This window comes from Carassius carassius, chromosome 38, assembly GCF_963082965.1.
Source record: "Carassius carassius chromosome 38, fCarCar2.1, whole genome shotgun sequence".
Lineage (NCBI taxonomy): Eukaryota > Metazoa > Chordata > Actinopteri > Cypriniformes > Cyprinidae > Carassius > Carassius carassius.
In genome coordinates, this window is record NC_081792.1 from 15,382,975 (window position 1) to 15,527,153 (window position 144,179).

At 37.9% G+C, this 144,179-nt stretch overlaps 9 protein-coding genes and 1 long non-coding RNA gene across 24 annotated transcripts in view; 4 read left to right on the forward strand and 6 right to left on the reverse strand.

Annotated features, from left to right (window-relative positions):
- Positions 1-1,706: 1,706 nt before the first annotated feature.
- On the reverse strand, positions 1,707-42,930 carry LOC132119025 (chemokine-like protein TAFA-4). The gene is made up of 6 exons (XM_059528767.1): positions 42,511-42,930; positions 26,755-26,859; positions 26,537-26,651; positions 14,439-14,594; positions 5,504-5,628; positions 1,707-3,063 (listed from the first exon to the last, which is right to left on the reverse strand). Exons 3-6 carry the CDS (start codon positions 26,649-26,651, stop codon positions 3,052-3,054), a joined length of 408 nt encoding a protein of 135 aa, XP_059384750.1. The 5' UTR covers positions 26,755-26,859; positions 42,511-42,930; the 3' UTR covers positions 1,707-3,051.
- A 4,987-nt stretch (positions 42,931-47,917) lies between these two features.
- LOC132119403 (EGF domain-specific O-linked N-acetylglucosamine transferase-like) lies at positions 47,918-57,939 on the reverse strand. 2 transcript variants are annotated; one of them, XM_059529313.1, is made up of 16 exons: positions 57,803-57,939; positions 55,863-56,104; positions 55,538-55,638; positions 54,770-54,878; positions 54,491-54,585; positions 54,249-54,353; positions 53,139-53,245; positions 52,925-53,028; positions 51,406-51,498; positions 51,262-51,333; positions 50,874-50,960; positions 49,814-49,882; positions 49,551-49,612; positions 49,334-49,453; positions 48,257-48,359; positions 47,918-48,099 (listed from the first exon to the last, which is right to left on the reverse strand). In XM_059529313.1, exons 2-16 carry the CDS (start codon positions 56,058-56,060, stop codon positions 47,953-47,955), a joined length of 1,572 nt encoding a protein of 523 aa, XP_059385296.1. In that variant the 5' UTR covers positions 56,061-56,104; positions 57,803-57,939; the 3' UTR covers positions 47,918-47,952. The 2 variants fall into 2 exon arrangements, with proteins under 2 accessions (XP_059385296.1, XP_059385298.1); XM_059529315.1 differs by lacking the exon at positions 51,262-51,333.
- A 2,571-nt stretch (positions 57,940-60,510) lies between these two features.
- Positions 60,511-70,012, reverse strand: LOC132119404 (TATA element modulatory factor-like). Of its 4 annotated transcripts, none has more exons than XM_059529317.1 (18): positions 69,895-70,012; positions 69,474-69,652; positions 66,751-68,069; positions 66,493-66,596; positions 65,942-66,068; positions 65,748-65,853; positions 65,455-65,597; positions 64,584-64,750; positions 64,302-64,458; positions 63,954-64,046; positions 63,085-63,241; positions 62,772-62,964; positions 62,624-62,693; positions 62,450-62,542; positions 62,151-62,273; positions 61,894-62,049; positions 61,607-61,732; positions 60,511-61,341 (listed from the first exon to the last, which is right to left on the reverse strand). In XM_059529317.1, exons 2-18 carry the CDS (start codon positions 69,607-69,609, stop codon positions 61,201-61,203), a joined length of 3,411 nt encoding a protein of 1,136 aa, XP_059385300.1. In that variant the 5' UTR covers positions 69,610-69,652; positions 69,895-70,012; the 3' UTR covers positions 60,511-61,200. The 4 variants fall into 4 exon arrangements, with proteins under 4 accessions (XP_059385300.1, XP_059385302.1, XP_059385301.1 ...); XM_059529319.1 differs by lacking the exon at positions 69,895-70,012 and adding an exon at positions 68,391-68,455 and having other exon boundaries at positions 69,474-69,537; XM_059529318.1 differs by having other exon boundaries at positions 61,894-62,046; positions 69,474-69,997.
- An 895-nt stretch (positions 70,013-70,907) lies between these two features.
- On the reverse strand, positions 70,908-73,959 carry LOC132119026 (NEDD8-activating enzyme E1 catalytic subunit-like). The gene is made up of 8 exons (XM_059528768.1): positions 73,906-73,959; positions 73,250-73,364; positions 72,820-72,872; positions 72,668-72,704; positions 72,496-72,577; positions 72,314-72,414; positions 71,668-71,731; positions 70,908-71,539 (listed from the first exon to the last, which is right to left on the reverse strand). The coding sequence occupies exons 1-8, from the start codon at positions 73,937-73,939 to the stop codon at positions 71,480-71,482; spliced, it is 546 nt and encodes a 181-aa protein (XP_059384751.1). The 5' UTR covers positions 73,940-73,959; the 3' UTR covers positions 70,908-71,479.
- A 2,672-nt stretch (positions 73,960-76,631) lies between these two features.
- LOC132119186 (twinfilin-2-like) lies at positions 76,632-82,184 on the reverse strand. Its single transcript, XM_059528986.1, has 11 exons — positions 82,160-82,184; positions 81,317-81,484; positions 79,813-79,991; positions 79,562-79,657; positions 78,612-78,716; positions 78,484-78,498; positions 78,359-78,400; positions 78,121-78,240; positions 77,842-77,992; positions 77,616-77,737; positions 76,632-77,021 (listed from the first exon to the last, which is right to left on the reverse strand). Exons 1-11 carry the CDS (start codon positions 82,182-82,184, stop codon positions 76,854-76,856), a joined length of 1,191 nt encoding a protein of 396 aa, XP_059384969.1. The 3' UTR covers positions 76,632-76,853.
- Positions 82,185-86,136: 3,952 nt separating this feature from the next.
- On the reverse strand, positions 86,137-95,457 carry LOC132119405 (transcriptional regulator QRICH1-like). 2 transcript variants are annotated; one of them, XM_059529320.1, is made up of 12 exons: positions 95,266-95,457; positions 93,442-93,718; positions 93,273-93,353; positions 92,298-92,435; positions 91,507-92,217; positions 90,672-90,831; positions 88,090-88,244; positions 87,880-87,994; positions 87,695-87,803; positions 87,465-87,616; positions 87,117-87,207; positions 86,137-87,016 (listed from the first exon to the last, which is right to left on the reverse strand). In XM_059529320.1, exons 2-12 carry the CDS (start codon positions 93,688-93,690, stop codon positions 86,827-86,829), a joined length of 2,151 nt encoding a protein of 716 aa, XP_059385303.1. In that variant the 5' UTR covers positions 93,691-93,718; positions 95,266-95,457; the 3' UTR covers positions 86,137-86,826. The 2 variants fall into 2 exon arrangements, with proteins under 2 accessions (XP_059385303.1, XP_059385304.1); XM_059529321.1 differs by lacking the exon at positions 95,266-95,457 and adding an exon at positions 94,882-95,195.
- Positions 95,458-97,618: 2,161 nt separating this feature from the next.
- On the forward strand, positions 97,619-101,918 carry LOC132119027 (proline-rich transmembrane protein 3-like). The gene is made up of 4 exons (XM_059528769.1): positions 97,619-97,977; positions 98,801-99,703; positions 99,849-99,965; positions 100,077-101,918. Exons 2-4 carry the CDS (start codon positions 99,640-99,642, stop codon positions 101,726-101,728), a joined length of 1,833 nt encoding a protein of 610 aa, XP_059384752.1. The 5' UTR covers positions 97,619-97,977; positions 98,801-99,639; the 3' UTR covers positions 101,729-101,918.
- An 8,242-nt stretch (positions 101,919-110,160) lies between these two features.
- LOC132119423 (uncharacterized) overlaps positions 110,161-144,179 on the forward strand; it is a 233,911-nt gene continuing 199,892 nt past the window's right edge. Inside the window, exons 1-6 of one of the 5 annotated variants that reach the window (XM_059529365.1) lie at positions 110,164-110,481; positions 128,763-128,882; positions 128,978-129,096; positions 129,190-129,337; positions 129,407-129,528; positions 129,618-130,342. In XM_059529365.1, coding sequence (XP_059385348.1) covers positions 110,244-110,481; positions 128,763-128,882; positions 128,978-129,096; positions 129,190-129,337; positions 129,407-129,528; positions 129,618-130,226 — 1,356 coding nt within the window. In that variant the 5' untranslated portion in view covers positions 110,164-110,243 and the 3' untranslated portion in view covers positions 130,227-130,342. Of the gene's footprint in view, positions 110,482-110,584; positions 110,705-110,776; positions 110,896-128,355; positions 128,676-128,762; positions 128,883-128,977; positions 129,097-129,189; positions 129,338-129,406; positions 129,529-129,617; positions 130,343-144,179 lie in introns of those variants that run through there. The other 4 variants (XM_059529363.1, XM_059529360.1, XM_059529361.1 and 1 more) reach the window with 4 other exon arrangements.
- LOC132119425 (uncharacterized) lies at positions 111,199-112,141 on the forward strand. Its single transcript, XR_009426155.1, has 2 exons — positions 111,199-111,329; positions 111,413-112,141. It is a non-coding gene; the product is annotated as an uncharacterized LOC132119425 (long non-coding RNA).
- LOC132119406 (transmembrane and coiled-coil domains protein 1-like) overlaps positions 136,683-144,179 on the forward strand; it is a 28,451-nt gene continuing 20,954 nt past the window's right edge. For 3 of the 6 annotated variants that reach the window (XM_059529322.1, XM_059529326.1, XM_059529327.1), the window contains exons 1-2: positions 137,711-138,080; positions 138,600-138,773. The gene's annotated coding sequence lies outside the window, so the exon portion shown is untranslated. Of the gene's footprint in view, positions 136,791-136,854; positions 136,996-137,706; positions 138,081-138,599; positions 138,774-144,179 lie in introns of those variants that run through there. The other 3 variants (XM_059529323.1, XM_059529324.1, XM_059529325.1) reach the window with 3 other exon arrangements.

Below are 144,179 nucleotides of genomic sequence, written 5' to 3' on the forward strand. Positions count from 1 at the left end.
TACTTTTCATTATTTCATAGTCTAGTGTCCATAAATTATTCAATCTAAGCATTTTACATCATAGATTATTTATGCTTTGTAGCACTTTGACAAATTGTATTGTGACAGCGGTGCCAACAGAGAATTCTTGAGAACTGGATATGAAGGGAATGTCATTCAAATTCATTCGGAGTTCGGGGGACGATTCAGCTTGTGTGCTCAGTTGTGTAACAAACATTCCCCAGCCCAGGTTTTTACAATGTCTCCCTCACAACACATGATAATCAATTGTTTATATCAAGGTTTCAATTCACTTTCTACCCCAGCCGTAAGAAATTTTCACTCTGAGCCAATATAAACTGAACTCGACAACAGATGAGAGTCAGAATAGAAATAGAACTGCTTATGTTTATCTTTGCTTTAGGTTTTGTTTCTTTTCATTGCTGAGGAGAATGCTGGGTATGTGCCACCCCACGGAGCGAGCCAGTGTTTAAGTGGGCTCCTGGGACATGGAAGAGATTTGAGCACAAACAGTAAACGCTCTTATGAAATCTGCCTGCAATCTTACACTCATTGGCGTACTCTTTTGCTTTATTTGCATGAGAGGCTCGTCCTGAGGGTTAAGTCACCCGGCAGAGCAGAACATTGATCCACCAATCGAAGATGTGGGTTGTGCATGGCACGTCTCCTCCCAGGCTGTTTAAAGCACTTAGAGGTATAGAAAACAGTGGGTGTACATATACAGTATTCAAGGATTACAGACTCGCATGTGCGTTTGTTCTGCCAATACCACTCGAATACGTCTACAAATGCAGTGCAGCTGTTGTTTGAAATATTACTGACCTATTGGTGATTCTTATCTCATTTTTCTTCTCTCGGTGACTGGCCGGATCTGCAATAGCAGGCCACAGCCACTTGGGAGTGGTACAGAAATTGTCTTCAAATATTGATTTTTAAACCAGAAGTGATGTTGGGTCAGACCATGTATCAGGTTCATCCTCAGAGCACGGCGGCCTCTCGGGATGGCAAGCAGACATTCAATGTCTGCATCAGGATTTAGTGGCTTTCCGCTTTCCAGGAGAATGTACCGACGCAACAAAGCTTTTTTAGATGGACCTCTAGATAAACATATGCAGACAGACACAAACACACACCTGTGCAGAAAAATAAATAACATAGAAATAGTTCACAGACCTGGACTTTCAGTTGACCAATTGAAACGAGAATAGGATGAGCTTTTCCCAATAGTAACAGACCTAAAAATACCCCCGGACCATCCCAGGAGAGGGCTGGCAGTATCCTGGGCTTCAGTAATGAGAATTTGAGATGGCACTCGACCCTGTCTCCCAAGGCTCAACACTGGAATCACAGTGGGTCTGATACATTCATCATAGCTCACAAAGCAGACGGTTGGAGTCTGAAGGGGCTTTGAAGCCTGGAAGATGTCTGGGCAAGCCCAGGGCGACCATGGCATACAGGGCTATCTCGTAGAGAGAAAACCTCATTCAACACTTCACAAGCCACCAGAGCCCTGAGAAAGACATACAGAGATAAAGGCACAATGAACAGCGTCCTTTCTGAAATTTCGATCCAACCCTGGAAAAGGTAACGTTCAGCAAGGGCGAACAAAAGTACCAATTAGTGTTCAGAATTCAAGTTTAGGTTAGGTTAGAGTCTGTGGAGGAAGTCACTGAGATTAGAAAACCAATGATGAATGGTGGAGCTGATTCTATTTCAAACTTTATTACGATGCAGTATTGGGCACGAGTTATGCCTCTTCACATCTGAGCTTATCTTTAAACATGTTCATTATCTCAGTCAGCACATTGCTAGCTTGTTTTCAGAACTTCACAGAGTAATTTTGAGAGGTTCACGGTTAAGACATAAAACAAAGTTAAAAGCGAGAAGGTTCCTTGTTAAAAGTGCTCTAAGTAACTTTCTGGAATCATATACTGCACCTAGTGGCATAGATGTACTGTAGCATTATACAGAAGGTTGTTTTTTGTGAACTACTCCCTTAATTTAGTCTGAAACCAGCAGTGTCTGGTAATGGGGGCTGACAGCGAGTTTTATTCAGCAAGTCATGTGATCTCAACATGGTGGTCCCCATGAGGGTCTGAATAGCCCTTTGTAAAATAGAACAGCTTCTATTAAGTAATCACAATTTTAACCATATTTATCAGTATTATTAATTTATTTAGGTGTTAAATCCAGTAAAAAATACTTAGTGCACCTTTAAGTGGTTTGTGGATAATTTTACAGAGTAACATACAGTAGGAATTTTTAGCCAGCTGTCAGTTTAAATGTTTTCTGAAGGGGATAGCATCTGTAAAGCTCAAATTACATAACATTTTACAGCAGTGAGGAGCTGTATTTTACTGCAGTTTGCCTTTTTCTTTTTTTACTGTTGACTACATCACTTGCATTTCTATTTTGCATTTGTGGAAGAAAGCTTAATAAATGGTTCTCTCTTTAATTCCATCTTACACTGACAGTAAAAGACCAGAACATGGAAAACATCTCCATATGATCTTATCTAGGCCAAAAAAAATCACCCTTGAATTTGTTGTTATGATCCTATTCAGCAACCCTAATTAGAAGTGCAAAATGACTGAAAGCAGATAAACAGTGTTGAACTACTGTCTCATCATCATCAACCTGACTAACACACACTTACACAAACACATAAGCTCCCAGACAGGTCTGAACTGTCCACAGTTTGTCCTACAAGTCCCACATACTAGAATCTGTCTCACAAACGCACACACATACACGCAAGAGAGCCAGTGCCATAAATCCGAAAAGTCACTTTCAGCTGACAGATGCAGTCTGTCATATGAGCACCTGTGTGTCCAGCATCTTCAGTCGAACTTCAGGTTTATACAGAGATCCTTCTCCATCCTCATATCTACTGTCATAGCAAGGCGGCCATCTATAGTCTATAATGAGTTTGTCCATCTTTCACATGTACAGAATCGTCTGTAAAGTCAGTGTCTTAAACAAGATGGTCTTCTTTTCCATTAGGGGTTGGTAAGGAGCCGTGGACCTCTTGGTAGGGCAGCCATGTTCTTGCTATCGTGTAACCTATGAATAAAAAGAGAGGTAGGATTAAAGAACATATAACACAGTCACTGGAATGGCACCATCTGCTTTGATTTAATTAATATTTTTGTCATTTTCAGTAATGTATCTGTACTTTTTAAAAACAAAATAATACCAAATAAAAAAATGTTTTTAGAGAATTACTATATAGTAAAATTATACACAAAAACAATTATTGGTTCTCGGTTAATTTATACAATTGATAAATTGTTTAAAAAAAACTTTTAAATATGGTTTAAAGCAAAAAAAAATTATAAAAAATTATATACAATTAAATATTAGTAATAGATATTTGTTCCAAATTATTACATTACTATTTTATATAAATTATATATCAAATATTTTTGCAGTGTGTAAATCTCAGACAGAGATAAACTGGTGTCAGAAATGTTTTTCTTGTTTTAAACATGAATATTATATTACATTTATATTTTCATTTACATTATTATATTACTTGTATTACATTAAAATAATTGTATGCTTAAAAAAACTGCCAATGAAGCATGAAAAAATTATGCAAATTTTATCCTTGGTTAAATGTATAAAATTATTTAAACATTTTAAATCATTTAAATAAATAGGCAGTCATGGCTTAATGACTAGAATCAGACTTGTAACCCAAAGGTTGCGGGGTTCGAGTTTTGGTACCGCCAGGAATTATCGGTGGGGGGAGTGAATGACCAGTGCTTTCTTCCACCTTCAATACCACGACTGAGTTGACCTGGAGCAAGGCACCAAACCCTCTGCTGCTTCATGGGTGCCGCAGCAAAAATAGCTGCCCACTGCTCCAGGTGTGTCTGTGTGTGTGCACTCGGATGGGATTAATGTAGAGCACAAATTCCGAGTCTGGGACACCATAAGAAATACAGACAGTGGAGAAGGATAATAAAAATAAATAAGGACAGATATTCAGTGAATGATACAGGAGGAGAATGTAAAGATATATGAAGGCAGATGGAAAGAGACACAATGTGTATGAAGTGTGTGGTGAAGCCTGCTGGTCACTGTTCCATTTCCACTGCTATTAAATACAGAATGAATGCTCATTGGAGCAAGGCACACCCTCCCGCATCCCATCTGTGACTCGCCGCAGCCCATTGGCTACTGTGGTGGCAGAAGGCGGGGCTTAGCCCACTGCCAGTCAACTCAGCCAATAATAGACTCAATAAACAGAGTAATTACTCCAGAGCCATCATTCATTTCTCGTCTCTCCCTCTTACCAATTTAATTAGGACTCTTAATTTGAAAGTCTCAGAGGAACTCATAGCCATAATGCATTTTAATGAACACAACAGATGTTCTGCAGTTACTTTATAACTCTGAGCAATTATTCTTGTGGCACCTGTGTGTTCTCAGACACCTTTATTTCTTTAATACTTTATGTGTATGTCACACCTGCATGAAACAGCAGTTACCCTGGCGTTCACCGAACAAACAGAAGCACATCTGCACATCTCCAGTTCTCATATCTAATCATTATTTAAATTATGAGGTAGGCATTATCGTTTTAAAAACTTTCTTTCTGTTTGGAAACCTAATTTCACCAATCAATCTTATAATTCTTATATTTTGAGCCGTTGAACCACTAGTTCAGATATGATCTGGTGCACAAATTTAATTGCAAATTAGTCAGTTTTGCATTTCGTTTTTATGCCTTTTTCAAGTCAAAACTAGCATGGACCAATAAATGTTGTCTCTGCATGTTTGTCTAGGCTTGGCTTTTGAAAATTCTCCTTCGAACTTTGTAAGCTTTCTCTGTACAACTGATGTCCTTGGGGATTTATTCGCTGAGCCACAAACTCTGTGGAGTCATTGAAATGTTATATATCTTCAAGCTTTGCTCATTCTTTAATAAGTCTCTTTTAAAAAGTTTGAGTCGTGTGTCTGTCTATAACTTACTGTAGAGATGTACTGTAAAACTGAAAAAAGTGCCGTACCTGCAGTAATCTGCCCATAAAACATGAGAACATCTGAAGTGGTGTGTTTAATTGTTGTAGAAAACCCTATGTGAGACCATTTTATCTCCTTCTTGTTCTCTCAGGGTCTTCAGAGAACACTCTTATAAAAGTAAGGCCTCAACAAAATGTTGCTTTGAAGAATGGTTTGCCTGAGAAAAAGGCATTGGGAGAATGGGCCTTCAAAGAAATGCCTTCTGAGAATATTGCTGGGGAGGGTTTTAATGGCATATATAGTAGCTCTTAGAAATGTCTAGAAAAGGTACTTTTATGGCAATTCAAAAGGTTCTTAGATTCTCTGCTTACCATGGGCAGAGGATAATATTAGTGCCAACCTGGCTCTCTTGGACTTAAATGTAGCATGTGTCAGATTGCAGCCAGGTTTAATTAGTGTGGCCCTACATTTCCTTAAGAACCAAATAAACCACATCAGCAAAATGCAACTCGCATTTACTTGGCCCACTTACCTTGGTGGTTTTGACTTTGTTACCGGTGCTGCAGGACCAACCAGTCAGGTCTGGAAGAGCTTTACACTCCTCGCCATCCAAACATGGGTGCATTTGACACCACCACTTCTGCAGCACGATGGAAGCTGAAAAAGAGATGGGGAAATTGAAATACTGAATTACTATCAACATTATTATCTTCAGATTATCTCCTACTGTATGCATCACTTAACATTTCTTTGAATTTCCATCAAAAGTGATCATTTTAAATGGAGTCGATCTACTAAATGAACAAAGAATATTCTGTGTTGTGAAAATATTAGAATGACATTAATAAAAATAATACAATTATATTGTAATTTATATCAAATAAAGGCCTGGTCGAAGAATAGATAACTATAAAGATGACTATAACATTAACTTTAGCATCCACACCAACATACGTAAATTCTGTTAATCATAAACGTTGCAGTTGTCGTCTGCCGCTTTAAATGCTCAAGCTCTTTAGATTTGGGGGGATTCTAAATTAAATGTCAATTTTTTTATTGTTCATCAGCTGGAAATAAATCTGGAAGTGATTTTAGTCATTGGTTTTACAACTGTGGCAGTGACTTTCTCATAAATTATTATTAAAACGTTCTAGGAATAGTTTTATCATCCTTGGAGTGAACAACTGGTAACAATGGAAAATTTCAGGTGTAGGTTTGACCTGCGATGGCAAGTGAAACAACTAAGATGACTAATACAGATCTCATCACTTCCCAGCTGAGAAATGAAAATAACGACATTTTCTCACAAACAGACACCTGCTGTAGCACAGGTTGGATAATCAGTTGTTAACACCTCACAAGAAGATTTAAAAAAAACTTCCTTTTTGCTGCCACCTTGATGTGTTATAGCACAGGAAGTCATGCTTCATTAATCACTTTGAATAGTGATATATTGGAAACAGCTTCTCCGATGTAACTACATGATAAACCGCATAATGTCTTCTCAAATAAAGAATCACATCTTCTTTTTATATGTTAGATTTCAGTTCATGTCAAATCCAGGTCTGAGAAGCCAATCAATAGCCTGTTCAAATGATGCTTATTGAGATGAGTGTGTCCATTAAAGAGCCGCTCACAAGCCCATTGTTCCCAATCACAGGAGGAGAAGCGAAAATGAGCTTTACATGGAATTATGCAAAGGAACACACGCAAATCCTCTCAAGCATTGTGAGTGAACATCTTACACTGAGTCGGGAGTGAAAGCAGGGCTTTATACAGCATCTGTATTTGTTGATTTGGAGAGGATGGCTATATCCACATGATTCTGTTGTAAATCAACTAAATTAGCAGTTGCAAAGGCAGTGGGATACAGTAACTACCGTGTGAGCGTCTTTCCGTCTGTGTGTAATGTCTGAATGCAGTTGTTCAGAGAATCAGTGGGTGCTTAATTAGCATTAATGTGGGCATTATTAGGTATAATGGCAGACTTAATAAAGGATGTTTTCATTACCGTCGAAAGCTCTCCATAATTTGGCTGCATGAGTGTGTTGTGAAACTAAACAATCATACCCACAACAATAAGAGTGCATTATTTTAGTTACCATCCAAAAGCAACTGCAAGATACACATTGGTCATAGTCATCCTCAAAGTCGTGATTCAAATTCGCATTAAACACACCTATTCTTCAACTCTTTTACCAAAGTTATTATCAGACAAAATTATCAAAGAAACACTTTTCTTGAATTTACAGGAAACATAAGTTTAGCAGAACTATAAGTCAACATTTAGTCCCAAACTGCAAAGTGTGACACGGCTGCTGAAAATTCAGCTTTGCCATTAAAGGAATAGGTTACACTTTATAATATATCAAAGGTCGACAAAAAGAACAGAATTGTATATTTTATAGCACATGATAGAGCAGGTGTTTTAAACTGAGGATTTGAAACTTCCCCAAAGAAAAAGGCCAGTTGAGCTGCTAAAGCTTTTCAGGAGTTAAATGGCTTTAGGTTTGCAATTGTGGACACCTTTATCTGAACCTCTTTTTTGGCCAAAGTTTGGCCAAAGCCCACATACTTGGGAAGGATTTTTCTTGCTTTAGTGCTGGAGTGGCAAGAACAACTGCAAGACATTGATGGTCCTTCTATTTCCAGTAACAAAAAGCCCTATCTGAGGATATGGAGGCACTCATTTAAGCTTTGATTTCCTGTATGGCAATTTGTAGGATTTAGACAGTGTCGTTGAGAAACAGATGTGAGAAACTATCCAGGGTACAGAAATATTTTTGCTACCCCATTTCTGTTCTGTGTTTGAAATGTGTCTGACATCATGTGGCGGCTGTGGAAACTGCAGGATAAGATGCGGGCAGGCAACTTTGTAGGGAAAAGGAGAGAGAGGGAGACAGATTGGGGGAAAAAAACTGACAAGAGGGAAAAGCAGAGAGCAAGATGAAATGGGAACAGCATGTCAGACATCTTGAGAAAGTGCCTTACTGTCTGTCTTTTCTTGTTTGTGTTTGTAATTGTTGGCACTAGGGTTTGTGGCATGTTGTAGGGCCTGGTAGGGAAACCCAGCATATGGTAATCATAAGTATTCTAAATCATGCAGACTTTCTTTCAAACACACAAACCTTGCCACTATTGACAAAATGATGCATATGTCACAATGAGAGATGAAAGGAAAAACAACCAGCATTTCAACTTGTGTGCTTGCAAACTTAAATATTTGCATATTTAAGGAGTTTCATATTAGTCAAGCCATTGTAAATTGACTTGAACAGCGAACATTGATCTGTTTATTTTAGCATCTCGACAAAGCAACACTAACTCAAGCAATGGTGTGCATTTGGGGACTTCAAACTCTCCAGTTATCCAACCAATGGCAGAGGAGGGCGTATTTGAGAAACCTGTTTGAAAACCATCATGATAATCTTCCATTTGAACACAACATTTGTGAATTTTGAAGCTTAAATAAAGTCTTCAATGTCACCATCATTAAGCTTTCAGCAACTCTTTCAGTCTTTAAAAAAAAAATGTTTGAAAGATTGAGTTCAAATAGTTTGCAAAAGTGCGAAAATAACAAGAATCTGAAAAAGTGGGCTATTGAGTAATTGAGTTTACCTAGATTACTCTTGTAGTGCAATTTAACCATTTGTTAGCAACTGCATTTTTCAAGACAAGTAAAAGCTAACCCAAAGGGTTATTACTGATGTATTTTGCATGTTGTAGAATAAAACGTGAAAATATCTTGAGCTTGTGGTAACCACATTTCAGACATTTAACCAAAATGCAAAAGAACTAAATGACTAGCAAAGGAAAAAGAAGAGCTAATATGTTAATTCATGCTAAAAATGCTAACAAAAACATGTCATCCCTGCAGCACTCTGTTGTTGCAATTCCATTTGTTGACACTTGCAGCACAGAAATTACACAGTACAAATTTAATTGTTTTCCTGCATCCAGAGTTCAGCCCGCCTTGGTGAATGAATCAAGCTTATACAGTAAATTATAATAAATGTACTACACCGAATGTGTTTACACAACAAAGCTATAAACCTGCACAACACAAACATGCACATTTTGCAGTATCTGAGACTAATGGGATTGGTAAACAATAATGTATATCTGTACAAGTATATGCATATGTGTGTGCATCCCAACTAGCACACCTCACATTGTGGTTTATCTCGCAGCGACTCAAAACTCCTTAGTATCAATCCAAATCCATTTATACCCGTCTATTAGATTAGCCAGAACTCCGTCTCAGCAGCGCAAAGCTTGAAATGACCTAATTTACAACACTATCAGCTTAGCTACAGATTCTGCCTTGACACACATTAATGCAGTGTATTAATTCAGTATCACTCTCTGCAGGCTAAAAGCATATTTGTCTCCTTAAGGATATTCCCGAAGAGCAGCGCAGAAAACACACCTGACCCCAACGACCTATTTATTAAACAGCAGGCATTCCAGCTCACAAATCCGACACACGACTCGCTGTGCATCAGTAAAGTCACTGTGGGTTTTCTCCACATCTGCCACTGCATAAATATAACTTACTTAAATATAACTTCAGCCTTATATTGGCACAAGATATGGAGTAAGGTACATGCTGGTTGTAAATGCCACATATGATAAGTCATTCACTGTGCATGTTTCTAATTGAATTCAACACTGGTGGGACTAATCACTGTTTAAACAAGTGTTTATTCAAGGACCCAGCAACAACAGATTGAATCAATGCAGAAAATTAAGCCAGAGCCAAAAAACTGAAAGTAATTATGTTAGAGCAGATTTTATTGGCTGAATTCATAAGGTTATCTGCAAATAACTGCAATCTACAACATTAATTCATTATTTTATTCGTTTAAAAAAAAACTGATTTATAATTTATATGTAATGATAAATTATCTATAATGGAATTATAATTTTACATTTTAAAAAAGGCTATTAAAAAGGATATTACATAAGGAGAACACAACAACACGCATTTCTGATTAGTCATTTGTCTGCCTAATACCTAATGCACAGAAATTTGTGTTTATTAAAAATAATTTGACGGTAAGGTGATTGACAGACTTTAACAAATGCAACACTGGGAAATTAGAAGATTTCTAACGGTAACCGAAATACCAATTATAATGGAATACCTGCAATCTAAACCATTTATGTTTGTATGCATGTAGGAACAGTATGTTTATTTTGTTTATTTAATATTAAGTTGCATTGTTTTAAGAAACTTAAATAATAAAGGAGAACATAACACTTGATTCTTGATTCAGCCTTATAGCTAATGCACACAAAATGAAGGTATTTGAAAAAAGCCTGACACTGGAAAACTGAATGATTTCTAACATTAATATGAATAAAAACTTATCCTAAAAACTGCTATCTAAAATGTAATCATTCATTCATTCATTCATTTACAATGTACTTATTTTTGACACCCCGTCCATGACCATCCCTGGCAATTGACTTTTTAATAGTTTCTAATAAATAGGTTTGTTTAATAGGTCTAATTTCGTGTCGCTTATATCACTCTATTAATTTCAAGAAGTAATATTTCATTTATTTATTTAGTTAGTTAGTTAGTTAAAAAAAGCAGAATAATGTACAGCTTGTCTGGCATGATCGCAAAATCATTACATTTGAATCATGGCGCTTCCTGTGGACAGATGTCTAGATGAACTAGGTGCTGGACTTATTAGACAGGGCCTTGACGGTCCTGAATGTGTGGTCGGCAGAGGCCTGCAGATACTCGAGAGCTCACAGAGGAGTGACCAGAGATACGGCCACAGAGTACCAAAGGACCTCTGCATCAGATGACAGAGATATTTAATCCCTTATTTATTACATTCTCATTGATTCTGAAACTAATTGATTAGCCATAAGAAGGTATATCTCAGGTATATTCTCTTCTGAAGGTTTCAATGAAGTTTCTTTCAGCTCTTTCTCAGGCTCCTCTCTTGCGCTCACTAATGTTTTAATGATATGTGAATGGGAAATGTGCCAAACAGAGGAACAACACAATACAAATATTTAATACAGTAAAAGAAATAGGATCTTCAAGTTAATTTGTAATATATCACAGGAAAATCACAATTACTCCCATCTACCATTTCTTTTCTTAAAACCCTTTTTTTAAAACTGTATTTAAAAATAAATTGAAATATATTTCTCAGTATCTGCTGTTTAAAGCAGAACTGTGTGGTATACAAAGTGACATTTGCAGGACAAAAACACAGATTTTTATGTTTGCATGAGAATATAAAAAAAGGGAAAAAATAAGTCTCTTTTGCTCACCAAAGTTACATTTATTTATAACAATAATAACATGTAAATTTAAAATGTAAAATTTTAAATATTTTTTTTTTATTTCAATATATTTCAAATATAATTTATATATTCCTGTGATGCAAAACAACATTTTCAGCATTGTGTCACATAACTTTAGTGTCACATGATCCCTCAGAAATCATTCTAATATGCTGATTTGATGCTCAAGAAACATTTATCATTATTATCAATGTTTAAAACAGTTGTGCTGCCTGTTATTTTTGTCGAATGATACATTTATTCATTTTTGCTTTACACACATGGGAACTTTAGCACAGAACTGATGCCATATAATATGACATAAAGCTTTTTCTCATGCTACACCACTACAAAAATAGCTTCTTTCTGGAAAACCTACACAGTTTCTAAGCTACTGAAAAATGTAGTTAGTCGTGTCACTACTTCTTGTTAGCTACTCTCCAACTCTGTGCTGAGTATTAGATATTTATGAAGCTTCAGAAGCTGACAATATGTTCCTACAGTATGTGACCCCCTCCAGAGGCCTGTGTGGTCCTGAGGGAGAAAGTGAGACTGATGGCCTGAGGGATCTAGAGATCCAGCAATGTTGATAGAGGAAAATGACCCTCACCACTCTCTCCTTCACTGCACAAAAACATAGGTCAATCATACTGACTCTCTCTTACATCAGCACAAAGCCAACACAACCTCCACAACCGATGTGAGTTCATACACAGCCGTTCTTCTTTCTGCTGTTCTGTTTATACCAATAGTTTTAAAAGACAAAGACATACATGCACATACATGCATATAAAAAAGACAAAGACAATCGCACACACATGCATACAAAAAGACAAAGACAAACTCATATACATGCATATAATAATCACATAATATTCCAATGGTAAGATTAGTACGAATACTACCGTTCAACTGTGTTTGCATTAAATTGATCTAAAAGACTTTTACATTGTAACAAAACATTTCTACTTCAATTAAATGCTATTCTTTTGAACTTATAATTCATCAAAAAAATAATAATAATAAATCCTGAAACAAAAGGAATCACGGTTTTCACAAAAATATTAAGCAACTGTTTTCAACATTGATAATAATAGGAAACACATTTCAGTGATTTGGGAAAGATCATGAGATATTGAAGTCTGGAGTAATGACTGCTAAAAATTCAGTTTTTCATAAAGAATAAATTATATTTTAAAATATATTGAAATAGAAAACTTTTATTTCAAACTGTAATTATATATATATATATATTAAATTAACATATAATATCTACAACAAATAATTATTTATATATAATATAAAATAATGAAGGTATTAAGTGCATAAATAGAAACACAATGAATAGATGAATTTATCCCTACGCTTGTGCGTGATATCTTTTTGTAGTTTTTGGTTGTTTTTCTCCTGGTTACATCAGATTCCTTGTGCCTCCATAATACAGCCCTGTAGTCCACTTCTGTGGAAAATACATAATGTGCATAGGACCCATTTTTGTCATTACATGAACTATTTTCAAAGAGAGCCATGAAAGTCATAACATGGAATACCTCCCCTGGTGCAGCCCTCCCTAATTTCTATTGGGGTCTTTTGTCTCGGGTGTCAAAGAAGACAAAGAAGAAAAATGGCTGCCAGCATTCGCCCTCTTGCCTTCATAACCAAAGAGCGTACAGTATGACCGAGGGGACACATTTAAACCTCCTTCATCACCAAAACTACACTCTCTTGTCCTAAACCTTTAGGTAATAGAGAAGAGATGGAGTGGAGGATTTTGTAGTCACATTTGTCACATGGATAATGGCTTTGATACCAAAATAATGTTTTTAAAATCAGAGACCTTTCCCAATGAAACCCATTCACAATTGGCCACAGGAGACATGTTAACGTCAGGTATAAATGGTAATTTGTCTGTGCAGATCATGTGTGAACGGATCACTCAAGATGGATGATAATACCAGGGTAAATAGGCCCATTTTAATGTCCTCATACTGTACAAGACCAATGTTGATGCACTTTTTATTTTGCACATCCTCATAATATTTTTATTTTGCACATCCTCATAATATTTCTAAACCAGGCTCATTAGAAATATATGACTTTGCCTAAATTTCTGCAAGACCTGAAATGCATTGCACCGAGTAAATTTCACTGTACTTTTCAGAGGTCATGTCCACAAAAGGTGCTATAAGCAATATTTTTTTTCTCCATTGCAGATGCGGGTTTGTTAAACAACACAGTGTTATGACATTCATGCCTGTGAATACAAAATGGTTGCAAAATGTTATTGCATTGCAAGAATTAAAATGAAATGTCTGGCACTAAATAGCATGTTTAATTTTCTCCGAAACATATAAACGTGACTGTGCCTGTGTTTAATTTTTTTTATTATTATTTTTTTTATTTAGCACATCCGTCGCATTTGAAATTAATATACCACCTACACTAAACCCTAACGTAATCCTACCAGATGTTCCCATGGTTCAGTTGTAGAGCATTGTGTTAGCAGTGCAAAAGGTTGTGGGTTCAATTTCCAGGAGCACACATACTGGTAAAAAATGTACAGGCTGAATGCACTGTAAGTTGCTTTGGATAAAAGTGTCTGCTAAATGTATAAATGAAAGAAATAACATAGGTAAACGAGATAAAAACACATTTGCTGAAGCAACCGTGTCATTTAAGCTTCCTTATTTAAGGCTTTGAGCACTTTTGTGGAATGTCACAAGTCGCAACTGATGTTTCATGGTACTTGGATCAATTAGCATCACAATCCTGCACCAGGTGAGCCACTGAGCAAACTTAGAAAAGCAATACATATGGAGTGGATTATGTGATTCAGAGGTTAAAATGTAATATTTAACAATTCATGCACTATAGTAAACATGTTTTGAGGTCATAACATAGTATTTTGCAAGGAACTGCTCAAAAATCTAAATTTGTTTTACTGTTCATTTCATAGGTTTTTGTAGGTTTGCAGAAATGTAGGCAGAGTCACGTATTTACAATTAACCTGGGTTGAATATTTCAGCACCTTGTACTTTATTCATATTGCTTTTGTATATTTCTTATCATTTTAATATTTATTATTTACATTTATTGCAAAAAAAAAAAGTTTTTTGACAGTGAAGGGTAAACACCAACACATGAAAATCACTTACCCTCCACACAAGAAGGCTGTGCTCGTGTTGTACCAGCCACCTGACCAGGGAAACAAGAGCACTTGACAGTCTGTGAACGTTCCTCTATCTTGTTCTTATTGCAGCACCGATTGACAGCTACCACCTCACAGGTTCCCTGCTTCACCTGGTATGAAGCTGCAGAAAAGGGACAGAAAAATCAAAAGAATAAAGACACTTTCTCTACTCTATCTTAGTAAAGCTTGTTCTAAAAATATGCACAAAAAGCATATGTATTGCTCAAAGCAAATATTGAGCATGCTGCTCTTCTGTTTTTGCCGACTGAATGAGGAGATATGTGTTTTGGCCACATCTGAGGCAAGTGCATCGCATTATACACTTTCATCAACTTTTACAGGTTATATAATGTTATCATTGATATAAGGGCGCTTAGTTTTTCTTGTTGATACACTTGGCTAAAATCTCATGATATAAATGATTATCCAATTTAATACGAACAAAAATATATTGGCAAGATAGCAAAAAACATACATCTACGGTCTTCAAACACACAAAATATTAGGGAAAACAAACATGCGCTCTCTGACTTCTCGTCTTTAACCGGAGAACAAAATTGAACTGACACTCAGCGAAAACATGCCTCACAGACATGATAAATATGTCTATAGAAAGCTTTAAATGACCATTTAACGAAATTAAACAAATCGAAAACAAAAACTTTTTCATTTTGTAATTATAATCTGTAAAGGTGCACTTCTCTAAAGGCGTGTCTAATGACGAGTCAGGCAACTTCATAGGCTACTTACGACACAGACTCAGAAAACACTAGTTTATTAGTAAATAATTCAAATATCTCCTTACTATTTCCCCCTGATACATTTATGGTAGCTAATTACTTTTGCCGGTGCTTTGCAAGCTTAATTACGTGTATTTGACCGCAGAACTGTTCAGCTGCGCTGCTGCGGTACACTAAATAAACACTGTCAAGCAGCTCTAGACAGTCGAGATAACACGTACGGTCTTGCGTTGTTTCTGCCAGTGCATAAATTATTTTTTTTTTCATCACTAATTGATGGAAGTCTAAAATATACAAATAAAACGAAGTCTTAAACAGACCCGATCCGCGTCTGAACTGTGGCGTGAAAATTGGCCTGAAGCCAGCCCGAGGGGCGTAAAAAAGTCGGGCTGAAATGCAGGGCTCTACTCTGCCATACGGAAACACCGCCCCTGGAGGAGGGGGATCCGGCCCAAATGAGGTGCCGGATCCTATTTCGGAGGTGCCGAATCCAGATACGGCTTGTTCCGGCACAAATTAAGCCCTGAGTCTGTTCTTACAGTTAGCAGAGCAAGACAGCAAAAGATCAAGAGAGGAAATGCCAATTTAATTTGTGTATAGATGTAAATAAACAAAGCTATTTAAAGGTTTGCTTATGGATTTAACCCTAACATTTAATAATAATAATATCCCACCCAATATAAGAAACAGCATCTATATTTAATTGAGAGTGGCAGCATCTAACAAGCAGCTTAAGGGCTGCCAGGTCCAAATCTTCGCTCTTTTTCTTTCCCACTTCCCCTAGCATAATAAACACAGAGCTCTATTCTTCTGTTCGGAGTGTAAATAAATTGCTTGAGCAATGGATTTTTTTCTTTTTACAGCCAGTCTAACATGAGTGCTCAATTACAGCCAAGATTTGTCTCCAAGAAACTCGGATTCCTCTATGCAGTGTGAGTACTGGTCAATGCCTCATTGTACATGCAATGTGGTAATACGAATATGTCATAATATGTGATTTTTGGACTGAGACGCACGCGTACATGATTGAATGTGGTAATACGAAAATGCATTATGAAATATTTAGAGCTGTTACAACAGGTGGCTGTGGAAAATAACATATCCAAATGATTTAAATCACAGTGTGGATGACGTCATCAAACACCATTAGCATTCCTCAGATACAAAAATAGTTCGTCAGTCTGTGTTTACTGATAAATTTATATGTGGCATAACCATCTGCCCTGCTGTCATGAGAGAGAGTAAGCAGGCATCAGGCGACATGGATTTAAGGAGAACATGAGTCGCTTTCTTCTCTTGGGACATTGCTAGCCAACATTCATTACAGGACGGAAGGAGCCATTCACAGAGAAAGCGTTTTTGTATTTAAAAGTCCAAGACGCAGTGCAAATGGAAAAAAAGTTTTAAAAAGTTGTCATTTTTTTAGTAGGACTTTTTTTTTTTAGCTACATTACCCCATCACCCTGTCCTCTCTACCCAACATGGACCCCGCCGACTAGGCTTTAATTAGAGGAAGTTAGTGGAGTCCAGGGGGTGAATGCTCACAGGCTGACTGTACGTGTGCATGCCTCTCAAGAGCTCAACGTGCTCTGTCTCTGTAAGCTCCGACATTGCTGGATAAACAACAGATAAGGGCAGATCTCTAACTGTGACTATGACTGACACCACGGGGCCTCATGTCAGATCCTGCATGGGTATCGCAGACATAATGAATGATGGATGGTGTGCTTCTGTATTCTGAAGAGGAGGTGGTAGGGGATTTTATCTGAAAAAGTGTCTGTGTTGTGTGATTTTGTATCTGAAGCTTTCCCGCGTTGTTATCGTTAACTAAAACTATTACAAATCATTTTCTAAAACAAAAGTTTTATATTTGCATTTGAAATATTGCCTTGCAAACTAAATGAAATAAATAAGTTGAAGCAAAATATTAATAAATACTATAATGGCATATAATTATACACTAAAATAACAATGATGCTTTAAAAGACTGCAGAACTTAGTCGTTATTTAAACTCTTAAAAAATAATTAGTTAAATTAGTAGCATATGGAGTTATAGCAAAACCATGGGTTTAATACCCTGAGACTGCATAAACTGATAAAATGTATGAATGCAAGGTGCTTTGAAAAAAAATATATATATATATATATGCTGAAATTATATAGAAATGCTGTGTGTGTCATTCTATTCATCAAATAATCAGAAAAAGTACCCGTTTCCACAAAAATATTAAGCAGGTCAACTGTTTTCAACATTGACAATAAGAAATGTTTCTTAAGCATCAAAGCAGCATATTAGTATGATTTCAGAAAGATCATGGGACATTAAATGCTGGAGTAATGGCTGATGAAAATACAGCTTTGCCATCATAGGAATATATTTCATTTTAAAATATTTTAAAATAATCAACAGTTTTGCAAATTGTTATACTCTTTCACAGTATTTCGCTTTAACTATAATTTTAATCAAATAAATGCACCCATAAGAGACTTCGACACCAAACTTTCCAGTGGTAGTATAGTAATGTTAATATAGTATGCTATTCTATTCTTAACAAGCATTTTCACAATGCACCAAATGGGCTGCTTTTAAGCACCTGCATTTCAAATTTTAATTGGAACTTATTTTTTTTAGAGTTACTTTCCTGGAAGTGCACTGTGTGTTCCAATTTGCACATGAACATGCGTGTGTGAGTTTTGTACACCTTGTTAGTGTGCAGACTGTAGAGAAGCAAGAAGTTGGAGGCTCAGTGCTCAGGGGAAGACCCCGTCACCCCTAGACCCCAAGAACAAAGGCCATACTGCCTCCTACTGGCATAATGGGGTCATTGGAAAGCCATAAGCATCAAGCGTATACACATCCCACTTCCTACCTAAGTAGCTTGCTTGCTTTCAGGTATACACTCATGCGCATAACAACCCTTTATATACCATTGACAGTCATTTACAATAATCTGATAAGCAATTCCCTGGATTTAACAACATACTGTGCAGAGAAATCACACTGCCAACCAGAGGATGAAGGTCTCACACTTCACACTATCACTCATGTCTTACACCTTGCTCACACACAGGCAGGCATCACATCTTGGACGCTCCAGATCTCCAGCCCTAAGGACTACAGCAACCAACAAATCACAAAAATGAGTTTTCAGAGCATAAAAACAGTTTAGAGTGCTTGTAGACATGGCATTACGCTAATGAGTGAACAGGCATGGAAAATCTGTGCTGTATGAACAGCTCAAAAGCATCTGAATGAGCTTTTCTCTCTATCTGCCTCTTCTTACACACTTGGCAGCAGAAGTCATTTGTAAAATTCTCCACCGCACCATTAAGCACAGTGAGCAGACTCCGGGGATAATCGCTCGTTTTTGCGTGGCTTCTCCTCCAGGACTGCGATGCTGGAATTAACTGCTCAGCGTTCCACCATAGCCATCTTGTTCTGTATTTTACAGCGCTGTTATGATGGTCTCAGAGAAATAAATCTCAGATCAGCCTGAAATCAAATTAGATTTCAAGCATGGCTAACTGTCTCTATCACTGTGGCGGACGCATCTGGGTGTCAAGCTAAACGCCATTACCTAGAGCTGATGGGGCAGCCAGGCGACTGATATATTCTGACAGTGTGAGGTGGGTGAGCCAAGAAGTGCGATTTATCAAGAAGCATGTCTTTCTTTTGTCAATAGCTGACTGGCGTGTCATCACCAAAAGGGCAGACATTTTGTGACTCAGGTTGAGGGAACTCGGTTGATTGTGATGACAATGGCTGCAAAAAAATATGTATTAGGAGTAGGACTGTCAATTTAACTTGTTAATTAAGTGAGATTAATTTTATTAAAAAAATGTTCTAAAATGAACATCATTATAATCCAGCCCTCTGACCAATACGTAAAATCTTTACAGGAGTTTTTACAGAAATCAACAGCACATAATGAGTATGGAATCATTTTTTTTTTTACTTTTAAACACAAAAATCTTTATTCATGCATTTGGCTGCCACAATGAGGTTTTATCCCCCCAGCAAATACTGATATGCATTTAATTTTAATTAATTACATCTGTCTAGCTAATTTAATTTATTGTTTTAATCAATTGACATCTCTAATTAACTGACGTAAAAGTGAAACTGTGATAATAATTTACAGGCCCCTCATTTATACACAGATCTATGTCTAATAAAACTTAGCCAGCATGGCTTTGTATCAGATTGTCAGAAAATAAACTGAGAAGATTGTATTTACAAAGTCTGTCTCTGTCCGCCAGCTTCACTTGTAAAAGTAATAATTCCAAAGTAATACTTGGCAACATTTGCTAGACAAGGTCATGACAATCTAGCAACTCACATCAGCTAGCTGAGCAGCCACTAATAATGTCTCAAGCACCTGCTAACATAAGTCTAAAAACACTAGCTGAAAAACAAAGCTTTAATATTCTTTCTTAATTTTGTGTACGTATATATATATATATATATATATATATATATATATATATATATATATTGCTTAGGTATACTGAAATGGGATACCACAGTACTATACTAATACTGATAATTTGATTATCAATCCTTTTTGAGATTGCACTGCATTGTTTTCCATCTGCCCATCCATACCTTTTACTAATTTAAAATAAGGCATTCAAGATGTGAATTAATAAAATAACACCTCATGTGATGATTGGTTCAGTGTTCAAGAAAGAGCATGCAGTTAGAGATGAATGTCAACGTCCCTGACAGAAGAAAATGTGCAACGTGACAACTAACAAGCTTTCTAACAAGAACACCCGTAACGTACTACCTGAGCCCAGCTGACATGTTCCACACACCTTCATAACTCAGACCAGGTAATAGCTCCAGGTTAGCTGTTATTTTTAATTGGATGTGTCAAACGTCATCACAAGCTTGAACAATGTTGCAAGGACGTTTGAACCTGTGTGTTTAATCTTTATGTCATGAGTGTAAGAACGGTCAAGACTGACACAGACCAAAGCGTAGCTCACATATCAGAAATGAGGTCTCAGACTGGGTGGCCTTTGGCTGCAGGCGACTCACTTTGATAGACTGTACTATATGGCGGCTGAAGCAATGTATCGAAAAATGGCTATGAATGGTTCATGTAGGCATGGAGGAATGATGGTGAATGTGAGTATACTCATTAAATGCAATGCACATTCGGACTTTGCTGTCCTTCGATCTTGGCTATATAAGGGCCTATTACAGCAGGCAGGAACAAAGGCAGCCAATCACACGCTATTGTTTCTATTTACCTGCAAGCATGGACAAGCATGACAGGACACGCAAGACAAGAAAAAGTGGTTGTTAGTTATAGTGTCTGGTTTCAGTGTCAACCATCAGTCAATGGCCCTTGCCTCGTTTGGGTGAGATTCAGACCATCCGTTCCCATTAGTGTCCATGTTTCCAAAGGACAACTTCACAAATGATCCATTACTGCTTCTCATTCAGACACATGAAGGGTTAGTCCTGTGCAGAAATATATAGAGCTGCAGAGCCACCATGTGGTCACAAGTGACACTGCAGTGGAGAACTTGCTTTTCTCAAGGTACATGTAAGATGTGACAAAGCCTAATTGGAAAATGGTATTAACATATATTGCGCTACTGATATTGTAATTGTGTGCGAGATAATAAGATAGTATAATAAGATAGATAATAAGACGGTATAATTACCTAATTAAGACATACACTTAAATTCATTTAAATCATTGTAGAAAATATAAAAAAATTACAGAATAAAAATTATTTTATATATAATATCTTTTTTTCATTTTATATATAATATTTTAAACAAATATGCAAATCTTTCAGCTATTATTACTCCTGTCTTCCGTGTCACATGATGATCTGATGCTCAAGAAACATTTCCTATTTATTATTATTATTGTAGTTGAAAACTGCTAAAAAAAGAAAGAAAAAATATTAAAAAGATAAAAAAAACTGAATGTATTTGAAATAGACATTGGTAACATTATAAATGTATTTACTGTCATTTTTTATAAATTTTATGGGTTGCACTTTATTTTACAGTATATGCACTTGAGTGTAATTACCTAAAAACTACAGTAAAATATAAGGTCAGGGTTAGGATACGTGGATTTGGATTAGGTTTAGAGGTGGGTTCATTGTAATTACTATTACAAGTACATAGTATGTACATGCAAAACAGGACTGCAAAATAAAACGTTACCATATGCAAATTTGCTGAATAAAAGCATTTATTTCTTAAAAAATCATACTGACTTGAATGTGTATAATAGTGTATGATATAAACATTTAGATTGAAATATTATATAATTTTATACAATATATAAATATTGAAAGTAACACATATACTATACTTATATTGAATATAATTATATATAGCATAATACTATCATAATCGTAACTTTTTACCATTTTTCATTAGTAGTCTGGTCACCTGTGCAAAATATTAAAACATGCTTTATTCTCCAGGCCACTTTTGCAACAGCTAAATTGTAATTTTTCGAGTTCCAGACTAGTGAGGTACAAATAGCTACAACCCGAATTCCGGAAAAGTTGGGACATTTTTTAAATTTTAATAAAATGAAAACTAAAAGACTTTCAAATCACATGAGCCAATATTTTATTCACAATAGAACATAGATAACATAGCAAATGTTTAAACTGAGAAAGTTTACAATTTTATGCACAAAATGAGCTCATTTCAATTTTGATTTCTGCTACAGGTCTCAAAATAGTTGGGACGGGGCATGTTTACCATGGTGTAGCATCTCCTTTTCTTTTCAAAACAGTTTGAAGACGTCTGGGCATTGAGGCTATGAGTTGCTGGAGTTTTGCTGTTGGAATTTGGTCCCATTCTTGCCTTATATAGATTTCCAGCTGCTGAAGAGTTCGTGGTCGTCTTTGACGTATTTTTCGTTTAATGATGCGCCAAATGTTCTCTATAGGTGAAAGATCTGGACTGCAGGCAGGCCAGGTTAGCACCCGGACTCTTCTACGACGAAGCCATCCTGTTGTTATAGCTGCAGTATGTGGTTTTGCATTGTCCTGCTGAAATAAACAAGGCCTTCCCTGAAATAGACGTTGTTTGGAGGGAAGCATATGTTGCTCTAAAACCTTTATATACCTTTCAGCATTCACAGAGCCTTCCAAAACATGCAAGCTGCCCATACCGTATGCACTTATGCACCCCCATACCATCAGAGATGCTGGCTTTTGAACTGAACGCTGATAACATGCTGGAAGGTCTCCCTCCTCTTTAGCCCGGAGGACACGGCGTCCGTGATTTCCAACAAGAATGTCAAATTTGGACTCGTCTGACCATAAAACACTATTCCACTTTGAAATAGTCCATTTTAAATGAGCCTTGGCCCACAGGACACGACGGCGCTTCTGGACCATGTTCACATATGGCTTCCTTTTTGCATGATAGAGCTTTAGTTGGCATCTGCTGATGGCACGGCGGATTGTGTTTACCGACAGTGGTTTCTGAAAGTATTCCTGGGCCCATTTAGTAATGTCATTGACACAATCATGCCGATGAGTGATGCAGTGTCGTCGGAGAGCCCGAAGACCACGGGCATCCAATAAAGGTCTCCGGCCTTGTCCCTTACGCACAGAGATTTCTCCAGTTTCTCTGAATCTTTTGATGATGTTATGCACTGTACATGATGAGATTTGCAAAGCCTTTGCAATTTGACTTTGAGGAACATTGTTTTCCACAATTTTTTTACGCAGTCTTTCACAGATTGGAGAGCCTCTGCCCATCTTTACTTCTGAGAGACTCTGCTTCTCTAAGACAAAGCTTTTATAGCTAATCATGTTACAGACCTGATATCAATTAACTTAATTAATCACTAGATGTTCTCCCAGCTGAATCTTTTCAAAACTGCTTACTTTTTTAGCCATTTGTTGCCCCCGTGCCAACTTTTTTGAGACCTGTAGCAGGCATTAAATTTTAAATGAGCTAATTAAGTGGATAAAAGTGTAAAATTTCTCAGTTTAAACATTTGCTACGTTATCTATGTTCTATTGTGAATAAAATATTGGCTCATGTGATTTGAAATTCCTTTAGTTTTCATTTTATTAAATTTTAAAAAACGTCCCAACTTTTCCGGAATTCGGGTTGTACCCGAAGAAAAAAAAAAAAAGTCACTCTGAAACTTTCCCCAACATTGCATGGCAAATAAAGGAGCAATCAGTAAAAAAAATTTGGCAATGCAATTTTGTATGCCAACAGTTAACCACTTTCTTTTGTTCTTCTTAAAAATATGCAATTTCACAGCAAACTGTTTTTACCCAATTAGCAATAATCACCCTTGAAAGGATAAGGCTAAAACCGGCAAAGACATCCACTTTGGTGGAATATGAAATGTGAAAACTTTGGTGACTTTCACAACACACTGCTGCTGTAATTAGCAGAGAGCTGATTAAAAACACCTCCGTTAGAAAAGTAACCTCTTCTCCCCATAAAAATGAAAAGTAATATCATCAGTCAGACCGACTCTAGATGCTGGTGGCATTTCTGTGCCAGCAAAAAGGTCACCTTGCATTAGCAACAACTAAACAAAGAGAAGTCGTAATTAAGAAAGTGTGATAATTAGCTGGAGCAACACTGACATTGGGGAAGGACTTTGCATGATATGAATGATTCAGCAAAAGAGCCCGAGTTTGACCTTTTGGCATGCTAAAATATTTATGTACTGCTGGTCACTTCATCGCCATGAGGAAAGCTTTCATGAATTATGCAAATCAGAATTAGTTTAGCTAGTTTAGAATCAGAATAAGCTTGTGGGTTTCAATTAGCGTGGGAAAGTGGACATGTTACCCTCCCTCTTTTTTTACAAAGCCCGTTAGGTCTGTATCCGTGTGTGTGTGTGTGTGTGTGTGTGTGTGTGTGTGTGTACAGAGGCACTCAGAGGTGTGGAGAGTTTATTACCTGACCGTTTAAGATCAAACATATTAATACAGTCATTACTGAATTGTCCCTTTGCTTAAAACTCCTTACTTCGAAGGCATGAACTCTAATAAAAAAGTGTGACTTTGCTGCTGTGCGTTACAATATTACTGTAGGGAAGGAGCACTTTCACATAAATATGATATGGATACAAACAACCTGCATTTAATCTCCTTAACAGGACAGCACTGACAATAACGGTAATTGTGTGTTTATATTAGAGGTCAAGCCATGTTAAATTTCCTTTATGGGCTGAAAAAAATAGACTGATATTGAAAGGTTTGCCAACATCCTCTGTGGTTTACACTCGCTGGGTGACTGGAATCTGAGGATGTTTTTTTGTTGTTTTTTTTCTACACTAATTTAGAATAAAAATTTGTGGATTGGACTTAAACATAGTTATATGTGTTTAAAAGAGCCGAGAGTACCGCACTCTTACTGGTATCTGAAAGCATCACTGAATTAGCCAAAATATTTAAAGAAATATTCGAGGTTAAATAAAGGTTAAGCTTAATCTCCAACATTAGTGACATAATTACCACAAATAATAATAATAATAATAATTTAATAAAAATACCAACTCAATTTTGAGACTGATTGGGGCACATTTTTAGAAGATTTGCAAGAAGAAATGTGAAGGTTATAGTTTTATAAAAATCACAATTATTCATATGCATATAAAAACGTATGTATTATTTGGGGCGTAAATTTGTTAATGTCATTTTTGTGCCTATTTTTTCACACTAAAATAGTGTTAACATTCATACTGATTACATATTCTGACTAAACTAGATTAATATTTACAGAATGGCCCTATTCACTTTCATTGTAAGTACCTCACTGTAACCCAGATTTTTGCTACTAAATTCAAAATGCAGCTTATTCACGAAACACAGGAAGACAATACGCCCATTACAGAGAAAAAGAATGGGAAAATAACACTAATGTCAACAATTATTCAACATACCGATTGACAATAGGACAAAAGACCTCTTAAAAATAATTTTGCATTTCTCTATAGCGCCTTTCTAATGGCAATTTTTCCTATTCATTAAAAAGACGATGTGAAAAATCCTTTACTGTCATTGTTGCAACCTAATCCCGCGGCCTCTTTATAATGGGGTACATAATGGATAGAAAAGTTAACAGAAAACCAAAGCCATAGGAATCATAAAACATGAATTTCAGCCATCAAGAGAGAGAAAATTAAATAAAACACTTCAGCACTTTTAAAGAAAAAGAGGGTTGAGTAGAAAAACATTTTTGTGATTATCAACTTGCAAAAAAAATTTTGTTTATCGGACATCAGACCCAATTTCCACAAGCTAGTATTATTCTTTAGGGTGTAAAACAACACCCTTTTTACCTTGTCTTAAACAGCTCTGTTCACAGCGACTTGTTTCGGTGTCTCTTTACATGATAATGAGCTACTGCTCACCCCACCCCTCTCTTCCATGAGGCATAATGTGAATATATCCTTATATAGAGGTGGTCTAATTCAAATGGCTAGTTATCTACACACAAACTACCAGCAAACTGAAACAGCTGGATGACAGTTTCAGACTCACACAGACCATAACGAACTGGCTGCATGTTTTCTTCTTAGCTTTTCTGAGCTGACAGGCACACCAGAAACCTAACTAAATTCAAGAAAAGCTAAAAATATATATATATATATATATTTTTTTTTTAAAGTTACAATTTCATCCGATGTCCCCTTTAACTTCTACCTGTAATATTTGTTTATTTAAGGGGATAGTTCACCAAAAATGAAAATTTGATGTACCCCAGACCATCCAAGATGTACAGTAGGTGACTTTGTTTCTTCAGTAGAACAAAAACTGAGATTTTTAACTGAAACCATTGCAGTCTGTCAGTCTTATAATGGAAGTGGATGGGAATCACAGCTAAAACATACAATAAAACAAAAAGAAATACACAAAAAAAAAATTAGAGGTAGAGATTAAAAAATCTATATAAATACTGTTCAGTTTCTTGCACAGACTGAGCGTTTTGTGTCTTTACACATCGATGTATCGTCACCAGCCGCAGGGTTTAATTTGTTTTTGTTTGTGTATGTTTTTTTTATTTTATTTTTTTTATTGTATGTTTTAGCCGTGATTCCCATCCACTTCCATTATAAGACTGACAGACTGCGGTTTCAGTTAAAAATCTCAATTTGTGTTCTACTGATGAAACAAAGTCACCTACATCTTGGATGTCCTGGGTAACAAACACACAAGAGGCAGGAGATGAACTTATGAGTGGCAGTCTTCTGAGCCTCAGTGATCTGCTTTTGGAGTAAACCAGACAATCTGCTTTGTGTTCATAAATATATACTCTCCTGTAATTAAGCCAACAGGGCTTTGACATACCTGTGTGTCCCCGCAGACTCCGTGTACCTGCAGAAACCAACTGGCATGAGCACATTACCAAGGTGACCAGGAGAACAACCTGCAACGGCCAGACTGACTGCCCCCACAGCTTCATCTAGAGAAAGACCAGGACAAAGAGAGAGAAAGAAGCCAAGGGAGAGCATTGAGAAGTGCAAACATAAGTCACAGTCTGCCTCAGGGTTGTGAGGAGAAGTTACCTCTCTGTCCAGTGCTCTCCGTTCACTCTCTTCCCTGTGAGCCGGCCATGTCTCCTATTTTGTTCTCTTCTGTCTTCCCTCACGTCCTCAATCACTGTTCAGATCCTGAGATGGCAGACGGAAGGAGGAGAGGTATGAGGTCAGAAGAGGTAAAAAGCAGTGCATGTGTCTTTCTTAAAATATGGGCACTTTTGGTCTTCTAGGCATTCAGATAGGACACATAACACCACAACTGAGAGAAAGCTGTAATTTATGTAATAATGTAATTTCTTCCTTTTTTTCATACTATTGGAAATTGTAATAATTCATCTTTTTATGATGGATTTTTATATTCAAAGACTGAAAACCTGGATCCACGATGTTACACAATAAAATAAAAATCACTTGAAAATATCACAAATATATGTATAAATTATCAAGGCATGATCAAATGTTTACAAAACTGTTATGAGTCCTTCATATAACAAAAGGAATATATATATTTGCTAGTTTTAATTAAAAGTAACCCTTGACACATAAAAGTTCCCTTTGTTAAAAAAAATATAAAAAAATAAGTAAAGTAATATAAAAACAAGAATATGAAAACAGAACAGCACCCATGAAAGTGAGATTGGAAGGAAAGAAATAAAAAGAGCTGAGATTAGATGGAAGGTCTGAAGACAGAGAGGGAAAGAGGAATGAAAGTCCTGATGGAGCGGGTGTAGCCGATCTGACTCAAACAAGACAAATTAAAGAGTCGATCAGGGCTGTGGTTGAAACATGAGCCAAATTCCTCAGGAAGGCAACCGGAGGTCATAAAACATTCTGTGCCACAAGTCCCAAGCAAGATAACCAACCAATCAACTTTTTCACAGAACAGCTTTCAACATTAACACCACTAGAACAATTATTGACAATTTCAATTCGGAGAAGAGATGTCAAATTTGTTGTTCGTAATTGAAATGCAACGCTGGACATCACATGTAAAGCCATGAGAGTTATACACCATATCCTTAAACACTTCCCCCACCTAGCAGAACCAGACTGAAATTCCTAAGGGGGCCTTTGAACCTCTGGTCTCCACAGAAATCTTTGTCAGATAATGACACAGAAACTGTCTTTTCTACATATATGGACCAAAATGAACTCAAAAAGACTTATAAATAAATATCAGTCCATCGCTTCACTCCATATTCGTAACCCACACATTTGACTACCATGTTATAATCACTTATTGTGTATGACTTTTAATAACTATTGGATCGCTTAAGGATACATATACATGTTTAGTGTGTAATTGTTTGAATCTGTTAGCTTGAAACAGTCATGACCATCAGTTATTTGTCAAATGTATCATATTCTTGTTATAGGAATCATGTCCAAAATAAGACCCTGCAAGAGTGGGAAAATTCGGACCATGTGCTTGATAAGATAACATATGATTTATGATACCCCCCCGCCAAGACAATATCTGATTGGTCAAGACCACATTTGAGGTGTGGCCAACAGGCCCGTTTAAATACTCAGGACACCATCAAATCTTGCTTTTAGTTTTTAGCTATGCTTCTTAGCTTTTGCTATTAGTCATGTTTGCTTTTAGTTTTTAGCTATGCTTCTGCTATTAGTCATGCAAGCTTTTAGCTTTTAGCTTTGCTTCTTAGCTTTTAGCCATGCTGTTTGTCATCACTGTTCTTTGAGCGCGGTTCCAGCATGCTTCGGCCTGCACGCCTGCTGCTACTTAGCCACGATGAGAAGAAACACAACCTAGTCTCGTCAAACTTTTACTTCTTTTCTTTTCCATTTGAGAGTTTCGTGTTCTGAGTTAAGTTTAGTAATGCTGTGTTGGACCTCGACTGCCCGTTCAACTTCAACCAGCCACACAACTCTGCGTCTTCAGCCAACGCCCAACCACGGGCTTCCCAAGACGTCACTAACGACTACTGAACTTCCAGCCAATCAGCGACATCGGGAAACCCCCTTTCAACGACAATTTTACACAGGCAATGTACCTCCAGACATTTGTACTGGTGTACCTAATATAATTCTAACCTCATTGAGGAACTCAATGCGAGGGCTAATTAAGTGATTGATGGTTGTTCATGTCTATGCAATTTAACGTATTGCTGTAAACTTGGGATTTCACATTTTCATTCTCTTAAACTCATCTTTCCCTAACTTTCGATCTTTCTGCAACTTGTTTGAAATGTATGAGTGCGTGCGTTTATGTGTTAGATTAGTTTATATGTCTTAGATTTATCTAATAAAGCCTTATTCATATTGAAAAGAGAAGTATGTGTTTTGTGCTTACAAGTTAATGTCTTAAACTGCCGATCTTGTTACTGTGCTAATTGATAATGTTTTCACTATACTTTGGATATTAATATCCAGCGCAGATTTGATGTTAAACGGCTCGTTCAGTGAATCGCAGGGCGTCTCAGTGATCAGCCGTGAAACAGTGATTCTGTTCAAATTCCCTTTAAAATCTTAAATGATTCCCTTTGAGCTAAATTGACCTGTTTCCCTTACACGGGGCATGAGAGAAACAGAGATGGGGTGAGCAAAAGAAGGGCAGCTTTAGAGAGGGATATCCACCCTCAGTGCCCGATGAAACCCCTGTTCTTCAAAGGCAACCCCGCACACGCACACAGGCGCTGGGGCCACAGAGATGGGACTGATACAGTATATTGTTTACTGTAGTTCACCTACCCCCTTACTTACAATTACAATGGTATTTTGATTATAGGAGTGCATGAGGAGCTCATAAAGTGTACGTTTGCATTAGCACTTTAATAAAACACTCCTTACACATCCAGCATTAGCATTAACGTGTGTGTGTGTGTGTGTGTGTGTGTGTGTGTGTGTGTGTGTGTGTGTGTGTGTGTGTGTGTGTGTGTGTGTGACTGATAATTAGACATGCTGAGTCATTGAAAGCAGCACTTTGTCCATATTCTTTACACAGACAGACACACAACAGCATTGTATTCTGACACGTTCATTAGATTAGATAAACCCATACTGGAGTGAAAATGGATACACACAAAAGCTGACTACGCACTTTACACACATAAATAAACTGCAGCCAACAGTCATGACATATTAAATCATACTGTTATTTTCACATTGTTCATTCTGCACACCTCTGATTGCCCTAAACACATGAAAGTGCATCTGTGTTTGCTCACTGGTGAATGTGTCTAAATGTGTGTGTGGTATTTATCAGTGTGTTAACTGAAGGACTCTTCAGCAGAACAGAACAAGTTGATCATTAAGTGGAATGAAGTAGAAAGGTCTGTCAGGAGATTGCTTTGATTTGCATTTGGCTTAACCTTAATCACCAGAAAAAACACACAGCCACGTGCACAACCGCGCTTCATTGACATGCACCAGCTCAAAGCCACCTCTGACTAAGATGAAGAACTGTGCCCTGCATTTAATGCCAATATCTCCTGCCCGGGTCTCAAAACAGAAACATTAAATATAAATGTGAATGCAGGTGAGGCGGCACTCATCCCGAGGTGAAAAACCTGGCCCATTTTCCAGTTGAAAATAAAGCACTGCCCAAACTGTACATTACCTGCTAGACGGAGTCATTTAAATTTACCAGTGAATTGTGAATTAAATTTCTGAGTCTCTCAAAAATGGGGTGCACTAAAATTAAACTTCAGTATCACATGCCTGCCTTGTCGATGATAATAAAACCCTTTTTGACTTCTTGATGTATCAGTCTTGCAATTACTAATGTGACAAAAAAAAATGGAAGGAAAAAGTTGACATTAAGGTGAAATCGGGTTTAAATAACTGTTTGGGATGTTAAACAGGCAGTTTAAGACAGTATTTCATATAGAATTTTTAATTTTCTTAACTTTATTAACTTTAGTCATGCTGGACAGAATATTTAATTTTATGCATATGAAATCTAGGCTGTAAAAAGCTGAACAATTGGCATGTTATTTAACAAGAGTACAATCCACAGAACACACCATACTTGCATCCCTCACTCGTCTTGTTTTCATTGCTGTCAAAAATTTAATATGGCGCTCTCCTGACTAAAGGTGCAGTCACAATAGCAACATTTTAGCAACACCTCATGGGTAAAGAGGGCCCATTGTCTACTGTCAAAAGTGTACCAGCATAAGCACAGCTCACACAGAAGCCACTTTTAAACCAAGCAGCTTTCTGTTGGAATTGCAAAATCTTTGTAAGGAAATATTTCCCCCTCATGCAAAATTTCTGATTATGTGAAAATTGCTATAAAATGGTAAATGTAAACATGCCATATGGTTTATATCAAAATGCACAATAGTATAACCCACTGAACAGACTACATTTTCCTAACTATAACAGGATTGGAAATTTCAGGTTCACAACGTTGGTTGATTATATAGTCGTGGGTCGGTCAGGATTCTCAAACTAGCAACAACAAGTTTTAAAAGTACCACAGAGCAGATGGGGGAAATCAACCTACTAATGGCTTACTATGAACTAAACACAATGCTGTCATCATTTACTCACTCTCATGTCGTTCAAAAAACATTTATGACTTTCTTTCTTCTTTGCAAACTTAATGCAATGGCATTACATCGTAAAAAAAAAAAAAAAAATTGATAAAATGTGTATGTGGCTGACTGATAATTTTCAAACTGTTCCAATAACTCTTGGTGAAAAAAACAATGTGATATTTAAGCAATTGTCTAGTAAAATCATGGCAGCCACCATCACTCTCCTGCTTCACAGTTCAGTATGTATAGTACAATAGGTGGCAAATATACACTTTTTACATTAGTGTGCTAACTAAAGCTAAAATGTTAGAGGAAGCAAGTGAACATTTCTTTAATTTTTGCCAGCTACTGGACCCGAGTATGAAGCGTACATTGTTTCAAAACAAATTTTTAAAAATGACCTCCTTTTGTGCACAGAAAAAATAATACCATACAGCTTCAGAAACATGAGAATGAGCAAATAAAGACAGCGTTTTCATTTTTGAGTGAACTGTCCTTTTAATAAGTATAGGATAATGTATTACACATTTTGGTTAGAATTAATTGACCTTTGTCGCACTCTAAACAGATAATATTATCATCTAGATGTTAACCTACAACCAAGTGTAACATTTTCTAGTATCAAAAGGAACAATGTACAATAAGCAGATAAAGATAATGTTAGTCTTTCCGTTATATTATTTAACTTCATGCCACAGGTGTAAGTTGTATCCAGCTAACAAGAAAACATTCTCAGAACAAATGAACAAATGTTTCAACAGAAGTCAACAACTTCCTGCCGTTCTGTCAACCTTCTTGTGCCCTGTCACTGTCTCACTCATTTTTCTCCCTCTCTTTCACTAACACACACACAAACACAAGCCATTTGAAACACCATACTTGATCCTAAATACACTATTTCATGCTCGGGGCTCAAACAGAGCAGAAAAATGAGTCCCTGCAAAACAACTCTATCACTCCAACGAGAGGACCTGCTGAAAATGAGTCCAGACGGTGTGAGGGCCAGTAGAAGTTCTTAAAAGCATCTAGGATTTCTAGAAAAATGCACAATATTGAAATGCGGTGGGAGGCCAAGTCTTCCGGTGCATTTATCTGGCTTTTCATTGAAATATTTCCAGCCTGCTGCATTCCCACATCTCCAGGCAATATTGTACGCATACGTTTATGTGCACAAGCATCTGTGGGGAAGCTCGCAGTAAAGCTCCGACAGCCAATCCGAACGAACACGGGGAGTTTCCGCACCGCTGGCTCTGCCGTATCAGTGTGTTTGCAGATGAGTACATCAGCTCTCGCTCAGCGGATATTACTGGAGATAAGCAGGCAATTTCAACACTATACACTATACATATCATTTCAATATGTATTTACTAGCTTGTGTGTCTGCATGTAAGATTATTTTAGAAAATATTGGAGCAGTGAGATTTAGTTTTATCTAACAAGACAACACAAGGCTATATAAACCCATTTACCTTTTCACACACAAAAGCGTATATGCACACACACACACACACACACACTTGTGGAAGAGACATCATGCCCATGCAAACTGCACATTTGAATGCAACACCCCCCCATCACCCCCGCCACCAATTTTTTTTTTTTTATCTTTGATAATTAAGTAGGTTAGCTAATTATTGTATGTTAACAAATATGTGTTTGTCTAAAATGTTGTGGCAGAAATTCCAACTCCAAGTTTTGAGAATTACATAAATATTAGTTTTCAAAAAGTTTGCTGCTAAACTGCTTTTAGATCTTTGTTTCAGTTGTTTCTGTGATGTACTGAAATATAATTACAAGCACTTCATACGTTTCAAAGGCTTTTATCGACAATTACATGACATTTATGCAAAGAGTCAGTATTTGCAGTGTTGGCCATTCTTTTTCAGGACGTCTGCAATTCGACTGGGCATGCTCTCAATCAACTTCTGGGCCAAATCCTGACTGATAGCAACCCATTCTTTCATAATCACTTCTTGGAGTTTGTCAGAATTAGTGGGTTTTTGTTTGTCCATCCGCTTCTTGAGGATTGACCACAAGTTCTCAATGGGATTAAGATCTGGGGAGTTTCCAGGCCATGGACCCAAAATTTCAACATTCTGGTCCCCGAGCCACTTAGTTATCACTTTTGCCTTATGGCACGGCACTCCATCATGCTGGAAAATGCATTGTTCTTCACCAAACTGTTGTTGGATTGTTGGAAGAAGTTGCTGTTGGAGGGTGTTTTGGTACCATTCTTTATTCATGGCTGTGTTTTTGGGCAGAATTGTGAGTGAGCCCACTCCCTTGGATGAGAAGCAACCCCACACATGAATAGTGTCAGGATGCTTTACTGTTGGCATGACACAGGACTGATGGTAGCGCTCACCTTTTCTTCACTGGACAAGCCTTTTTCCAGATGCCCCAAACAATCGGAAAGGGGCTTCATCGGAGAATATGACTTTGCCCCAGTCCTCAGCAGTCCATTCACTATACTTTCTGCAGAAGATCAATCTGTCCCTGATGTTTTTTTTGGAGAGAAGTGGCTTCTTTGCTGCCCTTCTTGACACCAGGCCATCTTCCAAAAGTCTTCGCCTCACTGTGCGTGCAGATGCGCTCACACCTGCCTGCTGCCATTCCTGAGCAAGCTCTGCACTGGTGGCACTCCGATCCCGCAGCTGAATCCTCTTTAGGAGACGATCCTGGCGCTTGCTGAACTTTCTTGGACGCCCTGAAGCCTTCTTTACAAGAATTGAACCTCTTTCCTTGAAGTTCTTGATGATCCTATAAATTGTTGATTTAGGTGCAATCTTAGTAGCCGCAATATCCTTGCCTGTGAAGCCATTTTTATGCAATGCAATGATGGCTGCACGCGTTTCTTTGCAGGTCACCATGGTTAACAATGGAAGAACAATGATTTCAAGCATCACCCTCCTTTTAACATGTCAAGTCTGCCATTCTAACCCAATCAGCCTGACATAATGATCTCCAGCCTTGTGCTCGTCAACATTCTCACCTGAGTTAACAAGACGATTACTGAAATGATCTCAGCAGGTCCTTTAATGACAGCAATGAAATGCAGTGGAAAGGTTTTTTGGGATTAAGTTAATTTTCATGGCAAAAAAGGACTATGCAATTCATCTGATCACTCTTCATAACATTCTGGAGTATATGCAAATTGCTATTATAAAAACTGAAGCAGCAACTTTTCCAATTTCCAATATTTATGTAATTCTCAAAACTTTTGGCCACGACTGTACATACATTTTTTAATAATATGTATATTCAAATAATTAAACAAACTATATTATTTAATTAAATTATGTAACATTCAAATGTAAATGACAGTTCAGAATTTGAATTTGGGTCTGCTTGAATGCTTAATTAAATTATTCCATTGCTAGATTATTAAGTCATATTTTTATGTAAAGAAAAACATATATATGTGTATTTAGCTTGGCCATGTCCTTCAAAAAAGTATGTGACTGCTGATTTGTTATGTATAGAAAAACATGAATACAACTTGAATGGCTTAAGGTCTGTACTCAGACACAAGATATTCTCCATGTATTTTCACTAAAACATTATTTGTAAGCAGGTGTGCTTCAGGTATAAAAATCTATGTATCCATGCAAATTTTTGCTGTCAGCTGTAACACATCCCTGAGCTTACTACAGTTTTTTGTATAAAGCCCAAGGGTAAAATTATGAAAAGGGTACTGAGTTAAAGTTACAGAAGAATTGATCTTTATTGCACTTAAGTCCCATCCACAGCCTGTTGCTCAGACAGGAGTTACAGTCCCATAGATCCAATGACTCCACCAGACCTTTTTCCCCTCTCTTCCATTTTCTCACAGATCCAGTAAAAAGAAATATCTGTAAAAGGAGTCTTTCCTTTCAGGGTCTGTATGTGTGTGCGAGTGTGTGCGAGTGTGTGTGTGTGTGTGTGTGTGTGTGTGTGTGTGTGTGTGTGTGTGTGTGTGTGTGTGTGTGTGTGTGTGTGTGCACAATTGCCTAATAATTTTAAAAAAGCACCTGTGTGTCTTTCTCAAAAGATTTCAACACATCACATTTAAGCACTTTGAATTAGATGTGGAGTTAGAGATAAGCTGAAGTTCTGAGCTTGCTGCTCATTTGCAGAGGTGCTGCTTCTCACGGCATCGTCTTGAGAGCGCAGATGCTGTAACCGCTCAATTAGCTTTGCTCTGCTATACAAGCTCCATGAAGTTCACCATGATGACCTCATTTTAACACAATAAGATGCTTCACTGATTCATTTGCTCATTCACTAGCTGTGTCTATTGCATCCAGTCCAAATGTTCATTTTTAAATGAGACTCCCTGTCGTTTCATTTGTATGTCTGACTGCTTGTGTATTTTTGCTTACTTTCGGTCATAAAATTAACCATACCATTCTGCAGAGCTCCTTAATGACTCATAAAAGACTAAAGACTATTCATTCATTTCTAAAAATGCCTTTATAAGTTGCATTATAAAAATGTATATAATTGCTAATTATAAAATCATTATAATGATTTTATTATATAATGTGTCTGTGTTTTATGAAAGTATAGTGTAACTATAGCACTTACAGGCTATAAACGTCCTGCCCCAAAGCAGTACAATCTGCTACATTATTACATTTCTCATCTCAAACGTGTCACACACATACACACACAATCACACCATTTACCACCTGACAACAAAGTACACCAACATCTCTCAGCCATCTGTGCGACTCTTAAAAAAGGCTTACCATAAGTTCAGCCCACAAAAACATTTTCAAAAATCTTTGAAAGGTTTTAGTACACAGTGTCTAAAATTTGGTACATTTTCATGAAGGGAAATTATACGGGTGATGTCTTTATTCTCCACAATTAACCTTTTAATTTAATTTTAAAAAGCTTGAAACTTTTATTATATGTCAAAATGCTCAAATTTTGTTCCTTTTTTAAAGACATTTTAGGAGAAACATCTGAGACAAAGTAAGTGCTTGAATGAATCAGATATGGAAACCAAGCAACGCTGGGGATCGCCATAGCCGAATGCCAATACAGGATAAAGACTTAAATGGGGAACACACCACCAACCAAAGATCTGTAGTAACACAAAACCTTTCATGGATCTGTGGATCAGTCCACCAAAAGCATACCTAAAACATTACAAACTTTCAGCCAGTTCTGATGTAGAATCAGTCTCATACAGCCAACAAAAAGATCTCATGGAGGAAACAATGCCACAAAGTGTGCAGCAAATTATGATGAAGTAAAACCAAACTGCTTAACACCATATCCGGCTTGTGTCCTCTTTCTCTCTTTTTCTATTGTCCCTGTATTTTGTGACCCTGCCACTATGTTGTATTTGGATGTCGATTTGGACAATCACTGAAAGTGGTCCGCCACTGTCAGAGCCGAGGTCTTTCTCCTTGCCCTCATCCCTGCAAAGGCATGCTGAGGCCGACCACTGTCCCGATTATCTCACAACCCTCTATCACTAATGACCAGACTCCTGCAGGCTGCCGCGTAATTATAATAATGACTAAACGTGCAGGGGGTGCAAAGAGAGCGGGTGAAGGAGAAACAGAGAACAGAGATGGGAATAAAAAAAAGAAGAGAAAGAGTGAGTGAGGTTGATCAATTGTTAATTTTACAAAGTCACTGAGATGTGTCAGCGGGGTCAATAAATGAATTAATTTGTCTGTGGGGCTCTGGAGTGTAACACCATATTGCCATGTTCCCTCAGGAGCACGGCCGTCTAACCTCTCACACTTAGTCTCCCTTTAACACACACTGGCTTTTATACACATTAAGTCACACACACTCAAACGGAACTCTTACTCAGCACAGTGAAAAAATCTTTGGATTTACACATGCTCATACACAGACTAGAATAAAACCACAAACCCTAGCGACACAATAAGACACCTGAGGCTGTGTGTTACAGTGAGTTTACCATGTTTAAGAGGGGTTTTAAGCAGTCTGCTTCACTTCTAGGCTAAGAATGTCTCTTCGCTGTAGTAAAATCACTGTAACGCATGGCCTTGAGTGGCTTATTGCTTTAATAAATCAGGCTTAATGCCTCAAACACCTTGCACTGTGCAGAGATGTGAGCTCAGTTAATTGCATAGACCATAATGCTATCAATCATTCAGATTAACAATAACCATTACAAAGATGCTCATCAAACACAGAGAGAAGGGTAAACTTAACACACAACTGCACTCACACACAAGCAGTTTATAGACTATATATATATATATATATATATATCTTATTATATTTCCTATAAATAAATAGGTGGAGAGTCTATAAACTGCTTGTGTGTGAATGCGGTTGTGTGTCAAATTTACTCTTCTCTCTGTGTTTTACATATATATATATATATATATATATATATATATATATATATATAACATAGACTCTCAACCTCTTGTGCTTTCAAATCTCACAATAGGTATGAAATCTCATATGGGTCACTGAAAAGACAAAACAGGTTTATCGATAGAGACTGTTGTGAGTTGGCTGAGAATCTCTACAATTGAAAGCAACATTTCAGTTCCATTTGCTTTGGCCACAAAAGCACTTAAAGCTGGCCACAAAACTGATGCACATTTAATAGGCTTATGTTTTTCATTCAGAGTTGTAACCTGAATACTGAAAGTACAGCTTCACCTTATGTCAAAGCAACCCAATCCACTAAAAAAGGTGACCTATGGTTTGGGGCTATAATGTTCTTTGGAGTTATTGTGTGTGTTGTCTAGGTGCGTGTGTCTTTTTTAAGACTTTAGTGCAGAACGCTTCTGTTCTGGTGTGGTAACACCTCAACATATTTTAATTTCAATCTGACAGCTCTCACTGACACTGCTCAGATCAGACAGAAGTGTGTGTCTATTCAACGTATCCCATGGTAAAGTCGAAGAGCTTTTCCTTTAGCCTGTTCTTTAAAGCAAATCCCATTGCAATGGGTGTCATCCATTCTAAGTGGAATAAACCAATCCAAGCCCTCACTTAGAGCGGAATGGAGGTGGCTCCGACACTTTTAAATACCATCAGAGCAGACAGTAAAATTGTAAAGCTATGACAAAGAAAAAATGAAATGATGAATAGGAATATGAGCCAGTCCACTTATATAAAAGAGTATCAGATACAGGTATCAGATGGTGCTTTGATATTTGATGCCATGTTATTGAATGATTATCATATTCATACCATAATATGTGTGTGGTACTACAAGGTATTTCAAATGGCACCACATTGAAACATATCTAAAAGGCATGGTCATACTGTACCATGGTGCTTTCGGGTAGTTTTTTGTAATTATGTATGTTATTAAATTATGTCCATAGCCTTATCTGTATATTTATTGTAAATTTGTAACATATTGTAGACACTGTATATCTGTATATCCTGTACTTACTGTTTATTGCGTTTCTGGTTAAGCGCTAACTGCATTCCGTTGCCTTGTACTTTAAATGTGCAATGACAATAAAGTTGAATCTAATCTAATCTATTAATCTCAATATACTAAGGTTTTGTCAATTATTAGGATGGTATTGCATGGTATATGTAATGATATATGTGATGATGATTGGCTTACTATACATTGTATTATACATCAAATATTCAGGTTGTCAATAATTATTCTTTGTCTCAAATATATAATAGCCTATAAGATAAATACATACATACAGTACATAAAAAAATCATGAAACTGATTAAAGTAAAAAATTTGAGTTACAATTATTTGATGAGTTAAAAAAATTAATCATAAAACTTTGTATAATTTTACTAGTAGTTCTGAGGGGAAAAGTCCATTAATTAAAACAATTACATGAAACATCGCTCGATATTATATTGATAAAAATACTGAAGGCCTTTGAGGTGATTTTCACTATTGACAACTGAGATGCAAGATGGTGGCGGTTGCATTTGTATGAAACAAGAGAGAGCGAAAGTAGTGCCAGTTTCAGATTCCCAAATGAATGGTCTAATATAGAGCATTGATACTGACGACAGCGAATGTTTGGAAATATCGGCCCACTGAATGACGCGGTTTAACTTGGTATCAGCTATACCGGACAGCGGTGTTTCCATATTGAAATCATAAAACTGGTGTGCTCACAAACTTACCATTCTATTTTTCCCCCACATTGTGAGCTTTCAACTCTTATTTCTCTTTAACTTTTTTGTTGAATAATGTGCCCTGTTAGACCTCCCTTGTTTTTAAGGTTTCAGGGCCAAGTGGTGTGAAGTGACTGAAAAATGGGAAAACACGAAAGAGCCTCCTGAGGCCTGACTCCCTCAAGTGTCTCTGTTTTTCACTGTCAGCACTCGCGGAGTCCAGTACTGAGACCTGCGTTCAACGGAGCATTGAGGTTTCTGAGGGAAAGAAGAATGAGCGAACTGGGGGAGAAAATGGCCATCAGGGACAATCTTATTTACAGATGAGAGACTTTCCCATCACTGCCTTCTGTTCCTCGTGAATCTCTTACTCGGTCTCTCCCTCCATCATTAATTTCTTTCTCACCCCTTTCGATTTATATCACCCCTTCCTTCTTTTTAATAACCCTCCCACCGTCTCTCTTTTTGCGATGCTCTCTCACTCTACCTTTCTCTCCCCTGTCCTTGTCCATTCTAAGAGCATCCATCCATCACAGCAGCACAGAGTGGATCGGCTAATGCCAGCTCAGAGCTCAGAGAGCAGATCTGACCAGCTGAGCTGCTCACAATCCGTGCCTTATCTAGCAGAGATCCCTCCGAGCATCCCTCGTTCCCCCTCTCTATCCCACCACTTCCCTCCCTTCCTTGTATATGAACATGCCTTGTCCTCCCACATACTTACTGAGTAAAGAACATTATTTTGCTTACTATAATGCAAAAAAAGAAATAAATTATCATAATTATTATTATTCTAAACCTAGTCTATATATTAATGCTGTACTGCAATTGTATATGGCTAAATCGATTAGTAAAATGAAATTTTTTTAATCATTAAAAATAATGATTTTTAAATTACAATTATTAAATAATAAAATATTATGAAAGTATTAGTATTAATACAAGATAAGATTTAATGCACCATCATAAAACAACCCTTCGTGGAATCAAAAAAAAAAAACATTAAACACACAAAAAAAGAATTATATATACATATATATATATATATATATATACATATATATAATTTAAATAAATAAATACATTTACTCAAACAAGATTATATGTAAAATATCTTCACAAAGGACCCCATAATTTTCTTCATTCAAAGCTGGATGTAATTTTGTTGTCATGTGAAAAGGAAAGAAAAGAAAATAAGAAAAGAAAAGAAAATTTAACAGAGAAACACATTACTGAGATCAGTAGAGGGAAATCATTCGCCTGCAGGCAGCCGCCCAGATGTGCTCTTGCACAATTCACATGCTCTCTCTCTCCGTCTTTCTCGCCTACATCACGGTCCACATGAAAGAGATAGCTGTGTGAGAGAGTTGGAAAAATACATGTGTAGCTCTTCTTACGCACGGGTTTCACTGAGCGATCTCCGCTGGGCTCAGCTGTGCTGCTTGGCTCTTAATGTGAGTGTCGATGACAATGAAGTCGCTTCACATTCTCGCCCAGCCTCGGTGAACTACTGACACAACTGTCTGCGGCGCGCAGCGGAGGACGCGGAACAGAGGGAAATAATTACACGCTCGCAAAACTTATTGGACAAAACATAGTAAAAATCCAGGGGAAAGGGGCGGAGATGAAAATGAAGGCCAATTACTAGCTTCATGATGTGAGGAGGCTGATGGGTTTAGTCCAGGCAGCACGCGCTGTCAGTGGATCGCGCTTCAGACGCACAGCTCTATTCCTTAAAAGCGCCAGATCAGCGAATCTCTCATGGTTACAGTTTTATAGGTGTGAAGCAGCTCAGAAACTGATCGCTTAGTCTCCTTACGCAATAAAGCGGTACATCTGGTGTGCAAATAGCCAGCAATAGGCTTCAATGTGAGAAAAATCTGTTAAATTATTAATTAATGTTAAGGTATTTTATCGGGGGCAACTTGTCGAGGTTCGTCTAGCGCTGCGCAAATTGTAATCTGGCGCCACATGCGCGGTAAACTAAAAGTCAATTATTAGACTTTTTAAAAGTTTATTCAAGATATGCAAATTAAAACAAGTCAAGTCAAGTCACAGTCCAGAAAGCTGGGTGGGAAGCGCGTGAACACAGTGCTGTTGTTATGGTGACCTCCTCGTCTTCTGGTTGTTAGTCTCTGTTTGATGAAGGGTGAAAATAGGCTTCGGACTACGGCTAACTTGTGATCCAACTTTAAGGCTATGTTATCTTTATTCTAATTTATATTCTATGCACTTGCATGAAAAACATATATCTACTTTCAAGGCTTTGACACGTAGATCGTAGGTCCGAAGATGCTGCACAAATGCTGAAACTTATTTCCAATATGTCCATGAGCTTATTTTGTCAATTAGTGTGAAAGAACTGCCAAAATGGAAACTAAACGTCATCTAACCTATTAAACATTTCAGAATAGATGGCAGCGGCCGTGATGTGGATCATTAGGCTATCTATGGGTCTCTGTCTCCCTCATTTAGCCTAGTGTTGTGTTCCTTAGGAAGAAAACCTAACAGCATTACAATTAACAGGTAGCTTATATAGGTTGTGTATTTCCAGATCATTTAGTTTGAGGTCTATGCACAGCCTCTATGCAACATGCAATATGTGAACCTGCCACTGGAAGAAGAAGAAGATGATGAGGCAGAGGAAGAAAGAGTGGGGGCGCTCATTTAGAACACTGTCAATCAAACCATTTGTTATGATTTTTTTTTTAACTATTACATTTTCACATTTCCTAGTGAAAATAAATGTTACCAAGAACGAATGGATTTTGCAATTACTTGTGTGTATCAAAGTAGGCCCACATAAAGTTATGCCTTGTCGCCTGTCATGTAGATTGTCACGTGACATGCGCAGACTGCGGAGTATCACTTTAAATGCAATTTTTATCAATAGTTTGTCATTGTTTTAATGTACGACAGCACTGCAATGATAAAAATGCATTCATAACATTTATTAAATATCACTTATAAATATAAAAAGAGATATGTTTAATGTTCTTAATTTAAAATCTTCTTTGAGTGCTACAGATAACGATGCTTTTGGGCAGGCGTATTACTTACGTGCGACTAATGCTCTACTTAACGCTTATGGAAACCCAGCCAATATCAATTTGCAGTCAACAACTAATCAATGCCACCGATTAAACTGAAGAGCGAACCAAAAAAAAAAGGATGAGAAGCAGATTACCTCCGTTTACGAAAGCGAGAGCATTCTTTTTGCTTAAAAAGGTGGCAGGAGTCCTGAAGACAGATGTTTGTTTCAAATGAGCTCACTTTCTACTCGCTCCAGCCGAGCTCGAGCTCAATAGTCGCCTGTCCATCACACGGAGAGTTCATAAACCGAATTTGCCCATTATTTTATCAATCCCTTCGCCACACATCACCGCCGGGATGAATGAGAGAGGACGAAAAAGAAAAAGGGGAAAGCACCGTCAGCGTTTGAATCTCAGAGAAGAAGCGCGTAAATCCATATGGGGGTCAGTAGACTAATGACCTTATAATGCTCCAGGCATGCTTGTTAGGTTATTAACAGCTGCCTTCCTGCGGAACCGCTGGGACTGTGAGTGATGGGGAAGTCTGCGATGATAACTGCGCCTCGCACACTCCTCCCGAGCTGCGATCGATTTGACAAGAGAATTGCGAACTTGCCTTGCTTATTCCGCGCACGTGCGCCGGCTGTACCCCCGCCCCGCCCCGCGCCGCGCCGCGCGAGATCTTTCAATAGCCACGCTAACTGATGTCATCGCTTACAAGTGTTGAAGTAAGGGGCTGTACTATAGCGACAAGCCTGGCAAAAAGTGAATGATAAGGATTAAAACATTTTACACCTCGCTCTAACACGACCGCGCTTCGAGACAGGCGCTCAAACAGCAAAGGCTAACCCTTTGGCGATCGATTTTGTCTATTCGTTCAGTCTCGTAATCGGGTAGCCTACATCATCTGGCAAATGATAGTATCAATAGCCAATCACAGCCTGACACCCCTCAAGGTTGAGCTTGACAGATGACTTTAAATCTCCTTTTGAACTGCAAGGTTTTCCACCACAAATCCTGGATGCCCCTACCCATCCTACACCAAAAGGTCATATGTAGTTTAGAGGTTTAACATCTGATACTATACTGAAAGTGTGTATTTTCTCATCATCACACTGCATCTGATTTAAGGAAGGATAAAAAGGCCTCGGTTAAGCCACCTATACACAAGCTACCCTTTGATATGCATCTCCAATCCCTGTTGTCTCTACTAGGAAATTGGAATCTTTGTCTCCTTCAGGTATAAAAAAGAGATAAAAGGGGTATTCGGTACAATAAGAAATATAACCCATCTGAATCCTCATTTTAAAAGTACTGCCATTGCACTCAATATTCCATGCTATTTATTTTCACCACTGAACATCCTCTGGCCTGGACATTTACCTAATAAAATATTAACCACAAACAACCTTGCGAAGCTCTCTGGATGTTTGCTACTTGTTTTCATGGATCTCAAGGAAAACTGCTTTCCAGTTGCACTTTTGCAAGAATGCATTGAGTCATATGTTGTGGCTTTGTGTGAAGAATATTTAGATGTGGACCACAAGGCTAGTGTACGAAGTGAGAAGCTTCTGCTAATCACTACATCAATCCAATACATTTGTTCAAAAGTATATCAATAAGCCCTAATATTATACTTTTATCAGTTTAAAAAAACTAGTGCACGTGGCAAATATATAGCAAGGACTGACTGATAACTTTACACTCTTAAAATAAAGGAGGTTTTTTTGCAGTGAAGCCATGGAAGAACAATTTTGGGTTCCCCAAAAAACATCTAGTGAACAGTTTTTAGAAGAACCATTTTTTTCTTGGTGTGAGGAACATTTTATAATCTCAAGAACCTGGTATGCAATGAAAAGGTTCCATGGATGTTGAAGGTTCTTTATGGAACCAGAGGTGCAAAAAAAGAGCCTTTATTTTTAAGTGTGTGTGTGTGTGCATTTTATTGCATTTTGTCAATTAAGTATATCCTGTATTTTGAATAAAATGTAGATTAATCTAAAAAGCAAGAACACGGCAACTACAACTGGACATAACAGAGTTTGTTTAAGGTTTACGGAGAGCACATCTTGATTTCACAAGTGGACTTCCTTTCGTCAGTCAAGACAGTTGGCTACTTCAGGCTAGTTCAGACTACTGCCCAAAGAATGAGTATTTTGCATATGCCTTACAGCATTTAATGTACAACTGGCATATGTGAGAATACAAGTTATCATAATGCTGATAGAGTAGAATTGGAGGAAATGGCATAAATGTATTTCATCAGAGAGCTTGTGTTATAGGATCCCCGCTGAGACTTCTTCCTTCTGAGATTGTTCTCTCGAAGGACTGAGCATTATGGAAATGTCTGATCATAACTTGAGGAATATTTCTTCCAACACAATCAATATTTCCACATTTATCCCCTGAAAGAGAATGTTTTCTTGCTTTGTGGGACGCCTGTAGAAGTGGGTATGTAAGATGAGCCGTTGGTAATTGATTTATTTCTGTTCAGTGGTGAGAATTTTTTTTTCTTCGTGAGATGAATTAGATTAAGCCACGTTTATACACGCAGGATAATGGATATTATGCATAAAGACAGTGGAAATGGGTGATGGATGATGACAAACAAATCTAATCTGGGTTCCAAAGCAGGAAAGAATGGGAGAATCATAGCTGAACAGTGCCGAAGGATCATTGCGTAGCACTCTGTCGAGTGTCAGAGCGAAAATTCATTTCCTGAAATATTGACAAGGATAAAAGAGACTGAGTGTCATAGAACCAAAAGACAGCAGGGCCAGACAGAAAAGTTGGGCTCACAAACAGCCAGACAGATTTTGGCAACAAATATTAAATTGTCATTAAATCATGTAGCTACTGTGGTTTTTGGGTCATTCCACAAAAGGGGTTAATTTTGTCTCTCTTGGGAACAAATGTGCAAATAGTGGCTATAATGATGCATAAAATAAAATTATTTTTATAGAATTTATGTAATTTGCTTCAATATAATTTTCTATTACATTTTAGTTAAAATATGGTCATTTAATCTAGTAATTAGTATTTTCTGGTATTATCAAATAAAATATCTTAAATATATTAAAATATAAAATAGAAAGACATTTGCAATTTGTCTCTATGTAGAATTTTAGATTTTATGGCACATATTTTACAAAAAAATAATAATAATAATAATAATACACATTAATAACTACCCCTTAATAAAACTCTTCTCAAAGACAAATGTCTCTTTTTTTTGTCACTTTATTATATTAATTATATGTTTAGTCAGGTTTGTCCAGCATGTTAGCACAGTAAACAGTAAACTTTCTAATCAAAAATAGATATTTGTAATAATATACAAATTATATATATATATTTAAAAACATTTAAGTTTATCCTGAGATGACAAAAAGCTATTTTAAAAAATGGGATTATAAATAATAATAATTATCATAATTTAAAATACTTCTAATTAACCTCTAAAAATCAGCTTTTAGAAACAGAAAAGGCTTAGATTTGGAGGAATGACCCTTGTAATCTGCTCATCATGTTTCCGCTCCATACCTGCACATGTAACAAACAGCAGCGGTGTTTATTTACATGAGACAGTGTGTTGTGAGGATATAGGGTTTAGAGAACACATTTCTTCAGCAGAAGTGAGAGGGGAAGGAGGGCGGTTATAATTGCTCACTCCCAAACAATTCCACCAGTGACATCCCATTACTTTAAACAGGACAAAATAAGGCCACCCGCGCACGGAGAAAGAATTCACTGAATAAATAAGACATGAAGGGAAAAGGCTGCCGTTATTAGCTGAGTGGGGTTCATTAGAAAGCAGCGAGACGGAGCGACTATAACTCTCCTGTTTCTAGCAGTAATTACAGCACTAGTGCAGCCCGCCGTTTGTAATAAACTGTCTGTGTTCAAGCACATACTCATTTAACCTCTCTATAACAACCGAGAGGCGATGCAAGCAATGTTACTTCATCATTTACCTCTGACAACTGCGTAGGCTACCAGGTGCAAGATTGTGAGGAAACTCCGTGAGAGAGAAAGAAGAGCATATCTGAAGTGTTTAAACTATCGATACTATTGTCCCAATATATATATATAACGCCTGGGATGTATTTTCGCAAACTTCAGCAAAGTTACACAGTAAGGATAAACGCAGCGTGAGTGAGAATGAGACGGACATTCAATTCAGATGCGAAATCATTGATAGTGTTATATCGCCACCTAGCGGCCGCTAACTGCAAGTGCACGAGGGCCATTCTGCAATTACACGGTACGTTTACATGCAGCCATCATAAACTAGTGGCTAGGCTACAATATTAAATTCTTTATATTTATATCATGTAAATTAATTATTTATTAATGTAAATTAATTCTTATATATATATATATATTTATTTATATATATATATATATATATATATATATATATATATATATATATATATATATATATATATATATATATATATATATATATATATATATAAAATGTAAATTATACAATTTTATCATAAGTAGCAATTATGGGTTCTTAAAAAATAAACTTTGGCTTGAGATGTTATCATTTTTTCTGCCTATGTCTATGGGTTCTACAGATGTAAAATAAAAAAACACTGTAAATTTATTGAGAAAAATTCCAGTCATTTCTTAATTTTTCTCCTAATCAAAATGTTTCAAACACGTTGGGAATGCTGGTTTAACTGGTAAAATAGTTTAAACTACGTTTTTCTTGTCCTCAAATCCCCAGTTTGAGGTCACAGAGGTTAATGGAAGTGACAGCTCATTCCAACCACTTTTACTCTTAAGAAGTCTTACAATATGAAACACAGAGAGAATGGCAGAAATAATTCAAGTACAAAGTCACTGAAAGCCATTCTTTATTCTTTACCATTATGATAAAGGCTACATTAAGTGATTAATAAATAACGTTTTTTTTCTTCTTCTTCAATGTATAAGAACAATGATGAAATCACGTAGCTACAGAACTTCATTTCAGTTTAAAATTCCATTAAAAACAGATATTTTCAAAACCTCTTTCAACTCAATCATGCACTAAAAATTCAGCAACATTTGTTACTGTTTCACCAGTTTTTGACGGGTTTGAGGATCTTAACACTGATTAAAAACACTTTATAAAATGGAGTAATACTGAACCAGCATCTCATTTGGTGCAACAGGACTGGAGCCATGAATCCCTTAACATAGTTTAACATTTTCAAGATGAATATTTACACTGAACACAAATAAAAAAGTAACAAACACTGTAATAAATATGAAGCTGATGTATTATCCTTAGATGTAGCCTCCTTAGCTGTTTAAAGACATCTTACTACCTTGTAACAATCTACTGACCTAGAACCTTTGCCATTACAAAGCAGCACTCAAATCAGGTTTAAAAGTCTCTTTACATATACTTGAGGAGAGGTATATTAAGACCACACAAAATACATCAACAATATGTCAAAACAAGTTGTCTGTTAAAGTACACAACACCTCCATGTGCAAAACGAGACAGCTAGAGGATCGGTAACAGCACATATTAACCATTCGCATTTCGTTAACTCATAGGAGTGTGTTCATCTATCTCCACCGTGTCTTACAGGCTACAGTTCATCTCGAGCCTGTTTTGCGCGCCACGCCGGATGCCGGGTCACATATTCAGCCGCTAGAAAGACTAACCGCATGAACTCCTCAACATCAAACGTGTAGTTGGTAAACTTAGGATGTTCCCCAAGAGTAGGGTGGTGACCCTGAGAAAGAACAAAATATTATAACAATGTCATCATGACACACACACACACACATATATATATATACTGATTGTGAATGTGAGTGTATATAGGAATACTGGGATCAAATCTAGTACACTGGAGTGAATCCAGGAAGCGGTGTGTGTGCTCTCTTCACCTTATCCTGGGGGAACACTTTGTCCCTTTTCTGCCAAGTCATGTAATGGACTCCCCTCAGTCTGGCCAGATCACGGTAGCAGCTCTCATCTTGACAGTTGTACCTGTGGAATAAAGAAGGAGGGATGTTTTATGCACCCAACTTAGCAGGCAGTGGCCCACAAAGCCTCCACAGACTCAGTTTGATGGATAACTGTTTAATTAGGCTGTATTTCACTGTCACACACATACAGACACAGTCAGATGCTTCCCTCCTCTGTAACACACACTGAAAAGTACATTGTACAGCACAGAAGCTAGACTGCATCCACATGAGTATTGGGTAGATGTATAACATGACATGAGTGTCTGATGCACACTTGGGAATACATCCTAACACATGCGGATAGGTGTTGCAAAAACAAAAACAACGTGAATCATGATGTGTTCATTTATTAATAGAGAAACAGAAAGTAAGGTTGTTGTTTTTTTAAGAAAGGATGCAACCAAATACACAAGGACTGGTGGTTGACGGGAGTCTAAATGTGAAATTGTAAAAATGAGTCACTGGAGAACCTAAACTAATCGCCCACTTTGTTGTTTTTATGTCAGGTGGTGACGAGTCGACCCTTGTTTTAAGTTCTTTGAAGAGTCATTGAGAACAAAAGTACTGTTTGGTGTCAGGAAGGTATATTCAGCAAGCAAACATTAAATTGATTAAAAGTGACAGAAAGGCATATACTGTATAATGTTATAAAATATTTCGATTTTAAATAAATGCTGTTCTATGACCTTTCTATTAGTATTTTTATCAACCTGAAAAAAAGTCATTGTCTCCATAAAAATATAAAGCAGCACACCTGTTCAACATTGATAATATTAAGAAATGTGTCTTGAGCACCCAGTTAGCCAATTAAAATGATTCCTGAAGGATTGTGCAACACTGAAGAGTGGAGCAATGACTTGGAGAGTTTTAAAGTGCCTCTGAAACTTAGGAAAGTGAGGAAGTATTTACTTTCCTCTGACTGACAGCTCTAGCACACATTAAGGCCGGTCACACAGATCATATAAAAAGCAGAGAGATACAAAAGCCACGTACAATTCAAATATGACGGCCCAGTCGGGAAGAAAGAGGAGGTGGGTCAGTCCGGCTCCATGCATCCCAATGAAGATATCAGAGTTGTGTGTGACACGGATCTGCTCCAGAAACGGCATCTCTCTATGAACACACATCAGCTTTCAATCATGCAAGCACCAAACTCAACCGTCTCCAAATCAGTCCATCGTTTAAAACCAATATAGACTGAATCACTCACTTGTATTTGTAATCCACCAGCTTGACCTCGAATAAAAGCACAGTCTTCAGGGCATTGATAAGCTGCATACACACACACAGCGGGGATTCAGAGGGTGATTAACGAGACCTCACACTCATGTGGACAGAGGCCAGGTAAATCAAGGCTTTTTACAAAGCAGGGGTCTCCAGCAAATAAGAGTTTAAATGCTCAGTTAAGGAAGCAGAGTGATAAATCAATGATGAGCAAAGAGAGAGAGAGAGAGAGAGAGAGAGAGCATTCACCTCCTGCTGGTTTATTATCCTACGGTACTCAGTGCTTCTTGCCAACAGTGTGACACGGACTCGGCCCTCCTGACAGAACAGAAGGACATCACAGATGTCATACATATTTCAACACACATTTGTATCTTAATATATAGACTATATATATGTTTTGTAACATCTATATTCCAGTTTAAAAAGTATTCAGATATATTAATGTATTTTGGAAAAAGGGAAAGTAAATGGACATGATATGTGGGATAAGAAAGATCTGGGCCTTCCTGATGCGAACAAAACAATGCGAAAGCAGAAATTGTCCAACAGCGCCTTCTAGTGGCACATGGTTGCCTATGTCAATAACTAAAAAACACATACTATAACTAAACTATAATATACACATGACAGTAATCTAAATATTATTGGTAATCCACCTACTAAAAGTCGTTGGCAATGACTTTTGAAACTATGCCTATAAAATGATAATAATATAATAATAAAGTATTTAAAAGTGTAATAATTCAAATTAATATTTAAAACGGAATAATAATTCATAAAATATATAATGGAATAATTATTGATTTTTATTGCAAATACAATTAATCTAATAGAATGAAGGCACAATTATAATTTCATCATCATTTATTTAAAAGTATATATTTATTTTTAAAATAAAAATAAATAACATGAAATTATAATTTAGAAATTATTTATTTAAATTGATCAAACTAAATGAATCTAATATAAAATAAATGAGTAAATTTTTTAATAAAATAATATAATTTTTTTATAAATAATAATAATAATACATTTTGATTAAAATTATATAAATAAAAAATGGTATAAAATATAATTATAATGTTTTATAAGTCTATTTTTTGAAGGTGAAATCTGTTTGTTTATGAGCATAACAATTTCTAAATTAAGGCGTGAAACAGTATAAATAAAGTCCAAATTGTGTTATATATTTTAAAGCAATATATTTTAGTATTTAATTGAGGTATGACTGTTTCTCTATGCTACTGTACTATAAGAATACAGGAATCAACTCCTGATCTGTGTGTGTGGATTCAAGCATGTTTACCTTCGGCCCATCTTGTGGGACACCAAGTCGATACAGGACATGCTGGGAAAACGCCTTGAACAGCCCTTCGCTCTGGCAATCAGAGATCTATCAAATTACACATACACACACACGCACATCTGTCAGTTAAATCTTCTCTATATCTCATTTGCACACAGAAGGCAGAGGCACACAGTCATTAATATGAGGATGATTTGAGCGACAGCACCAGATGAGTTCAGTCTCACACAAGGCAAATATTCTATATCACACACACAGCATCCCCTGATGTCATGCAGAGAGGCATTAACATAGACAGACGACAGCAGATGAACATGATGAGATGAACAAATGCTAAATGGGGAAACAAGAAACACTTGAGAGCAACAGAGGCATGTGGGATACGTACAAGAGGGGTGTTGTAGAAAAGGCCGTAACGCATTCTTGGAAGGAGTGAGAAAACCGCGTCTCTAAAACACACCTGTGAACAACACACTTTTAAATAAGCACAAAACCACTCCGATGCCGAGGATACTGAGTAAACGTGTTTTACCCTTTTGGAGTCAAAGGTTTTGAGGTGAATGATGTCACCATCGGTAAAAGCCCGCCATGTTTCACTGAACAGGTCTCCATATCCATACAAACTCTAAAAGAAAAAAACAACTAAATAAATGAGAACAGATAAAAAAAAATCACAACAATCCACAAGTGATCCACATGACTCCTGTCCATCAATTTATGTCTTCTGAAGAAAAAAGCTGTGTGATTGTAAGAAACAAATTCATCATTTAGGAGTTCACATCTGTCCATAATAACTCCCAAAAAAAAGTACATCCCGTTGTCCTCTCACATCAAAATCTACCCACATGTTTGTTTAGAACCGTTTGGAACGGTTTCCACTCGCAAACGGTGCTTATTTCATATTTCTCTCCTGATTCAGATGAGGATTCAAATTTTATAAAGCAAAGGTTTGAAGTTAAAAACTTTATCTTGATGGATTTATTACAAACCCACCGTGTTTTACTTCACAAGACTTTGATTGATGGATTGGAGTGGTGTGGATTATTGTCATGTTTTTATCAGCTGTTTGGTCTCTGATACTATCTCCAAATCTTTTCAGGTGAAGTTTGGATCTTGGATGGCATTTTCAGCATATTTTTATTTTTGGCTTAACTACTCCTATTTTGGGGGAAAACCTTAATACTTTTCCCCCATCCCCAAATTGTATGAATAGAAAGTTCAAAAGGACAGAAATTGTTTGAAAATAAAATATAAATCTTTTTAAATATTATAAATGTATTTACTGTGACTTTTCTTAATTTTACTTTTCATTTTTTTATTTCTTTAAAAAAATCTTATGAACCCCAAACCTTTGTACTGTATTGTATGACAGCTTTATGAAACCAAATCTCATTCACATTTCTCCATTTTCAATCCATGCATTATGATCGGCCATTAGACACGCAGTAACCAATTCATTTATTCAAACAAGCCATACAAACAGAATTAAAAGTCGTTACCTTACCTAAACTTTTCTCCTTAACTGGTCTGGATTACAAATTCTAATCCTTATTTAATCTCTCTTAATCTCCAATTAAAGCTATAATCCAACATGACCACTCAAATCCTGGACACAGAGTTGCGTAGTTAATTCTCAAGTAAGTCTATAAATATAATGATATTCTAGAGCAGATTTTATTTGCCAATCTCTTTTACATTGTTTCATACAAAACAAGTCTCCCTCTTTCTCCATACCCCTTCATTCTTCCTTCTCTTCCTCACCCTTGAAATAACAGTGCGTGAACAATAGGTAGGATAAGGTTTTCTCACAAGTCACTTTATTTTCAGCCCACTGTTCCCTTTTTATCTTTCTCTTTTAGGAATTGCAGACCTCCTGAAACTGTGGCAGTCGAATTAAACAACAAACCTTCTGTTACAGTGCTTTCTAATCCTGACAAGTGAGAAACATCTGTTTGCAAGAAATGTTCTCTAAGCACTCATGGTTGATTTACCGGAGGGCATGTCAGAAGCAAACAAAGTTTGTGTGTTTTAAGAGGGAAATGAACACTTACTGTGTCCCACATGACAATGTTTATGTCACGGCTGAAGGAATTGTTGAGGTGTTGAGAGATGTAGAGGTTGACAAAGTCACAGAAATGATGGTACATGTTCACTCCTGCAAAAGACAAATGAAGCATGCACTCTTTTTTTTTTTTAAACCTTAGCTTTTGTGAAGACTAAACAAAAAGACTAAACTAAACTAAACAAGCCTCCACAAAATATCACCTGCGTCCAGCTTCATGAAGACGGTTGGTCTGTCGATTATAACATCACAATGCCCATCATCCATGGGATGGAAGTCAAGCTCTGAGTACATCTGCAGTTCAGCAAACCTGAGAGGGGAAAAACAAGACGCTTTCTTGGCACTTACATAAATGTCTGTTCATTTAACTTAAATATATGCCTGCAATCTGATGTTTGATGCCTTGATAGGCAGGATAGTTCATCTAAAAATGACAGCTCTGTTATCATTTACTCACCTTCAAAGCTATCAAACTGATTTCAAAGATAGCCATATACTTTTATGGCACTTTTTGGAAGTGACGGCCATTGATCATGGTCTATTTTTATTATATGGAAAAGAGTAGCATGAACTTTTTTCACACTCAAACAGCAAATGGCTAAAAAATGTAAACAATGACAAAAAAAATATATTTTTTGTGGCAAATATAAAAGTATTAGCACATATAAATGTTTGAGGATGGTGTTTTTATTGTTTTTGAAAAAAGTATCGTGCTCACCAAGGCTGCATGTATTTGATCAAAAAAAAAACATGCACTTTTTGAAACATGCACTTTTTTTAAATATTATTACATTTCAATTTTTATATATATATTATTAGAATTTAAATAACTGTAACTTATATTTGTAACTTGTATAACATATTATTGCGGTGATGGAATAATATATATCTATATTCTAAATATATTGTAGAAACGTAATTTTCTGTAAAGTTGCTTTGCAACGATTTATACCGTGAAAAGCGATATACAAATAAAATTGAACTGAACTGAATTAATAGCAAAGCTGAATTTTCTGCAACCAAATACTCTATAGTCTTCATTCTAATATGCTGATTTACAACTCAAAATTTGTTTAGCAAATGCTGTATTAGAAACTGAATAAACTGACCTCAGCTATTCAATTGATTATTTATAAATATACAACATTATAAATCTTTTAATTGTCACTTTTGAGCAATTTAATGCATCTTACAGAATTACACTATTAATTTCTTTAAAGAAAAAAAACTTCTACTTAGTTGCTAAATGGTTTGCAACACAGGTAACAAAAAATCTTAACCCATTATTATTAATTTGGACATGAGTTATTTACCAAGACTGAAGAGGACTCTTGTGCGTCCCTTCTGCAGCTAGTGCTTTACTATTAAGGCTGCAGTGACCACCGATCTCACCCTGTTCCAGGAAATCCTCTTTATACCTGCAGTGACAGAGGAACAGAGATGGACAGACAACTCATTTAGACAGGAAGTTCTCAAAGCTGTGCCAAACAGAAAACAGTTTCACAGAGTTTAGCATTTTCCTTGACCTCCAACAACCTTCCAGGGAGTCACTGACCTCTCATGACCTCTGCGGGGACTCCTCAGGTCCAGATACAGGTTTATGGCCCTACAGAACCGCATATGACTGGTGCACTTCAGAGAGGAATCACCCTTTAAAAAAGGTTTTAAATTTGTATTTGCATGTTGAAGCAGTAATATTTAAAACAGCCCTTGTGTCTTAAGCTCGGTGCTCATTGACTCAGAGCTCTGGAGGTGGGCCAAGAACTTCAGCTTTACCATGGTAAAGACACAGCAAACAGCACAGAGGAAGATGATGTAGAAGAAGCTAACTCACAGGACTCAAAGGCTTGCACAAAGTCTTCAACTCACTGAGACGCTCCCTCACATAGCCAAAATCTGCCTGCTTCCAGAACAGTTCCTGGGCAGCCTGAATAGAGTTTGCCCTAAAGAAAAGACAAACAGTCAAACGTTCTTTGTAGTAATGTAGTAATTAGAAGAAATGTTGAGCACCAGGATCATGTGACACTGAAAACTAGAGTAATGGCTGCTGAAAATTCAGCTTTGCCATCACAGTCATAAATTACATTTTCATATATATTAGAGTAGAAAAACAGTTATTTTAAATCATAAAAATATTTCACAATATTATTGTTTTTACTGTATTTCTGATCAAATAAATGCAGCCTTGATGTGCATGCCAACACTTGAGAAATAGTGTACATCTGCAAATAGTCTGCTTGATTTTCATGCCAAAATATCATTTCTGCCAGCGTTTATTCACCTCATGTGATTCCTACTGTTAGTGGTCCACAAAAGGAGATATTTTGTAAAGTGTCAATGCTGCACTTTTCCATACAATAAAAATTCACCGTGATCATTGGCTACCATCTCCAAAAAAAAATAAATGGCCCATAAAAATTTCTGTCACTGAAAGCTATTCAGTAGTTTTTAGGGTAAGTAATATATATATATACACACACACACACACACACCTATAAACAGAACATGGGCAATTAGACAGTTAAGTAGATAGTTAGAAAATATAAAATTGTAAGATGTACATATTTAACTTCTTTAAATAGGTTAGCAAAGAAAGGCGTACCATCCCGAGTCAAAACTGGTGCACACAGGATAGCTGAACCTGTGCTCAGGGGAGCAGCTCTTTTCATACCCCCAGCAAGCCTTCTGGAGCAGCAGAGCATCCTGCCAGCCAACAGAGACACACATAAGAGAACATCTACTTTATAATCATCTCCAGCATATACACAACACTAAATGTTAGTGATAAAGTTAAAGTAATACAGGCAAAAAAGAGCAGCCTCTATTGCCCAGTTTGAAACCCATTACAGCTGACGTATGACAACGTCCCACTCACTTTTAAACCAACTTCAGCAGACTTTTCATCAGAAACAAGAGAAATAGCTTACTTCAAAAGGGCAAAGCGGGTCCTCCTTGCATAGTTTGGCCAGTCTTTTGTTGCTGTGCAGAAAGAAAGGAATATGCTGCTGAGGCAGCGCCAGGCTGCTGTAGTCCAGCTGTGGTGTGCGGCTGCTGTCCTGCCTGCTGTCTGTGGCGGAGATGGTTTTATAAGTGCAGACCAGGCACAGAGCTACCAGCAGCAGCATAGTCCCTCAAGCCACATGGAAGGAACCACACTGGCTCTCAGCACCTACAATCATTTATGAGAGAGAGAGAGAGAGAGAGAGAGAGCACAAGAATGTTTAGAGGAAGAAGACAAATGGGAAGGACAAACACCAAAGATCTGGAAGTAACCCTAGTGTGGGAACCTGCACATGAACGGATCTTACTCCATGTGAGACTCCTACCGCAGGAAATATTAGTGACCTTTTTCCTGCAATTGTTTAAGGAATAAGGCCAGGATTGAGGGAAATTAATAGAAAAACAAATACACATTCTACTCATAGCTGATGCACAAGGAGCGTGGGAATTACACACATGTATAAGTTATGACGGAAATGATGCATGCATGTAATATGTTCTCTGATCTGGGGTGATGAATCATTTTTAACCATAGCAGTGAGGATTTTAATATAAAATCATTATAAAAAGCTATTTTGTGACATGGATATATAAAAATCCTCTGTAAGATCATTAACTATTTTTACTCATCCATAACGCCTGAATCTGTAATTATTTTTTTCACTAGCATTATCACAGTGCACCTGAATGGAATCAGCCAAAATGTATTCACTGCTTTTTCAGGCCTTATATTGGTTTCAATTCCAATTTTTTTTATCATTATTAAAAACATGTAACTGACTAGCAACTAACATTTAATATCAAATAAATGTAAAAAAAAAAAAAATAATAATAAATAAAAATGAAATAGAGCCAAAATTAAATTATAACTCAGCCTGTCATTTACTGAAGTGATTTGACAATATTTATAAATTAATATAGTATTAGTGTATAAATAAAAATGAATACATTGTCTTTATAACTGATATTTAGGCAGAAGCTATTGTGATTTTTTGCAAGAGAAAATCACTATATTCTTTGGTGCGTTGTCTTGTAATTATGACAACGTAATTACAGGTTATTACATAATTAAAAACCCGTGGGGAAAAAAAACAAACAAAACAAAAACACAACCACAGTGTGTAAACGTGACCCGAGAATCTAAATGAACCTATTAACGGAGCACAAATCACCACGACAATCAAAGTTTATAGTAAAACTGTTGCAAAAAAGAGTTAACACAATGTCAGAAAGATTCTGACAAGTTTCTGGAATTACTTAAAAGAGATGCCTTATTAATTACGTATGATTTACAGTAGTAACAACAGCTGGAGTTTCTCACATTATAGCAGGGGGAGCTAAACTATGTTAATTCAGTGTCTAAATGCGATCTGTCTAGACAGGGCAGATCCGTTAACGTTAGATTAACAGACAGTCCCATGTTCTTCATGGAGCAGCTCAATTGAAGATTCTTCAGAATGGTAACTATACCATATACTGGATTTTAAACCTTTGTATTTCTGGTCAAACACGATAAAAGTTTTTTTTTTTTTTGGTTAAAGGAAACAGTCAAACTACAGAGCTGCGATGCACAAGTGGACCAACACACAATGCCCTAATAACACATAGGCTAACAAAAATATTAGTACATAATAGTGCAAACTAATTTGGGACCGCAGCAACTACAAAGACTTGACACGTTGCCAGGGTCATAGGCTTTAACACCATCAATTATATCAACTGCCTTTACTAACGCATACATAAAACAGACATATATGCACAAAAAAACAAATTAACTTTGTTCCGACTTTTAGCGATTCAAAGAAAGTTAGAGTGAAAACAGCCCCAGAGTGCTAACAACAAAAAGTTATTGCATGCTTAACGTTACCTCCTTGGAGAAACTAAGGAGAGGCAATGGGTGCATTTAGGGATGCAGACGCCATACTACCGGAAACTACAGCCGGCGTGTGTCACTGTTAGGAACCACAAGAGGGCGCAGGAGTGGAGCCTAAACTTACACTGTTGAGGGGGGGGGGAATCCGAAAATCACATTCACCACAGGTAAGTGGACGACCAAAACAGCTCTTTAATTAATTAAAATGAATCATTGCAACAAAAAATACTCAGTAATTAAAGATTAAAAACACTGATAAAGCTGGAAAAAAACAACGCAGAGTAATACTAATCATAATATAGTTACTATATATTATTATTATACTTTATGTTATTGTATAACATTTAATAATAATAATAATAATAAATATAGCTGCAAGCAGCAATTATGGGGCCAAGCACTCCAATGGCAAATTTAGAAGGTAAGCATGGCATGGAGGACCACATCAAATGCAACAGTGAGCAGTTACAGCAATTTTAGGAAATCATAAATCAAAAATCATAAATACAACCACTAGTAATAAGATTAAATTGCCTATCACTTTTGACCAACAGGTGGTGATGTAATCAAATCATTTTGGTGTGTTCTGTGTGAGATGACAATAACACACAAAAAGTTTAGTGTCAATTTGCTAAAGCATTGCAGAGATACAGCCTGAAGTGTCATTTTTGCATGATGTCTTAATTTCGTCGCGGTGTTATGCGAAAACGGTTTTGTGTATCGATACAAACTCCATAACATTTTGTCAGCACAGTCTAAAGATCATCTGATTCAATTTTGGTGAAAATCTGACTAACGGTTGATGAGGAGTTCGAAAAAGTAGGTTTTCAACATAAATCAAAATGGCGGACAGGAAGTTCGGCTTACTCTGGCATATTTGGTATCTATGTTGTCAGCATAAGCCAAGGAATATTTTGAGACCAGTTTCATTACACTAGTTATTAGCATTTTTCTAAGTGTAATTATTCATGGTTAATGAACGGTTTATTACTCTTGACCAATAGGTGACGCTGTTACCAAATTTATGTGGCATGGTCAGTGTGAGGTGACGATGACACATACAAAGTTTGGTGCAAATATGTCAAAGCTTTGCAGAGATACAGCCTCAAATGCATTTTGGCACCCTTCCAGCAAATTCGTTGATGCGCTAAATGAAAACCGTTTCATGTATCGACACGAAATCCATAACTTTTTGCCAGCATGGTCTGAAGATGATCCACGTCAAATTTGGTGAAAACGGTCTAGGAGGAGTTCGTAAAAGTTGGTTTTCAACTTTTATCAAAATGGCGGACAGGAAGTATGGCCAATTTTCGCATAATTGGTATCGATGCTCTCGGCATGACCCACGGAATATAGAGAGATAATTTTCATTTCAATAATTCATTGAATTCTAATTTATTCAAAAGTTATTAGCATTTTTGTGATATTTCATTATAACTCACCAAACCTTTTGAGTATGTTCAGGGCATGGAGCTGAATATTTTGTAATTATTATTTGTAATTATAAAGAATATTTTGTAATTAAAACGATACGATGCTGCGTTAAAAAAATACAGCATTTTAAAACATAATTCAAAATGGCCGACGCCTAAAATGGCTGACACGGGAAAATTGGATATCATACGACTCGACATGACTCACTGAAACTGAAGAGACCCGTTGTGTGATTTTTGGCCAAACCATTCAGGAGATATAAACCAAAATATGCATTTTTCATATCTCCTATCTCGAAACACTGCAGGTAGTCTCAGGTCATGGATATTATGACACAAACCAAGTTTGGTCTCAATACGCCAAACCGTTGCCGAGATACAGCCTCACGTGCACTGTTGCGTGCTTTTCGTCAAATTTGTTCATGTGTCATTCGAGAACGGTTAGACGAATCAACTTGAATTCCATAACTTTTTGCCAGCATTGTCTGAAGATGATCTGAGTCAGTTTTTCAGAAAATTGGACTAATCGTCTAGGACAAGTTAGAAAAAGTAGGTTCTGCGAAAAATTGAAAATAGCGAAAAAACAAAACCGAATTTTGGATTTCATTCGACTTGGCATGAGCCAATGATTCATAAGAAAAAATAATTTTAATTTTCTGGCTTACGGTTCAAAAGTTATGAGCATAAAATTATTGACATTTTGGACAAGTGGTGGCGCTAGAGAGTTGGAGTTAGAGACTTCAAATTTGTTATAGTTAATGTGTGGAATGTTGTCTATCAGTGTGCCAATTCTCACAACTTTCCATAATTTTCAATAATAATAAGAAGAATCCTAACGGATACAATAGGTACCTACGCACCTTCGGTGCTGGGCCCCTAATAATACATTCATTTTATATAATTAGAAACAATATCTTAGTCATTATTAAACATTAAAAGCATGAATAAAGCTAGAAAATAATTTAAAGCAGAGATAATTAATACTAATAACAATCATCACCATAAAATTAAAAAAATAACAAAGCTTGAAAATAAACCAAGGCAGATTATTAATAAAAATGTTACATTAGTATATAATTACAGCTAAAATCAGATCTATTCATTGTTAAACATTAAAAACATGAATAAAGCCTGAAGGCAAAGGAGAAATTAACAACAATATATTTACTATGTAATTAAAAATAATATATTAGTAATTGTTAAAGGTGGAAAACAAATTAAAGCAGAGATTAATAATAAAAAAAGCAAGAAAACAAATGGAGTCTGCCAAACCCATATCTCTTACTTTATTTACATGTGTGCATAAAACTGATACACTGGGAAGATATTTTACAGTGACATCAGTCCTGTCTGTAATTTATGATTTACAGAGATCATATCTCATAGAATATGACAGTTAAAGATTTTCCTGGATCCCCTCATTACTAAAGCTCAATCAGTGTGAAATGAGACTGACTCTACTTACGTTGAGTAATGAAGTATGGGAGGTGCTCTGGAGTAATCTGGTAAGCATATTTACTTGTTTACAATGTGAAGAGACAATCAACAGTAAATGAACTGGTTATGAGAATGATGTGCGGTCCAGAGGATGAAGATCAGAGGAAAATATAGCAATTCATTCTTTCTGTTTATAATCCAAACACATAAAGTCTGAGCTCTCACTTCATTGTGCAAAATTCAAGAGTTAAGAAACCACCAAACCTTAACACTTATTAACTGATTGATAGATCCTGTAACTTCTTAAACCAAACAAGTTTATTAACTGAGAACAAAATAAATTCAAATAAAACCCCCCAACCGTGAGAGGAATCTCATCTTAAATAACTATATCAACGACACAAACAAACTCTTTTCTCAGAAAGAATACATTTAAATTTCTTGGTCTTTTATTACCAACACTCTTTCGAGATGTGAAGCTGTTGTGACAGTCAGTGTATGTCAGTCCATTTGCAAATTCTATTATTTTTTATTTTTCAATAGTTCATCTATTTGCGTTTTGTACATGTTCTTCACATCGTCCAGGTCCAGACGCAGCTCTTCTGCCTCTTCTGCCTTCTCTCCATACATCTGTAGAATTGTGTTGTGTCTTTGTTCTAGATCCTGTGATGAAACAAACTTTTGGTCAGCGTTTAACTAACTGAATAAAAGTCTAATACCTATTACTGTGCTTATTAGGCAAACTGATCATCTAGCAGGCTCTATGAAATAATAATAATAAATATAATATATATATGTATATATACATATACATATACACACACACACACACACACACACCAGAAAATGGCAGGTAGACTTTTTACACTCTGTTACAAACTACCTACAGTTGCCTCCCTGCTTTAAATTAGCATTTGCTTGTGTTCACCTTCAGTTGAACTTTCAGTTTAGGGATTTCCTGCACTTTACTCTCCATCTCATCGTTCTGATAGGTCAGACGCACCAGCTCTTCTGCCATAACAGTGCGGCTTCTCTCTAGGCTAGCAATCTCCATCTTGAGGATCACCAAAAGAATTGAAATCAAATTAGCACATTTAGTTTTCAAACACAAAAATACATCATTCATTCAAGAATTAATAATCTTCCACAATGAGTTATAAGCAAGAAGGGTGTCATTTTACACAGAATTGATTGCAGAGAAAGACCAAGGCATACCTGCAGCTGGGCAATCTCACCCTCTCTGAGTTTGAGCTGAGACTGCAGGCTCTCAATGATACTGGATCCACCGCCCAGTCGAGCCGCTTCATACAGGTTAGTCCCACTGATGGACATGGTCATGGTGCTGAATGAATGGTCAAGGGAATCCTCCTGCTGAAAATAAAACAGGTGAGGTGACAACAGACTGTGAGATAATTAGGAGGAGAAAAGATAAGATGCATCTGAATAAGTGTGGAGGGGTGAGATGAATATACTTGTGAGAAAAGGGAGGAAGGTAAGCCGGCATGCTCAACCCCGCTAACAGAACTGGAGCGGGACACCGTAGGAGTGGAGGATGCTGGAGCATCAGTCACAGACAGACTGTGAGTCTTCCTTTCCTGATGAAACAAGAACAGTTGATCTTACTCCACTCACAACTCACAAATCCGGTGGGAAAAAGGTTAATCTTGGACCGCGTTTAAAATGGTTAAGAACTTTTAAATCATTTCTGTGGGGAACATTAATTAAGCAGTTTCAGAACAGAAGAACAGATTCTGGTGTTTTCAGGCAAAACCTTTTCTTTGAGGGCCTCTTGTGCAAGGTAACATTTCTTCTTCTCCTGCTCCACCTTCATCTTCTCCATTTCCAGTTGGTTGGTGAGAAGCAACTAGATAGGACCAAATAACACAGAAATTTAGAATAAATATGTGTGTATGTTTTCTTACAGTGATCAAGGAACAAACAGTACCTTCTCCTTTTTGGCCTCCTCCAATACTCGAGCATGTTCTCCTTTAAGATTCTCCAGCTCTACACACTCCCTATACAAACATAAATCAGTTTGAGGTACTGGCACTTACAATGGCAGCACCTTTTTCTATTTTAGACAAGCCTCATACCTGCTGAAGTCATCCTCTAGTTTTTCCCGCCGCATCCTCTCTGCATCCAGCTGCCCCTGCAGACGCCCCTTCTCCTGCCTTAACAGGGAAGCCTGAGACTCTAGAGAAGCTATAGTTGCTCGGATGGCTAGCAGCTCCTCTGTAGCCGAACGCTCTTTCTCTACAGAAACAGCAAGCTGGGCTTGGGCATCAGCTGAGAAAAGAATGACAAGTGAAAACATTTGGATAACCTCACACATAGGTTATTGTTTGAAAACCTCAGATTGAAGCAAATAACAAGCCATGGATATTCAGTCAAAAAAACAAGTCTCACCTAAACGGTCAGAAATGTTCTTCTCTAGTTTTTCCCATGATGCTGTCTGGGCCCCAAGTGTGGCCTGCAGGTTCTCTATTTGTCGAAGGAGGGGCCGTGTTGCTGATGTAACACTTTGAATTAGTTCCTGGTTTCTGGTCTCTGCTTCTTGTAACCTCTGTTGAAGAGCAAAAATACAGCAAAACCTTCACTGACACTACTTTTTTTAAAATAATACTCTTTTGCTCAGCAAAGCTGCATTTATTTAATCAAAAATACTATAGTACTATTGTGAATTTTTCTTACATTTAAAAATAACTAATTTTCTATACAACAGCGGGCATTACTTTAGTCTTCAATGTCACATGTTCTTTCAAAAACCATACAAATATACTAATTTGGTGCACGAAAAATTATTTCTCCTTATTATCAACGTTGATAACAGTTGTGCTGCTTAATATGTTTGTAGAAACGTGATCATTTTTTTTCCTCTGACGAATATAATTTTTTTTTTATTATTATTATTTGAAATAGAAATCATTAGGAACATTACATTTTTGTCATCTTTTGATTAATTCAATGCGTCTTAGATCCATTTAAATATTTAAAAAAAATTTTTTAAATGTAAACAGTAGTGTACATATTTAATGTGCAGAAAAATAAATTGTAAATTATTACATATATTATTATAATCATTTTTTTTATACCTCTGGGTTTTTTTTAAATGTAAGAACAAGTCTTTTCCCCTCCAAATCAGAACAACACTTCTTTCAACAAAAATTCCACAGTTATACTAGTTTGCCTTTAAAAGTTTAAGGTTTCTATACAACGGCTGACATGAAATGAATAGCCCAATAATTCCTGTAAGAAGGACGAGGTGCTCTGGTTACCTGCTGTAACTCACTGATCTCCTCCCTCAGGTAATCTTCCTTCTTGGCCTGCTGCTGCTCAGCTCTCTGTAGTGCCAGCCTCAGATCTGCCACCTCAACATTAAAAATGGAGTCACAAAAGCTAGCATTTGGAGATTAATTGGCCACTAAAATAAGGCATGTGCAAATACAGGTAGAGAATAACCCCGGAATACATTTCACAAAGTTTCTCAAAATGTTTAAACAAATGTGCTGAAGCACATAAAAAAAGTAGTAGTAGAAATAATAGTAAAGTAATATGATATCATAATAACATGCAGTGCCATTTTAAAAAAGTATTTTAACAAAGAAAAACTCAAATGGATTTACCTGATTGGCCAGTGCCTCTTGTTGTAAGTGGGACTCTTCTTGGGCTTTCTCCAAAGCCATGCTCAGCTCTTCTTTCGCCAGTACCTCTCTGTTCAGCGCTAGTTCCTGGGCTTCACTATCCTTGGTGGCGCTGGCCTTGTGCAGCTCTGCCAGCTCTCTAAACAATGAAAAATGAATCAAAAAATGTACAAGTTGGGAGAGACCACCAAATGGCAGTGATCACGGCAAGAATAGTGAATGAGTGTGTATCAGCATGAAGTCAAGTGTGTGGTGTTTGTTTACTTGTAGGAGCTGTCGAGGGCTGCTTGCAAACTGCGGTTATTTTCCTGAAGCTCCTCGCTGCTGGTCTGCAGTTTACTTAATTCTTTCTCCTGACGCTCCACCACAGCATTCAGCTTCTTGATGTTCTCTCTGTGCTGTTTTTCTACTTCCTCTTTACAGTCCAAAACCTGCAATTAACAATGTACAAACATCAGCATTCATTTCACATTTGATAAAAAATGAATTTTTTACCAAAAACTGAAGATTTGTTGAAAATGTACCCCCTCAGGCCATCCAAGATGTAGTTTTTTCATTCGAACAGATTTGGAGAAATTCAGCATTACATCACTTGCTCACCAGAGGATCCTCTGCAGTGAATCAGTGCCGTCAGAATCAGAGTCCAAACAGCTGATAAAAACATCACAATAATCCACATGACTCTGGTCCAATTACAGCTAATTTACATCTTGAGAAGTGTAAAGCTGTGCGATTACAAAAAAAAAACAAAAAAAAACAAATCCATCATTGAGTTATTTTCACTTTAAACCATAGCTTCTGGCCAAAATACAAATTTTAGGACTAAGACTTGGATATTTAGAGGTTTGAAGTTGAGGTATTTTACAAGACACTGACTGTTGGACTGGAGTTATGTGGATTAATTGTGGATGTTTACATCAGCTGTTTGAACCCATTCACTGCAGAGGATCCAATGGTGAGCAAGTGATGCAATGATACATTTTTCCAGATTTGTTCTGATGAAGAAACAAACATCTACATGTTGGATTGAGTAAATCTTTAGCAAATTATATTTTTTACAGTGGACTCCAGACTGAATGCACTTTACTGTATACTTAAACAACAAAGCAAATCAACTGAAGGTTGAGTCCCTGACCTGCTGCAAGTTCTTCAATTCTTCTTCCTGTTCCTTCAGTTTTTTGGTCTGTTTGGTGATCTGTGAATCACTCTCTCTCTCTTTCACACGAAGTTTTTTTATTATGTTGGAGTGCTGCAACTGCTGCTTGGATAGTTTCTCACCTATCAAGAGGAAACAAGACATACCCTTAACACTGACCCAGTTTCTTCAAGAACGAAGCAGTAAAAAGTTGTTATCTTGATATGATCACCCTAATCAATATGAATATTTTCAGGTCACATTGAACATGTTAAACATCACAGAAGACTCACCTTCTTCAAGAAGCTCTCGGATCTGTTCCTCTTTCTCTTTTATTAGTTCCAAAGTCTCATTTGAATTTAACCTGCTTGCCAGTTCTTCTCTAAGGCCCTTAATTTCCTGAGACCAATACAAATGATGCATTTCAATGTAAAATAATAAGATTGGGTTTTCAGAATGATTTAAATACATAATTAAAAATGGATACCTTTTTGGCAATGTCCCGCTCCTTGAAGGCGAGTTGAGCTTTCCTCTCAGCTTCAGCTATACGCTGAGTGAACTCATCTTTTAAAGAAAGTACAGACGAGCTTTCCTCCTTCAAGCTGATCATCTCACTGCGAAACATTGGTATTGTTAACTCTAATTCAACTGGCATGTACAAAGTTTATATAAAAAATAAGATTTTTAGCACTATTGTGTGAATGTGTGAATATCCAGCATAGTGAAATGTCTTTAATAGAAAAAAATGAACACCATAAACATGCCAGACTACACAGAATATAAGAGAACAATATATACATTAAGAAATTATTCTATTTTTTAATGCTACTTACATCCTGAAAGGTGTGGAAGGATTTTATTAGCTAATGTTTTTATCTGCCAACAGTATGTGAACACAGTGTCTAGTTTTCCTCAAGATGTGTAAATATTATTGCTGCCTCCACCTGTTTTTCTGCCCTAGTTAGCTATGGCCGCCATTAGTCATTGACAAAAGCACAACAGCAGATGGTTTTCTGGAGCACAGGTTCCTCAACTCACTCTTTGAGGTTGTCACACTCCTCCTCAAGTCTGGCCTTGTCTTTGCTGACCACAAGCAACTGTGATTCTCTCTTCTCCAGTCGGCTAGAGAGCTCCTCGATTATCTGTGGAGATTAGGACAAAGCAAAAACAATAGATGCAGTGAGCATTGAAAGAGAAAACAATCTTACCAACCACTACTTTTGAACAGTAGTGCACATTTAATAATTATATTTATTTTCACAATTATTTATATAAACATTTATGAATTACTCCAACCTTTTTAAACTCATAACTCTGACAGGGTGAATCTCCTTGTTTCTCCTCAGTACTCTGATATATTACGGTCTCGTTCACATCAGTTTTCTGGCTGGTCAGTGTGAGGTTGGTTTCAGGCTCCTGGTCACTTTCCAGCAACCAATCCGTCTGCTCACAGTTTACAGGTGTTGCACTGCGGCCGCTCTCCTCCATCTCATTATCATCCAGCGATTGGTCAATCACTGACTCAGTCATAACCTCCTCTTCCTCCCGTTTGGTCTGTGGCACTGACTGAGCAGGAGCGGGCAAATGTCCGGCCGTGATGGAAGCTAAAGTGCGGTTACCTGGGATCTCGTCGTCAGAATTCACTTCACTGACACTCCGGCTGTCCAACGACTGCATGCTAAATGAGTCAATGCGCTCAAAGGCGTCAGACGAAGAGCCGCAGCTTTCAGTGAGTTTTGGGTATTTATCTAGACGAGGGAAATCAGCACATGTTGAAGCGGAAAGCAGTTGGAAAGAGCCCTGCATTAGGTGCAGACCAGCTTTAGCCTCTGCAGTCTCCTGTCTGGAGCTGGCAGAGCTCTCGCTTTGCACGCTCTCATGGTCCAAAACCTCTATGTCACTGGTAGTAGAAGTACCAGAAGAGAAGGCACTAACAGGGGGAGATGGGGTGTCACTTTGTCTGTCCTCCGATTTAGTGTCTTTGGATTCTAACAGGACTTCTTTAGGAGGGACAGGCAAGGTTTTCACTGAATTTTTGGTATCGATAATCAAAGCTGGTTCAAACACGCCAACAGATTCAGCCTCCGTGGAGGGTAAAGGTACATTTGTGAGTGCGACATCTGAAGTTAAAACCAAGCCATCTGTCTCTGTCTGACCCTCTCTAGACTCTTGTTTGGCAGCGTGTTCTGGTGCAACAGCCGCAGCAGGAACAACCAGTTCTGGTTGTGACTGCTCATCTGCCGAAAATGAATTTTGCTCCAAAAGCTCTGTCCCAGTTGACTTCGTCTCAATAGTTTTCTGGCTGCTGCTTTTAATGAGTTCTGTCTGACCTTGTGCATCACAGACATCCAGCTCCTTCTCCTGGTCTGTTTTTTCCCGTAGCCTGCGGTTCGACTTGGCAGGTGGCACAGACACCACTTTAGTGTTGCTTAGAGTTTGTGTATCCCCATGAGGCAGAAAGGCACTGAAGAAATCCTCAGATTCGTCAACCACGGTCCGAGTGACGGGCTTAGTAATGGCCTCGGATGATGGAGGGAGAGTTTTGGTACGTTCCTCAGAGGGCAAGTTCCACTGGTTCATACCCCATCCTGTTGATACCAGCTTGCCTGTAGGATCTGGGGGGAAAAAATTTAGATAGTTCACCCAAAAATTTAAGCCAAATTTAATTATACTGCATTTAAAACAATAAAGATTTTGTCAAAGCACATTCATAGTAATAAACACAAAAATAACACCGTTAATATTACATAATTCATCAATTAGTAAACTAATTCGATTTCAGCTGAAAAAGCAGCTCTACAGAAGACAACACTGTCATTATTCAGCTTAATTCAGTGTTGATTCAGTTCATTTTAACGACAGTGTTTGATGTTACAAACTAAAAAAAACATTAATAAAGTAGCTCAACCATACTTGTTTGAAGTGTGAAAACAAACCTCTCGATTCTTCAGCGTGAAGTGTGTACAGCTGATCTTCCATTTAGTACCACAGTTGATGAGCTCTGTGCTTGTACGTTGATCAATGTTTATATATATTTATGAATAAAAGCATACATTAAATCTGTTCATCATATCAGAAGACTTGGTTAAAAACTGCTCATTTCAATGTATATTCAAAAATTCTGAAAATATAGTTATATATCTGTGTTTTGAACAGTCTTGTCGGTTTTTAAAGGACATGTGGGTGAACAAATGATGAACATTTTCATTTTTGGGTGACCTATCCCTTTAAAAGCAGCTCCATAACCAAACAAATAGATCAAGCATAAAGCTACTAAACCAAACATCTCTATTTTATAACTAGAAGCATAAGCTAAAAGATGAAAACATATCCAGCCTTTGGAAATGCAATACATCAAAATGACAAACTCTTTTGTATTCATCAGTGGCTTTTGGTGGTATCAGGTTTCTTCTTGGAAATTCAGTTCTATTTAAGTTCATTTATATAGTGCTTTTCACAGTACATACTGTTTCAAAGTAGCTTCACATGAAATGCACGTTTCAATTTTACAATCAGGAAGTATTCTGTAATTATTATGTGCATATGGCAGTAATATATAACTATAACACAGTTTATGTGGTATGTGTGTGTATTCGGTTAGGCGGACACAATTAACATGCTAGGCAATGATTACAGCTTGTGACTGTAATGTTGACAGTTTGTACATTGATCCAAGATTTGCAAGAGAAATATTTTCTTTGAAGAAGTTTCATGCTTACTTTGATTCGTTATTCTGTCTGAAGGATTAGGCTGTAATGACCTTATTTTTTTATTTTTTTTTTATGTGGTAGGGTTTCTACGTGAGTTTAAGAGTTTTCTGAGCTATCTGATGGGATATGAATCATGAAAAATGAATGCAAGTTAGTCAGCTGAAAGTTTGCAAGTGTGTGAAAGTATGATTGCATCATTATATCACGAATGTTTATGTTATGACTGATGATGTCACTCTGCACTGTTAATCAGCTGTCTGTCGTCTTTCCACGTCAAGTAAGATTTGAGGAACACTGTGACTCACTTACCAGTAAGGGTCGGCTCGATCGAGTCACCCCACTGCTCCTCTTCTTTGATGTCCAGGACTCTGTCGATAGATTTCTGAGCGCTTGTTAGAGCTTGTTTGGCAAAACTCGACAGCTGTGACGCGTTGAACCAACTCATATTGCCTGACTTCCACCTGGTTGCGTGACAGCTCAGTGAACGTCTACATAAAACACAGCATTATTAAAAGCATCCCAAATAAGAGCAGGTTTATTCCACGCTAAGAGCCGGAGCAAGTTTGTGTGTGTTTATCTGTTAGGCCGCTGTCCAAGTTAGCTTGGCGGCTAATTCTTCTTGCAAAACATTTGACAATTCGCTGACAGTTGACATAATCCAATGCTAAAATTAAATTCGATAATTTAAATAAATACACGACGGACTGCACGACATTTTGATTTGCTATACCGTTACTTGACTTTAAACTGGACTTTCACGCATTGTTTTGTTTGGGTTTCCTCTGGTGGCTCGAGAACTACTTCCCGTCCACGTAGCACCAACAAAGCCGCGTCGACGTGACGTCAGAGTCACGTCACCAATGTCTACAGGACAAGTATTGTTTATTATATCAATTACATTATAAGTCATGTGAAGTTACGTACTATTGATGTCTGTGGTTTGTGTTTATTATTATCGAATAAAAAAAAAGTAAACGATCAAAGTATCACTTTTCTGTTGAAACATCTGAGACATCCTCATATCACTAAAATATTAAAAACCTAAAAAGTGAATTGACTGAATAAACTTAAACTCAAAGGCATTCTGTCGTAAATCTTCTGTGTCCGAATTTTGTCAGGTGTCTATTGCTTTTGAAAGGGGGACACCATGCGTTCTCACGATCCAGTGCGCAAATGTGGGATTTTAATAACTTTTAACAAATACACATTTTTAATTAACAATGGGTAAATAACCACTTTTGAAAATAAACTTCAAGTTAATAAAATGTTATAGTAAAATTAAGTGAATATGAATCGAAGTTATTGCATTAATAATTGTTTTACTTAAATTAATATGAATCAAAATTATTGCATTTATATTATACTGAAATTACCATGAACACGAAATTATACATATTTTTTATTATTATTATAGTATTTAGAAAAATGTAATGGGACACTAACTATAGCAGTAGTAGTTTGTAGTTTGATCCAGTGTAGGATGTGGTGCTTTGGCTGTGACTTGACCAAACAAAAAAAAAACTTTAAAATAAAGTCACAAAAACCAACAGACACTCTAAGTGTGTCTATTGAGTTTCTGCAAAACAGTACAAAATATTGCTTACAAAATATCAATTTTAATTCTATAACTTATAACATTTAAATATCGAGTGCCTTTAAATATTTAAACAAATATATTCATTCACAAATTGAATAAAAGTACATTTATAGTTAGGAAAACATTACTGGACTAGGACTTCAGTATTTGTTTAAAATAAGATTTTGAAATTTAATTCAAAACATGAAAAAAAAATTTAACAAGACGTTGAACAAGATGTGCTTGAATGCACAACAACTTAATAAATAGATAAATAATTTGCATAAAAAAAGAGATCCACCAAAATGACTCTTGAGACTATAGCAGTGCAAAACAAAAAAAGTCTCCTGTAAGTGTCTTTGATGGATGGAGCTGACCAAAAAGCTAAACATAAACTGCTGATATTCCAGCGGAGTAAGTGCATGTGATGCCTCTGCTGATATAAATATGTTGAGTTTTCAGACTACAACTCCAAGACTGCTTCTTTTTGATGATGATTGCAATAACCACGTGTAACTGTCCATTAGAATGAAGCACTAATCCTATGAGATGAAGTTGAGCTTGAAGAGTAAGGTCTGAGGAGTCGTGACATCAGCCACAGCCAGCTCCTGTCCATCCACTAGTCCAAGCTCTGTACGCACAAGGAAGCATTTAATACATTAAACAACATCAATACAGTTTTGAAATACACTTATTAAATGGGTAACTTTTACTACATGATATCACAGAACACTTTCAATCACCTTTTTAGTGTTCTGCTTAGATTTGGTCGCGTTCTCTCTTCAATAGATGCTACAGTCTGAAAATAAAACCAAAAAGATTAAAATTTATTAAATAAACAGCTAATGCATAGCATCTATGTTCAGAAAATTCTAATTTAACTAAATTAAATATGACAAGTCTGGTACACGTTAGAAAACTTTTAACTTGTAAATAAAGAGTTTTGTTTTTTCCATCCAGATTTGTGGTGATGGCAGGAGACTTCATTTGGCTAGAAGACAAAAGATTCAGTGTTATTATAAAAGTTTTCTGCATTCTTTAAACCAGATTTCATCATACTTATCATTGCCACATTCAATGTTTTTAACGAGAATGAATATGATCAAATGTAAGTGGCAAAATTAATCAGATTCTTTCTGTAGTCTTTGTTTAAAACAGAAGACATTACGCATTTATTTTGGTATTGCCATTTCGTTATTATGTGTTGGTCTAATACAATAAAATTATAATTTAATGGCAAGTATATCTAACTATTCAATTAATATAATTTTGAGTAACCAGAAAAAAAGCTGTATTAAATGTATTAATTAACCTACATTTTTGGAATATATAAAAAAATTACTTTTATACGGTAAATATTCTAAGAATGTATGTATATGACTGCACAGCATTTGTGTGGATTACTCATGTACAATGTGTGTGTATGTGTATAATGTATATATTTTGTTGATGTTTGTTTTCTTATAGTAACATTTAAATTATTAAAAAAAAAAATATATATATATATATATATATGATAAAAGGGCAGATAACATAATGTGAATAGTAAGATGTGAGGAGCACTGTGACTCACAGAGAGGCGCTCTCAGTCAAGTAGTCCAGAACCTCCTGGAGTTTAGCTGAAGGTAGGAACTGCAGGTCCTGTGGCACCTGACTGCAGGCGGAACAGTTCTCCTACACATGAAACAGAAGCGTTTAGCATTAATGTCGTCATTTTTTAGTTGATGTCCCTTAAATGATGCTCAAGTCATTAACCTTTCTCTCAGCGTCAAAGGTGTACGTGTACACCCCATCCACATCATTGAACACCAGGTAGTTGTTCAAGGGAACGAATGCGCTGTTTGGCAAAAGTAAAAGAACAAATCGGACGCATGAATTATCAATGAATTCAACGCTCTCTAGTGGGAAAGAAGTGGCTATAACCCACCTTGTGGCAATTTTAAAAACTTCGGTGGCACAAGCAGCTGAAATTTGCAAGAAAGAAAGAAACTGTGTGTTTCCAGTTACAGCTCAACTTATTAAAAAATATCAGGCTTTCAATCGTCCTTAAACCAGAGAACATTTGCAATGTCAGCATACCAGCAATAACAGCATTTGTAGAAGCCACAGCAGGAATTATTCTCTTCACGACCCTTGAAACACAGGTGAGGTAGGACATCAACACCTACTGTATAACAATAAGAGCATACCATCAGCAAAACGTACGATTATAAGTACATTTCAGAAGTGCTTGCCTGTGCAAAATCATGCACCATGATGCAAGTGTGTTATGGGTGGTTGCAGGGCAATGGTACAGTATGCTGTTGCATACAGAATGTTTTTAGTTTGTTCCTATGATAAATAAATATATACCGACAAATACTAAAAACTGGAATATTGCGAAATATTACTACAATTTGAAAGAACATTAGAGTATCTCTCCATCAAAAGTCTCCACCAAACTCTGTCTGCAAATAAGAGGAATTTACAAAATGCCCCAAAAAGTCCCATGACAGGCCCCTGTAACTCACCCTGGGTGAGTCTGTAAGTCACCCCATTGATGCTGAACTCTGCTGCTCTATCCCGAGATTTCTGGTACACCCACTGGATGTGCTTTGGGTCGTCTCCATCTGGGGCTACACTATCTGAGGAAAGCACATTTAAATAGGACGTAATAGCAGACTACTTAGCAGCAGTGTAACCAAATATCAATTGGTTGTTTCAGATCCAGTTCTTATGGAAATATGTGACCCTGGACCACAAAACCTTAAGTCTTAAGTGTAATTTTTTTTAAATTAAGATTTATATATCACCCGGAAGTTGAATAAATAAGTTTTCCATTGATGCATGGTTTATTAGGATCGGACAATATTTGGCCGAGATGCAACTATTTGAAAATCTGAGGGTGCAAAAAAATCTAAATACTGTGAAAACCACCTTTGAAGTTCTCCAAAATAATTCTTAGCAATGCATAATACTAATCAAAAATTAAGTTTTGATACATTTACGGTAGGAAATTTACAAAATATCTTCATGGAAGATCTTTACTTATTATCCTAAAGATTTTTGCTAAAAATCCTAAAGAAAAATAAATCATTTTGACTCAATGTTTTGTCGTCTATTGCTAAAAATATACCCCAGCGACTGATTTTGTGCTCCAGGGTCACATATTGTGAATTCATGTACCTCCAAAAGGCTTCTCTTTGGGACAAAGCAGCATGCGGAAATATTCAACACAATGTTCTGACTGTAATGATAATGTTGTAATAAAGATTTGGAATATTGTAATAAATATATACTGAATTGCTTTCTAAAGAAATTAAACTTTTGAAGGGACACAAAGTACAGTAATATTTATGTGTACTGGTTTTGATAATCCAATGAGGGCATCGCTTGTTTTACTGGCTTTCACACCTCCCCAGTACCATCCTAAAAGTTAAAGAAACTGTTTATTAATATTTGACATACTATCTGGGATCAGTGAGATTTGTATTTCTTTTAAAAGAATACTTTATTCAGCAAGGACACATTAAATTAATCAAAAGAACATTTGTGTAACAAACGTATTAAAGTGCCTCTATTATGCCTTTTCGACTATAAGCCTACCTTTCCTGCACTGTGTCATGTAACTGTATGTGAACATCAACTATCTGCAAATTGTGAAGCCAACATTTCACGATAAATAAAGTTATTGTCTGTCAAAAAAAAAAAGAGTTGGCTCTCAATCCCCTAAACGAGTCATCAGAATTCGAATCTTATTCTGTTTTGGCTCTACGTCACAAAGTAACACATTTGCATTATATCCGTACGGCTGTATGCCGTATGCCCACAAACACAGTAAAATTGCTATGCTGTTAACATAATTTCGAGAAGACGCTGTATACGCTGTGAGAGAAATTTTGTTTGATCACATTTCATAATTACCACAAACTTGTTAACACTTGACACTTACCACTGAGAAATATTCTGCTTCAGTCGTGCCTGAGAATCAGTCTCACTACGTATTTCTGTCTCAACATCTGCTTCAAAGAGTCAGAATCTTTATGTTTTTTCTCCCATTATGAAACATAAATATCATAACACAATGGTTAAGTCAGTATATTTATCACTCATTTTCTGAAATGCCTAGAAAAGGTGAAATTTTGAAAGTGTGTTAAATGTGGTTGTTACTCTAAATGAGAAAAAAAGACTTTACAAACTGAACTTTTGGGATTGGGATAACTGCAGCTTTTGATGACTGATATTGTACTAAATATTGAATTGCTTTCTTTTATAGACACTACATAGGCTACATGGGTTTCATGTTTAATTTTTAAACATTTTATTCAAACTATATTCACACAAATTGTAGGCTATAGCCTACTCACAGGCATGTTATTAAGTCTTTTGAATGAGAATAAAAAAATTGTATTTAAACTAAAATTAAATAAAATATAAAATAACGCCTGAATTCTGGGCCTGTGCTCAACAGCTACATTTCAGGCGAAATACGCATGCTTTTGATTTTAAAACTATGGCAATGTATATTTGCTAGTAGCCTGACTTGATCAGAAAAAGGCTAAGCGCTGCAGTTCTCAACGGGTTGCATACATTTATGTCAATAGTGAACCCACCGAACAGGTCTGGCCGCTTAACACTTCCCATGAATACAGGCAGCTCTTCTTACCTTGGTGGGAATAAAACCTATGGGATTCTAATCCCATAAAACCCGTCAATATTCTGTACTACACAGAAAGACAGAAAATGTGCGATGCCAGTTTGAGAAGGCAAAATGTGCTCCACAGATGCTGACATTTTTCCAGCAGTAGGCTATATATGATGGCGACAAAGCCTGCACAAAGCGAGGGAATTTGGTCAATCTAAACATTTTACATTAGGAATAAATTAATTAGGAATTAATCTCTGATTAAGTCTAAACCGAACAAGCCTTCTTCTTCAGATGTTCTCTAGGAAATCAAAGAGTAATGAAGACAAAATTGACGCAAAACGACAACAACAAACGTATAGTATATCCATCAAACATAAGTTATAGGTCGTTTGGCTTGGTGGATTATTATTTTCCTTTAATACAACCAGTAAGAAACACATTACAGCACGTTTGGCTGTTTTATGTCTCATTCTGATTCTACATCTTTGCGCTCTCGGCCTCATTATCGGACGCCTTTTTTTCGCACAAGTACGCTCTTGACCGTCTCTGCGTTCCCATTGGCTGCCGCGTGCCGATGACGAAGCGCTCTGCCGGTCTCAGAGGCCAGTGACTTTCCCAGCAAAGAGCTTTCCAGGAATGATGAAACAGCCGCTGAAATTGACCTCTGAGCCATCTGCTTTAACTGAGATCTCTGGGCAACAGCAAGGGCTGTAATGGGATGTGACAGCAAGGTAAGCGTGATGAGAAAGTCTAATTCCAGAAAATGTTCATTGACAGAATGTGTTAGTCTCTTAACATCCTGGTTACTAATAGAGCTGGCACTGGACCAGAGCATGCATTAACCATAAACACATCCAGAAAAAAAAACTATGTAATTACTTTTTGTAATAAATAATACAATTTATATTAAAAAAATCTGTAATTTTTTCACATATGTTTTTAAGGACCCATCATTTTTATGTGCTTCTACTAAACATTTAACCAGTATCCATTTTATTAGCATTTACTTCACTACCAAGAAATCCAATACATTTTTCACTAATTTATACTAATATATTTATTACTTGAATTGATTCCAACTCATCTATTCATTTAGTCACTAGTTCACCAATACTTTCTTGCTTAATAGCCTGGTAGAGATTTCTCACAAACCATCAATATGTACTCAACCAAAAGGCGGAGAGGCTTGTTAAAGTGTCACCTAAACATAATGCTGCTCCACAGACAAAAAGGAGATTTGACAAGACAGATTAATGGATTTTATTTTAACGATAACATAAAAATCATCACCTAAACAACATATTTATGTGGCCTCGAAAACCTTGTGAGAATGTGTTTCAGAGTGAAAAAATACTAGTTAAAATCTAACATAAAAAAAATCATAACTATGAAAAGGATAGCTCAGGCAAGAAATAGGCTACAGGCCATTGAGGGGAGAAATTAAACCGTTGTTTCAGATGCCATTTGACGTTTTGACTGTATGATTCTAGCTGTCATCTCCATTCTCTCCAGCTCCTCGGATTAGACGCTTGTTCCCTCGTTTCCCTGTAGGGCCCTTTGGCTTGGTGAAGGCTTGTTTAAGAGCATGCTGCCTCGGGTAAACTTCTTCATACAGGAAATCCTCTGTCAGGCACTCTCCACTATCAATCTCCATCTACACACATGACACATAAATAGATTAACTCAAAAGTGAGTAAATATGAGTATTTGACTAGAAGCATATGTCAAAATGTTATGCTCTAAAAAGTTTCAGTAAGATTTTTTTTCTACTTTTCTAAATATTCTAAATCTACTTTTTGTTCAGCAGTGATGCTTTAAATTGATCAAAAGTGACAGTTAAAACAATTGTAATGTTACAAAAGATTTATATTTTAAATAAATGCTGTTCTTTAAAAATGTCTGGAAAAAGTTTCTTGAGCACCAGATCAATTCTGAAGGATCATGTGACACGTAACATGAATTCAGCTTTGCCATCACAGAAATAAATGATATTTTAAAATATATATTCAAGTAGCCACAGGCTCATTTTATTGTTAGTTGATGTGGACTTAATATAGGTGTTTAAAGATATATTATCCATGTTCACTCCTGAGTCAAGAATTAATAACCAAAGTATTTAAAATAATCAATTTTAATGTACTCAAGTACTTGACACCATTGTACTCTTCTACTCGGGTTAAAGCTTAGATGTTCAACAGCTATCTTGAAAAACAAACTTTATTAAGACCAACTTTTGCTGTTAGTGTACCTTTTTGGCGATCTCTATGTGATAGTCTCTCTCTACCTCATCCAGCAGTCGATTCTTACAGCTGGAGTAAAGCATCCTTTCTTTGATGCTACAACTATACCCAGGCATGGAGTAGATGAACACTGGTCCAATATTCAAACGCAAACAAAACATCATTACCAATCTTAAGAGGCCAGGTTGGAATATTGTGACATTGGTAGAAAATTGTTCATATCTTGACACTTACCTACAGCTTCCAGTGCCTGTCCTTGATGGGTGTGTTTGTACAGGAAAAAGTGGTATCGTGGGGCATCGGTTGGGATTCTGCTTGGCAGCTCTTTGGTCTCTGTAGGACTAGTGTGGACCAGCTCAATTGTCTCTCGCTCGGTGTCCAGCCTCTTAAAGATGATAAAGTAAAAAGTGCTTTGTTATTGGGCTAATGGAGATGATATGGAATGCAGAAGTGCAGGTGTAATATTCTATTATGTGATTTTTTTGTATGCATATGTATGTGTGTGGAACTTACTAGTTGAATGTAGTTGATGCGTTTGTGTTTAAATTGCTGTAAAGCATGTTTAGCCTCTTCTTGCAATGGAAATGCCAAACCCTGCAAAGTTGGATTTTTACTCTCCACGCTGATCTCTGTCTTTATCAGAAATATATAACATACCCAAAAGGTTATATATATATATTCCATATATATATAATGTTAATCTGTAAAATTAACAATTCTTATAATTTAGTGAACAGAGAGCAGATGCTACCTTTGCTTGTCCGCTCACAGTGGGAATCAATCTTCGCTCATCCTGAATAGAAAAGTACAAAAGTATTGTGAAAATCCATTTTATATTTATGTACTTGAAAACAAAATCAATCACAGGACACTCACCCGTACCACTTTGTCCTGTCAGGTGCATTATTAAAAAAAACATTTGTTTAGATATAATATGATGGCAGACAAGCTGTCAGATGCTCAATTTTGATATGAAGGTATTTTCACATTTTGACCTTCCTCACCTCTGTTATTTTAATCTGAAGGAGCTGTTGCTCAGCAGTAGTGAGAGGGGCCGGGGTGGAAGAGGAAGACAGGTGTCGCAGATAACCTTGGAAACAGATGTCTTCCTGCAGGACATAATAGTAAATATACCTCTAAACATATGACCTGAAGAAACCTAAGCAAAGCTGAGTGCAAGGAACAAAAGAACAGGAAACAAACATAGTAGGTTTACTGTTGTAAACCCAGTAATAAAAATAAAATGAAAAATTCACAGAAGTGAAAAACTGTTTTCACTATATAAAGTCACATTCTTTTTCTTTTTTTCTTTTATTGTTAATGTAAAGAACATTTTAAAATTCTGAGGAAACTTTCTCCCCTGTAAAGAACCTTTTGTCCAACAGAAAGCTTCCATGTTTATTAAATGTTCTTTTTTAAAAAAAAAACATTTTATTCTGTCCTGTTCTGTTTGGTCAGGCATCATATATTTATGAATAATGAGCCTAATGATCTGGTTTATTTCATTCTGATTGCTCAGTCGTGGAATTTCAACAAACAGATTCTAAAAATACTGTATATGATTTGTGTGTGTGTGTGTGTTCCTATTTGCTCCAAAAGAAAAAGAAAAAAATCCATGATATAAAGTTTCCAAAATAATTGGGTGTATTAGAAACGGCCTTGCAGCAGTTAACTAGGATTTTGTAATGCCAAGAAAACAGATAATATAATGTTGTGAATACACATCACATATTTAAAAAAAAAAATGTAAATACAAAAAATGTTCTAAATTTACAATGTTAATAATAGAAGTTTAATATTTTGCACAATGTTATGCACTATATATATATATATATATATATATATATATATATATATATATATATATATAGACAAAGCTTATTGATAATATACAGGTAAAATTATAAAATAATTTCAACTCAAATCTCATGTTCAAATAAACCCGTCTACACACTTGGACTGTTCCAAACAGTTCATCTCTGAGGTGACTTCCACCAAACTCTTTCTTCAGTGTGGCTCGGGTAGCAGCGTACACCATCTTTAACCTCACCTATGAAGTGCAGAATGAATGGGTATTGTCACTCAGAAGGGTAATTCACAGTGTTTTAACCCAATGTTGCTAAAGGCAAAATTATTTATAGAGTCTGAGGGTGAGAGTTTGTACTGAGTGTACACATTTCACTTTATCATGTGTTTCCTACTTACTGGTGAGTGGTCTGGTGACCAGGAGATAAACAGCCACTCATATCCCAGTTGGTTCTGTGTGTCGAGGCGGTAAAGGATATAACAGGGTTCTAGACCGTCCAGCATGGGCAGGACATATGCATCATAGTCCTGATCCCAGCTCTGAGACACCTCTCTGTACGCTCCCAACACCAGCTGCTCTGAAACACACACAGACAGATAGACACACATACACACCTTATAACACACTCCCAGACTACTTGCAGTAGCCCCAGATAACTGCACTGACTATCACTTTGAGTCCAAAAACAGCATGGTGCCATGAAGCTGTCATCATACACTGCATGTATAACATTCCACAGTCCAATTTATCTTCACATTTACTTGACATTCTTTAGGGTCAACAAGTGACTAAAATATATTTGTTAAGGCATAAGATTTTACACTTAAAATTGAATGCAGTCTTTGCAGTATATAGCAAAACATTAAACCATGATGCAATTTAGTTTACCTGAAAGATAACATAAGCACACTTTTCAAGCAAAATATCTACCAAAAATAAACCTTTGTAAGTGTTTAATGATAAATCTATGAACACCAGTGTAAACTCAAGTAGTATCTGTGAAAAAAGTACACTTCAATAAACTTAAAATATGATTACGTACAGAAAATAATACTCTTCAGTGTGATCTGAATGTATTGTTTCCAGACACTTATTTGCATGTTAAATGCAATTATAAAAATATATTATAATGTACATTTATATAAAAAAATTTTTGGATAGGACTAAATACATCTTTATTTGTAATTTCATAATTCCTTTTATGACTGATAAAGGTGCAGTTTAGTGCATTTAAAATATATTCACTTTAAAATGTAATTTTGAATAACACACTATAGTTAAAATTGTATTCTACTATTACAACACTTCAAAATAAGGGTACATATTTAAAGCATGACAAATGATTATTAAAGCATGTAAAATGTACTTTCAAATGAAACTCAATTTGACTATATTGCAAAGTGCACTTTTTAAGGTGTACTTAAGAGTGTCAAGAAACAATTGTGAAAGTGTACTCTTTTTAAGAACACTTTTATTTCCTTAATAATATATTATCTACAAGTGCATTAAAAAAAATCTAAAGATTTGAAATACATTACATACAAGTTTACATTCAATATAATCAGTTGCATGTCTTTTAAAAAGGGTACAAACTTCCTAAATCCACTAAAATGACCGTAAAATGAATAACAAAAATGACACATAATATTTTTCTAAATTATATGGCCACCTGTGATCTAAGTAATATTTTAGAACTTGCATTAGTCTATGTTTAATTAAAATTTTGTATTTTTTTGCACATTGATGTGAGGCCTGATTCATGAATCAGAAAGTGTAAATAGCAGTAAATTAATCAAAAGCACCATCAATCTTTTTGCTCAAACAAATCCGTCCTGTGGGTATTGAAATACTAACATAAAACTACATACACAGATGGCCTCCCAAACAAATGCTCGTACTCACCGCTCCTTATAACAACCTTCACCACTCTGACAGCTCCCCTCCTCGCCTTCACTAGGAACTCTTTTAAGTCTGGAGTTGCTGGTTTCAGCAGTGAAGTATACAACAGATGACGATACAACAGAGACAGGATACAGTGAGTAAACCCAAAAATTATTTTATGCCACAAACCTTTTAATCATCCTAAGAAAAGACCACCCCATTGCATAGTATTTAATGTTATAAATCATTACATTAGATCACTTAGTTTTTAAAAAGACCAAGAAAATTGATTGAAACAAAGGAAATTTTACACTGCTTCCACAGTGTGCGGCCTGTGCCTCATTCTTGGCCTCACCATGGTAACAGGGCACCAGGACCCATAAATGATGTAGGTGCAGGTGAGATGATAAGCAGCAGCGCTTCCGTACGTAAGCTTAAATTACCTCCCATCCCCATTCATATAAAACACAGCCTTATATTATCTCTCTGTTTTAAACCTATATAACTATATATATATATATATATATATATATATATATATATATATATATATATATATATACACACTGTAGATGTGTAGAAGTTAGTAAGTACTCAAAACATGATAATTTACTGATAATTTCCTTTGCCTTTAGATGTACACATTTGCACATAGACTCCATGGAAATCTGAAAAAGTTTAGTTGCAAGACTTTGGTAAAAGAAATGTTTTTTTATGTATTATTCCACATGTCCCTTGTTTTAACTTTATAGCATATCTGCATAGTTTACATTACACTTCTAACTCAAAATGCATTTCACTAAAAGGAGAAGATAAAATTAAAAAATGTAAAATATTTTACTCTAAATTTGAAAATTTGCTTACCATGGATACCCGTCTGGTGCGACATCCCAAGTCCCGTTGATGCTCCAGCTCAGTTCGAATTCCTGTCGAAACTCCCACGTTGTCCTCCTATTGTCTTCAGTGGCACTGCTATCTGTGCCCAGCAGTGTGGTCCAACTCACTTCCGTACAATGACATCAATGCCCCCTGAGCATCTTACCTGGGGAATCCTGTTTGAAACCCGATCCGCGGAACCGAGGAAGATGTGTAGCCTAATATTACACCTGTCAAGGGATAGGTTCCAGCACACCACCTATCTAGTATTATCCACCCATCACTGGTGGCCCTTATGTGGTATAAAGTGGATGACAACATCTGATCACTGTGATGAGCTTCATGATGATGCTCTGGTGTAAAACAAAACGAAGTGCCCTACTGAAACTGAGAGTCTGGCCTCTGGACATTATCTGTGTGTTTCCGCTCTTCTACAAACACTTATGCCACGGTCCATTTGTGAAAAGAAATGGCACATTATCACTCACAAACATCAATGACCTGATAGCATATAAACCGGAGGCCTGTGGGAGCTCAGATTCCACCAGGCTGTCATGAGATACCATGCAGGCGGCTGCTGACCCCCAACCAGCAGGACAGGCGGTTGGTTCATTTAGACAACTTTACCAGCTATAGAAAAGCCACTTCAGATTGTACATCTTTCTCTTGACCACTCTTTGAGATTTTGCATGAGGTTCATGAGATTTGATTAAATGGAAAGGGTTTTTATTGTGTTTCTAAAAACCATTCAAGATGTTTTTTTCTTTTTTTTCACCAGAGCATATAACAGACAAAATGTATTAAATCTGATATTATGCATTTGTATGAAGAAAGAAAGAGAAAACATACCTGTGAGATTTCTAGTGCTGGCTTCATGTTTAATTCACTTAGCTGTGAGCACAAACCCAGCCATTATACATTATTCACACGCAGCCCTCCCTTCAAAGATACACACATGATCTGCACACAAAGATTCTCTTACTTCTTGGAACTACAATTTTAGCATATTTTAACATAGTACTATAAACTTGTCTGTATGCATTGCTAGACAATATTTTGGAGAAATTCACCTTGTTTTTCACCTCAAACCCCTATAAAAAGCATGAATAATGATAAACGAGACATGTTGTTCATATACTGTATAGGCTATATTTTGTATATAGCTGCAACCCTGTTGATTCATAGTAGGCTGTATCTAAAGTCTTTGCTAGAGATGAAAGCTTATTTAGAACCAGTTCAATGTTTTTATGACTTTCATGAGTTGTTTATTTTTTGTGAATCAGAACGCTGAGCCCCATAGTCCGATTTTCTAACAAATTACTCCTTTGAGTTGATTTTGGTGAGTCAAAACATTTTGTGAATAAAATATGTAAAATATGTAACCATGTTTTTGTTTGTTTTGCTTTAATGTAATATATTTCATATCACTTCATATTGAGTCTCTTGACCTTCTGCAAGCCCCGCCTTGTTCACGCAGTGATTGACATGGCGGGAGGGGGCGGAGACCTGATCGGCTCGGAATGCATTTTCAATGTGCACATTGAATTTTGCTACATTCATTGCGGGACATTGAATGAAAATGCAATCGTAAGTGTCTTGACTTTGAGTGTTAATGCAATTAAGAAAAAGTTTTTGCTTGAACATGTTATATATATCTAATCATTTCTGTAATACATTTTCATTTTAATTTTGCAACGTATAAAGCATTAAAATTAGTATTCATTTTACATATTAAAACTAGTGTGTGAAATGGCAAATGAAAATTATGTAATTTAATTTTCATTTTCATTTTGCACCAAACGTTGAACAAATGTATTGGCAAAAATGTAAATGTAAATACAGAAATGCATTGCCATTTTCATATTAAATTCCTAATTGAATATTGCTACCCATATGCTTCCATACATACCAGTGTGCTCGCAAAAGCTGTTTTCAGGGGTATCCTTTATCAAGACAAAAACATAATCGGCATTAACAAACCCTATGGTGAGCACAAACATTTGTGCTGCTTAATATTTTTATGGAAACAGTAATACTTTTTTCATTATTTACTTTTTTTGGGGGGGGGGGGGGGGGGAGGGGGGGGGTTAATTGAATGCATTTCTTCAAATACAAAATCTTGCTAGCCCCAAACATTAAAACAATAATGTCATTTCCAGTCTAAACATATTTTGGATGAACACTAGTTTATCCACAGATTTAGATTTTTAATCCTGATTTAATAGAATATTTATTTAGTCTATGAACATAGTAAGTGTTGTGTCAATGAATAATCAAGCGGTGGTGTAGTGTTTTCTTGAGACACTACTCTGTCACGTTTGAAGACTGACTACGTGTGGGTCTCACATTTCATTTCAGATTACAGAAACTGCCAGAGGGCACACTGCGTCCGCTGAGCCTGGTGCAGAGTAAAACACGACACCTCCCTCTACATATGCACTCACGAAGGAGAAGCATGCCAGGGGTCAAAGGTCACAGTGACATTACAGTGTCCTGTCCCCTTCCTAAATACTTCAACACCTTGAAGAGACTACAATTCCCACTACAAGGAAAAGAATGAAATGGATTACAGCTAGCAACTCCTTTTGAGAAAATATAACATTTCTATTCAGAGGACGACAAGGACTGGACATTAACTTGACTGTGGGGAAAACCTGATGTACATACCAGACATTTCATTGTTCTGTAAGGTTTTCTGTCCAGATTTTGTAATAAATATTCTTTGAAATATTTTCACAGAGAAAAATACATATTTGACCAACCTTTACTGTGGTAAACTCACATCATGAAATGTGAGTTGAAATTAATAAAAAGTCCATGGAGTAATATGTTAAGTTGACTTTTTAAGGTCTAGAAATAGCACTTAACAATTATGCTTCTTCATATATCCAGGGTTTTCAAGACAGAAGAAATCCAGGTTCTTTAAAGAATCTCAATAGAGGGGAAAATTTAAAATAACTATTTATCTATAGTCTTAGTTATTAAATGCTTATGTAATTTTCAAATTTTGTAAGTTTTGAGGTTTTCTGAAGCCCCCTGGTTGAGAACCACTTAAAAAAAACTTAATTTCTTACATTCATACAGTACAGACCAAAAGTTTGGACACACCTTCGCATTCAAAGAGTTTTCTTTATTTTCATGACTATGAAAATTGTAGATTCATGCTGAAGGCATCAAAACTATGAATTAACACATGTGGAATTATATATGGAATTATATACATAACAAAAAAGTGTGAAACAACTGAAAATATGTCATATTCTAGGTTCTTCAAAGTAGCCATCTTTTGCTTTGATTACTGCTTTGCACACTCTTGGCATTCTCTTGATAAGCTTCAAGAGGTAGTCACCTGAAATGGTCTTCCAACAGTCTTGAAGGAGTTCCCAGAGAGATGCTTAGCACTTGTTGGCCCTTTTGCCTTCTGTCTGCGGTCCAGCTCACCCCTAAACCATCTCGATTGGGTTCAGGTCCGGTGACTGTGGAGGCCAGGTCATCTGGCGCAGCACCCCATCACTCTCCTTCTTGGTCAAATAGCCCTTGATGCCTTCAGTGTGACTCTACAATTTTCATAGTCATGAAAATAAAGAAAACTCTTTGAATGAGAAGGTGTGTCCAAACTTTTGGTCTGTACTGTATGTATATATATATATACACACAAACATTTAAATATATACACATATATATATACACATATATATATATATATATAATATACACACACATACATTATTTATATATATATATATATATATACACACAGAGACACATATCATTAGTAGTATTTAAATGAAGATGAAAATTCTCATTGTTGAAATTCTCAATTCAATAATACAAATAATAATAGTTTTGTGAACTACTTACATGGAAATGTATTCTGTTTCTGTGTCATGAGGCCCGTGTGTGTGTTTGTGTGACAAAACTGCCCAGAGACTGCTGAAAGGGTTAAAGACGACACACACAGGTAATTCACTGTACAAAAGGCATGTTTGGAAACGGGCTTCAATTCTCCAGCACCACTATAATATCAATACATATCGGGTTATCATAGATGCATATATATATAAAATAAAAACGGAACCAAAAAGTCTTCATGTATAATACACTCCCTCAGGTATGTGAACTCTGCTACTGCAAGCTCCTGGGGATGAGAGGGGGTGTGTTACAGATGGATGAATCCATGTTTTCAAATGTGTTTACACCTAACCATCGCATGGTGATCAGTCCTCTGCCAATAATCACTTAAGTTTAGTATGCAGTCTTAAAAACCATAGGATCCTTTCAGTTCAGCACTTACTTAAAGTAAAGACAGCTGGGACAATGTGAAGAAAGATGGAGCATAACATACATGGCAGAAAGAGAAAATGCACACATCAAGAGATCCAGTCAAATACGTCTCAATGGTCATTAGAGAAAGAAACAGAAAAAGTTCCTGAATCTTAAACAAAACAAGGCTTTTATATGTGTCCAGTTCAATGAAAACCCCTCTTGAACCTCTTCACTCTCCTTTTAATCATGGATGAAATAGAGCAAGACTCTGCAGAGGCAATTTATTTCAGTCTCTTTGAGAAAGGAGAGGATGATGGCATGACGAAGCACTGGAGAAAGCCACTCTCTCTTATTCCATCTTGCTTTCTTTCGCTTGCCCTTGTCTCCTCTCAGTGTACATTGGCCTGCGTGATTGAGATAATCTCCTGGATTTCCCGCACCATCATGATGCGTGTTAGCATGTGCTCCAGTTGCTCGCTCGTGATTGGCTGAGTGGAGTACCAAATAGGGCTGTTTGGTGCCACAACAGGCTCTGGTGTCAGGTAGTACGTGTCATTACGACCCTTGGCAGTCTGAGGGCTAAGGACAGACAAAAGAAAAATGAGGAAAAGACACAAGGAATCATTTAAAAGTATAATACAAATGGCAAAAGGCTCAATGGATCAAATCAGTGGCTTACCATTTGAAGAGGTAAAAGTCATAGAGCTTGATAGGACAACGCAGCGGGTTCTCTGGGTCCTCAGCCTGTTCTGCGTACATGTCATCTGTCACTACAACAATAATAGATGTCATTTATGACTTCCCACAGTTTTTGACCAATGAATTAATGACTTTTACGTGTCTTTCTAGAACTCTTCCATTCATTTGTTTATGTCAAAATCACAATTGGAGTGAATCAGTGTGCAAGGGATTTCTTTTAAAAACTAAAAATCTTACTGAGCTTAAACTTTTGAAAGGTAGTGTACACAATGAATAAGGATAAAGTTTATATTTGTCTTGCAACATTATTTTGTGGCTGACTCTTAACCTTTCTGTCCAACATGGTGTGGCCCAACTCCTTTCAGGTAGCGGATGCTGGTGCTCTTGTCTTTAGGGTTGGTGGGGTTCTTCTTAGTGTGTCTGAGCACTTTGGAAAAGGCCACTTTCATATGTTGCTCCACTGTGGTCAAGTGGAAGTACCTGTGCAGAAACAACATTAGAACCCCCGAGCATTCTTTGCCATCATCCTTAAAGAACTGAGAAGAGATGGAGACTCACTTGGTGTTGAAGTACATCAGTGTTGTAAGTAGAGTGGATGGAGAATGAGCTCCCAGCTGCTTACACTCCCACAGCATCTCCTCTGTCACATGACTTGGGATGATGTAGCCTGGAAATACAAAGACAATCAACATAAACTTCACAAAACCCAAAAGCAGATCATTTAAAAACACACACAAACTTACCAAGATGGTGAACACTGGGCCTCCACTCTTCAAGAATTTTGTGTAAACACTGACAAAACCGGCTGTAGTACTGATCAGAGAAGATGTCGTCTACTCTGCCGTTCTCAAACATGTACTACACAAAATAAAAGAAGAGAAAGAAATCAGCTTATGCATGCTAATGATTCAGCATAATCAGCAGAAACAAAAACCTTAAGAAATAGGACATACTTTTTGTACACATAAAAATACATAGTATAGTGAATCGGGTTCAAATGGCTCCCCCTCCAGGCCACGAGCCTCTTGGGTCATCAGAGACAGAGCCAAGTTCAGCTCGCCCACTGAACTTGACACAAGATCATCCTGGAAGCGCAGCGGCTGTCGACCTGCAGACACAGACATTCATTTTGCTGCCAATAATTACCACAGTTCATAGTTTTGACCATGGATTCTACATGGTTAAAGAAATTAAATAAGACCTTTTAAAACTTAAATAAAATAAATTAAGCAATTAAAAAAAAAAAGGTAAACAATTTTAATCAAATATCAAAGAAATACAGTAAAAACAGCAATATTGAGAAATATAATTACAGTTTTGAATATCCTTTAATTTGTTTTAATGTGATTTATTCTTGATTGCTTATTTCATAAAAAAAATAACTTAACACAAACGTGAAGACTTGTTTTCTACTTGATAGTTTTCAAGTTGAATGAATTCATGAAAAGAACTGCATCATTCATTATTATGTGTAGCAAACAACATGTTTTACAATATTCAGCTAATTTAAAAAAATAACAGGGCCTAAATTTAACACTCGCCAAGCGCCAAATGAGAGTAAAAATAGGCATTGGTGAGTGTATGTAACAGTGTAAGTTGCCAATTGGCGGGTAAAAATTTTATGAAATATAACAAAACAGAGAAGAGAAGAGCCAGTTTTTAAAGAGATTCACTCTTACGTAAGCGAATAAAATCATCTTTTCCGAAGACAAGATCATCGTGATAAGCTATTTTGTCATAAGTGACAAAAGCAAATAAAATAATAGGATAAAAACGGGCAGATAAAGTCAGAGCAGTGTGATTGCCAGCTTGTCCCTAGACACGGTTCTAATAACTTTTACCTGAGAAGATATTGCTGCTTCATTTAGGAAGATTAACTTTTCCCTTCTTTATTCTTTATAACCTGAGAATGTGGCGACACATTCCTGGGGTTACGCCGCCTAAACGGTGCAGTAAAGTAGCCTATAGTTTGAAAGGTTGCTTGTAGCTTGAATAAGGATGAATCTGTATAGTTTATGCATTTACAATTTATAGTTTATGTGAAGATTGTTTTAAAATCACTTAATATTTCAGAGCCTATTAAAGTGATACTCCACCCCAAAATAAAAATATTGTCATAAATCACTTATCACCATGTTGTTCCAAACTAGTAAAAGCATTGATCGTCTTTGGAACACAATTTAAGATATTTTGAATGAAAACCGGGAGGCTTGTGACTGTCCCATAGACCGTATGCTCTTCTGTATCAGCTGCGCCACAAGGATGCGTGGTTTTCTTTTCAAATCAAAGCATAAATACACGTAGAAACAATGCATCCTTGTGGCGCTGCTGATACAGAAGAGCATACGCAGCATATGGTGATATGGAGAGATACAGAGGAGATTGTTGACAAAGGAATTGTTGAATAAAGTCTTTATTTTGTTTTCTTTGCTTACAAAAAGTATTCTCGTCGCTTCGTAACGTTACGGTTGAACCACTGATGGCAGATGGACTATTCTGATGAGGTCTTTCATACTTTTTGGGATCTTGACAGTGTAACTTATTTGGCAGTCAATGGGACAGTCGCAAGCCTCACGGTTTCATCCAAAATATCATAAATTGTGTTCCCAAGAACAAAAAAAATTCACTGGTTTGGAATGACATGGTGGTAAGTTACAACATTTTCATTTTGGGGTGGAGTAACCTTTTAAATGTTAAAAATAATGTCTATTTTACTGTAATATTGCATGGCTATAATTAATAGGCTAGGTAAAATTTAGGGAAAATGCATTTAACAGAGACACCAGTAGCAGTATTGGTATCAATAGCTACTTCATTAATAATAGGTTACTTACTAAACAGATACCATTAAAAACATTTAAAATATACTATATGTTCTTTCTACATTAATTGGAGGTTCAATGTGAAATTATGGCAATATAAATATGCAACTAATCGTGAATAACTACAGAAAAATGCGATTTATTTTAATTGATTGACAGATGACAACATTGTTGTTTTTTGTTCTTGTAAATATATTTACTCATTGTAGTAGTAATAACTGCATGTTTTTGCAAAATTAGTTTCATGGCAAGTAAAAAAAAAATAGTTTTTGGCCAGTAGATTTTATCACATCACCAGCCACTGGCAGTTGTGGCAAAAAGTTAGTTTTAGGCCCTGTGAATGATTTAACTAATGATAGAAATACCTGAGAATCACTTTGATACTAAGACTGAGAAATAAATATAACAGTACCAGCTACTGACTCAATTCCATACCTAAGTGCTGATGAGGACCTGCTTTTGATTAATTACATGTGCAAGTGCAAACATGATTGAGAAATACATGAAGGCTATTACCGGTACTTTGTTTATATCAATATTTAACATTAACATTACTTAATGTGTACCAAAGCTATTAGTTTTTCCTTCTCTTTTTTTACTTTGTTTATTAGTTTTGGATGTTATATTGAATCTGGAATTAAGAATCATAAAACTTCACTCATATTGCTATGGCCTACTAAAAGACAGAGGTAAAGATGAAAAATTTAACTCACGTCCAATAGGTGCCAGCTTATTTTGTTCATTCTTGTCCAGCTCAGCATTTTTGCGCTGAACCCAGAGCCTCCACACCTCCAACCCTTCCTCAGGCTTCAGTGTGTTGGGGAGGACCATCTCTGGAGGAGGTTCCAACAGTGGTTCCGCCTCAGTCTGTGCCTGAAAACACAGAACACCAGTGATGTGCAATTTTTTATTACAATTAAATGCACATCACCTACTGAAGAAATGCAAAATTACTTGAGACAACCTGTGAGCGATAAATACTTAAAGGGGTGCTTGATTATGATTTCACCTTTTTTTTTTTTTTTTTTTACTTTAGTTAGTATGCAATGTTGCTGTTAGAGCATAAACAGCGGCTGCAGTTTCAACACTCAAAGTTCAACCCAAAGGGAGATATTTTCTTTTAAAGAAATCGCTGTTTAAGGACTACAAAATATGTCTTGTAGAGACTACAACAAACTTCTTCCCGGGTTTGACATCACTAACCCTGATGTTTACATAAACCATGTCCCCGCGAACATGCAACTACCAGTGATGGGAAGGGGTGTGATGTTTCCTGACAACATGCACTAGGGGGTTCGCGAATCACAACACAGTGGGTCAGTTAACCAATCTGAGCCCGATTGCGTAATTCTGTGGGATAGGTTTCATAGAACCCATTTTGACAAGAACGGAAAGAGCGGTGTAGAATAAAGGTACAATAGGTGGACATAATGCATTTTTTTTAAACAAAGCATGAACATGTTACACTGTACCCCATAAACAAAATCAAGAAAAAAGCTGATCAACCACCGCTTTAAGCATGCAGGATTCCTTCTATTATGTGTTCACCTGCAGGTGGAGCTGTTGTTCCTGAGCCTCTCCATCCTGTATGTGTTGATGCTGTTGCTGCGGATCCCATATGTGCAGGGCCTGCGTTGTCCCAGAGTAAGCACCCCCTACAGTCTGCACTGCTACAGGGATGTGAATGTTTCCATTCATAAACTGAGCTGGGAACAGCGAATGTACAACTTCCTCCTGAGTGGCCACTCCTGAGCCAGACACCGGAACAGCCACTGCCCCGGCAGTCTGAGATGCACCGATTATCATCTTGTCTTTATCGGTAGGCGAGGCCTGTACCTGCACGGTGCTGTAGGCCTCCTGAGGGATGGCGATGTGGGCCACACCTTGCTGCTGTGGGGCAGAGTAAACAGGTATGGTCCAGGTCTCACCGGCTGGGCCTGTGATGGTACCAGTGGTGCTGTAGAGATGCGTGCTATCAACGGTCAGCAGGTCTGGTCGAAGTGACAAGTAGCCCTGCTGTTGGCCCTGTGGGATGGCCAAAACAGTAGCCAGCTGCTGCCCTTGGGGAAGCGAGTAGGACACAACTGTTGGGACATCCACCTTTCGTTTCTTTGCAGGTTGGAGGACAGCGGGTGAGGCTCCAGGTCGTCTCTCCACTTCCCTGGGGGAGCCCTGCTGCTGAGGAGGGGACAGAGCCTCCACAGTCTGGATTTGAATCTGCTGACCTCCGGCAACTGCTGCAACCAGCTGGGCTTGGATCTGAGAGACATACCCACAAGTTACATTATAAATCTATCATGCATAAGCTGGAAAGCTGCTCATGTATTGGCGTGCATTACCTGTTGTTGTTGTTCCTCTGTGAGTTCTCCCTGTTGTACCAGCTGTGTAGTGGTAACTCCCTGTAGCTGCTGTTGGGTGGGAGAGGCGACCTGAAGTACCTGGCCAACTGTCTGACCCTGCTCCCCCTGGATCTGAACCTGCCAATGAGGGGATTGAGAGATATTTAAAGGCAAAAAAATGTCCCGCTAGCCTGGGGTAAATTCTCAATCATGTTTTGCCATGTACGCCAGCATATTCCAGCAAAAGTGTATTTATGAATATGTAAAAATTGCTGGTTGGTGCATATGTTCTTTTTTTTCTATTTCTTTAAGTTTTACAACAGTTGTTGTGCTTAATATTTTTGTGGAAACGGATCATTTTTCTCAAGATTCTTTAATGAATAGATGTTCATTATAAATGTCTTTACTGACACGTTTGGTTAATTTAGCACATCCTTGATGAATTTCTTGATGAAAAAAAAAAGTCTTTTATTTTAAGAGAAAATATACTTTTTAAATGTTATTTGTTTCCTTCTAAAATGAGACATGGCAAAATGTAACCAGCATCTTCCTAGCAAAAGGGCTGTATTCACACTGCATTCGAGATTACAAATTCTACAAATTCCTACAAATTTTAATATTATTTCTATAATGTAAGCAGCTCCATAGCAATCATATGTCAAACTAGTTTCAGGACAGATACATTTCGAAATATCTTCAAGTGACTCATTTTTCTGTGATGAACAGATATTAAAATGACAAAAAGACAAAGCAGACATTCTACCAACAGGCTAGAAAATCTACACGACTGGCAGCACCACCCATCATGTCTAAAACTCATGATCTACACGGTAACAAAATATGAAAGATTACATTTACACTCCCTCCAGAGGAAAAGAAATGCCCCTGGCAGAGTGGAGCTTTACCATTATTACCAGTATTTAATTGCCCGGTAGATAAGACACACAAGAACAGAATCAAAAGACAGACTCAAACCTGTACTTGGATCTGCTGTTCAGATGCTTGATGCACAGCTGCAGCCAGCTGGGAAGAGATCTGTGTAGACGTCACCTGCACCTGCGCAGAGTTGAAGCAGAAATGTGAAAATAATTTTTGCCTTTTAAATCCCAACTAAAACAACAATGAAAAGTGATTCTTTTCCTACCGGACATGCCAGCTCCAACAATGATCCTGCCACCTCTGTGCTGTCTGTGTAGATGCAGTTGGCACCTTGCTGGTACACCATAGTGGTGGTGGTGCCGCTGGTCTGCTGACTGAACTCCTGCAGCACCTCCGGGCCTTTAGAGGCCAGCGACTCCAGGAACTCTTTCATGCGGTGCTGAGGTACAGTGCGTGCCTTCTGCCGCACATACTCGTCGAACGAGATCGCACCGCCTTCAATGGACTCATTCATGACAGGTCAATCCACCCTGCACAGGAGCCTGGATCACAAATTAAATTAACACACAACCAGTCAAAATATGACACAAACTGAATTTATGTTTCTCTTTAAACTAAAGGCATATGCTTAAAATTAGTCTAATGGACCTTTTTCACATTTCTGGAGCTCTTAAAAGTCATCATAACTGATGAACAGTAACTACAACAAATATCAATTTTTGCATTTTCGTTTGCTCCAACAGTAAAAGCCAGTATCCGCAATAGCATTTCTATGATTTTACAGAAGAAAAAAAATATTGAGAGACTGATTTTGACGGTCAGAAGAGAAAAGATGACAAATTTGATGTCACTCCCTCACTCACTAACTAGTTTTCTGTAATGCTGAGGTAATATAACAAAAGGCATAGTTTTTTGTTTTTTATTAAAAGTAAAAAAAAAAAAAATGCTAGATTTACAATGTTAACTGTGGAAACGTAACATCAGTCTGTGAAAAGGGTCCTTAGACAAATATTTCACTATTATTCTATGGATTAATAGTCATAATGAATACATTTTGAAAAGTAATTTGTTTACATAAATTATTTATGTACAATGTAAATCACATTAGACTCATCTAGACTAACAGTTCACAACCATTTACATGAACATAACCATAAGCTTATGCGCACTCAAGGGCAGTAATCCTGAAAAAGAGTAATAAGATATTTTGCATCACTGCTAGCTCTACTTTGGCATTCAATACAATCTCTGCACAATGGAGATCTGATTTCATTTTAGAAGAGTACAGCAGCAGCCAATCCGCCCATAAATATGTGAAATCTTCATGCATTTGTGTGTAGTTTAGATAGCATTGTATAAACTGGAGGCAAAAGGTGTGTCGTGATTTAGAAATGACGAAGAACTCTCTGTATCACGCTTTTTCAGACAGAAACAGCCTCAAACCACTGCTGTACTTTGGACCCCTCGAGCAAAATAAATGAGTTGCACTGAGTTTGTTCTCAAATCAACAAAGCCAACCCCATTCTAAATGATCAAACACAGCTCTTTTTTTAATTAACAGACATAAACAATAATTATGACCGTATGTGATTGTAACACACTGGACCACTCAATGCTTTTGCCTCGAAAACATGTTAGCAACAATGCTAACTCGCTAACATTTGTCAAATGAAACTTCAAAACCCACACAAAAAGGTGCAATGACCTGAATTACGATGCTAAACACATGCCACTATGGTATGCCGCTATGTGGTATTTGCCATCATTCCCGCGGTAAATGTGCCAAGGCGCGCGCAGCCGTCTAGCTAAAGTGAACTCGCGTGCTAATCTTCCCATGCTACCTTAAATAAAAGCCAAAGCAATTTCCGCCAAAACACGCCGTTCAAAAAACAAAAACCACACTAAAGCTAAACTAAAGCTGGCCGTGCACATGTAAAGTCAGTTTGCTTTGCTATATGCCGTTATTTTTGCACTCAAGCACATCTGACGATATTTAAGAGCGATTTATGTCGTGACGTGTGCTTATTCTGCTACACACATATATGAAACGGTTTAAACCCCGCTGCGGCCGGGTGCAAATATGTCCTACCGTATTAAAAAATACACAAACGCGCTGCTTGGACGGCTTGGATGGCTGTAAATGTTATTTTTTAATAATAGTGTTTGCGATGGAGCTGACGGAAGTAGGCCTGTTGTGACAGCGCTAGACCCCGGACTGTCCTGCTCGTGAAGGCGGGGACGGACTCGCAGCTCCCCCTTCCGGCTCCACTGCTGCCGCGCGCATATCCACACTGTGCCATGAACACGGAGCGTAGGGTTGCCAGATTTCGCAATATTGCGAAGAAAAATCCCTTAAAATTGATGTCGTCTGCATTATTAATTACCTTTTTAAAATAATATAACATTGGTTTGGGGAGAAGATTGCTTATTAATGATTAACACGAGGATAAAAGGAACAATAAAATAATAATTATTATAATAATCAGACTATAATAAAAAAGTGAAGTGAAAATGCAATAGCCTATTTGATTGGAAAATTGTAAATACAATGAATTTTTCATATGTTGATTTTACACCGAACTGATTAATAAAAAATTACCTTAAGATTATCAAATAGCTAAATATCTATTGACAGCATCATAACTCAGTTCTTAATTGATTTACCCATTTTTTTATTTCCTTTATTATTATTGTAGTGGGGGCATTTATTTGGTTGGTGACTTTATCATACAATAATAATAATAATAATAATAATAATAAATAAATAAATGTAAAAAAAAAATAATGTAAAAAATGACTTTTGGATAATAATTCCAAAAATGCAATCATCCACATGTACTGAACAATTATCAAACCCCGCTTATAATTAGCGGACATGGCAACACTGGCGTAGCCAGTCAACAGCTTGCACGGGCGCGCGCACTTGCTGTTAATGGCACTTTATAATAAATGGTTTATCGGTAACAAAGTACAGACCTACTACGCTGCCCATTGATATGTTGTTGGTATAACTTACAAATTTGCCCATGTTTTTATTTCCCACGCTGTCTGTGAAACAACCGCTTGTGATTTCTTTGTAAAATATTTTTAACGAGTTAGTTATTAAAGACGTATATAGAAAAGAATGACAGCAAAATACATTGAACGCATTTAATGTATTTTAGATACGTTGCCTATAATTATGTACGTAACAGAGCGAGATGAAGCCATTCTATAAATGTAATTTCAGCGTGCTTGTGCCTTTAAGCGGAGCTTTATTTACTCCAGTCCGCCTTAAAGCGCTAAGCATGTGTCTGTGAGGGCCTCCCCCTGGTCGCCCTGCAAAAGACTGCCTGACTGAGCTCTTAAGGTGGACCAAGTGAGATATGCTGTATATCGCTTAATCATATGACTGTATGAGTTCAGAAAGAGTTAACTCCCACGGTCTCCCTCTTAACCCCAAAATGACCCTGCCCTATAATTTTGATAAACATATAGCTCTTCACAATCCATTTAATAACTGACATATAGGAGCCCAATCATCTCAGCAGAGCACGTGTAAATATCAGAAAATCAGTTTGTAAAACTGTAAGCAGGCCTAACTATCCAATTTCCTGTCCTCTTTATTGCAAAGAGCAGCACATTAAACTATTAATGACAGCATCCAACTAATCATTTTAAATTAACATTTAATGTTCTCTCAAAATCATACCATTTTTTTTTTTTTTTTGTAGAAACCGTTTTTATTTTAATTTAGATCATCCTTTTAGAACTCCAGTACATACAGTACATAAACTAAACTAAACCAAAATCTGCTTGGGAAATTTCAGGCTAACAATGAGGATTAATAAATATCTTTGAAAGCATCACTCCAACAACAGAGCTGGCCAAATATATTAATATAATTTACACAGAACCTCTTTGAAGACCTATAAAACAATAATATACTCATAGCATTATTTTTCTTAATCTTATTTATTTTCTTTTTTCAATACAATATTACATCAAATAATATACACAAATTATGTACTAAAAAAACTATCATTACTTAATTGTACATAATGTTTTTTAATGTCTGAAATAGGTAACATCCCCCTTTTCTGAGTGTTTTTGTGTGTGGGAGAGTTTGACATACATTAAAATAAGATCTAAATCCATCATGTTGTCTTTGCTGTGAGTCACTATGTTAATTAAGCCACAGGGCAGGTTTGTACCAAGAACCAAGTAAGTGGTAGGCCTATAGCCTACATGGTTTTGAAAAAGACAGACTATATCAAATCAGAAAAACAGATGTTTAAGTCAATAATTTTCACATTACGTCAACTGTGTGATGGGATTTTTCTTGTTCAATTAGCCTTCAGCTTTGTTATGTTATGTAGGAACAGACTGGTTCAGTGAACTAATGGTCTTACTGAAATCCTTTAATGAAGAGATTACCTTTACACATCTGTGGTACCAGAAAGGAACAGATACACAAAATTGAGAGAGGAAATATTTTTGAAGACTACAAATCTTTTGTAACCCTGCCTTGATTTATTTCATTCTACACTAACGTTTCAAAGCTCCTGTATTTTTTAAACTGTTGTTGTTTGGATTAGGATCAGAACCCTGAGACATAAACCCAGCAGAACATCATCAACCAGATGGCAGAAAGATTACAGTGAAACATCAGGTGGGCTGCACTCTAAGCATCAGCACAAAGATGCAGCAGTCAAGAAGACAACATTCAGTGACGATTACACCAGCAGAAAAATGACTTACTTTTGAGAAATACTCAGAAAAACCATGATATTCACTTTCCAGCTGAACTCAGGAACTTCAGGTAAGTGTTCAAAGGCTTGGATGAGGAGTATTTGGGTTTGTTTCAAATCCAACAAATCAGTTAGTCAGTTAGGTCTATAGACAAGGTAGTTCACTTACATTAAGTTGTGAGGTAGACATTTACATTTAATATTTTGTGAATGAAAACGAAACGAAAGATAAATGCATGTAACTAGTTGAAAACTATATATATATAGGCCTATGTGTGTGTGTGTGTGTACGTGTGTATAGTATGTATGTATATATATATATACATACATACTATACACATTCACACACACACACACACACACACACACACACACACACACACACACACACACTTACTTTCTGTAACCGGAACTATAAAGGCAATAGGCTGTGTGATCAGAATTTTCATAGATATTTTGTAAGTGAAATTCACACCTAAGCCTATTTAATCTATGTCAATTATTTAAATGACTGGTTCATCACCTCTTCTTAGCAAGCAAAAATAATAATAATAATAATAATAATTTTAAAATAACAATCAAAAGTTCAGTTAATTACATTGTAAAACTGGATAAACTGACAGACTGTACAGTTTATAATCTGTAAGAATCCCATGTTGAAAATATAAAAAAGAAAAAGAAAAAAAGTGATAATGTGTAGTTACTTTTGTCACTGCTTTGGGACCTGAAATTTGTACCTTTTAACTTTTGCGATACTTGTCACTATTTTCATATTCTGTATAAATATCCAGTTCATTCATCCAGGTTTTGATTTTGGAAATGTTATTTACTTTCACAACTGTAGCTTCTAAAAGTCTTTATTATCCATGCATATCCTGTTTTGTCACCATTTAGCTCCTGGCACTGTTTTTACTCAACAGGCTTTGGAAATAAACGGGACAGAATGGTTTGGCTTCTCACTCTGATTTTAGGACTGCCTCTTCTCCAGCAACCTGTCACTTCCCTTGACTCCAACTCAGCACAGCCCTTAAGCCACAACAACCTGAGCAGCCAGGCAACTGATGGATTTCAAAAATCTCTACCTGTATCACATAATGCAAGCTTGATTGAGGAAAGAGTTGATAATAGATTTACCAAAGACTTGCTTTTACCCCTCCTGCCTAACTTTAGCATAAATGAGGGCTCTAGGGAAGGAAGTGGACTTCAGCAGAGCCTTGAGGTTATGATGCCCTCTACTGGTCCACTGGAGATGGACATGTTAATTCCAGACAGAGCAGAGAAACAAGATTTTGACATGCAAGAGATATATGCTCACCCTGCCCCTCCAGTTCCAAAAAAACTAACTCAGATTTTTGATGAAGATGATCAAGCTATAATTTTAGCAAACAAAAACAGTGCTTCTGATCAAGCTACTTCCACAATGGCTGTTCAGTTGACTACACACATCCTTGTCCACATAAACAACAATGAGAGAGTAAACAAAGACCAACCTTTGTTGACAACCATCGAGCCAATAACAGAGACAAACACTACAGGAAAGTCTCTAGTTAATATGCATTTAGAGACATTTAATACAAATATAAATGTGAACAGTAAAGACGACATGAAGGCTTCTCAAGATATGAAGTATGTTGCATCCACACAGAATTTAAGCTCCATCACAAAGTCTGAAATGTTGGGAAACAATGGCACTCTTGTGACGCACTGGCTCCACTCAAGGGCTCTTTGATCTCATGGTGGGAGAAAAGCATTATGTCACCAACCATCCGCCTGCAGCCACACCTCCATTACAGACTGGTTAGTATTTATCTGAGATTTATTCTGTTAAACAGTGGTGATGTTTATTGAATAACCACTGCAATGTTAGTTCAGAAAAAAAAGAATAGAGCAAGAAAGTCAGCAAATCAAGGAAATAAACACTGATTTTTCTTATGAATTTCAGGTAAGGATAAACGTGAAGAGGCTACATCTGATTTACCTGTGGGGTTATCATCCACAAATCCATCTGTTTTGCAGGCAAAAAACAAAGTCACAGATAGAGATTACTCAAAGAACAAAGGTAATCATGAATAATGACATTTTTATTTAAAAATGTAGACTTTTACACTCTATTATTAAAATGAAAACAACTTAAGTGTTTGAACTAAAATGCTCTCGATTTCCACTATAGATGACGAAAAGCCAAAATGGTTTGCAAGTTTTTTTGGACTATTAACAGAGAGGAGGAACCTATCTGATGTCATAGGTCCATGCATACTAGGCCCATGTGTAATCTCCACCGGTGGCAATGTGACCCAGCTACAGTGGGAGGACTTAAAACGGACACTAACCTTTGCTTGGGAGCTACATGTGTATAGCTCAGCTGTATTATTTCTGTTGGTGGTGGTAGCTGCAACATTCGGAGTGATTGGTGGGGCTAATTTGATTCAACCATTTTGCAACGCCTTTGTCCTTTCTAACATCCTGCTTCTGCTAGCAGGTCTGCTTCGATTTGTACAACTCATAACTGACCCATATGGTACCAGAAACATTCTTCCTCGCCCTGCCCTCACTGCTCTGTATAACTTACCTGTTCCCTTAATGCTCTGGGCCCAAGCAACATTGGCAGTTTTTGCTCTGAGAGAAGAAACATCAGCTCAGAGGCTCTCGTTGACCGGGGTGCTGGCAGCACTGCACTGTACCTCTCTCATGTTGGCTGACCTGCTTACCAAAACCTTGTCACCAGCACTGCCATTAATGCTACAGACACTTACTATTTGTTGGGGGTTACCGCTTTGTTTAGGAATCTTTTTCCACTCTCTAAAGCAACTCAACTACTCCCACAGGACCCCACTACCAAGGTGGAGTGCCCCCAAGCGCTTAGAAAACAGTGTCAGGCGTGTGCTGTTGATGTGCGCCCTCCTTGGAGTGCTCGCCTGTGCTTTGCAAATCTATAGTTTTCTCTGGCTGTATGGGTTACTTGGTGACTGGCGCAGATTTGGGTGGGGATGGTGGCTGGTGCAGCTCTCTGCACGACTGCTAGAGCTGGCCTGGGTTTTCTCTCTTCTACTACTGGGATCTCAGGTGTTCTGGAGACCACAAGGAAGGAAGCAGACAGGGAAGAGAAAAACAGTGTCACATTGGAACAAGCTGTTTGACAGGTTACCAGTGGGGCCTTGGTGGAGAACGGATGAGAACTGGGCTAAACTGTTGCCCAACAACTGGAAAGGTCACAAGCAGTCCTGTACAAATGTCAGCCAGTCAGTCATCCGAAACCAAGCAACTCCAGCAACCTCAATAATGACTGTGCATGACAATGCTGGAGTTATTGTTGGAGGTGACCTATACAGCAGCAGTTATGACCACTATGCCTCTCCTCTGTGGACTAGTGGTGTGGAATGGCGAGAAAATGAGTGCTTTCTCTCACTTATTGAGTTTGACTTTCACCCCCCTTCACCCGTCAACCTCCATCAAAGCATTGACAATGCCCTCCATCATGCCAACTTGCTTGGTGTAGGTACCCTTTTCACCCCTTCAACACCCTCCTGGACTCAAAATGAAGGATCCCTTGGACCACTCTGCGATAATGTTGTATCACCCACCACCCCAACTAACAAAGCCTATAGGTGGGCTTTAGATAATAGCTTGAGTCCTAACTCCCCTCAGCATCTTGGGACTGCAGTACAGCAAACTCAAGTGTCAGTGTCTGTGATTGAGCCTCTGTCTTCATTTACTCCAGAGACCATTAGAAAAGTGTGGGAGAGAGATGTGGCCATCCCAAGAGTCACTGTGTATGATGATTGCACCAGCATAGCAAGTGGAGATGGCATCACTAGTCTTTGAACTAATAAGAAGTTAAGCACTTTGGCACTTTCTACTATGTTTCAGATTTAAATGCTTTAAACAGACCATGGACACAATATTGCTATTCATGTAATTTGACTCTTACATTATTATAGACAGGAGTGTAATAAAAACAGTACATTAAAGATGAGTAATTAGTAGTTTTAAAAGCTCTCTCCCTGCACGTATAAATTTGTTTAATACATGTACAATGGAACCTCTGAATCCTGTTTTTACAAAATACATAAAAATAAATAAATAAATTATTGTAACCTACTTATTTTAATAAAAGATCCAGATATTCTGAATGTTCTATATCTTGCATGAATTTCAAACAACATACGAGTATATTGTTCAGGGCCTGTATTCACAAAACATTTTATCTTACCACAAAGAGTTCTCCTAAATAGCAGTAAAAGTTTTTAGCTAAGAGATTTCTCTTAAAACCAGTTCACAAAGCTGCTGAGACAAACTTTTACTAAGGAATAGACAGAAATCTTAAAGGGTTAGTTCACCCAAAAATGAAAATTATGTCATTTATGACTCACCCTCATGTCGTTCCAAACCCGTAAGACCTCCGTTTATCTTCAGAACACAGCTTAAGATATTTTAGATTTAGTCCGAGAGGTTTCTGTCCCTCCATTGAAAGTGTATGTACTGTATACTGTCCATGTTCAAAGGTAATAAAAACATCATCAAAGTAGTCCATGTGACATCAGAGGGTCAGTTAGAATTTCTTGAAGCATCGAAAATAGATTTTGGTCCAAAAATAACAAAAACTAAGACTTTATTCAGACTTTATCCCATGTTTTAAAGTTTAGTTAGTGTGTAATGTTGTTGTTAGAGTATAAATAATATCTGTAAATTTCTAAAGCTCAAAGTTCAATGCCAAGCGAGATATTTTATTTAACAGAATTCGCCTACATCGAACGACCAGTTTGGACTACATCCCTCCACTTCCTGCAGTACTGACGTCACTAGAACCGTTTTTTGACTAACCTCCGCCCACAGGAATACACAAAAAAGGGGCCGTGGTCTTGTTGCGCTCCAACGGAGAAGAGGAAGAGTTTGCGTTTGTCGCCATGTCGTCAACAACGCTGTTATTTTCATCTCAGAGTCCAATCACCTTTGTTTGGGCTTCCCAGGGACGCTGTACTTAGAGATCAATGGTTACAATTTATGTTTAACTCGTTTCCCGAAAATGATAATCCACATGTAAAACTATGTGCAGCACATTTTGCTGAGGACAGCTTCCTCAATCTCAATCGGTTTAATGCCGGATTCGCACAAAGATTATTCTTGAAAGATGGAGCAGTTCCCTCTTTTCTGGAGAAGGCGTTGTTTATGGACCACAACCGGTAAATGTATTTTATTATATAAAATACATTTACCGGTGTGTGTGTGTGTTTAGTGTGTGTGTGTTCACTGCTCTGTGTGTGTGCATTTCGGATGGGTTAAATGCAGAGCACAAATTCTGAGTATGGGTCACCATACTTGGCTGAATGTCACTTCACTCACTTAACATTGCAATAAGTTGGTGCGTTTAACAGTTTCTATAACGCGTTCTGTGATTAGAAGTACATCTCCACCAGCACGTGCGTTCAGATCAGGATTGCCAGGTTTTCAAAACAAATCCTGCCAACTTGCTCCTCAAAACTAGTCCAAAACTAGCCCAATCGCGTTTCCAGGAGGGCAGCGTGCGCTAAGCTGGTGTTGAATCACAACACAGGAACCGCTGGCACAATCAGAACTCGTTACGTATTTCTGAAGGAGGGGCTTCATAGAACAAGGAAGACATCAGCCTGTTTTTATGACAGTGAAAACAGCGGTATACAGATAAGTGAATTGTGTGAAAAATACTGTTTTTTTATATTGCACACTGTAAACACAATCAAAGCTTCAAAAAAACATGAAAGCTTAACCTTTAAGTATATAATAAAAAATTTGGAGTTTGGATAACCTTCATAACCTTTTTAGAAGCTCATTATCAAATCATTGTCAAATGTATCTTAAATGTTTATATTCCAAGGTAGATTGCTGGCAACAGCCATTTTAGGATATTTTAGATTTGTTCTTAGTGACTTAGGAGTCCTCTTCACTACTAACATTTCACAGATTTAGGAGCTAATTTTAGCACATAAAGGCTTTGTGAAATCGGCAGTTGAAGACATTAACTTGTAAGCAGAAAACACAAGATACTTCTCTTTTCAATATGAATAAGGCTTTATTAGATAAATCTAAGACATCTAACACAAGCACACTCACTCACACATTCACACAAGTTGCAGGAAGATAGAAATTTAGGGAATGAGTTTAAGAGAATGGAAATATGGAATCCCAAGTTTACAGAAATACGTGAAATTGCATAGACATGAACAGCCATCAATCACTTAATTAACCCTCGCATTTAGTTCCTCAATGAGGTTAAAATTATATTAGATACACCAGTACAGAGTCTGGAGGTAAGTTATTTATGTTGCCTGTGTAAAGGGGTTCCCTTTGTTGTTATTGAAAAGGGGGTTTCCAGAGGTTGCTGATTGGCTGGAAGTTCAGTAGTCGTTGAAGTAACGTCTTGGGAAGACTGTGGTTGGGCGTCATCTGACAATGAACAGGCACTCGAGGTCAAACTCAGAGACATGACGTTACAAAACTTAACTCAGAACACGAAACTCTCAAACAGAAAAGAAAAGAAACTAAAGTAAAAGAACAGAAGTAAAGTTTGACGAGACTAGGTGGTGTTTCTTCTCATCGTGGCTAAGTAGCAGCAGGCGTGCAGGCCGAAGCATGCTGGAACAGCAATCAAAGAACGCTAAAAGTGATGACTAAAGGCATGGCTAGGAGCAAAAGCTAAAAGCTACAAGCAAGCTAACAGCCGGCATGACTGATAGCAAAAGCTAAGAAGCAAACGCTAAAAAGCCAAATTTGATGGTGTCCTGAGTATTTAAACTGGCCTTTTGGCCACACCTCAAATGTTGTCTTGACCAATAAGATATTGTCTTTGCTCGGGGTATCATAAATCATATGTTATCTTATCAAGCACGTGGTCCGAATTTTCCCACTCTTTGAGGGTATAATTTTGGACATGATTTTTATAACAAGAATATGATACATTTGACAAATAACTGATGGTCAGTAACATTTCAAGCAAACAGATTGAAACACATACTAAACATGAATATAAATCCTTAAACTATTCAATAGTTATTAAGATGGTTTCACAGTCTTCTGTCTTTCTGTCACTGTCTTTTGTGAATGTTGGATGGCATACTCAATAATTGATTAGAAACATGATAGTCAAATGTGTGGGTTTCATAAATGATATGGACTTATGCAATGGACTGATAGTCTTTTAGAAGTCCTTTTGAGTTCATTTTGGTGCATCTACATTTGTAAAAGACTATCTGCCATTCCTTGACAAGGATGTTCTGTGGAGACCAGAGGTTAAAAGGTCCCTTAGGAATTTCAGTCTGGTTCTGCTAGGTGGGGGGAAGTCAATCCAATGATCTTGTTTACTCTCATGGGTTTACATTTGATGGTCAGGCTGGGCATCTCTTTGACCATCAATCTTGATTACTTGCCCCAAATTTTACAATCTCTTTTCTGAATTGAAATTGTCATTAATTGTTCCAATGGTGTTAATGTTGAAAGCTGTTCTGTGAAAGAGTTGGTTGGTAAGTGGACTTGCTTCTGACTTGTTGCACTAGGAATTGATTTACCACATCCTGTTGCCTTTCTGAGGAATTCGGCTCCTCGTGTTTCAACCATGGTCCTGATCGAATCTTTAATTTGTCTGATTCGGGTCTGATACGCTACAGCAAGGTTTGTATTTCATTTGGAAACCAAGGTCCTAGAGTCTGGAGGAAGGGCGAAGAAGCTCATAGCCCAAGTTGCTTGAAGTCCAGTGTTAAGTTTCCACAGCCTGTGATGATTTGGGGTGCAATGTCATCTGCTGGTGTTGGTCCATGTGTTTTTTGAAACCAAAGTCACTGCACCCGTTTTCCAAGAAGTTTTGGATCACTATATGCTTCCTTCTGCTGACCAACTTTTTGAAAATGCAGATTTTTGTTTTACAACAGGATTTGGCACCTGCCCACACTGCAAAAAGCACCAAAAATTTGTTAAAGTACCATGGTGCTGGTGTGCTTGACAGGCCAACAAACTCACCACACCTGAAGCCCATGGAGAATCTATGGGGTAATGTCAAGAGGAAAATGAGAAAAAAGAGACCAAAAAATGCAGATGAGCTGAATGCCACTGTCAAAGAAACCTGGGCTTCCAGACCACCTCAGCAGTCCCACAAACTGACTACTTCCATGCCACGCCGAATTGGGGCAGTAATTAAAGCAAAAGGAGCCCCTACCAAGCAGTAAATTAACATACTTTCCAGAAGGCCAACAATTCACAAAAAATATATATTTTTATTGGTCTTATGAAGGTCTTATGTTGAGATAGTGAATTGGTGGGTTTTTGTTAAATGTGAGCCAAAATCATCACAATTAAAATAACCAAAGACTAGTTCAGTCTGTGTGCATTTAATTTATTTAATGCAAGAGTTTCACAATTTGAGTTGAATTACTGAAATAAATTAACTTTTCTATGACATTCAAATTTACTGAGATGCACCTGTAATCTTAAAGATTTCTAAATGCATCTACTTTCGGAAGGCCAAATAAAGTGCTTTTGCTTTCGCCTAGATACACACAGCATCTCCCTGACATGGCTGCTTCAACACTAACTGCGGTTCCTGAAACCACACCTTCTTATGCAAATATGCAAATGTTTCCACAAAGTGACATAGACATGTGTGGGCCTGTTTGAATGAGCCATTTTAGGGGGGCATGGCAGAGTCTTAACTTTGATAAAGATTAGTCTTTGCAACTTTATAGATCTTCTTCATGCACCAAGAGCTTGTAATACTCCAAAGAGAAAGGAAAAACTGAAATTGCATCATATGACCCCTTTAATTAGAAGCATCACAAATTAAAATATTGAACATACATTTAGAAGTTGATTTTAAAATGTATTTAAAAAGTAAAATTAAAATAAAGTTATGTAAACACTTGCACAAGTGTGTCCCATTAGGTAATGAAAAGTTTTACACATACGCCTTGTCCAAATACCCACACTTGCAGTCTTGGACACTAGCGACAGGAAGTAAGTGCACAAGACTGTCCAGATCTTAAAAAGTGCAGGGCCTCTAACACACACTAAATCCACACAATCTCGAATACCGCTCCGGCGTGGTATTTAAGGCTTGGTGTATCTCGTCATGCATCATGTTGTTTAAATAAATTGCGAGACTTTTTGCCAAGAGTCTGTTATAGGGACTACTGAACAGACATTTAAACGTTTATTTTAAAATGTAAAGTATTGAAAATAAAAATTAAAACCCTGTAAACACTTGCGTTTTTACAACACTTCAAGTGTGTTCCATCAGGGGCCTGTACCATGATGGTAGCTGAACAAATTCAGAGTTACAGGGTTAGTTTTGAGTTGACAAAACCAAACCGCTCCAATCCGGCTTTGTTGGTACCGTGATGCTGATCATCAACTATCTTTGTCAACTCAGGCTTTGATCCTGAGTTTGTGGAGCGCGTGCACATGAATGTGTGACATCACTGGCGAAAAACCATTCACAAGCCTTGCAACACAAAGCAAGTTTGATTTACCTCTCACGAGAGATCCAGCAAGATTAAAGGCTAAAGGTTAAAGGTTTTGCTAAACGTTAAGAGATTAAAGAATATGACAAATTTAAATGTCATATGAAAAATGAAGGAGGACAAATAAAATAAATTATCTTGCTCTATCAGTGCAGTGACAAGTGAAACTTGTTAAATGTGCAGTATGGAATTTTTGGCCACCAGGGGTCACTCAATCAAAACAATAACATGAGACGTACTTTGATGACGTCGGGAAAGAGCCTAGGCTCATGGGAGTTGTTGTTCATTGGAACACGCGCTCTGTCGCTCCCCACATTCCTCACTCATTTTAACTGAGGCTGGCGACACACTGGATGCGTGGCGCAAGCGTCTCAGCTGCGTGGCGTGTCAGTTTTTAATTCGGCTCCCATGTTAATAGGTTAGAGCTTGCAGACTGCCTGTGTGTGACGCGTGTCTCAGGCGCGGCTCGAGCCGCGCGGAAAACGTGTGCATGCTAGAAATAGAACCGACGCCTATTTTTCACGCGACACGCACGCGTGTTGGAAGCGTTTCCAGGCAAAATATAATAGGAAAATATGTTTATATGTAATTTTGTACACAAATACATATTAATTCATGACATTTTGATGTTTGAAAGTCTATAGGTTGACATAAATTCAGATACAAATGTAATTTTAAAAATAATTAAATAATTATCGATTTTCAAATATTGCACCTGTCAAACATAAGTCTATTTTGCCGTCAATACTGTTGACTGTGTCCTTTATCAGTAGGCTTTATATTTATGTTCAACATGGAGTATAGATATTGTTGTCATGAAGACAAGAGCCTGGTCTGTCGGCGGTCTCCCTCTATGTCACCTGCAGCAGCAGCAGCAGCGCGCCGCGCTTCTGGCACGCAGCAGAGACGCCACGCAGCCAGTGTGTCACCAGCCTTAGTATTTTGACAATCACGTATTTTCGAACGGAGAGATATATGAATTATCAGACCCCTATCAAATCAATATTCCATCTAGCTAGTAGTAATATATGTTAAAAAAAAACACGGTTGCCTTTCGTTAATAATTATAATTAGGCTACGTTTATACTATGATATCGAACAAGATAGTGAACTGCTTTTGAAGCTACTTTATCCTGCTAGATATAGAACACATGTAGATTTACATTATACTCTACATGAGAGCTAGTCCGTCTGCGTTTTACACAAGACATCATCGTTTCACAAAATATACGGATAGATATAACGTTAGTTAGCTGAATGGATGCATACCTGTTTATTAGAATGCAAGCATCTCTCTGTAGTTTCAGCTTGTCACGAAGCTCTCTCTATCTTGGAAATGCAACTCCAATATTTACCCGTGTCTCGTTTCTTCTTCGTCCCAAAACCTTCTCAGGACATTTATTTCACCCGTACGTTTGCGCTTCACAGAACGTGCAGGCAAAGCATAATCATGATCCATAACTAAGTTATTGATTGAGGTATAAATACGAATATAAACAATATAAATATAAAATATAATAGTCTCGACCAAGGCTAGCTACTACTTTTTCTTCCTCGTCTCGTCTTTGCTTCTGTTCACCTTTGTATTTGGCGGTTCCGCAGGAAGTTAGATAAACTAGAGGGGTCAAAGTTTATATGACGCCATAGACGGGCGACAAAACGGAAATAAAGAAACGCGCCGTGTCTTCTAATTAAACTATAATTTTCTCCGGATTTTAAAGTTCGTGGAAACTGTCGGGATAATGTAAGTACACAACAAAAAAAAAATATAACATAGATATAGTGATATCTGCTATTTTTAAAGCAGAAAAATTACATATTGTGCCTTTAAGTTAGTTCATACATTTGAAAATAGATAGTGATAGAGACTCGAACATGTAAGGTCAGATTTTTTATTTTTTAAATAGTGCGATCTATTGATACCACCGCTTATTTATATTACATGATCTTTATACATTAATATTTATTTAAAATAAACAATTTATAATAACTGTTAAACTAAAATTGCTTGTGTGTAATAGATAAATAATAATAATAATATGAATCATAATAATAATATAAATCATACAATTATTTTTTTTGTGCATTAGTGACCTTTAATTTGGAGCAAGATAAACTGGGGGAGTGACTTTGAGTCAGACATGTGTCACTTTTCTCACATCTGATTGGTCCAACTTCAGTTTGAGCTCTCTAACCCAGAACATAACCTGCCCTGGAGCAGGTTAGCCGTGGAGTGTAAGTTACTATGGAAATGAATGCTGCTAAAAGCCAAGCCAATTACGGGGTACCTAAAACCCAGGATTGGTGCAAACTAACCTGAAATTTACCTGGCTAGCCAGCTAATCCAGCTTTATGGTACTGGCCCCAGGTAATGAAAAGTTGTAGACGCACTTGTGGTCTTAATGCTTACTTGAACACTTGGGCCAAATATAGGAAATACGTAATTTAAGTAGTCAAGTGCAAAGACTGCAAGTGTGAGTATTTGGACAAGGCAATTGTTTTAGTCTTTATGCTCACTTAAACACTTGGGCCAAATACAGGAAATGCATAATTTAAGTAGTCAAGTGATCAAGTGCAAAGACCGCAAGTGCAGGCATTTGAACAAGGCATTCATAAGTGGGAAATAGGATATTTCTGATAGCACACGAAGGCAGCATAACTCTCAGCATAATGAGGCACAGGTGAAAACAACAAGCTGATTGATGAACAGATTTGATTGGTCATCCAATATCACTGAGTGATTGAAATGTGAGTACAAATAGCACAGTATGGCCAAGTGAGTTTGTCAAGCTGTAGGGTTAAGTTTTTTTTTTTTGATGACTATGAATTCTCTGGCTGTTGCTTGAGAAATTGTCATGTCTTGGGCAAAGGGTGTCTTGTTTTTCACAATGCCTGTGGTGTCACTGAGTTATTCTTTAAGGATGGATCCTGAGGTGCTTTCTGAAGTAGGTGTTGCTTATAGTGCAATCTCTAAAAACCCAGTCCATTTTGGTAAACTTCTAATTGGTGGCCAAGGTACAGTACCTTATAATAATTTGAAGACCTCTGCGTTGAGGTATTCGATGTCTGATGGGCACCAGTCAAATGAGGAAGGTAATCTGACATTCTTAACCATTTATTTATTTATTTTTTTGAGTGGGATCTCAAACTTAACTGATGTTTTATATATATATATATATATTTTTTTTTTTTTAAGTGTGGCTTCCTTCTGTCAGCACTAAACTGCGCCACCTGGGTTCTTCTGTGCAATGTAGCAATGATTCAATGATCTTGCACATTCGAGGACCGAGAATGCCACACTTTCTGATTGACCGAGGTGAGTTTTTTTTTTTTTTTGTGTGGGTTTTTTTTTTTTTTTTTTTTTTAAACCAGTTTCACCAACCATCAGGAGAGGAGTCACCAGTGCCTCTGTCTGAGATGCCAGCTAGCTGTGGCTTCTCACTGAAGCGGGCACGCAGGGATGTCTCTCTTGTTGCTCCATACCGGGGCTGTCATGTCAGACAACAGGTTAGTGTGCATGATAAAGGTAGCAAGTGCTATCTCTGTTCTGGCTGCATGATGCCTCATGAGTTTTTGAAGGCTTTAACTTCTCAATCTAACAGGGAGGAAGTTATGTTCTGCCGCTCATTATAATGGGTGCTCCAGTGCAAATGTCTTGCCCTGTGGGTCCTCTTCTCCCTACCGTGTCCTGCCTCTCCTTTGGCATGATTGTCACACTTGGCATCAGAGCAGATTATATTAAAGTTAAAGGCAAGTCTCTTAGTTCGCTTTTCAATACAAGTTGAAAACCACGAGCTTGACCCTTTCTATGTTTTTTAGTTGATGGATCATGGCAGCCTCTGCTCCTAACATGCGCTCAATGCTCGTTCACATTTGAGAATACTGCTGCTGGTTCACTGGTTGTCACTGCCTCATTCACCGGGAGCTGTTGGGAAACTACGGTAAGAATAACTGGATGCACTTGCATGACTTGTTTACATGTTTGAAGGTCCTTATTAAGGTTTTTTTTTTTTGTCTTCCTCAGGATACGGCAAGGCAACTCCCTTTGTTGTACGGTGGCCGGGAAGTGACTCTTTCCTGTCCTCTGACACCACCAACTGTAGCCCCAACCATGGCCCCAACCACACCTGCCCATGACCCAACTGACATGCAACAGATGTTTGACCCTTTCCGTTTTGGAAAGCCATGGTGGTATCCTGGGGCACCTGCTACCCTGCCTCCCACTGTGCCACCTACGACTGCCACTGCCACATTTTCAATATCCTTTCCAGCAACCCATGTTCCCTCCCAAGTATCCCATGCCAATATTTGATCCCTTTTACTCTAAAGGTGACCCAGCTGCTCCCCCAGCACCGCAACCACCATATCCCTGGTACCCAAAGTTCCCTCCTTATAAAAATGGCTTCCACAGCCGAGTTGAAGTGACCACTCCTGCAACAACTGTACCTGCCCCATACCAGTCTAAGCACCAGTATCCAGGTTATCCAATGTACCCACCGTACTATGGCCAACCGGTCAAGTCTTTTGTGGCTCCAACTGCAAGATACCCTTTAGTGCCCCAATATCTTAAGGGTCCAATCTCTGGTGCCCGCAGCCCTAGATCTCTGTCTTCCCCTGCACTGTTATCCTCAGTCTACAGTTCTCGTAGATGACCACTTGACTGGGCAGATGAGTGGACTCTGAAGTGGTATTTCTCTTGACACCAGAACAAATGGTGTCAGTTTGGAAGATTGCTAATAAAGCTGTGACTTCATTAATGTTTCTGTGTGGACTTTCTCTTGCTGTTTGGGCAAAAATAAGTCCCCCCAATTGCTGCTCAAGTAGTTTACTCAACATGGAGTTCTGCATAACCTGTAACTGTGGAAAGGTCTAATTCACCACTATATATACTTCCAAACAAAGCCATGAAATGATGTGAGCCCCTGAGCAATGCTCAGTGGTGTTTTGTAGCAGTAGTGTGCTTCCTTTTACTTATTAATGCATTCTCTCTTCTGTTTCTTGGCTCTACTGATGAACGAATGATGCAGAGAAGGACTATAGAGGAATTGAAGTAGAACTTAACAGTATATTGGAATATTATTAAAAAGAGCTGCCCTCACTTTGTGGAAGTACTCAATGTGTGGTGACTTCAAGATTAGATGTGTTACTTGGCACTCAAAGCAACAACTGCTTAGCACGGTCTTAAAGAGAACCTTTTTAATCTTTCCTGAGAAGGAGAGATTTGCAAATTGGCATCTTTCAGATCCAGTATTTTAATTGGCCATTGTATGGCCCCTTCGGTATGAGGTCAATTTGCGTAGCTTAAAAAGGGTTCTCCAATAAATTAATTTCCCAAGCAATTTTCTGATTAAGTTATACATTTGCGAAAGAGCACCGTTTCCATCCAATTAGTCAAAAAGAACCAAATAGTCACTTCCTGCCAGAACTGGCTCTAGGCTATACAGGTGCATCTCAATAAATCAGAATGACGTGGAAAAGTTAATTTATTTCTGTAAATCAACTCAAATTGTGAAACTATTAAATTATGCGCACATAGACTGAAATAGGTTAGGTCTTTTGTTCTTTTAATTGTGGTGATTTTGGCTCACATTAACCATCTAGAATGGTGCACATGATTTGCTGTACAGTTAAACTTTTCCACAATATTCTAATTTATTGAGATGCACCAGTATATCAATATGAAATGTTGGATAAATCACTGAATATTATAATTTTCATAGGTCCATATAATAAATTATTTGCGCTTCAGAGCGAATAGATGAAACAAATTAAATGTGGTCATTGATTTCCAAGGTGGATGTTACTGTTTAAGAATGCAGTTGTGTAATGGTTCTGTGAGGCAATTATTCATAAATGCATTGATAACAGACTTTGATTTCAAAATTACCATAACATTTCAGATGCTGAGGAACAAGACTGATCCACTGGTCAGGTCTTGCTGTCCCATTGCACAGTGACGTGACTGTTTTGATGCTCATGGAGGAATTTACTCAGCAAATGCGTTTCCATCTCCTTTTATTCACATTATCCCTTTTTCACACAAGTCAAAAACCACCTCCAGCAAGCGTAAAAACTTTTTTGTGAATTAAGGGATTTTTATTCTATTTTTATTCATGATGGAAACCTACAGCTAGCTTCTGTTCTGAAAATATGAAGTCCAAACATCAATGGAAGAAGCCAAACATTTACCCTTGCAATAATATGTGGTAAATACCTTAATAGGTAAGGTTGCATACAATGTTGTATCACACACAACACTTACGTATATACAGTTCTGTAAATGGATTTGAAGAAAGTTTAATACATTTTGGGTCCATTTTGTGAATCCACAAGGTCAAAGAGCACTTTGTGATTGGATCAGTCTATGATCAATGGAATACTGAAGTCCTCTTCCTGCCATAGACAGTAAAAGAAATGGACACAGCGACCCCATTGGAACTCAATTGAGACAAGTGAAGCCCATTTTTAGCGTTTTTTAGCACTTCCGTTTCTGATGCGCAGACTCAAACTAAGCTTGATGACGTCAGCAACCTGTCTGACAGATGTAAATCTTCTAGTGGATGTGCGTGCAAACTGCCATCGTTAATCTTGCAGAAACGGCGAGCTTGAGCGGGGAGTTCTTTGGCCTGAGTGAGCAGGAGTAAGTATTCTGATTAATTATTTTGTATAGTATTTTAAAATGTAACGCCAGTATGCCATATTAAGTTAATTGCCTGCGAGCTTCTCCTCCTGTCTGTACGGTAATGCGACAGAGAGTCGAGTGGTTATGACGCAATCGTTAGCCTATTTTTTTACAAAAACTGTTTCTACGGGGCCATAATGTAACATAGAAAGTAATGGAGCCCTTTATACATTGTCGTGTATCTTTAGAAATAAATAATGGACAAACGGAGTCTTTAAACGCCTCAGATGTAAAGTTATTCGCTGTCAAAGTGACGCCAAAATGAATGGGAGTCAATGGGAATGCTAACGCAAGTGAAGTTCTGCTACAAGATGGCGGCACGCGGCCGACTTCAACTTCCGGTCGACTTCCTTGCCGCCTGCTTCCTGCCCACCACACCAAAACACTCTTCCTGAACTGGGGTTACTGTATGTTAATGCTGCCCCTCTGTCCACAAGAGGTAGTGTTGTTTTATCTGAAGACAAAGGGCATCCTTTGTCCACAAAGCCTGATCAAATCCAAATGAAGCTTTCCACATATTTTGTGGTAGGGGTTGTCATCTGCTGTCCACTTCAGTTGTAATACTTAATGCGTGTTTTATTTAAAACTTCCTCACTCTTCATTATTTACATCCTCACAGTGCAATTAGAGAACTGAAAAGTCCATCAAGATGGCTTTGATCTGTTTCTGGTTCACAGGCTGGATGATGGGGCAAACAAATGAGGAAGAAACAATTTCAGAATCCGAATTAGATTTATTCGCCAAGTGTTTTTTTTTTATTTATTTTTTTTTATGAGCTCTTGGTTCATAAATACATTATTGACATGAGAACAGAAAGATCAAATTTGGAACAGAAGATGTATGTACAAATTTGCACATTATTTGCTGTACAGTTCTATAAATAAAAATATGCATTTGTATTTACATAATACCTTAATGGCAGACAATTGCTGGAAATGGAGATATGAATTACAGAAAACAACTAATTGTTTCTGCGTTAGCTGTTTTAGACGGTGATAGCATGGGGGAAAATAGTTTTTTTATGCCTAAATGTTCTAGTGCACAGAGATCTGTAGCATCTGCCTGAGGGGATACGTGCAAACAGGTCCTGACAGTCCATTGCAGTCTTCTTATATATGATTGGCTGGCTGACCCAAACCAGACATTTATAAAAGAACAGTGAACCAACTCAATAGCAGCAGAGAAAAACAGTGTTATCTATCACTGTGGCAGGTTGGACTTTTTCAGTTGGCTAAGGATTTACAATCTCTGCTAGGCCTTCTTTACAATAGTCAATGTAAGGGGTCCCACTTCAGATCCTGTAAAATTGTGGTGCCCATGAACCTGAATGACTCCACTGCATCCACAGTGCTGTCCCTGATGGTGAGTGGGGGGAGAGCAGAGGGGGGGGCGGGGGGGTTCTCCTGAAGTCCACTATCATCTCCAGAGATTGGATCAGATGTAGTGAAGACCCATGTTGACGCTATCATCCACAGAACTGTTTGCCATGTCCTTCAAGTAGGCCAACACCAGTCGCTCAAATGATTTCATGACCACATATGTTTAAGCAAAACGTTCCAAACCCGTGAGACCTCCGTTTATCTTCGGAACACAGTTAAAGATATTTTAGATTTAGTCTGAGAGCTCTCAGTCCCTCCATTGAAACTGTGTGCACAGTACACTGTCCATTAGGGCTGTCAAAATTGCTCAAAATTGACGTTCGAATATTCCCTCTAAAAAATACACGAATATTCGAACTATTCGAACATCTGTTGCGCATGTTGTCAATGACGCGCATTACGTCAATAACAGGCAAAAATAATACAAAGAGACATAACTACTTGTATAGATAGTCTATTTAAGTTTAAACATATATGACAACGTATTACCTACACAAAAACAAGGAAATCAACTAATGGCCAAGACTGCAGACCTCACGCTCTCTCACCCTCACGTTCTCTGCGCATAATGGTTTAAATGAACAAACACATTTTTGTGCAAGCAATTTAAGGTTGCGACTGTTGTCCCAAATATAGCAGGCTTCATTCAGTAATTTAAACAAATATTATTAATATTAATTGAAGTTTTACAGCATATAGAACTGACATTGAATGCTCCGAGCGAGCTGTGCTGTGGTAAACATGGAACTTTTCCTTGACATGAAACGATAAATAATCAAACCTCGGATCCGTTGCTTGACAGAACTCCCCGAAGCGTGCCCCATCCGCGATACTGATCGGTCTCATGTCCTTACAAATGAACGAAATTATTTTATCCGTTATGGCCTCTTGTCGTGTTGCAGACAAAGAGCTTGTGGCGGGCGATGCAAAGTAACGTTAAGTGTCAAGACGTGACTGTTTAACTGGAGTTCCACACATTATGCCATGCTCATTTGGGTGCACATTTTTGAGATGTGACCTCATGTTGCTAGTGGTCGAATGCTATGCTAACTGTATCTTAGCTTGCATACAACTTCTCGCGGGTCAACAATTTTACCTAATTTTCTCTGTTGCGGTCGAGTTGGGCTCTGCACTTGCTGCCATCTTCCATGAAGATGTGTCAACTTTCAGCAGTGATGCTGTGCCAGACAGTGCGACTCCTGTGACCTGTCCCTGAACCCTCAGGCGTGCTAGCGCGCCCACTCGCAAAGCAGACAGCCACGCCTCTACTACCGCGGGCCTTTTTTTCCACATTTTTTTATTTATTCGAATATTAATTTTCACCTTCGAAATTCGTTTTTTTAAAACTATTCGAATACATATTCGAATTTAGAATATTCGTTGACAGCCCTACTGTCCATGTCCAGAAAGGTAAGAAAAACATCATCAAAGTAGTCCATGTGACATCAGAGGGTCAGTTAGAATTTTTTGAAGCATCGAAAATACATTTTGGTCCAAAAATAGCAAAAACTATGACTTTATTCAGCATTGTCTTCTCTTCCGTGTCTGTTGTGAGAGAGTTCAAAACAAAGCAGTTTGTGATATCCGGTTCGCGAACGAATCATTCGATGTAACCGGATCTTTTTGAACCAGTTCACCAAATCGAACTGAATCGTTTTAAACGGTTCACGTCTCCAATACGCATTAATCCACAAATTACTTAAGCTGTTAACTTTTTTAATGTGGCTGACACTCCCTCTGAATTAAAACAAACCAATATCCCGGAGTTATTCATTTACTCAAACAGTACACTGACTGAACTGCTGTGAAGAGAGAACTGAAGATGAACACCGAGCCGAGCCAGATAACGAACAAAAGACTGACTCGTTTTCGAGTGCAGGCTGAGAAGCATTGTGTGGGTGTGAGACCAGGCTTTTCAAACATGAGAGATGAGTTATTGTAGCTGCTGATGGCTTTCACGCACTTCAACACTAATACAGGGTCATTGCTTGAAAACGGTGTTTTTCAACTTTTCAGAGTAGCTTCTCTTAGCTATGTTTATCTCCCTGTTCAGTGTGTATTTGGCCAATGTGTACAAGGCTTTGTCCCCACTCCTGTAGGCGTCCTCTTTGGCCTGGTGAAGCTATTTGAGTTATGCACTAAAACAAGATTTGTCATTGTTAAATGTTAAATAGGTCCTGGTGGGAACACACTTGTCCTCACAGAAACTGATGTAGGATGTCATGGTGTCAGTGAGCTCTTCCAAATCAGTGTTTGCAGCTTCAAAACACTCCAATCAGTGCAGTCAGAGCAGGTTTTTAAATCTCATTCTGCTTCATTAGTCCATCTTTTTAAAGATATCAATACAGGCTTAGCAGATTTAAGTTTCTGCTTGTAGGCTGATAGAAGATGGACCAAACAGTGATGAGAGTGTCCCATAGCTGCTCAGGGGACAGAGTGATATGCATCCTTTAAAACCCAGTCCAGTATATTGCTGTCCCTGGTGGTAAACCAGGTTTCCATGAAGCAAAGCATGGCAGATTTTAAAAAGTCCTTGTCTGAGCAGGTGAGAAATTATACTTTGTCTGATGTTTTTGCTAGGGAGCAAAAAATCGCCAAGAATGCACAGCAGTGGCATCCTAAAACCATGCTGTCGGAATGACTTGGAGCGTTTGTATAGGAACACAGCTCTACTGATTAGAATGTCCAGTAAATTGTCTTCTGGATATCTCAAAAATTGGGGATAAGTTGTTTGGTGTGCTATTTCTGATTTATAGTAGTTCCTTTCTAGTAAAGCTGATAAAAAAAAAAAGTTACTTAAAATATGACAGAAAGAAAAGTACAAGTAACAAGGAGCTAGAAACTGTGGCTGCCATCCGCAATGCCATCTTGCTTATCTTGTTAAGGAACTGAGAAGCAACCAGTTGCTGTGTCCAAAATGCAATACTATCATACTACCCTTACTATTTCTGCAGTATCCAGTATGTAAGCTGTGCATAGTGTGCACATTTTCTGTATGCATCAAATACCTGGATGAGCTACTATATTTACCAGAATCTATAAAACACTTTTATACATACGGTACATGTTGCTGTAAACTACAAACTATAATACTGTAAGTATGTCAGCATTTGACCTCCTGTAGTTTGTCTCCGTGCCTCTAGAGGTCCCCTGTGTTCCCTTCTGTCTTAGTTCTTCTTTGTCTACTCTTGTTAGCGTTATCCAGGTCACCTGGTGTCCAATTACAAGACACCACCCCCCAGCACTGTGGAGAATCAACGACTGGCAGACGATCTGAACGAGTTTTACTGCAGGTTTGAAAGAACACCCATCACCTGCCCTGAACACCTCCCCACACAACCATTCACACCAATAACAACTCCTGCAACCAACCCTGAATGCCTCTCCAAACAACCGTTCACACCATTCACAGCTCCTGCAACCCATCCTGATCACCTCTCCAATCAAGCACACCTCCTGCATCCCCCCTCTCCCCCACACCTGCAATACAGATCAGCGAGGATGCGGTGCACCAGGTCTTCCGGAAGCAGAAAAGGAAAAAAGCACCAGGCCCAGATTGTGTTACACCAGCCTGTCTGAAATCCTGTGCTGACCAGCTGGCCCCCATCTTCACAAAGATCTTCAACAGATCGCTGGAGCTGTGCGAAGTCCCTTCATGCTTCAAATGCTCCACCATCATCCCCATCCCAAAGAAATCCAAAATTACAGGACTAAATGACTACAGGCCTATGGCTTTAACATCCGTAGTGATGAAGTCATTTGAAAAACTGGTGCTGGCCCACCTGAAGGACATCACTGGACCCTTGCTAGATCCTCTTCAGTTTGCCTACAGAGCAAACAGGTCTGTGGACGATGCAGTAAACATTGGACTGCATTATGTTCTGCAACACCTAGACAGACCGGGGACCTATGTGAGGATCCTGTTTGTGGACTTCAGCTCGGCTTTTAATACGATCATGCCAAACCTCCTCCTGCCCAAACTACTCAGCTCTCCGTGCCCACCTCCGTCTGTCAGTGGATCAACAGCTTCCTGACAGGCAGCAGCTAGTGAGGCTGGGAAAATACACATCCAGCACCCGTACAATCAGCACCGGAGCTCCCCAGGGCTGTGTTCTCTCCCCACTGCTCTTCTCCCTGTACACTAATGACTGCACATCTAAGGACCCCTCTGTCAAGCTCCTGAAGTTTGCAGATGACACCACACTCATCGTCCTCATTCAGGACGGTGACGAGTCTGCTTACAGGCAGGAGGTTAAAGAGCTGGCTGTCTGGTGCACTCTCAACAACCTGGAGCTTAACACGCTCAAAACAGTGGAGATGACTGTGGACTTCAGGAGAAACCCCCCTGCACTCCCCGCACTCACCATCATGAACAGCACTGTGACTGCAGTGGAGTCATTCAGGTTCCTGGGCACCACTATCTCTCAGGACCTGAAGTGGGACATTCACATTGACTCCATTGTGAAAAAGGCCCAGCAGAGGTTGTACTTCCTTTGCCAGCTGAGGAGGTTTAACCTGCCACAGGATCTGCTGAAACAGTTCTACTCCACCATCATCGAATCCATCCTCTGCACTTCAGTAACTGTCTGGTTCAGCTCAGCTTCTAAATCGGACCTCAGAAGACTACAGAGGGTAGTCCGGACTGCTGAGCGAATCATCGGTTCAACTCTCCCATCTATTCAAGAACTGTACTTCTCCAGAGTGAGCAAAAGGGCTGTTAAAATCACTCTGGACTCCTCACATCCAGCACACTCCCTCTTTGAACTGTTGCCATCTGGCCGACGCTACAGAGCACTGAGCACCAGAACGACCAGACACAGGAATAGTTTCTTCCCTCAGGCAATCCATCTTATGAACAGCTGATACACACTGAACACACTACACTTTATATTTATATACACATACACTTAATTTATCTAACACACATACTTAGTATACACTTAAATTTTGCACATAATATACATGTACATACATAACTGCATTTTTGTAATATACCTGCCTACAACTGTCAATTTGTATATTGTCATTCCTTGTCTACTTATTTGTATTTTTTGTATTTTTATATTCTTTTATTATGTGTTTTATGTTCTGTCGCTGTCATTCTGTTGTACTGCGGAGCTTCTGTCACGAAAACAAATTCCTCGTATGTGTAAACATACCTGGCAATAAAGCTCATTCTGATTCTGATTCTGATTCTGTGCCGTGTTTCTCTTAGAGTATTTTAGCTGAGTCTTTCCCTTTGTTTGACACTTGGTTTTTGAGTCCAGGCTGCGTGCTACCAGCTCGGTATTTACAAGTCCTTCCAAGTCCTTCCAAGCTTCCTCAAGTAAGGTGTTCCTAGTTATTTGATTGTTCACATGCTCTAGTTTTGTTTTCTCCCCTCGTGGAGTTTTTATTTTCTCTTGTGGTTTTGTTTTCCCATTATCTCTCTTGTTATTAATTCCTCTGTCTGAGAAGAACTTTTGTTGGATTTTTTTTTGGCTTGCAAAGTCCTTTTTTTTCTAATAAACCAATATTGCTTGGAGTAGTGCCTTGAGTATTTCAATTGGGACCAACACCTCAGCCTCTGTGGCCTAGTGGCAGATCTCTCAACCACCACACCAGAGACCCGAGTTCTAGCCCGGCTCGTGACAGAAAAACCAAGTCACTCATGGACCCAGAAACACTCAGTTCCAAGGACCTATTGGCAGTGATTGCTCAACATGAGGCATCCTTTCAGTGCCACGAAGCCGTTCTCAGCCGACAGGAAGAGCTAATGACTAAACATTCACATCAACCCCTGGCTATTTGAACGTCTCCTGGGTTCATCACCTCCGAGTAGCGTCAGGCCTTCTCCTGTGGCAGAACCCCGACTCCTAAGCCCTTTGCTGGAGATCCCAGTTCCTGCCAGGGTTTCCTCACCCAGTGCTCTCTCACTTTCGAGCTCCAACCATTAAGCTTCCCCACGGATTGCTTACATTATCACCCTTCTCTCAGACAAAGCACTCTCTTGGGCCTCAGCAGTGTGGCAATCCCAGGACGCCTGTTGTAGGTCTTACATGGCATTCGTGGAAGAGTTCAAGTGAGTGTTTGATCATCCTGTCAGTGGTCGGGAGGCTTCTAAGCACCTACTCACTCTCCGTCAGGGTCCCCGAAGCACTGCAGATTTTGCCATTGAGTTTCGGACCATAGCTGCAAAAAGTGGATGGAACGATGAGGCACTGAGGGTCTGCTTTCAGGGAGGGTTGTCTGAGCCCCTTCAAGATGAGTTAGCCACTCGAGAAACGCCTGAAGATCTTGAGTCCCTCATAGCAATGGCCATCCGCCTAGACAATCGCCTGAGAGAGCGTAGGACTGCCCGTCGCAAGGAGTCTCAGTCCCAAGTTCCTCTGAGGAGGTTCGGTTCTCCAGTTTGTGCTCCTTCCTCCAGAAATTCCCCAGTTCCTGAACAGCTCCATGATTCCCCAGAGGAAATGCAATTGGGCCGTTCCAGGCTTTCTCCAAACGAGAGGGAACGTCGCATGAGGGAGCGTCGTTGCCTCTACTGTGGTGCTTCCGGCCACTTCCGTTCCTCTTGCCCCGAGCTCTTGGGAAACACCTGTCCCCATACAGCAACAGGAGGGCTGGGATGGGGAAAATTAGAGCTCCTCCTGCTAATATCGTCCTAGCAGTTCCAGTTACATTGTCCTGGGAGGGCCACCAGCATCAGGTCCAGGCTATGATTGATTCTGGGGCCGCAGGCGACTTTCTAGACCTAACCTTGGCGAAGAAACTTAATATACCTACCCAACTTCTTCCTCACCCCCAGGCAGTTACTGCTTTGGATGGCAGACCTCTGGAACCGGGCAAAGTAACAGAGGCCACCCAATCCCTGCGACTTACCATCTTTCAACACCAGCAGGAGGAGACCCTCTATCTTATTGACTCCCCTGAGTACCCTGTTATCCTGGGTCACCCTTGGCTGTGCAGACATAATCCCCATATCGACTGGCCCACTGGCACTATCCTAAGCTGGGGTCCTACTTGCCAACTCTCCTGCCAACTTCAGAGTTCCCCAGCCCCTTGTCCTGAGTTTCAAGAGTCTATCGACCTGTCTCGAGTCCCCAGAGTTTATCATAAGTTTAAGGCAGTGTTCAGCAAGTCCCGGGCCACCTCCTTACCACCTCACCGCGCTTACGACTGTGCTATTGAATTACTCCCTGGCTCTTGCCCTCCCAGGGGTCGGATTTTCTCCTTGTCTCCCCCAGAGCACTCAGCTATGGATCTCTACATTAAAGAGTCCTTGGCAGCCGCTATCATCCATGCCTCAACCTCCCCAGCTGGGGCAGGTTTCTTCTTTGTTCAGAAGAAAGACGGGGGTCTTAGGCCTTGTATTGATTACCGGGGCCTCAACAAGATCACAGTTCATAATCGATACCCCCTACCTCTCATGGCCACAGCCTTTGAACTGCTTCAAGGAGCCTCTGTTTTCACTAAACTGGATCTCCGCAATGCTTACCATCTTGTGCGGATCCGGCAGGGAGACGAATGGAAGACTGCCTTCAACACCCCCACAGGCCACTATGAGTATCTCGTAATGCCGTTCGGACTCACCAATGCCCCCGCAGTATTCCAAGCTCTAATTAATTATGTCCTCCGGGACCTTCTTAATCAATTCGTCTTTGTATACCTTGACGATATTCTCATTTTCAAGTCACTGGAGGAGCATGAGGGGCATGTTAGCAGGGTTCTCCAGAGACTCCTTGACAATCACCTCTACGTAAAGCCAGAGAAGTGACAATTTCTTGTTACCCAGGCTCAGTTTCTCGGATTCATTGTCACTCCTGGCCACCTGGAAATGGACCCTAAGAAGGTAGAGGCGATCCACAACTGGCCCATACCTACGAATGTCAAGGAGGTACAACGTTTCATTGGCTTCGCAAACTTCTATAGAAAATTCATTAAGAATTTCAGCTCTGTTGTGGCTCCCTTGACAGCACTTACTAAGGGAGGAGGAACCAAGGTTCAGTGGGGTCCGGAGGCTGTGGGGGCCTTCGAAGATCTCAAGCGCCGCTTCACTTCCGCTCCTATTCTTCTGATCCCTGACCCAGACAGACATTTTGTGGTGGAGGTGGATGCCTCAGAGGTGGGGGTTGGGGCCATCCTGTCGCAGAGAGGTGACGATGGAAAATTACACCCTTGCGCCTTCATGTCTCGTCGCCTGTCGGATGCCGAGCGCAACTACCACGTGGGGGATTGTGAGTTGCTCGTAGTAAAACTGGCCTTGGAGGAGTGGCGCCACTGGCTCGAGGGGGCCCAGCACCCTTTCCAGGTTCTCACGGACCACAAGAACCTGGAGTATCTCCAGCAGGCTAAGCGATTGAATCCTCGGCAAGCTAGGTGGTCACTGATTTTTAATCGATTCCAGTTTCTCCTATCTTACAGACCTGGCACCAAGAACGTCAAGCCAGATGCCCTGTCTTGAGCCTACTCTCCTGAGACACAAGAGAAGCCTTTGACACCAATAATTCCGAAGTCTAGTATCGTTGCGCCCCTTCAGTGGGAACTGGAAAGAGTGGTGCGAGAGGCCCTTGCCCATGAGCCTGATCCAGGTGGTGGTCCACCTGGACGCCTGTTCGTTCCTCAAGCTGCCCGATCCCGGGTCTTGCAGTGGGCTCATGAGTCTCCCTTGACTTGCCATCCAGGAAGTGCCCGCACCCTTGACTTTCTCCAGCGGTGGTTTTGGTGGCCATCCATCAAGAAGGATGTTAAAGTCTATGTGGAGGCTTGCTCTGTATGCAACCAAGGAAAGTCTGCACATCAGCGACCTCAGGGACTGCTCCGCCCCTTACCTATTCCCCGCAGGCCATGGTCACATCTCTCTCTGGACTTTGTTACCGGGCTTCCACCATCCAAAGGCAATACAGTCATCCTGGTGGTTGTAGACTGGTTCTCCAAAGCGGCTCGGTTCATTCCCCTGCCCAAGCTGCCTTCAGCCAAGGAGACTGCGGAGCTCCTCATGAACCATGTCTTCCGCATATTTGGTATTCCCCTGGACATTGTCTCTGACCGAGGTCCCCAGTTCTCGTCCCAGTTCTGGAGAGCCTTTTGCAGGCTTATTGGGGCAACGGCCAGCCTATCGTCTGGGTATCATCCGGAGTCTAATGGCCAGACCGAACGTATTAATCAGGACCTGGTGACCACCCTACGGTGTATGGCGGCTAACAATCCCACGTCTTGGGCCACCTATATTATTTGGGCTGAATATGCCCACAACACCCTCCAGTCCTCGGCCACTGGACTATCCCCCTTTGAATGCCAGTTTGGATATACCCCTCCATTATTCCCAGAGGAAGAGGCGCAAGTTGGTGTTTCCTTGGCCCAACGCTTTGTCCAACGCTGTCGGCTTACGTGGAGGAAGGCAAGACGTACCCTCCTTCGGACTTCCCAGAGATACCAAGTTCAGGCTAATCGTCGCCTTCGGACAGCCCCCAACTTTCGAGCTGGTCAAAGAGTTTGGCTATCTACAAAGCACCTGCCCCTCCGGGTCGAATCCAAGAAACTCTTCCAGAAATACATTGGCCCTTTTCGCATAGCAAGGAAAGTTAACCCTGTTTCTTATCGTTTGTTTCTCCCTCGTTCCCTTAGAATTAACCCCACGTTTCATGTCTCATTACTAAAACCTGTCTTGTCTTCTCCGTTTGCTCCCCCGCACAGGCCCCCTCCACCTCCCAGGATCATCAACGGCCAGCCAGCCTACACAGTGCGCCGGATACTGGACTCCCGGAGGGTCCAGAACTCACTACAGTATCTGGTGGACTGGGAGGGCTACGGGCCAGAGGAGCGCTCCTGGGTTCCAGCCAAAGACATCCTTGACCCAAGTTTGATCCGGGAGTTTCACACCCGGAGGCCGGGGTGTTCTGGAAGGAACGTCAGGAGCCGTTCCTAGAGGAGGGGGTCCTGTCAGCATTTGACCTCCTGTAGTTTGTCTCCGTGCCTCTAGAGGTCCCCTGTGTTCCCTTCTGTCTTAGTTCTTCTCTGTCTACTCTTGTTAGCGTTATCCAGGTCACCTGTGCCTTGTTTCTCTTAGAGTATTTTAGCTGAGTCTTTCCCTTTGTTTGACACTTGGTTTTTGAGTCCAGGCTGCGTGCTACCAGCTCGGTATTTACAAGTCCTTCCAAGCTTCCTCAAGTAAGGTGTTCCTAGTTATTTGATTGTTCACATGCTCTAGTTTTGTTTTCTCCCCTCGTGGAGTTTTTATTTTCCCTTGTGGTTTTGTTTTCCCATTATCTCTCTTGTTATTAATTCCTCTGTCTGAGAAGAACTTTTGTTGGATTTTTTTTTTTTGGCTTGCAAAGTCCTTTTTTTTTTTTCTAATAAACCAATATTGCTTGGAGTACTGCCTTGAGTATTTCAATTGGCTCCAACACCTCAGCCTTTGTGGCCTAGTGGCAGATCTCTCAACCACCACACCACTCAACCTTTGTCACAAGTTCTAGCCCGGCTCGTGACAAAGGAAGACATAAATTGTAGTTTAATCTCTACAGCATGTTTCCGTTCAAGTCAAATGACGCCACATTTATCTCTATAGTGCTTTATACAGTACAGATTATTCTAAAGATATCGAATCATAAAAATATTTCTAATATATAAATAATTTTTTGGCAGAGACCAATTACCAAAACTCTGCCCACCAATGCCTGGCTATGATAAACAGCACTGCAAAAGATGTCCATTCATCTGTGATATCAGTAACACAGTGGATAAAAGATGTGTGATGAAAGATTTTGACACGAGTGACCCATGTTTGAGGCCACCCTTTACTTGATCTAGGCTAGTCCTTTTCCCATCACATATCAGATCAGAAAGGCATTTATTTTCAATAAAAATAAAGGAAATATTTGAAAATTGGAAATAAAACGTCTCATTAATAATACAACAAATGTTATTAGGAGGTTAGCAGTATGTGTAGGGAGGTTTAATTTCCAATAAAGTTGCATTCATTTAATAATATTTTTAAGTATGATAATTTAAACTGTAATAGCAAACTGTTTTATAATGTACTACAGTACTGAAATATAAATATCTACCACCTAACTACTATTTACAGTTCAGTATGTAAAATCCATTAATTATGAAATGCGTTCAATTAGGCAATATAGCATTGTTTATTAGTATGAATCCTTAATTTACAAGCCTTTATAAAAAGAATGGTTAGTACATTTATTTGTGAGGTAACAACCTCAGCAGTTGTGCTGAATGAATGTTTTGTCATGTGACAACACTTTAGCACACGACTCTGAAACTGAAATTGCTTATTGCATACTGTTTGACACACTATTCTTTAGAAAATAGTAGGCAGTTTACACTGTGTACTGGGCAGTAAGCAGTATGCAGTAAGCAAGTATGCCATTTCAAACACAGCTACAGACTAACTTAATAAGATAGTGATTTGCCGCCACCTACTGAGAGTTTATTTCAAAATTAAAGTATAATTTCATGAAAAAAAAAATGTTGTCAGTATTTTAGAAACACTATTTATGCTATTGTAATTGCAGTGAAAATACATCAAAAGCTAGATTTTATTTGATTGGCAATAGTGTTTAATTGATTTTATTGATTTGACATAAAAGACGATGCATACATATAACAAGGTTACATATAATAAGGTTAGAAAAATTGGCCATAAAATAAAAAAAAAAAATGCCCCTGGAAAAAAGGTGACAAATTTCACCCCTCTGTGAAAAAAATAAAATTTTCCCACTTGTCAGTTTCTGTTAACTTCACACTTCTAGACAGAGCAGATTGATAAAGAGGTTACTAGGGCCAAAAGAATTGATAGGGACTGGGCTGAACTGTTGCCAAATTACTGGAAAGCACAGAAGCAGTCCCGTGCAAATATCTGCCAGTCAGTGATCTGAAACCAATCAGCTCCAGCGAGCTCAATCATGACTGTGCATGACTACGCTGGACTTAGTGACAGAGGTGTCCTGCAGCAGCTATTACTACCACCATGTCTATCCTCTGTGGACTAGTGAAAATACAATTGCTTTCTTTCATTTATTGAGTGACTATCACTAGTCTTTGAACTAACAAGTTTACCACTTTCCACCTGCAAAATAGCAGATTTAAATGCTTCAAAATATACAGTGGACACAATATTTTTTATTGTTTATGTAAGCTGATTTTTATATTCTTATTGACTGGAGTGTAATGGATAAATACATTAAAATGAGTAATTAATTATTTTTAATGTTCTCTCTCTCTAACTGTATGTATATTACGGAGCCCCGCACATGCCATGCAAGAAAAAAATTAATAAATTGTTCGCACGATTTACTAATTTGTTCCCTCAATGTACTAAAACGTGCACACGATTACTATTGCGTTCAGCTGATTTGCTAAATCGTGCGCACGATCTAGCAAATCGAGGGAACGAATTAGTAAATTGTGCGCAGAATTTATAAACTGAGTGAACGAAATAGTAAATCGAGGGAACGCAATTTTAATCGTGTGCACGTTTTAGTACATTGAGGGAACGAATTAGTAAATCATGCACACGATTTAGCCTACTATTTTTTCCTGCATGTCATGTGCGGGGCTCCGTAGTATATTCATTTATCCCTTAATTCTGTTAAACATAAGTATGTAGTATTATGCCTCTGAAACCTGTCTTTATAAAGTGCAAAAGTAACATACTTTAACTTAATGAGTCCTATCAATAAAGACACCATAAATGTTCTGTGTAATGGCTGAATTTCAAGTAGCGTGCAAGCATATTACTCTGAAGTCATATGCTATTAAGTTGTGTGCTATTCCAAATTCAGTCCCTGTCTTAACTTTAGCATAATAAGGCACAGGTGAAAACAACAAGCTGATTGATGAACAGATTTTATTGGTCATCCAATGTCAGTGAGCAATCAAATGTGACTACAAATAGCACAGCATGTCTCAGTAAGCTTGTCAAGCTGTAGCGTTAAGGGGGTTTCAAACAACTGTAAAATTCTTGACGCTTGCTTGAAAACTTGCCATGCCTTCAGCAAAGGGCATCTTACTTTTCACGTTGGCTGTAGTGACACTGAGTTCTTCTTTCGGAATAGATCCTGAGGCCTTTCCTGAAGTAGGTGTTGCTTATGGAGCAGTCTCTGAAAACCCAGTCCGTTTTGGCAAACTTTTCATTAGTGGCCAAGGTACAATGCCTAATAATAATGTGAAGACCTCTTTGTTGAGGTCAGCGGAGTCTGATGGGCACCAGTCAAATGTGGAAGGTAATTTGATTTGTTCTAAACTTAAAATGGGATTCTTATTATTTTCGAAGTGGGGTCTCTAATTTAACTTCAACTGTTTCTTTCAAGCATGGTTTCTGTCTGCTAGCACTAAGCTGCGCCGTCTGGGTTCTTCTGTGCAATGTAGCAATGATTCAATGATTTTACGCATTCCAGGACCAAGAACGCCACACTTTCTAATTGACAGAGGTGAGGGGGTTTGTGTGTGTGAGAGTGAGGGACTTGGATTTGAATAAACGTGTGTGTGTGGGCTTTTTTTTTTTTTTTTTTCTTCCCAACATCAGGAGAGCAGTCACCAGTGCCTCTGTCTGAGATGCCAGCTAGCTGTGGCTTTTCACTGAAGCGGGCACGCAGGGATGTCTCTCTTGTTGCTCCATACCGGGGCTGTCATGTGAGACAACAGGTTAGTGTGCATGATAAAGGTAGCAAGTGCTGTCTGTTCTGGTTGTATGATGCCTCATGAGTTTTTGAAGGCTTTAACTTCTCAATCTAACAGGGAGGAAGTTATGTTCTGCCGCTCATTATAATGGGTGCTCCAGTGCAAATGTCTTGCCCTGTGGGTCCTCTTCTCCCTACCGTGTCCTGCCTCTCCTTTGGCATGATTGTCACACTTGGCATCAGAGCAGATTATATTAAAATTAAAGGCAAGTCTCTTAGTTCGCTTTTCAATACAAGTTGAAAACCACGAGCTTGACCCTTTCTATGTCTTTTAGTTGATGGATCATGGCAGCCTCTGCTCCTAACATGCGCTCAATGCTCGTTCACATTTGAGAATACTGCTGCTGGTTCACTGGTTGTCACTGCCCCATTCACCGGGAGCTGTTGGGAAACTACGGTAAGAATAACTGGATACAATTGACTTGTTTACCGAATGTTTGAAGTTCCTTATTCATGGGGGGGTTTTTTTTTTTTGGTCTTCCTCAGGATACGGCAAGGCAACTCCCTTTGTTGTACGGTGGCCGGGAAGTGACTCTTTCCTGTCCTCTGACACCACCAACTGTAGCCCCAACCACACCTGCCCATGACCCAACTGACATGCAACAGATGTTTGACCCTTTCCGTTTTGGAAAGCCATGGTGGTATCCTGGGGCACCTGCTACCCTGCCTCCCACTGTGCCACCTACGACTGCCACTATGCCACATTTTCAATATCCTTTCCAGCAACCCATGTTCCCTCCCAAGTATCCCATGCCAATATTTGATCCCTTTTACTCTAAAGGTGACCCAGCTGCTCCCCCAGCACAGCAACCACCATATCCCTGGTACCCAAAGTTCCCTCCTTATAAAAATGGCTTCCACAGCCCAGTTGAAATGACCACTCCTGCAACAACTGTACCTGCCCCATACCAGCCTGAACACCGTTATCCAATGTACCCACCGTACTATGGTCAACCTGTTAAGTCTCTTGTGGCTCCAACTGTAAAATACCCTTACATGCTCCAGTATCCTAAGGGTGCAATCTCTGGTCCCCGCAGCCCTAGATCACTATCTTCCCCTGCACGGTTATCCTCCGTATACAAGTCTCATAGATGACCACTTGACCGAGCAGATGAGTGGACTTGAAGCTGTATTGCTTCTGACATCAGAACAAGTTAAATGACAACATCAGTTTGGTATAAGCCTAATAAAGCTCTTTGACTTCATTAAAATGTTTCTGTGGCGTTTCTCTTGCCGTTTAAGCAAACTGAATGCAAAAAGTATCTAATTTGCTGCTATAGAAGTCTACCCAACACTGAGTTCTGCTGTGGCATAACCTGCAAATGTGGAAGGGTCTAGTTTACCAGTGAATATAGTTCCCCACAAATCCATAAACTGATGTGTGCCCACAAGCAACACCCAGTGATGTCTTGTAGCAGTAGTGTGCTTCTCATTACATATTTGTGCATCCTCTTTTCCTTGCTCCTTTACCTGGTGTCTTAGCTCTACTGAAGGAATTATGGAGGGAAAGAGGATGACCGAATTAAAGGAAAACTTTTAAATGTTTATTGGAATATTCTTGGTCACTTGAAATCCTCAACCGTTCAAGGATCTGCCCTCATTTTGTTGGTTTGGTATTTAAGAAATACTTTAAAATACAAATGTGTAGTGATTTCAAGATTAGATGGGCTCACACAGGACACCAATGTATTGATTTTAAGGTTGGATGTGTAACTTGGCACACAGTAGAGCAACAACAGTTTAGCATTTAGTCTTCAAACCATGTAATTTACATTTTTTGTAAGAAAAATATCAATATTTCAAACAAACTCCTTTCTCTCACTTCCATTAGCTCTCATATGTGCTGTGGAAGCCGTTCCGGCACAGGTTGTAGTATATACAGTATGCTACACAGTTTATTTATAGGAGCAAAGGAAGCAAAGTTTCCTTACTTTAGTGAAATCCTCTGAAATTTTTCTTTGCAAATCCTGATTTGTACTTGTAATTTGTGACCAGCATTTGTTGTTCTCTATCCACATTCATCACTAATCACACAACTTACCGACCGTGTATGAAAGATAACGGAAGTGAGAGAAAATTGTTTATTACGTTTTAAATATGGATGTTTTTCTTGCAAAAACTCATGCATTCACTACAGAAGTCCCTTATTCACCCCTCTGAACTGTGTGAGGCACATTTTATGAAAGCGTGCACTTTTTTTGATGACTTGTGGACTGTTTAACTGCAAAGGCCCCAATATCCACCTCTTTCCTCAACATGGATGTAAGCCTATGGGTGAGACTTCCATTCCATTAGCCGCTATAGGTAAATAACGAGGAGAATAACAATGTGCAGTAAACTGTAAAACTGTTTGCAGTACAAACCAGTGTGTTCTTAAGATAACAGATTAAAATAATATATGACACATCAATTGTCAATATCAAGCAGCAAAACTAACTGTTTTGTACAGCTAAAAATAGCTGGACGCAAATGAGACTGGAAGCTAGACCCATAGAATTTACAAATGGCGGCGCCCATTTTTACATCAGGAAAAGGTGGATACTTCAAATGAAATCAAAGAACGAACTGATATGACGTAATTTCGAACAAAATCAGGCTGAAACGAAGTTTGTTTCTCGAAACAGCTGACCAAAGTTAACTTTCTTGGGGAGTTCGATTTGGCTCCTAAACACCTTTAAAGGTGCAATATGTAATTTTTCTGCTTTAAAAATAGCAGAAATCACTATATCTATGTTATATATATTTTTTAGTTGTGTACTTACATTATCCCGACAGTTTCCACAAACTTTCAAATCCGGAGAAAATTATAGTTTAATTAGAAGACACGGCACGTTTCTTTATTTCCGTTTTGTCGCCCGTCTATGGCGTCATATAAACTTTGACCCCTCTAGTTTATCTAACTTCCTGCAGAGCCGCCAAATACAAAGGTGAACAGAAGCAAAGACGAGACGAAGAAGAAAAAGTAGTAGCTATTATATTTTATATTTATATTGTTTATATTCGTATTTATACCTCAATCAATAACTTAGTTATGGATCATGATTATGCTTTGCCTGCACGTTCTGTGAAGCGCAAACGTATGGGTGAAATAAATGACCTGAGAAGGTTTTGGGACAAGAGAAGATACGAGACACAGGTAAATATTGGAGTTGCATTTCCAAGATAGAGAGAGCTTCGTGACAAGCTGAAACTACAGAGAGATGCTTGCATTCTAATAAACAGGTATGCATCCATTCAGCTAACTAACGTTATATCTATCTGTATATTTTGTGAAACGATGATGTCTTGTGTAAAACGCAGACGGACTAGCTCTCATGTAGAGTATAATGTAAATCTACATGTGTTCTATATCTAGCTGGATAAAGTAGCTTCAAATGCAGTTCACTATCTTGTTCGATATCATAGTATAAACGTAATTATAATTATTAACGAAAGCGAAAACCGTGTTTTTTAACATATATTACTACTAGCTAGATGGAATATTGATTTGATAGAGGTCTGATAATTCATATATCTCTCCGTTCGAAAAGACGTGATTGTCAAAATACTAGGCTGCTGCTGCTGTAGGTGAAGGGAGACCGCTGACAGACCAGGCTCTTGTCTTCATGACAACAATATCTATACTTCATGTTGAACATAAATATAAAGCCTACTGATAAAGGACACAGTCAACAGTATTGACGGCAAAATAGACTTATGTTTGACAGGTGCAATATTTGAAAATTGATAATTATTTATTTATTTTTTAAATTACATTTATATCTGAATTTATGTGAACCTATAGACTTTCAAACATCAAAATGTCATGATTTAATATGTATTTGTGTACAAAATTACATATAAACATTTTCCTATTATATTTTGCCTGGAAACGCTTCCAATACGAGTGCGTGTCGCGTGAAAAATAGGCGTCGGTTCTATTTCTAGCATGCACGCGTTTGAGACGCGTGGCTCACACAGGCAGTCTGCAAGCTCTAACCTATTAACATGGGAGCCGAATTAAAAACTGACACGCCACGCAGCTGAGACGCTTGCGCCATGCATCCAGTGTGTCACCGGCCTCAGTTAAAATGAGTGAGGAAATGTGGGGAGCGACAGAGCGCGTGTTCCAATGAACAACAACTCCCATGAGCCTACGCTCTTTCCCGACGTCATCAAAGTATGTCTCGTGTTATTGTTTTGATTGAGTTACCCCTGGTGGCCAAAAATTCCATACTGTACGTTTAAGCTTCCATTGGTCCGTGGCAGTTACACAATTGTGGGTGTGTTCTGATACTCCACCTTCTTTGACATCTGATTTTTTTTTCCTGTTTATTTCTCATTCAGCAGAGGTCAGGCAAGAAAGAACAACATTTCCAAGTTACTAGCAACATAAATACACTATGTTGAATAGCTGAACTGGCACGAATATATCTGCACCTGAAGGATTTCTCGCGGAAAGACTTTAAAGATTCAGAGAAAGCATTTAATTCCCAGAAAGAAACTGTAATGAAGCTTGGTGTTGATAACCCAGAGTTACTCAAAAAGCGACACAGAGAAACATCGGAGACAAGTTTTCCAAAGCCATGAAAAGAATGAAAGGAAAGAGTAAAGATACAAGGTAGCAAGTACCAAATACATCTGTTTCAAATAAATTTTATACTATACTGCTGTAATTGTTCTTTAAATATGCTAATTTAAAAGGTATACAATTAATTAAATGCCAAAAGAACATACAATAATAAACTTTTGTTTTTATCAAATCATGACACCACATAAAATATAAAAAGGTGTAATAACTTAATCCAGTTTAATAAAATAAATGATCACTACTAAAATAAAGTAAAAAACAAAAAAGTAACGAAAAGTAACAAACTAATTATTTCAGACTATGAGCCATTCACACTTAAAGACTGATTATAGGAATGGAATGGTTCTTTTGTATTTCAAACTTGATACTTGATTCTGAATGACTGCTAATCATTTTTCTTTTGTCTATAATATTCTGACCATTGGTACCCGTCTCACACCTATTGTACACCATCATTGCATCTTAATTGTGTTTAGGGCATATGCGCATCGTGACAGATGTTTACATTAATCTACACTAATCTGCAGCAGCATGGGGTGTTGGAATGTTCGAAAATAGTATTATGTCGCCAGTGTTGGGTATAGTTACTTTGGAAAGTAGTTAGTTAGGTTACAACGTTACCATCAATTAAAAGTAATCAGTTATGATACAGCGTTACCTATTCATAAAAGTAACGCGTTAGAGTACTCATGCGTTACCAAAAATTAAAAGCCATTTGCAGCGGCTCACACATGACAGACACAGCCCCCGGCCCCTTTAAATGCACCTAGAAGTCGTGACTCCCGACAATGAATAACGTCAGTCATCCGACTAAATTAACACTGCAGGATAACAATAACAGGAAAGACAGTCAGCAATAGGCTATTCCACAAGGCGTTTTATTTACTTATTATCACAGAACATATTATTAATAAAAATTCACACCTACCCAGCCCGGGTAGCCTAGGCTACTGTATATTATGAGCACCACAAGATAACTCCTGTTTTTTTTAACAGCTGCCTGTCAAACAAAAATGATAACAAACCGAATTAAACCCTTCACTGCCACACAGGCAAATGACAAATCGCTTAATAGCCGAACTAATTATTATTAAAGTGTCACTCACAGTCACAAGCCTAAATTCGCTTTAACACAGTCCATAAACCAAACGCGGTCCTCTCTGCCATCTTGCCGGGAGTTCGAAAAAAAAAACCCCACACACACACAGGGTCAGGCGCAGTGCACAGACGTATCACAGCCATTGACTTTACGATCACAGAGCTTCGGCTTCGCTGATACATCCGCAGGTGGCACAGTAGACCTAGGCCTACTGTCTGAAAAAAGCAGGCTGCAGTCGGGATTTTCCTTTCCTTAAAATAACGGATTACTTTTTTTTTTAAAATAACGAAGTTACGGATTACTTACGCACGAAACTAACGCGTTAAGTTACACATTTCAGGAAAAAAGTAATTAGAGTACTCTAACGCGTTACTTTGTAACGCGTTACCCACAACACTGTATGTCGCTCAGCCTTTGAACTTCTCTTTGCCCCCAAACAAAGAATGAAAACAAACTTAATTTGAAGTATATTGGGGCTTTAACACCCACTGACTGCAATGATAGAGCTTGGAATAGCCAGGACATTTTTATATAACTCTGGATTTGTCTGAAAGAAAAATGTCATATACACCGCTGCTTCGAGGGTGAGTAAAACACAAGCTAATTTTCATTTTTGGATGAACTAACCCTTTAATACCATACTCTCTGCTCCCTAGCTCTGTATCATGCTTGGAAAACATGGTCTCTATTTACACTTTGAATATTGAGAGAGTAGCCTTTACATTTAGCTGATGCTTTTATCCAAAGCGACTTACAATTGCTATATATGTCAGAGGTCGCACGCCTCTGGAGCAACTAAGGGTTAAGTGTCTTGCTCAGGGACACATTGGTGTCTCACAGTGGATTCAAACCCAGGTCTCTCACACCAAAGGTATGTGTCTTATCCACTGTGCCATTACCAATATGTTGTTGTTTTTTTTATGTTATACTGTCTTTATTTTTATGTTCAATCTGTGAAAAGGCGTTCAATTAGGAGGTCAAATTAGCTCATAATTAATGTACAGTTCTAAGGTCTGAAGAGAATGAAATGATACAGGAGACAAGCCAGTCAGTTGAGTTTGTGGTAAAACCCTTTTACAGTGCTTGAGTGTTGATTGTCTTAACATATGATTAATCATACTCAGAAAGTAAAACTGAAATGGCATTTATTACCAGATGATTAGTTAAAACAATTCAAAATGTACCTGCAGACTATTATTCCAGTAATGTATTTGGTCCCTAAATTTTTTTTTTAACGTGTAAAAATCTTGACTGTCTTGTTCTCATGAACCCAATCTTATGTCTCGTCTTTTGCATTTATGATAGTCAAAAAAAAACAAAAGACAAGGGGAAAATCAGTCAGTGTTCTAGACAGAATGGCATTTGTAGCTTTTAATAATAATTTATATAGTGAAAATTGAGCCCTAACATCACATTCACATCTGTGCAACCCACAAATAAACTACTACAAGAGGACAACATTATTTACAACAAGAACACATATCTCTATATAAATCTAATCACTTGATTCTGCTCTCAAAAGGCACCAGATTTATGAATTTAAATTTTAAATGAACAAAATTTTATTAAGGGGGATATACTCCCTGGAACCCCCTAGAGGAACCAATATGCACCCACCACAGTCTCACAAAATCCTGTGGGGACACTGGAAATGTAGAGGAAACTGTTAGGATTGGCTGTTTCAATGTTTGTGTATATCAGTTAATCTTACTATTTGTGTGTGGACCATGTATGGCGCCAAATACATTTCTCCAGTAAAGCATAACGATTCGCTTTAAGCGAAAGTGTGAGTGCAGCATTTTGATTACCATTCTGACTAAGTTCTGATTTTGAGCCTCGGATCATACCGTGCCACGCGCAGTGACACTCATAGACATCATGGTGACACTGCTTCCTTCAAGCGTTGTGAGCGCGCCGCTGACGTCATCGCGGGAGTGTTCCATTCGGGAGAAATTAACGGACATCAGCACAATTCTCTCTCAGCGCTCATGTAAGTTGTAACCGCAAAACGTGCACGTTTTTACCTTCAATACATATACAGCTTTGACGCAAAGCCGTCGCCGATAAGTTGTTGTTCGGGATGTGGGTCTGGACACAGTCGGCCAGTTTGTTGGCTGAGCTGTTAGCGAGCTAGTCGGTTTTAGCCTGTGTTGCTGATGACGTTAGCAGCCTAGCCGCGTGATCAGGTGCAGCAGGTCAGACATCACCGAAACCGAACCGCTCCCAATCACACACCCGATATTCTGAATGTGAACTTTATGTATAGTAAAAGTATAATATAAAATACAATAAATAGTAGATATTTTTGCATTATAGCAGACATTAGTATAAACATAACAATTTGTGTTTGGAAATTCAGCACTGTACAAACACTTTCAGTGTATTATTCAAAAATCTAGAAGACTGAAAAGAAATCTATGCATCTTAGAAGAATTACTCAGCGAGTTTTTGCTCACGAATACTAGATTTTGCTAATAAAATGAAGTAAACAAATTCAAAACCATTGTCGATTTTGTTTTCGTAAGATGGAAGAATATCGTTCACATGGATAAATATATAATTTAAAGGCTTTAATGAAATAAAAACAATAATTAACAATTAATGCAATCTTTAAATAAAGTCAAAATTTCTACAGAAGGTATTAACCAAAGAGGTGTCAACCCTGGAATATTTGAAAATAATCAACCAGGTAATCATCCACTTGATAGTATATAATTATTTGTAACTCTATTAAACCAATATTGTTACCAGTTGTTATATTGAAATTTATGATTGATTATTGTGGAAATAGTGGATTTTCCACATAAGGGCTGCTTGATCATTTAAAACAAAATAATGAGATGGTAAAGTTGGGATCATTTAAAAGATACTTTTTAAATAGCCACCCACTCGCGTGTAAATGTCGTGCTTGTATGCTGCTGATGCAAGGTCCGACCACAGTCTATGGGTGCCACCCAAACAAGCTCACTGGCGTGATCCGATGCTGATGCTGTCGGCTGTTTGTGTATGACTTTGACAGGCGTTTGATGGGTTGTGTCGTCGTCCCTTCTGTTCGAGCGATTTGAGCGCAATGTTTCCGATGTGCTATCAGTCTTTGCTGACGATCGTGTGCGGCGGAGCGTTGTATCGACCATCTAATAGTATTAGCCTGGGTTGGGCGTAAACGGCTCATTCACCAGCTAGCCGGGCAGCTAACTCAGCTAGCGAACGGACAGTCCTGGAAAATTATCGGATTAATTCAACCTTCAGCCACATCCGTTTGTCTCATGAAGTGAAATGGGTCTGTATTCGTGTTTTAACCCTCCGTATTACATGTCATCGTAATGTCTTTCAGTGACAGCTCGAGTTGTAATTGTACGTCGAGAGAGTTAGCTTCATTCACATAGCCAGTCTTGCGTTTGCCGGTTTTGACATGAAATGTTAATGTTGTTTTTGTTTTATGAGCATGTTTAACATCAGATAGACCGCATGTAGCTTAAACCAACCCATCGAGGTAATTGTAAAACCGTAACGTAGTTAACAAACATGTATAATATGTAGACTTGCATTTGCGTGTTTTGTATATGCCTTCTGTGGGAAATTCTTAAACATGGTTGTTTGGCTATAAAACGTTCCATTAGTTAAAATAGAAATGTAATAATTCTTGATAGAGTTTTTTAATTATTTTAAACGCTAGTATTGATATACATTATATTATGTACTGTTTTTGGACAAGTATTTCCTCCACATTTGTTTTGAGTAAAGGTCTGACATGACTTGTTTAATAAATTATATGCTTTTTTATGTATACTCTTTTCAGCATGATAATCCTACATTTATGAGGGCCAAGCTGACTGAAGTATCAAGGGGACAGCTTACCCAGCCTTGAGGGCTAATGTCTATTTGCAGTTCTGGATTTCTAGTTAGTTATATCCATCACAGTATCATATTTCTGTGTTGAGAAGAAGACTGAACAGGATGACTGGAACTGAAGGTATGGATAATTGTTTATGTCATTCATCACATACTTTTTATTCAGGAAGGACTTTGCAACGAATGTTTTGCAAATTAAAAGAGTTCATCCAAAAATGAAAATTAGCCTATACATTAGTGTTGGGCGATATGGTCATTTTTCAGATCGTCATATCGTCAGCCTGTGAGATCAACGATACACGATATTATCATGGATGGGTGGAGCTAGAGAGAGACTCTTTGTCCTTGTCAAATCATAACTATTGAGTGTTTTAAACCGCGCAGGTGCGCAAGAGAGGCCTGTGGAATCACCAATAATCCAAAAAATATACTTTCAAACATACTGATAAACTAACGTTAAATATAAAAATACTGTATTTAAAACAGCTAGTTCATACATAGTCGGACGCAACTGTCATATCGCGCATTCGTATCTGCGCACGGAAGTTATCAGTCTAAATGTTCTGCAAAATCAGTCAACGGTGAAAATCAATAGTAGATTTCATTTAGAGTCCAGCAGTTTAACCATACTATTGGGCATAAACGAACACGTTAAATATAAAGTATTTAAAACAGGTAAGTTCATATATTTGGACTAAGTTGAGTTGAACTGATACATCAGTCATACAGCACTCCGGACCGCGCGCCTCATGACGAGCTCGACGCACCGCCACAGAAACAAGAATGAGGTGCATTCTGACATAACTGTGGCATTAAACTCAGTTAGTGAGGGCTCGTTTAAAATATTACACATATAAAGGCCGTTCAGATTACTTGTTAAAGTTCAATGAAATACCTTTTATCTGCAGACCATGTACGTCTGTTTGTGGATGGAGACTTTGTAACGGCCGAAACTGTATTTTGCATGCATCATATTATAGTGCGGAGTGCATGAAAATAATAACTAGGCGGCAGATTGAATTTATTATCCATAGTGGTTCTCACGTACTCCTCTAAGTCATCACCACATAGTGCGTGTTATAAGTTAAGTGATCAGTCTTTAAGAGAAGGACTATGTGAGAACCACTATGGATGATAAATTCGCTCTGCCGCCTTGTTAATTATTTTGTCTTTACTTTATTTGTGACGCCAAGAAAGAGTTAATCTCTCATGTTTGAGAAGAGCGCGTTGCAGTGTAGCAGCCATTAAATGTGTGGGACACCAACTCCTCGTTTTCTATCTCTTTCATTTCATGGATTTATGAGTTATCCGAGTCAAAGCGGACAATTTCAGTGACTACATGCTCTAATCCTCCTGCGCTCGCGCGCGCTGTGTGTGTATGTGTGTGTGTGTGTGTGTGTGAAATGCGGTGCTGAAGTGAAATAACTGGGCAGTTTGATAGCCGAATTATAATAAGCAGCCTAATAAAAATAAAAATAATAGCTATTATTATTATAATCTAATACATTAATAGGAAAATGAGCATCAGTCCAAAATATGTTAAATAAAACTGCCCATCCATAAAAAAAGTGACCTCCTGTAGTGAATCAATGCATTTTTGAAAAAAAAAAAAATCCATATTCAAAACGTAATAATCGCTTGAATCTAGCTTGCACCAACAGTTGACATGTAGCAACTCTGGGAGGAGGACATATGGGGTTGGTGTTGTGCATGCGCTGGTGAGCGCTATGTCCTAATTGTTAGAACTCTCCTGACCGCATCCTGTTGTGCACGTTCTCAGCAGCTCTTCTTCTTGCTTTAGGGCGGGGTGTGACAATACACTTAGCTCAAGAGATGGGACAGAACGCAGATACTTGGTTAACTAGAAAGAGACAATATTTTAATACTATTTTAATGAAATTTTCAATGACAAAATATTTGTCTTTTAATTACAAAGTAGAATAATGCAGTTGTATTTTGAAATATTTTAACTAATCTAGGGCTGTAACTAGGGCTGGGTATCGATTCAGATGTTCCAGATCGATTCGATTTCGATTCACAAGCTCTCAAATCGATACGATTTTGATTCTCGATTCGATTTCGATTTTCGATTCGATTTTCTATTAAGACCGACAGATTAAAAGTTAAGACCGACAGATTTCGGCCCGAGCCCGACAAGTACATTTTGATTGACAGCTTTTTAAAAGCCCGAACCCATTTACAGCCCGACATTATTCAAATGTATACGCACGCAGCTCTTTTGCCTTTTGTCAGCAATGAGTCATTTTACATGGTTTAACATAATTTATACATGACTAACGTAATAGGCCACTTGGAAGTTTGAACAAAGAAATAAAATAAGTCCTCTGTAACATCGTAACATCTCAGCACTCTATAAATAGCCCTAGGTATAGGCTCATTTAACATATAAATAGGCCAACGCACCAATAAATACAAGTCTTTCTTAAAAAATTTAATTAAGATAAATTATAAATTAAGATGGGTATTTGGCAATAACGAAATGAATTAAGATAAAGGCTCTGCCGGATTTGCTTCGCCATAGCAGCTGACATAATAAAATGATAATGCCAACATTAGCTTATATAGCCTACTCTGTCTACATTATGCATTTAAGACTCAAATATTATTTAGTTATTATTTGAAAAACATTTACTCACCAAGATTAGGTAAGGCCTACCTGTTTTTGTGTAGGAAAATGATTGAATCCACTGTAGATGGCTTCAGCGCGCTCCTGCGCTCACTGATGGTGCGTCATATTCACTCATTCTCATTATAAACAAGGTCAAAACTTTTCCAAACCTCAGACTTTGCTTTAGTTGCTGGTGCTACTAAAAAACATAATCGTCAGAGGAAAGCCTACAGCATACATTTTCGCATCTTTCTCGCGCTAATCGAAACACATTACATGACCGCTCATTTACCGCACAAGCCCAAGCCCGAGCCCGGCCCGATTGGTTAAGAGGCATTTTAAAAAACGATTAATCGAAGAATCGATTTTTTACCCAGACCTAGCTGTAACTAGTGATTATTTTGGTTATCAAGTAATCTACTGATTATATACTGATATTTTTAACAAACAAGTCTAAGTAAAACCAGGCTTTAGTATGACTTAGTGTTGTCAAAAGACCTGGTACTTCTGTACCAAGTCGGTACTAAAAAAATGAAAATGTCACGTTACCAGGTTTCTCTAAGTACCGGTGGAACCAAGTACCCGGTCAACCCGGTTCTTGACGCATACAGCGCTTTGATTTCCGCGAAGCAGAAAAGGCGGACGGAATCTCAAAATCCAGTCATGAAAATTAAACTTAAATTTTAATATGGACAGTCACGGAATTTGTCAAAGTTAGCATAAATTAATCAAATCAACATATGGACCAGGACCAGTATCTGTAAATGTTAAGCCGCAAAAGTTGGTTAAAATATGAATCCTGCTTGTTCTCTGTGGGAATGAATGAATGGCAGAGACGTGCGGGTTTGTTTACTACATAGACTGAAGCACGTGACGCTTGCAGTAATTTCAGCATCTGCCGTCTCAGTGAGGACATTAATACATAAACAACATCACCAGAACTGTTCTGAGTCACTTCACAAGCATTTTACCATTTCATTTGAGTAAATCCAGTGTCAATTTAAAGGTATTCACGGTAACCCGTCAAAATAAAAGTTCATTTTTACATAAAGGCATTGTGCTAGAAATATTACTATTATTTAGTAGAATGTATGTGATACTGCTACTACTGTTGAAAAAATTTATAAAACTTTATTTTTTTTTAAAAAAAAATCACACAATATTTCTTCCATGTTTTAATTTTAATAGCAAATCCCCTTTATTTACCGAAAAATAAAATTTTAAATTTCATTAATTAAGACAAATTAAATTTGGGTGAAACTTGTTAACTGTTTTTCATAATTATATAACTTGTAGAAAAACAATTGTTAAGTATAAAGAATAGCATTGGTTTTATTCTTAGTGATAAAAAGGTTTTTTTTTTATTAGCATATTTTTGTGTTTTGCTTTCGTACCAAAATTGGTACAGAGAACTGTGGATTTTCACTGGTATCGGTACTGAATACTGAAATTTTGGTTCCGTGACAACACTAATATGACTATTTATATATAAACTAATGATGAGGCAATAATTCTTAGCTCAAATAAAAAATAAGCTGACCCATTTCATTAAGAGAAATTAGTGATTTTGAAGGTGAAGAGGTGTAACAATTAATTTGTTTTCAAGATCGACTGATCACAAATCCTGCAGATGTGCTGCATCCATCATGAAATATGACTTTTAACTAGACCTGCACCAATCGATCAGCCAGGGATCAGAATCGGCTGATTTTCCTCATGATCTGCCTAGATGGGTGACCGGCTGATAAGTCTCACTACTTTCTGATTTCGAGGCCAAACCGTTTTGTGCGTTTAGTGCTTCTAATGCACATTATTTTAGTAATTCCTGCAGGTTTTGCGCTTACTCCAAAGGCACGCTCATCACCACTGATCTATATTAGTGGAGCTCACAATCCGCGCTCAGTCTCAAACCACTTGTGAGCCAAAAACTTTGTGTCTTGTGTCTGTTATGTTAACCATAGAACAAAAGACAAAGAAAACCACTTTCTGCTCTTGACTGAATACGTTTTTATAACTTTAAGGGTGTGCATTAATTTGTATTTAATTTTTACAGTGAATACTTCAGAAATTTTATTTGATAAAAATTTACATTTGATTAATTTCTGTAGTATTTCTTACCTGAATAAAAACTTACTTACGGTAACCTGAAAACTTAGTTTCATAGCTCTTTATTTTACATTGCATTTCTTTTGTGCTGTTGTTTGCTATTTTTCTTATTTGTTCTTATTTTATTACTAACTTGTGTTTTTTTTTCTGAAAATAAAAATTTGCAAAGAAGAAAGTGTATATTTTTATTTGTATATGCTGTAAATTATAGCTCATAGAAAAAAAATCGGAATCAACAAAAATCAGTATCGGCAGATCAGAATAACAAAAACTCGGAATCAGTCAAGAAAAATGCGACCCTAATTTTTATGGGGTCGCAAATGTATCACTGATTATTTTTGTACCTACTTATGTGTTATGCTATGATTTAATATGAGCATTTATTAAAACAGAAATGTGTATTTTAAGAATACGTGTTATAACGTGCTCCAAGCATTCAACACATCAAGTTGGCTTGCCAATTTAAACATTCAAAAGAGTTTAAAGCATTCAAACACAAGATGCGGGAAAGCTGAACTGAGTAGCTGGTTACTTGCGCGCTGTGATCCGTGCGCACGAGAGAGAGCCGCATCTCAAGAACAGCAACACTGAACCGAGCTCTCCTTCAGGACGTTCGCGTCCTCCTGCTCCTGAAAGAACAAATATAAATCGCAGTTTAAACAAACAGAAAAAAAAGAGCGAAAAGCGAAAGAGCTCAATTCAGCACTGCGGTGTTCTGGTGTTCAGGGCGCACGCAGAGGCGCGTCTCAAAGTCTTCTTGCTTTTGTACCGACAACAGATACATACAAAATA

Coding starts and splice junctions, on each gene's coding strand:
- LOC132119025 (XM_059528767.1), bottom strand. CDS start 26,651: ATGAAGCTGTGGGGGCAGTCAGTCTGGCCGTTGCAGGTTGTTCTCCTG. Junction 14,595..26,536: donor GAGTCTGCGGGGACACACAG/GTATGTCAAAGC, acceptor CCTTTTCTGCAG/CTTCATACCAGGTGAAGCAG. Junction 5,629..14,438: donor ACAGCCTTCTTGTGTGGAGG/GTAAGTGATTTT, acceptor TCTCTTTTTCAG/CTTCCATCGTGCTGCAGAAG.
- LOC132119403 (XM_059529313.1), bottom strand. CDS start 56,060: ATGCTGCTGCTGGTAGCTCTGTGCCTGGTCTGCACTTATAAAACCATC. Junction 53,029..53,138: donor CTTCATGAAGCTGGACGCAG/GTGATATTTTGT, acceptor TGTCTTTTGCAG/GAGTGAACATGTACCATCAT. Junction 49,883..50,873: donor TCCCACAAGATGGGCCGAAG/GTAAACATGCTT, acceptor CTGTTCTGTCAG/GAGGGCCGAGTCCGTGTCAC.
- LOC132119404 (XM_059529317.1), bottom strand. CDS start 69,609: ATGAGTTGGTTCAACGCGTCACAGCTGTCGAGTTTTGCCAAACAAGCT. Junction 61,733..61,893: donor GTGAGATTGCCCAGCTGCAG/GTATGCCTTGGT, acceptor GTGATCCTCAAG/ATGGAGATTGCTAGCCTAGA. Junction 61,342..61,606: donor AACTGAAAGTTCAACTGAAG/GTGAACACAAGC, acceptor GTTTCATCACAG/GATCTAGAACAAAGACACAA.
- LOC132119026 (XM_059528768.1), bottom strand. CDS start 73,939: ATGCTGCTTTGTCCCAAAGAGAAGCCTTTTGGAG. Junction 72,873..73,249: donor ACTTACAGACTCACCCAGGG/TGAGTTACAGGG, acceptor CTGTGTTTCAAG/GGTCGTGAAGAGAATAATTC. Junction 72,705..72,819: donor TACAAATGCTGTTATTGCTG/GTATGCTGACAT, acceptor TGCAAATTTCAG/CTGCTTGTGCCACCGAAGTT.
- LOC132119186 (XM_059528986.1), bottom strand. CDS start 82,184: ATGTCGCACCAGACGGGTATCCATG. Junction 79,658..79,812: donor GGTCACCAGACCACTCACCA/GTAAGTAGGAAA, acceptor TGCACTTCATAG/GTGAGGTTAAAGATGGTGTA. Junction 77,022..77,615: donor ACATAGAGATCGCCAAAAAG/GTACACTAACAG, acceptor TCATGTGTGTAG/ATGGAGATTGATAGTGGAGA.
- LOC132119405 (XM_059529320.1), bottom strand. CDS start 93,690: ATGAATGAGTCCATTGAAGGCGGTGCGATCTCGTTCGACGAGTATGTG. Junction 92,436..93,272: donor AACAGCAGATCCAAGTACAG/GTTTGAGTCTGT, acceptor CCTCATTGGCAG/GTTCAGATCCAGGGGGAGCA. Junction 87,017..87,116: donor GACTTTTACCTCTTCAAATG/GTAAGCCACTGA, acceptor GTCTGTCCTTAG/CCCTCAGACTGCCAAGGGTC.
- LOC132119027 (XM_059528769.1), top strand. CDS start 99,640: ATGGTGGGAGAAAAGCATTATGTCACCAACCATCCGCCTGCAGCCACA. Junction 99,704..99,848: donor CACACCTCCATTACAGACTG/GTTAGTATTTAT, acceptor TATGAATTTCAG/GTAAGGATAAACGTGAAGAG. Junction 99,966..100,076: donor AGATTACTCAAAGAACAAAG/GTAATCATGAAT, acceptor TTTCCACTATAG/ATGACGAAAAGCCAAAATGG.